This window comes from Artemia franciscana, chromosome 21 (genome assembly GCF_032884065.1).
Source record: "Artemia franciscana chromosome 21, ASM3288406v1, whole genome shotgun sequence".
Classification (NCBI taxonomy): domain Eukaryota; kingdom Metazoa; phylum Arthropoda; class Branchiopoda; order Anostraca; family Artemiidae; genus Artemia; species Artemia franciscana.
The window spans coordinates 31822589-31948857 of NC_088883.1; the positions used below are offsets into that span (position 1 = coordinate 31822589).

At 34.5% G+C, this 126269-nt stretch overlaps 4 protein-coding genes and 1 long non-coding RNA gene across 7 annotated transcripts; 3 read left to right on the plus strand and 2 right to left on the minus strand.

Moving 5' to 3' along the window:
* The first annotated feature begins 450 nt into the window (after nucleotides 1-450).
* Nucleotides 451-38143, plus strand: LOC136040611 (uncharacterized). Of its 2 annotated transcripts, XR_010620834.1 has the most exons (4): nucleotides 451-1801; nucleotides 25168-25390; nucleotides 28675-28743; nucleotides 37507-38143. It is a non-coding gene; the product is annotated as an uncharacterized LOC136040611 (long non-coding RNA). The 2 variants fall into 2 exon arrangements; XR_010620833.1 differs by lacking the exon at nucleotides 451-1801 and having other exon boundaries at nucleotides 24538-25390.
* Nucleotides 38144-50091: 11948 nt separating this feature from the next.
* LOC136040726 (coatomer subunit gamma-2-like) lies at nucleotides 50092-52100 on the plus strand. The gene is given in 2 exon segments (XM_065725031.1): nucleotides 50092-51857; nucleotides 51860-52100. Coding segments are annotated over 2 exon segments (2007 nt in total).
* A 5735-nt stretch (nucleotides 52101-57835) lies between these two features.
* LOC136040898 (shematrin-like protein 1) lies at nucleotides 57836-60291 on the minus strand. The gene is made up of 2 exons (XM_065725312.1): nucleotides 60215-60291; nucleotides 57836-58487 (listed from the first exon to the last, which is right to left on the minus strand). The coding sequence occupies exons 1-2, from the start codon at nucleotides 60221-60223 to the stop codon at nucleotides 57912-57914; spliced, it is 585 nt and encodes a 194-aa protein (XP_065581384.1). The 5' UTR covers nucleotides 60224-60291; the 3' UTR covers nucleotides 57836-57911.
* A 16168-nt stretch (nucleotides 60292-76459) lies between these two features.
* LOC136040899 (prisilkin-39-like) lies at nucleotides 76460-81311 on the plus strand. Of its 2 annotated transcripts, none has more exons than XM_065725315.1 (2): nucleotides 76460-76571; nucleotides 80607-81311. In XM_065725315.1, the coding sequence occupies exons 1-2, from the start codon at nucleotides 76563-76565 to the stop codon at nucleotides 81198-81200; spliced, it is 603 nt and encodes a 200-aa protein (XP_065581387.1). In that variant the 5' UTR covers nucleotides 76460-76562; the 3' UTR covers nucleotides 81201-81311. The 2 variants fall into 2 exon arrangements, with proteins under 2 accessions (XP_065581387.1, XP_065581385.1); XM_065725313.1 differs by having other exon boundaries at nucleotides 76571-76645.
* Nucleotides 81312-103095: 21784 nt separating this feature from the next.
* LOC136040901 (shematrin-like protein 1) lies at nucleotides 103096-106360 on the minus strand. The gene is made up of 2 exons (XM_065725319.1): nucleotides 106223-106360; nucleotides 103096-103680 (listed from the first exon to the last, which is right to left on the minus strand). The coding sequence occupies exons 1-2, from the start codon at nucleotides 106229-106231 to the stop codon at nucleotides 103171-103173; spliced, it is 519 nt and encodes a 172-aa protein (XP_065581391.1). The 5' UTR covers nucleotides 106232-106360; the 3' UTR covers nucleotides 103096-103170.
* Between the last annotated feature and the right edge of the window lie 19909 nt (nucleotides 106361-126269).

The following is a 126269-nucleotide window of genomic DNA, read 5'->3' on the forward strand; positions in this document are numbered from 1 at the left end:
AAGTATCTTTCTATATTAAACCAAAAGTACACAAGAATTCGTCAAGAAAAACGAAACAATTTTTGACCTCATTAAGAAAACTTAATTCGAAATTTATAAAAAATTAATTTTTTCTTTCCCCAGTGAGAAAAAAAAATATATAAAGATCTATGTATTAAACTCTAAGTCTCCAAAAATTAGTCTAGAAAAGCGAAAAAGTTTTGATCTCATTGAGATGAAATTTAAATCCAAGTTTTCACGAAATAAAAAAGCTTCTTTCCTCAGTGAGGAAAAAGAGAATTCACTTTTGTTTTTTATATTGAATTTATATAGCATTTTATTTACATACATAGTAGGTATGGTATGCCTAACATATATTCTAAACGATAAAAAGGGCTATAAAGATTATAAATGTTTTGAAATAGAAGTTGAGACCAAAGGAAATATAAAATACTTAATTGAATAAGGAGATCCAGAAATAATTCGTTAATATGACCAAACTTCTTGAGCTTGATTTCACAAAGTCTAGTAGAATATAGTTGTACATTCAATCAAAAATGGTTGGACTTAATATCGGATGAACTAATGATTCAAAATTGATTTTGATTATATTCAGGGCATTGAGCAAATAATCATCAAAACGAACTACGTCAAGTATGGAGATTTCAGAAATTGTTTCTGCACCTGAAGCTACGTCTTTTCAATAGTAACGTTATTCCAATACTACATTACACAGCAGAAATATTGCACCTGAATCAAGGGCAAGAGAAAACAGTTTTGGCTTTTGAAAACTCGTGTCTCCTTAGAGTATTGTACATCCACTGGTCAAAGAAGATGAAAACCAGTCCATCCGTGAAATGACTCAATAACTTCTAATAGCTGACATCATCAGAGTCAGAAGGTGGAGAAATTTGAGCCAAACGCTACGTAAGGATGACCATAAGCTCCCAAAATCCACGACACACTGGCAATCACCAGGGACTTTTAGCCGTGGAAGACCCAAAAATACACTGCGATGCACCTACCAGAAGGATCTACGCAACCTGCACACCTACTTTCTACCAGAATGGGAAGACATCACTGCAGCAGAAAACGAGAAAGGAATATTGGTGGCTCCTCCACAATACCCTGGGTGACTCAGGAGGCACAGGTGGAACTAAGGTCTAAGGTTATTTGTCTTTTAACAGTAAAAAAAGAGATTTTATCTCAAGAGATTGACGACTTCTGCCACTTTGTGTAAAAAAGGATGAAAAACAATATTTGCCTGATCAGAGACGAGAAAGTAGAGGTTACAGAAAATCGTAAAAGGACCTATGCCAGCACAAAATAAAAGCTATATTGTCCTTAGTAACCAATAAAATAGATCCTAATGCACGCAAGGAACTGATATCTGTTGTTTTCGCTATATAGCTTTGTCTTACTGAACAAGGTCAAATTTCTATCAAGTGAAAATCCGAGACATACCATCTGTAAATTGAACCCTTATCACTGTCAATCTAATAAAAAGTTCAAAACTTTTCCTGTGTATGATATATATTTATGATTTTAATACACTTTTTTAAGTACAAAATCGTTGAGCAGCTAAAATTGATTTTAATCTAGATACTTATCTTCTAATGTCTCTGCTATGTCTCTAATCTAGCTCTCTTCTAACAAGATGATGGAGGCAATTGGAGGCTGAAGGGGATATGGAGCCAATTTTTCATCCGAGTAATCATATCAAAGGTTATTCAATTCAAATATCAAATGAGAGAAGAGATCTTCTGAAGAGCTAGTAAAGAGTCACAACCAATACTAAAGTGGCTAGATTACACTTTTAAAGGTATAGTTTTAAGTAAGAAGATATTAGAGGTTAAAATCCCTTTCCATATTGACCGAACAACTTCTCAGAAATATTTAAAATATTTGACCTACAAAAAAAAAAAAAATAAGTATTTGATAATTTCTCACTTACAAATTATAGAACCCCCGGCAGCTAAGTTCACCCAAGTTACTGTTCTGAAGTAAATAATACTGTTAATTAATAGCAAAACTGTATATACTTTAAGAATGTGGCATTTCTAAGCCTTTTACAAGTTATAGGGTCATTTTCTTTGCCGAAAACTATTTGTATTTCGAGACGTTTGATTTTTTTGTAATATAACCAATAGAACAAAAATAAAAGCGATATCACAAGGCATATATATATATATATATATATATATATATATATATATATATATATATATATATATATATATATATATATATAAGTTGTCTGTGTCTGTGTGGGTCTGTCTGTCGGGTGACGTCATGTTTGTGTGTTGACTGACGTCATGAAGTTAGTTGTCGTCATTTTTGTTATGACGGTGACGTCATTAAAGATATTTAAGACATGCGTTCACGTAGAAATCTATTAATGTTTAACTGTAAAATGACTGATGAACTTACAATGGCAACAACCGAGGAAGATGCTCAAAGAGTCTATGCCAAAAAACTTGCTGGTGATAGAGAAAGTAAGAAAAAAAAGCGTGCCGAGGAATCAAAAGAACAGCAAGGAAACAGGCTTGAGGCTGATAGAGAAAGTAAGAAAAGAAAGCGTGCCGAGGAATCAAAAGAACAGCAAAGAAACAGGCTTGAGGCTGATAGAGAAAGAAAGAACAGAAAGCGTGCCGAGGAACTACCAGAGCAACGCGAAACCAGACTTGCTGCTAAAAGAGAAAGTGAAAAAAGAAGGCGTGCCGAGGAACTACCAGAGCAACATGAAACCAGACATGCTGCTAAAAGAGAAAGTGACAAAAGAAGGCATGCCGAGGAACTACCAGAGCAACATTAAACCAGACTTGCTGCTAAAAGAGAAAGTGAAAAAAAAGGCGTGCCGAGGAATCACAGGAACAGCAAGAAATCAGGCTTGCTGCTGATAGAGAAAGGAAGAAAAGAAAGCGTGCCGAGGAATCAGAGCAACCTGAAAGTTAACGCCTGGCATTCAGGTACAGCCCAGTCGATGATTATAGCTTGAGTAGATGTGTTCAAATCGGGACTATGTCTAAAATTTGTCCCTATTGCAAGGCCTTGAAATTCAATGGTGAAACAATGGGAATGTGTTGCGCCTCAGGAAAAGTTAAACGTCCTCTATTGGCTGCACCACCAGAGCCATTGAAAACTTTGCTTACTGGAACTACGTCAGAATCTAAGCGTTTTTTATCACAGATCAGAAAATATAACTCATGTTTCCAAATGACGTCGATTGGTGCCCAAATTGAAAATCCAGATCAATTTATGCCTACTTTCAAAGTAAAAGGGCAAAATTTATCATAAAGCAGGGTCCCTTCTACCATTCTCAGGCGAGAATCATAAATTTTTACAATTGTACTTCATCAGTGATAGAAATTCTGAATTGAATGCACGGTGCGAAATTTCTCCCAACGTTGAAAGGACAATCGTTTCCCAATTGCAACATCTTTTCCACGAAAATAATAATTTAATGCGTCCGTTCAAAACAGCCATCGATTTGATGCCTACTGATACGCATAAAATTGTTACGATTGTTACTGATACGCATAAAATAGACTAATGATTCGGCAGGATGAAGAAAATTATATTTTAAAATGCCGTCAATTGTTTCACAATTCGTCGTTGATATGTATGCTAAAATATCCGCCGTTAATATAACGTTAATATAACGTTTGCTATATATCCGCCTGAATCTGACCAAGCTCCGCTCTGAACAATACATTCATTTGCGAGATGCTGTTATAAATGACGGTAATACCACAAACGTTGGAAGATTAACAATTTTACCTTCGTCATATGCTGGCAGTCCCCGTCATATGCATGAATATGCTCAAGATGCTATTGCGTATGTTCGTCTCTATGGTCGTCCAGATTTATTTATTACATTTACATGTAATCAATCTTGGGACGAGATACTGCAGCTTTTACTTCAAGGACAATCGGCGGTTCATAGACATGACATTACAGCCCGTGTCTTCCGGCAAAAGTTGAAATCACTGATAAACTACATAGTAAATTTTGAAGTGTTTGGGTCAGTGCGATAGTGGATGTAAATACGTCAACAAAGGCAGTGACATGGCAGTTTTTGGCTTGCAGCCCGAAATCAAAGATATCGACGAAATCGTACAATATCAGGCTGGAAGATACATAAGCAGTAATGAAGCTGTTTGGCAAATTCTTTCATTTCCGATTCATGAACGTAGTCCAGCTGTTGTTCACTTAGCGGTACATTTACAGAATGGTCAACGTGTTTATTTCTCGGAAACCAACGTGCAACAAAGCGCCCTGAATCCACCGGATACAAAGTTAACCGGTTTCTTTTCGCTTTGCAAAAATGATTCTTTTGCAAAAAAAGTGCTGTATACTGAAGTGGCTTCGTATTACACGTGGAATACTAAAAATAAAGTATTTGAACGACGAAAACAGGGTAAATCAGTCGACAGCCAACCTACCATCTTCAAAGATACCACGATAGGAAGACTCTACACCGTTCACCCCGATCAACATGAATGCTTCTTTCTACGCCTGCTTTTGGTGAATGTACCCGGTCCGACATCCTTTGAGTATTTGAGAAACTGTAAACGGTACTATACATGACACTTACCGTAGTGCATGCCAAGCTCTGAATTTATTGGAGAATGACCAACACTGGGATAACTGCATCAATGACGCGTGCGAAACGTCAACTCCAAGTCAAATTCGTGCATTGTTTGGCATCATTTTAACAACTTGCTCTCCATCAGCTCCTACAGAGTTATGGGAAAAATATAAGTCAAAAATGTCCGAAGATATACTCCATCGAAAACAGTTAGAGACGTCAGATATGACTTTTGATTTTACATCAGAAATTTCTAATACACTTTAGTTATTATAGAAGATTTGTGCGTATGTATGGCAAACAAACCTCTTCAGGACTTGGGAATGCCTTCACCTAACCGTATCGCTGCTGTTTCGACATGTGTAGAATTGGATCGTGAACAAAGTTACAGTACGAGTGATCTATTGTCGTATGTACAAAATAACATATCCAAGTTAACGTCGGAACAAAAAGACATTTATGATACGATAATGCATTGTGTCGATAACAACGTTGGAGAAATTTTCTTTTTGGATGCGCCAGGAGGTACTGGTAAAACGTTTGTGATAAAACTGATTCTGGCATCAATTCGATCAAAAAATGATATAACGTTGGCAATTGCGTCGTCCGGAATAGCCACAACATTGCTGCCTGGTGGAAGAACTGCTCATTCCGCTTTGAAATTGCCTCTGAATTTGCATTCTACAGAAACTCCCACGTGCAATATTTCCAAATCATCTGGGTTGGGTAAAGTATTGCAGCAATGCAAACTTATTATTTGGGATGAGTGCACAATGGCACACAAAAAATTGCTCGAGGCTCTGGATCAATGCTTGAAAGATTTGCGAGGGAAGTCGAAACCCTTTGGCAGCACATTAATATTGCTTGCGGGAGATTTCAGGCAAACATTACCTATAATACCTAGATCAACTCCTGCAGACGAAATGAATGCTTGCCTGAAAAATTCTAATTTATGGGCACACGTAAAAACATTAAAATTAACTACAAATATGCGTGTCCGATTGCAAAACGATGACTCTGGTCAAACATTTTCAGATCAATTGCTGGCAATTGGAAACGGAAAGCTCCCAGTAGACTCAATTTCAGGACGTATACAGCTTAGGGTGGAGCTTATTTTAAAAATTTTTGAAATATTATTTTCTTACCCCCCTAAGTTGTTCCATATCACCTGAAAACATTGTAGAAAAAGTTTGAGCCATTTATAATAATGTTTAGGGGTAGCTCAAGTACCTCAAAGATTAAGAAAAAAAGTAAAAAAGAAGGAAAAAGTAAAAAAGAAGGATTTCGAGCAACTTGTATTTTGCCTAAAAACACATAAACAAAATTGTTTAGTTCCTATTTATTGTTGACCGGATAGAGTCTGTTTCCTGCTATCGGGATAAGCTCTGCGGTGTTCATTGACAACTTGCAGCAGAACCAGACATAATTTAGCCGGCAATGCAAAATTTCCATCCTTCAGAGATGAACGTGTTCAGACTTGTTTGCTTTTGACCGGTTGCGCTTACTAGAGTCTCGGACACCAAGACTCAGTCTGGTGTAGTTTTTTTGCTCGAGGCGATATTGTATCAGTTCTGTTTTGTTATCAGTGTTGTTTTTTTTACAATAATAAGCTAACTGTGTATTAACTTGTCTCAAGACAGTAGATTTCTATAACGTTAATGACTACTGAGCGTTGATTGACGAATTTGAATGTAACTGAGCCTATTCTTTTGTTGGAGAAGCAATGAGTTGAACAATTTTTGCTCTTTTTTCTAAAAAAAATTCACCCTACCTAAGTTCATGATTATAAATTCTGTTTTCTTTTTATTTCAGACCCAATTGAGACTGAAAATGTTAGCAAATGCAACTAGATCTCGAACAGAGTTATATCTCATTGGTAGCTCTGTGTCTGAATTAAGAGGTAGCAAGCTGCCTTCATTGCGAATGGCTCTTGGGTTCTTCCTTCATCTCCACCTTGAACTGAATGAGACCATTAGGCACTCGTCGGCTGCTGCTGTAACCGAACTAGCAAAGTTTTGGCGGAAAGCTCGAATTCCAATGAAAGATCATCAAAACTTTCAAACCAAGCTTGAGCAGGCAATTTAAGAATGGCGTCTTCTCAAGAAGAACAAAGCACGAAAGTCATCAACTCAACAGGCGAGAGAGGCGGCCTTCGTATCTAGGCTCGAGTATCTTTTTGACATCGCTCACGCCGATGCCCTGAACACGATGTCAATACAAGAAGAAAAAGATTTCTTGTTAGCCCAGCGAGAAAAAGGGAGACGGGGGTCAATGGTTGGCGTAGATGAAACACTAGCTTGCAAGGAGAAAAGGGTGTCTGAGAGAGAGCAGCAAACACTTAAAAGACGACAGCAAACAGAGAACATACAACAGATAGAGGCTTCCACAGCCGAACTTACCACATCTGGTTCAGAGATCAGCGCAGCAGAAGACGTTGACAGTGAGGGGGCTGTTGGAGGAAGCAGAACTCAAAAAAGAAAGAGGGGCCGAAAAGCTGTAGTTACACCTGAACTAGCAGCAGCTCTTGATCGTACTAAAGTATCAGACCGCAAGGCTGTTTTCGTCATAGCAGAAACTGCCAAAAGCTTAGGAATGACTATTGACCAACTAGCTCTAAATAGAGATTCAGTTCGCCGACTCAGAGCAAAACATCGAATTCACAGTTCTGCAAGCATCAGAGCCAAGTTTCAGAGTGATGTTCCCCTTGTTGTCCACTGGGACGGCAAACTGATCCCCGACCTCATTGGAAAAGAGAAGGTTGATCGTCTGCCTGTTTTGGTTTCCGGAAAAGAAGTTTTACAGCTACTCACAGTAGCCAAGCTTCCATCCGGAACAGGCGAGGCTCAGGCTTCTGCTGTCTTCGGAGCTATTGAAGACTGGGGCATACCCGGCAACATCCGAGCCATGTGTTTCGATACTACAAGCTCAAACACTGGCAGGATCTCTGGTGCTTGTGTTCTGTTGGAGCAGAAGCTAGGTAAGGAACTCTTGTCACTGGCTTGTAGACATCATATTATGGAGCTCGTCATTGGTGCTGCGTTTCGAGTGTGCATGGGATCGACATTTTCTCCTGAGGTTCCACTCTTCAAACGCTTCCAGGACTATTGGAGATTCATAGATACAGATAAATATGAAACAGGAATTGCAGCTGATGATGTGGCGCGTCTAGTGGATGACATCAAACCAAGTACCATCGATTTTGCTAACAAGCACCTTGAATAGAGCCAGCCGAGGAATGATTACAAGGAATTCCTGGAACTTGTGCTCATCTTTCTTGGTGCTACTCCTGCGAGAGGAGTACGATTCATGTCACCCGGAGCGATGCACCATGCCAGATGGATGAGCAAAGTGATATACAGTTTAAAGATCTGGATGTTCAAGGCTCAGTTTAGACTGACTCTCACAGAAGAAAAAGGTTTGCGTGACGTGTATGTGTTTGCAGTACGTGTGTACCTGAAAGCCTGGATCTCTGCACCTTTAGCCTCAGGTGCTCCGTACAGTGACCTACTACTGCTGAAGTCGCTGCTCGAGTACTCGTCCATCCATTTGGCAATCTCAAAGGCCACATCAAACAAGTTTTCCGGTAACTTGTGGTATTTGTCACCCGAACTCGTTGGCTTGGCTTTCTTCGACAGTCGCGTCAGTTCGTCGACGAAGAGACGGATGGTGAGTGCCATGCAGAGTGAAGACGACCAGGAACAGGAACATACCAAGCGTATCACCATTGATCTTGATTCAGCCAAGAATAAAAACCTGGAACATTTTGTTACAGCAAAGTCAGCAAAACTTTTTCAAATGATGGATCTTCCGGATGGATTTCTCACAGTTGATCCAGACTTTGGAAGATAGACACGACTACAAGCTAGCGTCAGAAACTGTGAGGTCACTCAAAGTCGTCAATGACCACGCTGAGCGAGGAGTGGCACTCATTCAAGAGTACAGCGGTTTTATAACCCAAGATGAGTCGCAGCTGCAATTTCTGCTGCAAGTTGTCAATGAACACCGCAGAGTTTATCCCGACAGCAGGAAGCAGACTCTGTCAGGTCAACCATAAATAGGAACTAAACAATTTTGTTTTTATTTTTTTAAAGCAAAATACAAGTTGATCGAAATCCTTCTTTTTTTCTTTTTTCTTAATCTTTGAGGTACTTGAGCTACCCCTAAACATTATTATAAATGGCTCAAACTTTTTCTACAATGTTTTCATGTGATATGGAACAACTTAGGGGGGTAAGAAAATAATATTTCCAAAATTTTTAAAATAAGCTCCACCCTAATACAGCTACCTGCTGATTTCTGTAATTTAGTGACGTCCAAAAATGAATTGATTGAAAAAGTATTTCCGAATATTCTAAACAATTATAAAATAATAAATGGCTAAGTGAAAGAGCGATTCTTGCACCCAAAAATATAGACGTCCACGAAATCAACAATATTGTTTTGACCAAGATTCGAGACCAGGCAGTCCTTTACAAGTCAGTCGACACAGTTTTGGAACCAAATGAAGCGGTTAATTATCCATCTGAATTTTTAAATTCCGTGGATCTTTCAGGGCTTCCACCACACGTGCTACAACTAAAAATAGGCGTACCAATAATACTTTTAAGAAATATCAACCCACCAAAGCTTTGCAATGGCACGCGACTTGCCGTAAAAAAAAAAAAAAAACAATGGAAAACCTAATAGAGGCCACAATCTTGACAGGGCCTTTCGAGGGTGAGGCTGTTCTTATTCCTCGCATTCCCATGATTCCAACGGATCTGCCTTTTCAATTTAAAAGATTGCAATTCCCAATTCGATTAGCATTTGCAATCACCATTAACAAAGCTCAAGCTCAATCATTAGAAAAATGTGGTATAGATATTAATACTGATTATTTTTCCCATGGACAATTGTACGTGGCATGTTCGAGGGTCGGTAAACCTGACAATCTATTTATATGCAGCGACAATTAGATAGCGAAGAATGTTGTATATTCGCAAGTTCTACGCAGTTAATTTGTATTGTATCTATCTATCTATCTATCTATACAAAAACAAGTTGTGTGTATGCATGTTTGTTTGTTTGTAAAAAGAGCGTTTGCATATGACGTCATTATTATTACATAAGGCTTTGTATATGCACAAACAATGGTAAAGCCAAGAATGTTATATATTCGCAATTTTTACGTAGTTCAAAACACATATATAAATCTATTTATATTCATAGGTGGTACACAGGGACACAACTACAATGGCGTGTAACTAATATGGCGCGTAACGACTTACGCGCGCGCGGGGAGGCTTGGGGGGGTGCGAAGCGCCCCCACCAACTTGGTGTTGGGATGGCGCAAAGCGCCACCCCAACAGCTAGTATATATATCAATATATATATATATATATATATATATATATATATATATATATATATATATATATATATATATATATATATATATATATATATATATATATATATATATATATATATATATATACTAAATAAAAAGAAATTTTTTTAACTGAAAGTAAGAAGTGACATTAAGACTTAAGACCGATGGAAACTATTCCGTAGATGAGAGGGGCTGTACCCTCCTCAACGCCTCGCTCTTCACCCTAAAGTTTGGCTCTTTGTTCCAACTCCACTTTTTGGAACAATAAAAACTTTTGTGTAAAGAGCGTGGTGCTGAGGAGGGGACAGCCCCTTTCATATACGGAATAATTTCTGTTTTTTTAAGTTTTAATGTCACTTTTTACTTTCAGTTAAAACAAACAACTTGTTTTTTATACTTAATTTCTAAAGGTTTTTCATATAGTAGAGGTTCGAATTTGGCTAAATGTATATGAAAAATTAAAACAAAATTTGCATATTAATTTTGACGGATTTATTCCGTATTTCAAGGGTCACCCCTCCTCAAAACCTTACTTTTTTCGCTAAGGCTGTTAGAATTTCTAAAAAGCTTCACCTTCTAATTAAGCTGCCTATTTTTTTTAGTAGAAGCTCTAAAAAACTGGGACAAACAATCGAACTTTAGCATAAAGAACAAGGTATTCAGGAAGGGGCCACCTTTCATATATGGAATAATTTCTGCTCGTTTTTCAAATAATGGTTTGAATCTGGTTCATTCTCTATGAAATATACCCCTCCCCCTCATCGAAAACTCTTCCATGGAAATTTCATCCAAAGTAAATCCCCCCTCCCGTCAAATTTTCTTCAGACAATTCCATCCTGGCTGAGAATCTCCCGTACCTGTAAAACTCTTTGCGGACAAATCAGACTGAAAAATTCAACTTGCATTCTTTCACTTGAATACGATTTTATTCTCTAATCGGTCTCTCTTGCACTTCAGAAATCCCCTCTTTCGTGATAAATATTTCCTGGAAATCAAAACATCCGGAAAAGAAACCCCTGGATAATTCTCCCGGAACATATCCAAACAAAAAATTTGGCAAAGAGAATGTAAGACAATTAAAAGAATTTCGTATAGCAATTCTGTTGGATCCGTTTAGTGTAGCATTTCCCCTGGAATATTCATCCCCCCAACAGAAGTTTCCCTCCCTAAGGAAAATTCTCCTGAAGAAATACACTCCAAGAACACCCCCCCCCCAAAAAAAAGTCTGTATACTTTGCAATGACAAATTCTATGCGTAAACAATAAGTAAATTTCATAGCTTCCAGACCTTTCCCAAGGGACTTTGGGGCGTCATTTTACACTTAAAGATTATTTTGGAGAAAAAAAGGTGTGAAAGGGGGCCCAGTTGCCCTCCGACTATTTTGGTTACTTAAAAAGGGCACTAGAATTTTCAATTTCTGTTCCAATGCATCCTCTCCCAATCTTATAGGACCATTATTTCGATATGATCACTAATTAATTAAAAGAACTAATTTTATAATACTGAGGATAAAGCATACAATGATATTTCTGTTTGTAATTATCAGTGATTTTTGTTCTTGAGATTTATAATTATAAAATAGCATATTTTCAAAACAAGTATGGCATTCAGTAATGCACAAATGAAGAAATAGTCTTGAAAAGGTTTAGGAGGCGCTAGTCTTATTCCTGTTTGTGGTAAAAAAAATTTTTGTTTCAAGTTTGACTGAAGTATTCGTTTTGGTGTCTGTTTGTTTTTTAATTCATTTCTTGATCTATAGCAGTATCTGTTATCCTCGTATTTGACGTGACAACAATTTTCATTTCCTTTTAGGTTTCATTTGTTTAAATAACAATTTCTGTCTGGTCAAGTTTAAATTACTATAGGGCTTAATTTCTGGTTACTATGGGGTTTATTTCAGTCTTTACCCGGTTGCACCTGACGCTATAATCATAATACAAATGAGAATTTCGTAATGAAAAAAATGTATCCCCCTTCTCAAGCCTCGTCTCGTATTTGTAGTCTTTGAGGCTGTAGGTTTATGTCTCCACCTTGCCTCCTACCTCCACCTTTCTTTGCCTCCTCTCTTCCTCTTGTTTGACCTGAAGTATCTGAAATGACTCATGAACTATAAAATCATCAAATCAATTTTTTTTTTAAATCAGAAAATTTTCTGGGGAGGGAGTAGCAGACGCAATAATGACAATGGGGGTTGGGTGATAGTTTAAGTGGTCTAGGGCACCAAACTACAATTATATCTCAAAGAAGACGAATTTGCAATCAATTTAAAATTCTGAGAAGCTAATTAATTTAAAACTATCAATAACTATATTTTAGGCTTCCCAGTGTCAAAAGAAGTAATGCCAAACGGTGGCAGTACTGGATTCAACAAAGTTGTTACGCTTTATTTGTAATGAAAATAGGCTACGTTTGGTGATCTGTAATTGCGTATTGGCTATAATGAAGGAGGGTGAGTCATTCTTTAGGTGGGGGTAGGGTATATTCCTACAAAGGTACATTTTAATGGACAAACTGCTTACTCTTCATGGGACTTCAGATAAATGTTGAAAGAGGCAGGGGAGAGTAGGACTTAATCAAAATATTTCTCTATACAGCTAAAATGTTACATTCCCATATCTAAAAGCACATAGGTGGAAAGACAAAACAGGTTATCATCAGGTTCGCCAGGGAATTTATTTGGGGTGGCAAATACTGCTAGGAACTTAGTTTTCAGCAATTTTAAATGGTAATATTATTTTCCTATTCGTATAAAGTACTACAATGTAACTAAACGAATGTATGTAATGTATTTATCGATAAGAAAATCCTATTGTGGAGGTTGTAATGGATTCAGTTATGTAGAAGATCAAAAGTTTCACAGAATTTCCATCCATACAAACAATGCTACTCTTTTTTGTCCCAATCGAAATTCTTTAGCAGTAATACTAACAAGAACTTTTCACCAGAATTACTATTTATCGCCAATTTTTTAAGTATATTCAGATTTTATCTTAAATCGAAATGGCAAATTTAATGTAGGACGGCACTAATGAACGTACAATTATTGATTTACATTATTGATTTTACATTTTTACCTCTAATTACGTTTTGGTTAGGCCTGGGTATATAATATTTTTCAAAGTACTAAAACACTCTTGTTTAACGAAGAAAGTGTTGAGAAGGGGACAGTCCCCCTTATATACAGATTTCTTTCTATTTATTTTAAGTTTTGAACTTGCTCCTTACTATAGATGAAAAACCTTTTCTGTTTGTTTAATTGCATTTCATGAAACTGTAATGTGTTATGAATAGAATACTTTTGTTAGCACAGAAAACTATCAATATTTCAATGAGCTCTATTTGGATTTTGATGGATAATCAAGCAGTTCGTGGAAACGAACTGTAAGTAAGGAACGACCGGGCTCCAAAGTAACCGAAACTAAAAAAAAATGGAAATTTGATACCAATAGACATATCAAAAGTATTGGTTTATTGTGCTGATTCTAAATATATAAATTTCATTAAGTTCAATCTTACCCATCAAAAGTTACGAGCCTGAGAAAAACCGTCTGATTTCTAAAAAAGGGCAAATACTTCCTAGAGTTCATAGAATTTTAATGAAAAACACATCATCCGATTCAGTATATCAAAGAACCCTACTTTTGAGGTTTCAAGCTCATTTCTAAAAAAACGTGGAATTTTGTAATTTTTGCCAGAAGAAAGATCACGGATGCGCGTTTATTTGTTTTATTCCACCAGATGTTACTACATTGACCCAGTGGGCTTAGAACGTCGGGAAATGATTCATTCTAGTTCTAGTGTCTTTTTTAAGTGACCCAAAAATTGGAGGGCAACTAGAATCCCTCCTATGCGAGTTTTTTTCCCAGAATCATTCGATCAAATCTGAGGTATTTGTTTTCCACATAGTTGAAAGGCCCAAAAACTATGTCTTTTGACATAAAGTGACCCCCTGAAGTCCCCGGAGAAAGATTTTAAAGTTATAAAATATGTCCATTTTTTATACTAGGAGATATGGATATATTTTTCGGATGGGAGGGGAGGACAAAGTTTCTGCTGGAATAATTTTCCATGAAGAAGGACGATTCCGGAAAGTGAGCTTTTCAAGGGATATTTTACACTGGGTGAATTTGCCACAATTTCTATACGAAATTTCCTTACATGTCTTACTTTCTCTTTACCGATTCAATTTTGTAAGTGGATATGTTAAGGGTCATTGTCCATGGTAAATTTTCGCCAGAATTAAATTGTCTAGAGATGTTTCTGTGGGGAGGGGGATTATTCCTTGTAGGTGGAGCCAGGTATCCTGGCGTTATTTAGAAAATGATTAGAAATTAAACAAAAATCATATTTTTCAACTGAAAGTAAGGAGCAACATTAAAACTTAAAGTGAACAGAAACTATTACGTATATGAGGGGGGTTGCCCTATTCTGAACACCTCAGTCTTTACACTAAAGTTTAAAGCTTGTTCGGATTCATTAAAATGACTCCTGAAACACCAAGGTCATTTAATTAGAACAATAAGTAAACTTTTTTTGAAGTGCCAAAAAACTATAGCGTGAAAAGCGAAGTGTTGAGGAGTGGGCAACCCCCCTCATATGCATAATAACTTATGTTCGTTTTAATTTTTAATGCTGCTCCTTATTTTCAGTTGAAAAAAACTGTTTTTTTTTTCTTTATTTGATGAAGCTTACGGACCAACATTTTTCTAAACTCAATGGAAAAAGTATGTCAATTAAAGTAAAAGTATAAAAAAAGAAAGAAGTAATTAATTACAAAAAACACCCAAAAATAGCCTACTTACAAAAACTAGGATATAGATTTCAAGTATTCTATTCTGTTAAGTAATACTAAAGCGTTGGTCGGATATTTTTTTTTAGCAATATCGACAGTTTTGAACCTGGTTATCAAACACCAAAGTATTTGATGCTTTTTGACTCAGTGTTTACAAAAGTAGCACACTATCAAAGTAGTTTGTTCAAAGTAAAACCTTAAAACCAAGATTGGGAAAATCAGATAAAAATTTTTAAGTCAATATCTTTAATTTAATTTTGAATCCAAAAAACCAATCTTTATGACAACTTTATGCTAGACAACTGAAAATTTCTTAATCTTTTTCAAAGTGACAACTAGATAATGCAATTACACCTGGAGAAAATAAATAAATATAAAACACAAAAAGCGCGTCCGTACGGGGGGGGGGGAATACAAAAATTCCCAGTATTCCGTTCAGGGGAAACCTTTCCGATTATAGTAGCTTCATATATCAGCTCATGGGTACTCTGGCAATGCAAACAAAAGTTGAAAATTTAACCACTTATAATCGGTGTTGCCCAAACCCTTGTCCACTTCCAAATTATTGCTGACAATCCATCTGTTCCAGGTAATGATCCACCTCTCATTCTTTCTAGCAATTTCTTTGCCTCATCTTGGTTTACAGGCTGAAAAAGCTCTTGATCTTTTTCAGCAATAGGTCTATATGACCACTGGCTTTCTAATCCTACAGTGTTTTTAGAGCTGCACTTTCATCCAAAGCACTGTTTTCATCCAGTGTTCTACAGTGTTCCAGTGTTTTCATCCAGTGTTTCCACTGTGTTCTACAGTGTTTTCATCCAAAGCACTATTCCCCTGCCTGCCTCTCCATTTCCTCTAAATAATATGGCCAATTTTCAACAGGTGGAATCCTCCTTTCTTCATTACTACACCCTAACAAATTTTTCGCTAACTTCCCAAATCCTCTGCTATCGCTACCTCTAAATGCTTCTCTATTTTTTTTACTCCTCTCATATTCAAATGACCTTTTTTCCCTTTGTAAACCATTTATACTCTCTCCTCTCTATCTGAAGTTTCCCATGGTTCTTATCAAATTATTTCTTCCCTTTATAACCTTTTACTATTGTAATCAAAATATCCAATATATTTCTCCTAGCTAGACACTTGCTGTAAAAGAAAACTCTCCTCAGACCTCTCTCTCCCAGTTGCAAGCCTCCCCCCTTCTGAAATATACTACTTGACTTAGTAGGCCTATAGAACCTTGAACTTCCCCATCTTCCACTAATCTTCCACAAATCCTAGGGTTCTTTCCAAACTTGTCTGCTCAGGTTCTTGCATTATTTTCTCCAGAAATGACTTTTCCACCTTAGGAGACACATAAAGCGGACTCTTCATTTCTATGGCCTCTTCTTCTTTCCTATTTTCTACTGCCCTACTCTTACCCATTATCCCACTGCCTTTTTCTTTTTGTCTCCACTTTCTTTTCTCTAAATTTAATTCCATCTTGGCCCTAATTGGCATGTGATCAGACCCCGCCAGAGCCAGAACCTCAAGGTCAATGCATGATGGCTAAAGATACAATCCACCATAATAAAATCAATCACACTTGGAGCCCACTATAACAGGTAAATTTGTCCTTACCCTTATCCATTCCTATTTTCCCATTTAAAATTACGAACTTATAATTATTACAAAATTTCAAAAACTTCCTTCCCTCATTATTATTTCTGCGAAGGTTATCCTATTCCCCCTCTGTGGAAGAGGTATATCAACATCATCACAATTTCTTCCCACTGGTAAATGGGAGCCTCTCCCACGTCGATCCATCATGAGTTTTACAATTTCATAGAAAGCAAAAACAACCGGCCGGATACAGTTTTGAAAAGGCAGATTTTTCCCTCTAAAAAATAGTATAAGTATCCTCTTCCGAAAATGAACTGGGCTCTGGTGGAATATATACAGCACAGAAATTAATATTTACTTTTGAAAAACAAACTCTAATCCACACTAGACTACATGACGCAATTTTCAGGTCTGGAACTTCACTCTTCAAAAGAAAATTCATTGAAAATACAAAAGCAACACCTCGATATGTACTCCCATTTCTTGAATTTTTTCTGTGGGCACTAAAATGCACGTGTTCTAGTATAAATATTGGACTTTCCAACAGACTTTCAACCAGTAACATCAAGTACCACTTATATACTTAAACTCAATCGACCACAGATTTTATCTTCCACAAGCCCTTGATTGTTCCAATGCACAATATTTACGTCCTTTGTTTCATCGTGGCAGGCTAATTTTTAGTTCAAGTTTCCCTTTTCACTGTTTTCTCTCTGACTAAATCCATGATTTTGGGTGCAAAATCTTGCCTTTCATTACTAAATGAGTCTGTAGGGTCACGGAAAAAGCGTCACGGAATTCGACTAAGGGTTTCGATTAGGGCTAATAAATTCCGTACTCGACCAGTTAGAGGCCAGACTGGAAGCAGCCGGCCGAGAGTTTTTGCACCTTGCGACAGATGAGGTCAAATTCTTTATACTGTCGAAAACGCTATGTGCACTACTATATGACATCTACGAATAAGTGCTTTCCAGAGAAACTTGGGAAGCATTTCTCTATCTAGCTGTTTGGAATTCCACTTTCCAAATTACCTCCTTGCTGTTTCCCATTAATTCTTTTCCCCCCACCGTCTCACGGTTCTCTAATTCTTCACCTCTGCCTGTTTCAAAGTTATGACAAAAGTATTTATTTCTAGTAATCAATTTCAAATCGCGTAGCTTCACGTCTGATTGACCATCACTTTTCATTTTGTCAATTTTGATTTTGAGTTGTCTTCGTGCCAACATTTCTCGTTCTGTGTAATGCAGGCTAACTTATAATTTCCGCTAACACAGATAAACGTTTGATTTCAATACAAAACCTGCGGCAGATACAGCACCAAATTTTATGAAGATGGGGGGGGGGATACTGCAGGTTGATTTTAGGTGAAACGCATCTCTAAAATCACCTAATTTTTGTGTTTAGGATAATGTTTCTAAAATTAGAAATTAAATCATTAAAAAAATGACCAACCTCTTTTGATTGGATCAATGCTACATAAAATGAGGTTAGAGTGCTTATTCTCAGCTTCAAGCTGCTATAACTTTGATTTTGTTAGCTATTGTTCTTTATGGTAGGATAGTCACTTCAAACTGAATTTTTTCGCTTTGCTACTTAAATTCGTTCACTGACGTATCCATTCGGTGAGACATTATTCCCAGATCTGCGCTGATCGATGAAACCTGCTGAGCTATTGGGTCATTTTTTTATATTTATTCTCATTTTGTTAATCTTTGCTAGTATATCTGAAAAATCCTGGGCTTGATTCTTTGCCAGTTTTCCTTTCTTACTACAAAATCATTATGACAAATGAAGGTTCTTAACTTTCTGTAGGCAGCCCCACGCGCTTTTTTCCACCGTTCTCTGACGTCCCACTCAGCTGCTATCTTATCCAGTTTTTAAATGGCAAAGTTCTTATTATACAAGCTTTCTAATATCAGTCAATATGTTAACTCATTCACTGCTTTCTGCCAAACTTAGCTTATTCCACTAATGATTGATAACCATAAATTGGTTTTTAACGTGTAATCTTCTCTGCATACCAGAGGTGTTTACTGAATAAATGCCAAGTATAAACCGATATATGAGCTTGTATACTGGTAGAGGGCATGGGGTAAATTTCCCCGAGGAATGGCCTGGGACCTCTCCTCAGGATAAAAGATATACAACACATCTTTCCAGCCTCAGTTCCTCAATGAGGCTGTGACAATCCCGGTCTTTGTACTTCCAGCTGCAATGTAGGCTCTGCTGATCGCGCCCCTCCTTCGGCTCATCAGTGGTGTGGAATATACCGAATTCTTTGTGTAAGATCCGGAAGGTCAAGGTTTTCATCAGGTACAAAATGCCATTCATTACAAATAAATATAAGCTGAATGATAAAAATCAGACTGATCCATCATAAAATCTGTGCTGAGTTTAACGAACAAATATTGAAGATTGTTTACTGATGTTTGTTGATTGACCACTGACGGTAGAATATTAAGATCTATAGTATTTTTTTTCTGTTTTGTTTTTGTGTCTCCATGATGGGCTGGCCTCCCACGCACCTCCTGCCCAGCATATCCTTTCATTCTTGTTTCTGAGGTTTTTGTGTTGTTACTATTGTTTTTTTTTTGATGAGGTTAAGTTTTGATATTACACTTATTATTATTATGATGAGATATTTAGGTATTTCTTGTCCTACTATTTATATTCACAACTTTACGAGCTCTGCTCTCTGTTGAGGCTTAATATTTTTTTTTGTATCTGTAAATATATGAAATAAACCGTTATACAAATCCTCATCTTTGCGCTTCAAAGACTATGAGGAATGATTATTAGACTGGAAAAATATATTACAGATATATTTAAAGATATATATAAAGGTATATTTAATATATTTAAAAATATATTAAGGATATATTAGACTGGAAAAAAAGTCAGTAGCTTTCAATAACACTAACTGTGCGTTGCAGAAAATGTCTTCTAAAGATACATAGATAGATATTTATTATAAAATAAACAAACAATAAAAAAAATAAAAGCACACACATCATCATACACTCCCGGAAGGTTTTATGTTGGGCAATGCAGGAAGGACGAGAAACAAACGTGGAAAAAGACAAAAAAAAAGTGAAACTAAAAAGAAAGAGTTATTAAAACACCCAACATCCACAAAGTAAAAATCTGTTTAGCGAAATGTAAGAAAGAAGACGCGTTAAGTGGTAATATAAAACCGTCCCATTTTTTGATAATATACATTTTATTTAAAGCAAGAGAGGCTTGTTGCTACCCGTCTCCTAAACTGGCATAACTAAACAAAATAGATTAGTTGCAATTTTGCGGTGGAACCAGTTTTCTCTTTTTTTTTGTCCTGTTTCTTATTTCTCCCAATGACAATTTTAACTTATTGCTTGAAACTAGCAAGGTCCTCCAAAGATCTACGAAATTGTTTACCTTTGGCTGAATTCATAAAGAAAATGCTAAATTTTGGAGAACAGCACACAAATCTTGCCTTGGACCAAATGGTCGCTATTTCCAATTGAGGAAAGGCTTGAATTCTAAAGTGGAGCTTCATTGTTCGTATCAATGAGGAATACCCCATGCTTCCGTTTGTTCGAGCCATATTTCTGCTTTCAAGAGGAAAGCAATCACGACAGCAAGCTAAAGTCAAACTTGTACGTAAAAGTGCTTTTGATCTATGAAGATTCTCTATTCTATCCTTGAAATACACTATTAGAATAGTAGATAGAAAAATTTCATGGCCCAAAAAAAAATGTGTTTTCTCATACGTCTGAAAGTGCTACCATCTAAATCCTGCTTTTGATTTTGGTTGATCTATTGATTACATTGCCTTTTTACAGACGAAGCTAAAGGAGTGGTATGCGTGTGCCTCCTATACACCAATGATTTTTACGTCTCTAAGGACGTTGGAAGTTTTCTATTACTCTTAAGTTGGTCCTTCGTAAGAAAATCCGCTTTTGGACAAAGAGAGAAACAAAATTAATATTTAGCATGCAAAATCTACTTGCACTTATTTCAACATATCTAGCCTAAGAAGTTCAGTGCCAATGCTGTTTTTTTATCTTTGCAGGCAAATTTAAATTACTTCAACGAAATATTATTGCTCAAAATATTTTGAATAGTACTATGATATGACTTCAGATTTGGGTAAGTGTTTCAGAAAATAAACAGATTTGAAGTTCATTCACTGTTCCCAAACACTGTTCTACTTTCTAATCATGTGTAAAAGTTGACTTTGGTTAGAGACAGTAAAACCGGAATAATGTAAAAACTCCAAGGTTATGCTATTTTTTTCAAGCAGCTAAAAGTTTTGCTGTTTTTCATGCACGAGCTGATTTTTTAGGTTTTTTTATCATTATGAGAATTGATACCTCTACCTTAAGTTCACCATAAATATTATCTCACAATTATGATGGATTTATTTCCTGTTAAAAAGGTAATAAATAAGACTGACTATAAAAGATAAGATAGACTATAGAAGAAAAGAATGAAAAGATCGCTAAAAAATGAAACACAATAAAATAGTTTCATTATAGACAGAGGATAGAAGAAAAGAGAAAAACAAAGGGATCGTTAAAAAAATCGATAAAATAATTCTAGCCTACGAATAATCGGAGTCAAATCCGCTCTGAATTCTTATTTAAAATGCTGAAAGTTGTCAATAATGTGTTATTCCTTTGATATGGCGCTAATTTTGCGTCACGAAGGGGTTTACCGTTCCATTTATTTGGGCTTTCTAACATCTATGAAAATAGTTGCATAAGAAAACTGAAATTTTCAAAAATGAAGTCAGATTCTACATAACTTCTGGGAAAGTACTTTAAAGCATTTATTTCTACTCATACCCTATTTCTAAAGCTTAGAAAATTACATGAAAGACCTGTCTTATCTTTAGAAAACCATATTTTTTTTACTTTTAAGTTGGCTTTTCTTTGATTTTAGATCTAGAAAACACAATTCTAATGACATGAGCGGGTTTCTATTTTTTTCTAATTTAAATACATTTTCGAAATTCTTGTAAGCCCTACAAATAAGAATTTAGCTAATTTATGCGGCTCAGAGCACTTTCCTTTGGCCGTGTATTTTCTGTTGACCTATTCTGAAACTTTTATGTGTATAACGCACAGTTTGTGCAAGTTCATCACATCCCGTTACCTTTTGGAGGCAGAAACAATAGATACTTCAAAGAACCTCCCCAGGGTATAGTTAGTCCTTAAAAACTGTCCCAAAAGTTTTCTTTGTCCTGCTTAACCGTTTTTCGAGATAGCAAAAAGCCCGCCGACTACAATTTTCTGATGAAATAGGGTGGTATTGGTACGTCAGTTAATTTCGAGGTGAGCAATAAGGCTTGTGAAAACCATTGATGTTGTATACAGATAGATGAAGAATCTAAGCAGTTAGATTAGCCGGAAATGTGCTGTAGTTCATTAGCTTTGCCACAAAGCCTAGCAATTTTCTATAGCAAATATCACGAGTCAGTACTTTATTAGAGACAAAGCATTGGCAATCACTGCAGGTTCTTTCATGACTGTTCCGCTATATTATGCATAATCATGATAGTTTTTGCAAATTTATATAGTTAACGATGTAAACATAGTTGCAAATATATTATCTGTGATAATCTTTTCTTATCAATAAGACAGAAAATATTCTAAAGTGATCATGACTCGGTTGTTGTATTTTAGTCCACTCCAAATAGTATGGGTAGCACATGGGTATGGGTAGCTTATAAGAGTGAGAATGGGTGCTAATGTTTGAAAAACTAGTAACACCATTTAGGATCTGGTAAAACTTGATATTTTTCAGTATAATAACAAGAATAATTAATTTAATTAGTTTAACTGGTAAAATTGGCGGAGCAATGAGTGTTTGATCTCAAATGATAGAGTATGAAGAATGCCAAACGTCACCAAAGGCTAGATGGGGTTGATAATGTCTTTTGTAGATACTAGCACCAGTTTCTAATATTATAAATTTTCTATAATCTTTGGTCCAGTGATTTTAGTCTTTCCCATTAAAATTTGACATTTTCAGCCATAAACTTCTATAGACCTTTGTTATAACATCTGCGTCGACGTGTCTCAAACCCCACCAGTTTTAGGGTAACCGCGACTATAGATTTAAAGTCAGAGAATGTCGAAGTTAAAAAATGGATGTTTCTCATGTTTTTTTGCAAATATTTCAGATCTTGTAGGGTTTATGCTGTTTGTATTTAATATAAATAGTGTAGTCGACTAAATTCTCTACAATTCTGTTTCAAAGTTTTGCTTGAAAAGCTAATTATTAGAAACTAAATACAGGTAAACAATACTTGAGACAAAATAAAATTCTTTCATAATGTATCCGTTCAAATCTACAAAATCATGGAAGGTTTTTGTAGGGTACCAAAATCTACCAAAAAGGAAAAGAGTACCAAAAACTCCGAAAAATGATAACCAAAACATTTAAAAAATACCAAAAAGTAAAAAAGCTACCAAAACGTTATCATCAATTAGGGAAAAAGAACCAAAGACATCAAAATTCAATATCTTCTGCCTCCTTGAACCCTATCCTTTGTCTGTTAACCCCTGAAAATAGCACTCTAGGATTTTTCAATTGGCTGTCTCATAATTATGAAGTGTTAACTAGTTATAAACCGTTAAATAAAAAATTAAGTTAGAATAATCAAATGCAATAGAAAAAAAGAATAAGAAATGTTCAGTTAGATAGAGTTATCTACAAATAATTGACTTAATTTATAAAAACTTGAAACAAAAAACCATGTCCAATTCTAAACTATATTTTTTTTCTTTTTTTTCGTTTTGGTATTTGTTAAACGACGTAAAGACAAGATCTATCATGTGGGATATTTTGGAAATTTTGATCTTTGGGAAATTTTTGGGAGTGTTTGCGTGATGACTCTCCAAAAGGCCTCAAATCCCGCTTGTCTTAGGATGGCTACGAGTGTTGGTTTCAAGCGTCAATAAAAAATAATAATGATGTTTTGAAATGTACAATTAGAAACAAAATACATAAAAACCTAAAAAACAGCGACTTCCTCAATTTTTTCAATTGGTTGTCTCCCAATCATAGAATTTGTGGCTTAGTTTGACTCTTTCTCTTAACTCTACTTTTTAAAACAGTAAAAAACTTTAGCGTAAAGAGCGGGGTGTTGATGAGGAAGCAGCCCCTTTCATATAAGAAGTATTTTCTGTTCGTTTTAAGTTTTAATGTCGCTCCTTACTTTCCGTTAAAAAACCTTGTTTTTTTATTTAATTTCTGAACGTTTTTGAATCAATGTATGTTTTGATTTTGGCTCTCCAAAGATGAATAATTAAAACGAAATTTGTATATTTATTTTTTTGGCTAAATGGTTTTGCCATAGTTTTGATCGAATGATTTTGAGAAAAAAAAGGAGTGGGGGAGGAAGCCTTATTACCCTACGATTTTTTGGTTACTTAAAAAGGCAACTAGAACTTTTAATTTTTTACAAATGTTTTTATTTGTGAAATATATACGTAGCCTACAAATTAGTTTACGTGACGAACTTCTGTATTCTCATGATTTTATTAGTATATGGGGGGGGGATCACCCCCTCGTCAGTACCTCGCTCTTTACACTAAAGCTTAAATTTTGTCCTAATTTCTTAAGAATGACCCCTCAATCACAAAAGCCGTAGAATAAATGGTTGAAATTACTAAAAATACTTTAGCGTAAAGAGCAAGGTATTAGGAGGAGGTGAGCCCATCATATGCGAAATAATTTCTTTTCGTTTTATGTTTTAATGCTGCTCCTTACTTTCAGTTGAAAAAACTTTTTCATATTTATTTTTCATCGTTTATTTTTTAAAAATGCTAGAAAATCCTGCGCTCTCTTCATGGAAATTTTCTTCGCAAAAGAAGCAGAAAACAGTCAATGGAAACAGCTTTTTTTTTTATTGGATTTTCACATAAACCAGAAACTTTATAGAGACTCCGAGATTTCAAACAGAAAAACTGAAAAAAATTTAAAGGAAAAGACTGATGCCTAAAACCTAGCAATCCTCAGACTGAAAAAAACCTAACAAATACAACAACAAAGAGAGAAAACTCAATGAAGAAAACAGACGAAACGGGACTTCGGCCTGTAGTGAAAAGACAAAAAAAAATGACGCGAATATTTCGTCTATATTAACACTTGACGTCTTCAGTGTAAAAGAAACAAATATTAAAAAACTAAAATAACCTATAAATACATTCAAAACCACCACCAATATTAAACTACAATTGTCGCAACAGACTATTTGAGTTACTGTTACTAATAGAGTTGCTTCGATGAAAGTGATAAAGCAACTAGAAAAAAAATTATACGAACAAAAATTGTGTTTTTAGAACTATCCAATTTAAAGTAAAAAACCATGAGCCAAAAAATTATGGGATACAACCCTGCGTAATTGGGTTTAATTCCAGATGACCAAGATCCAAGTTTTAATAACCATGGTAGCCGTAGCTTTCAACTATAACCACAAACGCTCAATTGAAAATAGTTATTATTTCAAACTAACGGTAACTATTAGAGATAATGGCAAAACAATTAGATTCAATAGCGTTAAAAGCCACTATCAAGAATGTTTCTCAGTTTAAAGAATTAAATATACCTAGTAAAGTATTGACAGCGAAGTATGAAAATGAAATTGCAAGGATAAAATGTTATGTAATTTTAGTTTGCGGTAAAAAAAAAAGTTTGACAGGCCGTACAGAGTGACTCATTTGCTTAATGTTTTGGAAGTTAAAGTTTTAGGAACCAAGTAAAACACGTCTAAAGTGTGATTCAGACCATGCAAAGAAAGAGAAAGAAAAAAAAACACTCAAGTTGACTTACCTCCTGACTAGGGAAGCGTCGTTAGGACTGCGAGAGGCCTGATACCTATGAATGGTCATCGCTCCAGTAAAAGGATTCAGGAAGAGGATTCCTAGAAAGAAAACAAGCCATTTCAAAACATGAATTTATGGAAAAGTGGTCGTGTTGAAACCATCCAGGCTCTTACAAAGCAGTTTCCAAATGGCACATCACCAGCATAGCCAAATGCGGTGGTCCCATCATAAGATATCCCTAGTAAGTAATACTAAAGCTTTAGTTTTAGCAAGATTTAAATTTTAATATTTCCCATTTTCTGGCTTGTAGATATTATTTAGTCCCTTTGTGTTTCCTATGGGGTGTGTTTTCATTGCCACCTCACCTCATGCCGGCGTCAATTGGGGCTATTCTTATGAAAATAATGATTTCAAGAATTCTATTTGAAAACCCTAGAAATGATTATTCTATTTTTATTGTTCACGAGTCATCTCAGACGCTTCAGGTTGAATGAGAGGAAGAGAGGAGGCGATGAAAGTGGCTAGGTGGAGATATAATTAACAGCCTCCAAGAATACATATGTGAGACGAGACTTGAAAACAGATAAAAAAAAAATTTATCACGAAAATTTCATTTGTATTATGATTGTAGCGTCGGGTGTAACCGGTTAAAGACTGAAGTCAACCCCTTAGTAACCGGAAATAAAGTCCTATAGTAATAGGACTTTATTCATTATATGAATATATATATATATATATATATATATATATATATATATATATATATTATATATATATATATATTTATTCATTATATGAAACATATTCATATGTATACATACATACATACATACATATATATATATATATATATATATATATATATATATATATATATATATATATATATATATATATATATATATATATATATATATATATATATATATATATATATATATATATATATATATATATATATATATATAACACAAAATTTCAAAGAAAAGAAGACCGAGGGAATAAGCAGCCCGTAAAGAAATAAAAAATTACGCAAATATTTTGGTCAAGACTTCCGCTTGACCGTCCACAGTGCAGAATAAAGCGATAAAAAAACAACCTTAAAACAAAACACAAAACTTAAATATGATGACCCTTTCTCAGTAACGGTGAAACAGTTACCCTTTCACCGCTACTGAGAAAGTGTCATCATATTTTAGTTTTGTGTTTTGTTTTAAGGTTCGTTTCTGTATTTTGGAATTGAGTTTCAAATAATTATGACAATAATAACATTGGATTACTTATTAATAATTTAATTTGTTGTCATCCGCAAAGCAAGTTTCCCAACTTTTTATATACTCCTTTTAGAGTATAGAAATTCTTACTGCCTTTTTTGCTTTTTTTTCAAATCCTTTTTATTCGTTTTCTGATTCATTTTCTGTTCATTTTTATTTAATGGATATATAAATTTAATTTTCGTAAAAATAAGGAAATCGGAAAGTTTTTTTTTGCTGTAATTCTGCTGCATTCGCAGTGGAATAGAGTCAAACTTATTTTCTCTCAGAAGTAAAACCTACGACAATCTTTTAGGTTTTTAGTTCGTGGGGAAATAAAGTATCTCCCAATTGTAGTAACTGTTCAGTTTGTTCTCGTATACCTAAAGAACTGAAAAAATAGAAATTTTATTAAAACGGAGTTTTTTTGTAAAAACAGGCCGTTTTCGTATGAAATTAAATAAAAAAAAGTTTTTTTTTAACTGAAAGTAAGGAGCGACATTAAAACTTAAAACGAACAGAAATTACTTCGTATATGAAAGGGGCTGCTTCCTCATCAACGCCCCGCTCTTTAAGCTAAAATATTTTACTGTTTTAAAAAGAAAAATTGAGAGAAAGAGTCAAACTTTAACGTAAAGAGCGGGGCGTTGATGAGGAAGCAGCCCCTTTCATATACAAAGTAATTTCTTTCATTTTAAGTTTTAATGTCGCTCCTTACTTTCAGTTGAAAAAACTTGTTTTTTTTATTTAATTTCTGAACGTTTTGAATTAATGCATTTTTGATTTTGGCTCTCCGCACATTAATTAGTAAAATGAAATCTGCATATTAATTTTTTTTTTTTGGCTAAACGGCTTTCTCTTAGTTTTGATCAGACGATTTTGAGAAATAAGGGGTGGGGAAGGAGGCCTAGTTGCCCTGAAGTTTTTCGGTTACTTAAAAAGGCAACTAGAACTTTTAATTTTTAACGAAAGTTTTTATTAGTGAAAAATATACGTAACTTAAGAATAAACTTGCGTAACAAACTTTTATGCTCTTATATTTTTTATTATGTATATGAGGGGGTTTGCCCCCTCGTCAGTACCTCGCTCTTTACACTAAAGCTTAAATTTTGTCCCAATTCATTAAGATTGACCCCCTGAATCACAAAAGCCGTAGAATAAATAGTTGAAATTACTAAAAATACTTAGTATAGCGTAAATAGCGTAAAGAGCGAGGTATTAGGAGGAGGTGAAGAACTCTTATGGGTAATAATTTCTGTTTGTTTTAAGTTTTAATGCTGTTCCTTACTTCCAGCTGAAAAAAACTTTTTCATATTTATCTTTTTTTTTAAATAATGCTAGTAAATCTTGCGCTCCCTTCATGGAAATTTTCTTCCCCCATGACAAATTCTCGATTAAAAGTTCCCCCAGCATATCCCCCTCTTCTTAACCCCTCCCCCTAACCAAAAAATCCTCCTGAAAACGCCTGCACACTTTCCAATAACCCTTACTATATGTAAGCACTGGTCAAAGTTTATAACTTGTTGCCCCTCCCACGGGGACTGTGGGGGAGCAAGTCGCCCCCAAAGACATAGTTATAAGGTTTCTAGACTACGCTGAATAAAATAGCTATCTCAGAATTTTGATCCGTTGACTTTAGTAAAATAATTAGCGTGGGAGGGGGCCTAGGGGCCCTCCAATTTTTTGGTCACTTAAAAGGGCACTAGAACTTTTCATTTCCGTTAGAATGATCCCTCTCGCAACATTCTAGGACAACTGGGTCGATACGATCACCCCTGGGAAAAAAACAAAAAAAAAACGAAAAAACAAATAAACACGCATCCGTGATCTGCCTTCTGGCAAAAAATGCAAAATTCCACATTTTTGTAGATAGGAGCTTGAAACTTCTACAGTAGGGTTCTCTGATGCACTGAATCTGATGGTGTGATTTTTGTTAAGATTCTATGAAGATTCTAAGATTCTAATAAGATTCTATAAGATTCTAAGATTCTATAGTGTTTCCACCTATTTTCTAAATAAACACAAATTTTCTCACGTTCGTAACTTGATGGGTAAGACTAAACTTGATGAAACTTATATATTTAAAATCAGCATTAAAATGTGATTCTTTTGATGTAGCTATTGGTATCAAAATTCCATTTTTTAGAGTTTTAGTTACTATTGAGCCGGGTCGCTCCTTACTACAGTTTGTTACCACGAACTGTTTGACAATTTTGGTAAGAAAATTGAAAACCGAAACGGATTTTTTTTCCTGTTTATATTCTGTTTTTAGGGGCCATATTTAACAGTTTGTGGTTAAGCCAAAACAGAAATGGTGCTGAACTCTACTATGAACATCAAGGTATGTTACGTTTTTAAATTGTCGTTTTCAACCGTTTGTGTTTTAGCCCAAAATAGAATTAGTATTCTACCCAACTACGAACATCAATGTTATCAAAAGGGCGGATCTGTAATATCTTCGGGGAGGCTAAGGACATTCAGTTGAAACTTTGAGGTCGCTAATACTACTGTGACAACCACTACTACTTTTACTACTACTTCTACTATTACTACCGCTATTACTACAACTGCTGCTACTAATGCTATTACTACTGATGCTACTGTTACTACCGCTGCTACTAATACTACTACTACTACTACTACTACTACTACTACTGCTACTACTACTACTACTACTACTACTACTACTACTACTACTGCTACTACTACTACTACTACTACTACTACTAACTACTACTACTACTGCTACTACTACTACTACCACTACTGCTACTACTTTTACTGTGAAAGTAACTGTGATAACGACAACTTGCGACTGTGATTGCCAATAATACAATGTCAGCGACTTCGATTACTTATTATTTACTTCGATTACCAATACGATTACTAATTGTTATTTACTATTTACTTATTATTTACTTGTTATATTTACTTCGATTACTTCGGTTACGAATAATATCAGCGACTTCGATTACTTCTACGCGCTTCTATTTTTTAAGTATATTAAGAATTTAACCCATGATTGAAATTGCAAATTTAAGTGTAGGACAGTACTAATCAACGTTCAATTATTTATTTACACATTTTAAAAGCAATTAACCAGGGATTTAAGGGACAGATACCTTAAAATATATCTTGGTTAGACCTGTGTATGATTTGGCAAACAATCAGAAATTAAATAATAAAAGAGCGTTTTAACTGAAAGCAAGGAACAGATTTGAAACCTATTTGAACAGATTATTCTTTTTGTGAAGGGGGCTGCCTCATTCTTAACAGTAGCGACGCTTCAGTGATTTTCGTGAGATACATAGCTGCTACTCCTTTCTTCCCATAATTAATTAAATTGAACGGTGATTCCCTCAAGATGCAGGTCTTATTAATTTTCTTCAAGACGAATTTGCCTGTTACATCATTACGAATGTTTTCTAAAAGATGCAGGCGTTTCCTACATCGTAAGGAATGTATTCTAAGAGATGCAGGCGCTTGTTTTGTAATAGAGAGTATTTAAAAAAACCTACTAGGGCCAGAAAAAAGCCTTCAGGATCTGCTAGTCAAGATGCAAACATTACCTAATTTTTTCCTTGGTTGTTATGATTAGAAAACCTTCAGAGCCTCTTTAATCCAGCATTTCTAAAATTGTTATATAATTTTTTTTATTCTTAAAAAAAACTTCAGGTTCTCTGCTAAATCCAGATTTCTGTGGTTGTTATCTAATAGTTTCATAGATTCTTTTAAAAACCTACAGGGTCCCCACCAAATGCAAATTCCTTACTTGTTATGCTTAAAAACTGGGAGTTTTTTTTGGAAAACCTTCAGGGCCCGCCTTAAGACGCGAGACCCCTAACGAGAAATTCCGCCTGGGCCCTAGCACCCAATTTCAACGGGAAAACTAGCAACTATTTTCAATGGGGACCTAGTAGCAAATTTCATCAGATGCGTAGCCTAGCCACCGGAGGCCCTAGCAACCAATTCCAATGGAAGTCAAGCATCCAATTCAACCAGAGACCTAGCGTCCAACTTTATTGGCCCTTTAAGCTAACCCTCGTGGCCCATAGTATCCAATTTCCCTGAGGGGGCCCCAACATCCAATGTCACTAGGGGGCCCTGACATCAAATTCTAACAGGGGCCCTAGTAATCAATGCTATTGAGGCCCCTAGAACCCAATTGCAATAGGGTTCTAGCATCCAATTTTACCGGACCCCCCAACCTAACCACCGAGGCCATAGCGTCCAATTTCACTGGTGGGGCCTAGCATCCGATTCAACCGGGGATCTAGCATCCAATTTCACTGAGGGACATGAGCATTCAATTCAATTGGGGTCCTAGCAACCAATAGCATTGAAGCCCTTAGCAACCAATTCCAATAGACCACTAGCATCCAATTTCAACGAGACTCCAAGCCTAACCACTGGTGCTCTAGAATTTAATTTCACTAAGGGGCCCTAGCATCCAATTCAACTTCGAACCATAGCATCCAATTCTACTAGAAACCTTAGCTTCAAATTCCATTAGGATACCCCTAGCTTCCAATTCCATTGGTGGGGGGGGGCTTATAGCATCCAGTGTCACCGGGATCCTAGCATCCAATTTCACTGGAACACTAGCATTAAATTCCGACTTGGATCCTAGCAACCAATTCCATTGGGGCCCTTCCATCCAATTTAATAATTTAATTGAGGTCCCTAGGAACCAATTCCAATGGAGCCATACAATCTGATTCCATTGAGACCCTTAGCATCCAATTTTATCAGGGAGTCCCATCCTAACCACTGGGCCCTACCATCCAATTGCTCTTTGGGGCCGTAGCATCCAATTCCATCGGGAGGCCCCTATTATCCAATTCCACTGGAGGGACTAGATTCCAATTCAACCTGTGGCCCTACCATATAATTTAACCAGGTACCCAAGTGTCTAGTTCCATCGGGAGCCCGTAGCCACCAATTTCACCGACATAACGTTTTCAAGACGTTTCAAAATTTCTTTGGTTGTTTTGTAATAGGGGAATATTTACACCCGTTAAAGATGATGCAATCTCGCCTAGAAAGGTTAAGTTACATAGAAGATGCTATATAAAAATGGCGTTAGATTTTTCATTACGTAACTGATTACGTATTGTAGTTTTATCCCGAAACAAAATGTCTAAAGTATAAAGGTTTTGATTTTGTACATACAAATTTTATTAATAAGGAAAAATTATTAAATCAGTAAATCACAGAAAAACCAGTTAAGACTCAACAAAAATATGAAAAAAACCTTATAAAAGATCAAATATAAGCGAACAGAACCATAAATTGAAGAAAGGTGGGGGTTCTATAAACTAATTGCAGAAAGGTGGGTGGTCATTAGTAGTAAATTTAAGCAATGTTAAAAGGTATTTCTGAGAGGTCTTATTGAAAATGCCTCGTTTCTATTGCTCTATTGATGTGCCTATCTGTTATATTCCATTTAGTTAAATCTTGATGGTAGCAAAATCACATTTTGAAAAATAAATCCTTCAGAAGAACAAAAAAGAGACAGATTATTACATTCCATTATTTCTGAGAGGTTTTGAAGAAAATGCCACGTTTCTTTTAGACAAGACTATGCTTATTCACGTCACCTTGGTAGTATGTGGCGATCCCACCCAAGAAAGCAATTCCAGAGGGGGGCTATTCGAGGTAAATTTAAACAATTTTAAGAGTTATTTCTGAGAGATCTTACTGAAAATACCCTGTTTCTTAGACTAAGTGTTGGATTTGAGTCCCCCTCCACAAAAAATGTTTTTAACACCACCCACCTTAACTTTAAGCTGTATGACACGTCAATACAAGCAAATCACGTCAACTTGTCACAACATGGATAGCAAAACCCCCCTCTGGCTCCCATCATCACTCTGACTTACGTCAGTGTGTCAAACTATGGATGGCAAATGGCACCTTCTGTCACCCTTCGTCATTCTTCGTCATTCGGGCATTTTCACACTATTTCATGCACAATTATAATTTAAATCCAACGGTTCGTGTTTTTTCAAGCCAAGCTCAAATTGAAAGACAGTCCCATTTCATGCCACCATGCCACAGTAAAACTAGCCCTCTGCCACCTTCTAGCACCTCCCCATTAATCTTAAGACATTTTAAAGATATTTTCCTGTTAAGAATTATGCATTAAATCCATTGATTTATAATTTTTCAAGCCACCCCAAACGTGAAGCACTACGCCAATCCAAAACAACGTATCAGACTATTACTGATAGTTTACTGATTACCTCTCTGACACCCTTCGTCGTTTCTAAGACATTTCCTAGATATATTCTTGTTAATAAATCGGGTATTAGATCCAATAGTTCGTGTTTTTGCAAGCCACACCCAAACTTGCATCCCCTCATCATTCCTAAGACAATTTCCAAATTTTTGTTTAAAATCATACATTAAATCCAATGCTGTTTTTGCAAGGCAACCTTAAAGTGATACACCATCTCAATCATGCCATGATGCCACAATATGAATGGCCCTCTGGCACCCTTCACCTCCCCCTCATCATTCTTAACACATTTTTAGGAAATTTTCTTGTTAAAAATCATTGATTAAATCCATTGGTTCATGTTTGGCAAGGCAACCTCAAAGTGGCACACAATCTCAATAAACAGCACCGTGTCACACTATTACTCGCACTGTGGAACCACATGGATCCCCTTACCATTCCTAAGATGTTTTCTCAGATTTTTTCTTGCTAGAAATAAATCATTAAATCCACAGGTCTATTTTTTTTCAAAAACACAAAATAAAAAAATGCAAGGATACAAATATAAAAATATAAATACTACTTGCAAAATACAAAATACATGTAACAAAACAAAATGACACTTCTAACAAAACAAAAAATAATTTGTAAAAAACAAAAACGCTTCCTAAAAGATCAAAAATTCTTCTTGCAAAATTCAAAATATTTCTTACATAACATAGCTCTTACAAAAAAATACATCCTAAGAGATCACAAAATTCATATTACCAAAAACACTTAATACAAAAACAAAACCACCCTACAAAATATAAAATACGTTCTTTCAAAATGCAAAATATTTCTTAAAAGACAAAAAAAATAATAATAATAATAGTAATAGTTCTTTCAAAACAAAAATAAATCCTAGGAAATCAGATTAATTTGATAAAATACAAATTAATTGTTAAGAAACGAATAATTACTTTTAATATAGAAAAAATGATTCCCAAAAATACAAAATACATCCTAGAAATTCACCATTTCGTATTACAAAAACTTCTTATGAAACGAAAAATAATTCTTACGAAACAAAACTACATCCTAAACAATCGCAAACTGTTCTTACAAAATACAAAATACTTTTTTACGAAATAATTTTCAAAAAAAAAATCAATCTTTATAAAAAAAACACATCCTGATAAAGCACAAATTCTTCTTACAAAATACAAAATACTTCTTACAAAAAAGGCAATAATTCATAAAAAACAAAATACATCCTAAAAGGTCCCAAATTCTTACTACATCAAATAAAATACTGGTCACGAAAACAAAAGAAATAATTCTTACCAAACGAAAATACGTCTTAAACAGTCAAAAAGTGTTCGTACAAAATATAAAATACTAGTTGAAAAACAAAAAATACTTCTTACAAAGCAAAGACTAATTTATACAAAACAAAACCATACTGAAAGATCACGAATTTTTTTTTGAAAAATTCAAAACATTTCTTACAATAAAAAAAATAATTCTTACAAATCAAGAATACATCTTAAGGAATCACACATTCTTATTACTAAACAAAAATTACATCTTAAAAAACAAAAAATTCTTCTTACAAAACAAAAATGTATCCTAGACAATAAGAAATTCTTCTTAAAAATACAATTTACTCATTACAAAACAGAAACAGAAATATGAGAAACAGAAACAAAACAGAAAACATCCTAGAAGATACATTCTAAGAAATCAGATATTTTTCTTAAAAAAAAATACTTCTTTAAGAACAAAATTAATTTTTACAAAGTGAAATATAATTCTTTCAAAACAAATATAAATCCTAAGAAATTAAAAACTCTTATTACAAAACAAATAATATTATTACAAAACAAAATTTAATTCTTATACAAATAAAGCACATCCTAAACAATAACAAACTTTTCTTACAAAATAAAAAATACTAGTTATCTAGTATTAAGTATTTACATCCTTAAAGATCACAAATATTTCTTACAAAATAAAAAATACTTCTTAAAAAACAAAATAACTATTTCAAAACAAAAATATATACTAAGAAATCACAAATCCTCATTAAGAAATACAAACTACCTCTAACGAAATTAAATATAATTCACACTATCAAAATACAATACACACTATGAATCACAATCCGTTCTTACAAAATACAAAATACTTTTAACAAAACAAAAATTACGTTCATAATTTCCATTGTCTTGAAAAAATTTTCCCTATTGTCTACGTTGTATTTGTTTGTTACATCCTACAAGATCACAAATTCTTTTAAGAACCCAAAAAAAATTTTACGAAACGAAAATAATTCTTACAAAACAAAGGTAATCCTAAAATATCAAAAACTGTTCTTACAAAATACAAAATATTTGTTACAAAATACATAATACTGCTTGCAAAAAAAAATACTTCTTACAACCCATAAATAATTCTTACAAATCAAAAATAATCCTAAGCTATCAATATCTTTTCTTAAGAAAGTACAAAATAATTGTAAAAAATTACACAATTCTTCTTAAAAAACAAAATACTTCTTACAATCCAAAAAAAAAACAATTCTTACAAAACAAAATACATCCTAAGAAATCAAAATTTCGATTACAAAACAAAAGATACTTCTTACAAAACAAAAAATAATTCTTACAAAATAAAAATATATCCTGCGCAATCCCAAATTCTTTTACCAAATAAAAAATACTTCTTAAAGAAAAAGAAAATGATTCTTACAAAACAAAAATATATCCTAAAAAATCAAACATTCTTATTATAAAACAAAAAATACTTAAAATTTATTCATACAAAAGAATATAATCCTAAACAATCACAAATTCTTGCAAAACACAAAATGCTTCTTACGAAACAAAAAATAATTCTTACAAAACAAAAATGCGCCCTATCAATCACAATCTATTCTCACAAAACACAAAATACTTTGTATAAAGCAAAATATACTTTTTAATCAAAACAAAAATAATTCCTACAAAACCAAAATACGTGCTAAAACATCACGAAGTCTTACAAAACAAAGATAAATTGTAAAAAACAAAATTACATCCTAAAGATATCATCTTTAGGATGTTATATAACAAAAATATCCTAAGATATTACAAATCCTTATTACACAGTAAAAAATGCTTTTTAGGAAACAAAATACTTTCAGAACAAAAGTATATCTTAAAAATCAGAGATTATTCATGCCAAATGTCACATTCCTATTATCGCCATTCATTTATTTTCACTCACAGATAACGGAACGTTTTGACTATCTCAAGTTTTTAAAGTAAGTGACATTTATCAATACATCTGTGGAAATTTATCAAGATTCAAATAATAGTCTCAATTTAGGTTCACCTAGCTTGCCCTCGCTGTGAAAAGTTTTTTAAGCATAAGTTTTAGTTTTGTAAGAAGCTTTTTTTTCTATTAAGAATTTGGGATTTCTTAGAATGTAATTTTGCTTTATAAGATTTATTTTTGTATTACGAGAGGTATTTTGCGCTTTCTAAGAAGAATTTGTGATCTTTTAGGATGAATTTTGGTTTGTATGAATTATTTTCTGTTTTGTAAGAAGTATTTTTTTTTGCAAGAAAAAAGGTTTTTTTTGCAAGAAGTATTATTTGTTTTTTAATAAGAATTTTCCTTTTTTAGGATGTTGTTTTGCTTTGTAAGAAGTATTTTGTAGTTTGTAAGAAAATTTGTGAATATTTAAGATGATTTCTTAATTTGTAGGAAGTGTTTAATGTTTTCTAAGAACAGTTCGTGATTGTTAAGATGTATTTTCATTTTCTAAGAATTTTTTTCGTAAGAAGTATTTTTTTGTAATCAGAATTTGTGATTTTGTAGGATGTATTTCTGTTCTGTAAGAATTGTTTTCTGTTTTTAAGAAGTATTCTATATTCTCTAAGAAACATTTTTGATTGTTTAGGAAGTACTTTTCTTTTGTAAGGATTATTTTTGGATTGTAAGAAGTATTTTGTGTTTTATAAGACACTTTTGTGGTCTTTTAGGATGTATTTTTTGGCAAGAACTTTATTTTAAGAAGTATATTTTGTTTTGGAACAAGTGTTTTGTATATTGTAATAACACTTTGTGATTCTTAGGATGCATTCTTGTTTTGTGAGAATTATTTTTCATTTTGCAAGAAATATTTTGCTGTAAGATTTTTCGATTTCTTAGGATGTATTTTTGTATTGTAAGAAATATTTTGTATTTTGTAGGAAGAATTTATGATAATTATGGATGCTTTTTTGTTTCATAGGAAGTATTTTGAATGTTGTTATAAGAGCTTGTGGTTTAATAGCATGTATTTTTGTTTTGTAAAAGTTATTTTTTGTTTTATGAGAATTGGTTTTTGTTTTGTAATAAAAGTTTTTGATTTTTATGGATATATTTTTGTTTTATAAGAATTATTGTTTTTTATTTTTAACAAGTAATACGTACGCAGAATTTTTGAACTTTTTGAATGTACATTGTTTTGTATGAATTATTTTTTGTTTATTAAGAAGTATTTCTTATTTTGTAACAAGTGTCTTGTATTTTGTATGAACAGTTTCTGATTGTATAGGATGTATTTTCGGTTTGTAAGAAGTATTTCTTTTTTTTAAGAAATATGTCCTATGCTGTAATAAGAATTTGTGATCTCTAAGGATATATTTTTGTTTTTTGAGAATTATGTTTTGCTTTTTAAAAAGCATTTCTATTTTATAAGAAAAATTTGCGATCTTGTAGGATTTGTTCTATTTTGTAAGAATTATTTTCTGTTTTGTAAGGAGTATTTTGTAAGAAGAATTTGTGGTTTATTAGGATACATTTTCTGTTTTGTAAAAAATAATTTTATTATATAAGATGTATTTTGTTTTTTAAGAATTGTTTAATTTTTAGGATGTGCACCGGAAGGTGTTTTAGTGCTGGCACATTGTGCCAAAATACCCTCAATGGCCAGAAGTCATCAGAGAAGTTACTTTGGTTTTTAATCAAGTTTAGACAATTGATCCTAATGAAAAAACGGATGTTTCTGCAAGATAGTGTCTGAAAATGCTTTAGGTTTCATAGTTCACTCCCAGAGGGTGCTACCTGACAGCCGTTGAGTTCCATAGACTGGGAATTACCATGGGAAACTGCAATCTAAGAATGAAATGGCATTCTAAAAAAACCGGCATTTTCATTAAAGCCTCTAGGAAATGATTATTCGTTGGCAATCTTCATTTTTCAAATTGTGATTCTGCTAGTACTAAGATTTAAATTGATGGAAGGTAAGTGGCAGGCTCATCAATAAAGCAGTAAAAACAAGAAGTCATCAATAGGAACTCTCAGAGATACCATTTGATATGGCTTAATTTTACTTCTAATAACAACCAACCCCTCTGGAATTGATAGCTAGCCTTTCCTCTATCATGTTCTTTATGCTTATATTTTACCTTTATAAGGGTTTTTTAGGGTTTTTGTTAAGTTTAAACTACTTTTTCTATGATTTCGTGATTTTATAACGTTTTCCTGTTTATAATATTTGTATGTACAATAGAAAGCCTTCATTCTATAGATTTCTTATTTCAGGAGGAAACTCAATACGTAATTACTTACGTAATGATACATCTAACGCCCTTGCTATGTCACATCTGCTACGGAACTTAATGTGTGTAGGTCATGTTATAACATCGTACCAAACAGGTGCATCTATTATATCAAAATCAATAGATTTGCTGGATAGTTAAATGGCTCGGAGACAATATTTAGTAAAAACTCAAAACATAGATGATTTTAAACATTTCCACTAGAAATTATTTCCCCTATAATAAGAATGGAATGGCTTGTTGGTCCATATGTCCAAGGAGCAGTTTCATTGAGGGGGAAATTAGAATATAAAGGTTCCCTGAGAAAAATACCTTGAAAAAAACAAAATTTTTCAAACTGTTACATAACTCGCATATATGCAACATCATTACGTAATATCTCACGTTTTCACCCTCCAGTGTTACAAGAGGGCAACCCCTCACGGCCTTCTGAAGTTTAGTATATAACGCGAGATTGCGTCATCCTTAACAAGTAAACATCCTCCTATTACATAACAACCAAACGAATCATGAAATGTCTTTGAAAACGTCTTGTCGATGAAATTGGTTACTAGAGGCCCCCACTGGATTTAGATTCTAGTACCCTTGGTTGAATTGTATGCTCTGGTCACCAAGTGAAATCGGATACTAGGGCCCTGATCGTTTGGTTATGTGCCCCGATGAAATTGGATGCTAGGGGCTTCAATAGAACTGGATGCTAGGGCCCCATTGGAATTAGTTCCATGGAATGCGTATGTATAAAAAAAGAATTCATTACTTAGATTTTTGTTTCAGGATAAAACTGCAATGAGTGATCATTTACGTAATGAAAAATTTAACGCCAATGCTATGTAAAATCTGTTGCATAACTTATTCTATTTAGATCACGTTAGAACATATAATAAAATGTAGCAATCAGGTGCTTCCAACATAGCGAAAACCTTCACAACTCATGTGACACAACAGGTGCTTCACAACTTATATCAGAGACAAGTCTCTGATATAATGGTTAGAAACCACGTTATTCGTAGATTTTCTGAAGTTATTCCATTATCGAATAATAATAACAGAATGGCTAGTTGGCCCAGATGTCCAAAGCTTATTTATATTGAAGGGAAACCCCTTTCCAATCCTAATGTGGTCAAAAAATTCTTAGAATATATAGGTTAGCTGATAAAAACACCTTGAAAGAAAATGAAATCTCTCAAACTATTATATAGTACCCAAGTGTGTATCATCATTACGTAGCACTCCACGTTAGCACCACTGCTACGATTGGGGATCTCCCAACGGCCTACTGAAGTCAAGTATTTTACACGAGATTGTGTCATCTTTAACACAACTACTCATTCCCCTATTACATAACAACCAAAGACGTTGAAACGTCTTGAAAATTGTCTTGTCAGTGAAATTAATTGCCTGGGCCTCTCCGATGGATTTGGATGCTATGGCCCCCGGTTGAATTGAATACTAAGGCTCCACATTGAAATTGAATGCCAGGGGCCTCCAGTTTTTGGTTGGGGGGTCGATGAAATTGAATGACAGGGGATAGAATCAGATGCTAGGACCTGCTAAGTGAAATTGGATGCTAGGGCCCCCGTCTTAATTGGATGCTAGACCCCCTCCCCCGAGTGAAATTCGATGTTAGGGCCCCGGTGGTTAGGGAACTGGCCCCATTGAAATTGAATGCTATGAGCCTCAATGGAATTGGATACTAGGGCAACATTGGAATTGGTTGCTAGGCGTCTCAATGGAATTGGATGCTAGGGTCCAATTTGAAATGGTTCATTGGGTCCCAGTTTGAATTGAGTTGAGTCCCTTATTAAAATTAGATGCTAGGACCAGTGTGGTTAGGCCCCGGTGAAATTTGATGTTAGAGCCTTCCCGATTGAAGTGGAACCTAGGGCCCTCGGTTGAAATAGATACTAGTTTCCAAACCGAAATGGACGCTAGTGACCCAGTGATTAGGTTAGGGGGCTAATAAAATTGGATATTAGGGACCCGGTGGTGTTGAATGCTAGAGCCTCACTGGTATTGGTTTCTAGGAACCTAGTTGAAATTCGAGACTAAGAGCCTGGTGGAATTGCTCACTAGAGGTTTGGTGTCTCAAAGGCTCCCCAGATGTGGGCCCTGAAGCTGTATTTCTGCTCCTTGTGGATTTTTAAATAACAAGGAAAAAATATTCATTTGGCGGGAACCCTGAAGGTTTTTTAAAAAATCAATGCAACTATTACATAAAAGCCATAGATATCTTGATTTGGCGGGGAACCTGAATGTTTTTTTTTAATAATCAAACGAAAATATTATGTAACAATTTTAGAAATGCTTGGGCAAAGAATCTCTGAAGGTTTTCAATCATAACAACCAGGAAAGCTATTAGGTAGCGTTTGCACCTTGACTAATGGATTGTGAAGGTTTTTCCCTGGCCCTTGTTGATTTTTCGAAGCATTCTGTATTGTATAACAAGCACCTGCATCACTTAAAAACATTCCTTATGGCTTAACAGACACCTACGTCTCGAAGAAAACTAATAACATCTGCATCTTTAGGGAATCGTCATTCAACTTAAATAATTATTGAAAAAAAAGTTGGGGCTATGGGTCTCACAAAAACAAATCAGGCATCGCTACTTTTAGCTCCTTTGTGCTGTAAAGTTCGGCTTTTTTTCCAAAATCTATAAGGAAATTTGCGATTGGAAAAAAAGATTTTCAAAACACAAAAAAAACATTTGTTTAACGACCAAGGTGTTCAGAAGCGGATAGCCCCCTTATATGCAGATCCTTTCTCTGCAATATTTGGCTCGAGGGGGTTCAGGGCTGGCTAGAGATATGGGTTAGAATGACTATAAGTTCCCTCGAAAAACTCCCACACTAATTGACGCATACGAGACAAAAGTTCCCTAGCATAAAGTTTATTGACATTGGAATCCTGGAAGGGGACAAGAAGCTTTTTTAAAAGTGGTAACAGCTTTAGCGTAATGAGTGAAGTATTGAGGAGGGTGCAACCCTCCATATATGGAGTATTTTATGTTCGTTTTTCAAGCAATGCCGTTAAATATATTTCACCCTCTATGATATATACCCCTCCCCAACACGGAAGAATCCTCTACGGAAATTCTATCCAACATAAAGTGAATTCCCTCCCTCAAATTCCCTCCAGAGTGTTCTGTTGTCGCTGAAAGTCCCCTTCTCCATAAAAGTGTGTGCGGGTGATTCACCATGAAAATCTTTGCTTAGCATTCTTTCATTGCTTATAATTCTTTCTCTTTGGCATCTTAAAGGTTAGTAAGAAATCTCATGGTCAATCTGAAATTATACGATACATTTGATGCAATGGAGACTATCTTTTGTCATTTCTGTGTGCTTATTCAGGTTTTTATAGTGATGGCAGTATTTCGGCGGTTGTTAAGGTATCTCATTGCCAATCTGAAAATATACTATGAGACAATCTTTTGTTTTTTTCTGTGTTATTATTAACATTACTAGCTGTTGGTGTGGCACTTTGCGCCACACCAACACCTAATTGGTGGGGGCGCTTCGCGTGTGTACGTGCGTAATTTGGTTCGCGGTGGGGGTGCGCGTAAGTCGTTACGCGCCATTGTATTTGTGTCTCTATGTCCCACCTGTGAATATAGATAGATATATATATATGTTTTTAACTACGTAAAACTTGCGAATATACAACATTCTTGGCTGTCCCATTGTCTGTACATATACAATGCCTTATATACTTATAATGACGTCATATACAAACGCTCTTTTTATAAACAAACAAACATGCATACATACAACTTATTTTTATATAGATAGATAGATAGATAGATAAACTTATACAATACAAATTAACTACGTAAAACTTGCGAATATACAACATTCTTCGCTGTCCCATTGTCGGTGCATATAAATAGATTGTCAGGTTTACTGAACCTGAAACATGCAACGCACAATTGTCCAAAGGAAAAAAAAATCTGCGTTAAGACCTATACCACATTTTTCTAATGACTGCCCTTGAGCTTTGTTGATGGTGATTGCAAATGCTAATCGAATTGGGAATTGCAATCTTTTAAATTGAAAAGGCAGATCCGTTGGAATCATGGGAATGCGAGGAATAATAACAGCCTCACCCTCAAAAGGCCCTGTCAAGATTGTTGCCTTTATTACGTTTTCCATTGTTGTCTTTTTACGGCAAGTCGCGTGCCGTTGCAAAGTTTTGGTGGGTTGATATTTCGTAATTGTATTATTGGTACACCTATTTTTAGTTGTAGCACGTGTGGTGGAAATCCTGGGAGATCCAGGGAATTTAAAAATTCAGATGGATAATTAACCGCTTCATTTGGTTCCAGAACTGTGTCGACTGACTTGTAAAGGACTGCCTGGTCTCGAATCTTGGTCAAAATAATATTGTTGATTTCGTGGACGTCTTTATTCTTGCCCGCCAGAATCGCTCGTTCACTTAGCCATTTATGATTTTTATAATTGGTTAGAATAATCGGAAATACTTTTTCAACCAATTCATTTTTGAACGCCACTAAATTACAGAATTCAGCAGACAGTTGTACACGTCCTGGAATTGAGTCTACTGGGAGCTTTCCGTTCCAATTGCCAGCAATTGATCTGAAAATGTTTGACCAGAGTCATCGTTTTGCAATCGGACACGCATATTTGTAGTTAATTTTAATATTTTTACGTGTGCCCATAAATTAGAATTTTTCAGGCAAGCATTCATTTCGTCTGCAGGAGTTGATCTAGGTATTATAGGTAATGTTTGCCTGAAATCTCCCGCAAGCAATATTAATATGCTGCCAAAGGGTTTGGACTTCCCTCGCAAATCTCACAATGATTGATCCAGAGCCTCGAGCGATTTTTTGTGTGCCATTGTGCACTCGTCCCAAATAATAAGTTTGCATTGCTGCAATAATTTACCCATCCCAGATGATTTGGAAATATTGCACGTGGGAGTTTTTGTAGAATAAAAATTCAGAGGCAATTTCAAAGTTGAATGAGCAGTTCTTCCACCAGGCAGCAACGTTGCGGCCATTCCGGACGACGCAATTGCCAACACTGTGTCAGTTTTTGATCGAATTGATGCCAGAATCAATTTTATCATAAATGTTTTACCAGTACCTCCTGGCACATCCAACAAGAAGATTTCTCCAACGTTGTTATCGACACAATGTATTATCTTATCATAAATGTCCTTTTGCTCAGACTTTAACTTAGAAATGTTATTTTTTAACATACGACAATAGATCACTCGTTGTGTAACTTTGTTCACGGTCCAATTCTACACATGTTAAAACAGCAGCGTTACGATTAGGTGAAGGCATTCCCAAATCCTTAAGAGGTTTGTTTGCCATACATACGCACAAATCTTCAATAATAATTAAAGTGTAGTTATAAATACATGATGTAAAATCAAAAGTCATATCTGACGTCTCTAGCCGTTTTCGATGGAGTATATCCTCGGCCATTTTCGATTTATATTATTCCCATAACTCTGTAGGAGCTGAAGAAGAGCAAGTTGTTAGTATGACTCCAAACAATGCACGAATTTGACTTGGAGTTGTCGTTTTGCACCTGTCATTGATGCAGTTATCCCAGTGTTGGTCATTTTCCAATAAATTCAGAGCTTGGCATGCACTACGGTAAGTGTCATGTATAGTACCGTTTACAGTTCTCAAGTACTCAAAGGATGTCGGACCAGGTAAATTCACCGAAAGCAGGCGGAGAAAGAAGTATTCATGTTGATTGGGGTGAATGGTTTAGAATCTTCCTATCGTGGTATCTTTGAAGATGGTAGGCTGGCCGTCGACTGACTTACCCTGTTTTCGACGTTCAAATACTTTATTTTTAGCATTCCACGGGTAATACGAAGGCACTTCAGCATACAGCAGTTTTTTTGCAAAAGAATCATTTTGACACAAAGAAAAGAAAGCAGTTAACGTTGTATCCGGTGGATTCAGGGCTCTTTGTTGCACGTTGGATTCCAAAAAATAAATACATTGTCCATTCTGTAAATGTACCGATAATTGAACAACAGCTGGAGTTCGTTCAAGTATCGGAAATGAAAGAATTCGCCAAACAGCTTCATTACTGCTTATGTATCTTCCAGCCTGATATTGTACGATTTCATCCATATCACTGATTTCGGACTGCAAGCCAAAAACTGCCATGTCGCTGCCTTTGGTGACGTATTTCCATATGTATTTGATTGCCTTTATGGAGTTACAGTATTCAATGTTTATGTGTGCATTAAATGTTTTTGACAATAAATGTGAATATGGAACAACCCACTGGTTATCTACTTCGATGGTTGTACCGTTATGCTTCTTTGTTATTGCTGTTTTACCGCCATCTTCAGTAAATCTTCTTCTATATTATGAGTAACCATCATTGCCAGTAATTGTGTTGGGTACTAAGAGTCGAGGATATTGCTTTGTGCACCTTGCTTTGGCCATGCATGGTGATTTTTCATTCAGTGCACCGTAAGGTCCATGTATCATATTTTTTACAACAATATCATATAAGCCCTTATCGACATTTTCATTAGGAATTTCAGTGGAAATCACATCGTCAATATCATTAGAAGAAATTTTATCAAACAACCATATTAGTACCATATTAGTATATGTGCGTGTGGCAATCCTCGCTTTTGCCATTCCACTGAGTACAACTAGCATCGCACAGACCCAAACACTTTAAGTTTTACTATATAATTTATCAGTGATTTCAGCTTTTGCCGGAAGACACGGGCCGTAATGTCATGTCTATGAACCACCAACTGTCCTTGAAGTAAAAGCTGCTGTATCTCGTCCCAAGATTGATTACATGTAAATGTAATAAATAAATTTGGACGACCATAGAGACGAACATACGCAATAGCATCTTGAGCATATTCATGCATATGACAGGGACTGCCAGCAGGTGACGAAGGTAAAATCGTTAATCTTCCAACGTTAGTGGTATTACCGTCATTTATAACTGCATCTCGCAAATGAATGTATTGTTCAGAGCGGAGCTTGGTCTGATTCAGACGGATAAAAAGCAAACGTTCTGATTCAATCTTTGCATACATATCAACGATGCATTGTTGAAAAAATTGACGGCATTTTAAAATATAATTGCCTTCATCCTGACGAATCATTAGTCTATAGGAATAATAATTCATTGTGCTGCATTTCTTATTCGTTTGTTTGTTAGTGGATGGATCTATTAATTTATTATTAAAGTGATAGCCGTCGGCTCCATCCCAAAAAATGATAGGATATCGTAGGGCATCGTAGGATCGATGAGTTTCAGCAATTCTTACCAACTGAGCGTTTCGCTTATGAAGAATAATATCTCGAGGTAAAAACTGATCACCGACCATAACGATTACCACTTCGTCGATAGTTGGAGCGTTGTATCTACGCATATGTTGGCCAGTAGGCGTTTTGTCAGCGGAAATAACAATTTTATGCGTATCAGTAGGCATCAAATAGATTGCTGTTTTGAACAGACGCAATAAATTATTTTCGCGGAAAAGATGTTGCAATTGGGAAACAATAGTCCTTTTAAAATCGGGAGAAATTTCGCAACGTGCATTCAATTCAGAATTTCTATCACTGATGAAGTACAGTTGTTAAAAATTATGATTCTTGCCTGAGAATGGTAGAAGGGACCCTGCTCTATGATAAATTTCCCCTTTTATTTTGAAAGTAGGCATAAATTGATCTTTATTTTCGATTTGGGCACCAAACGACGTCATTTGGAAATATGAGTTATATTTTCTGATGTTTAACAAAAAACGCTTAGATTCTGACGTAGTTCCAGTAAGCAAAATCTTCAATGGCTCTGGTGGTGCAGCCAGTTGAGGAGGTTTAACTTTTCCTGAGGCGCAACACATTCCCATTGTTTCACCATTAAATTTCAAGGCCTTGCAATAGGGAACAATTTTAAACATGGTCCCGATTTGAACACATCTACTCAAGCTATAATCATCGACTGGGCTGTACCTGAATGCCAGGCGATAATTTTCAGGCTGCTCTTGTGATTCCTTGGCACGCTTTCTTGTGGTAATTTCTCTTTGAGACGCAAGCCTGTTTTCACGCTGTTGTTGTGATTCCTCGTCACGCTTTCTTTTCTTACTTTCTCTATTAGCCGAAAGCCTTTTGGCATTTACTCTTTGTGCAGCTTCCTCGGCTGTTTCTTCTGCCATTGTAGGATTTATACTAAAATTTCTGTTTGAATTAACTCTTTGAGGTCATATACAAACATACAAAATACATACATGACGACACAATGCTCAATCCTTATAATGCCGTCAGTCGACAAACATGACGTTATTCGACAAACGCCACCCCACCGCCTAGTTGGTGGGGGCACTTCACGCCCCCAAAGACCCCCACGCGCGTAAGTCGTTACGCGCCATATTAGTTACGCACCATTGTAGTTGTGTCCCTTTGTCCCACCTGTGATATATATATATATATATATATATATATATATATATATATATATATATATATATATATATATATATATATATATATATATATATATATATATATATATATATATATATATATATATATATATATATATATATATATATATGTTTTTAACTACGTAAATCTTGCGAATATACAACATTCTTCGCTGTCCCATTGTCTGTGCATATAAATAGATTGTCGGGTTTACCGACTCTTGAACATGCAATATATAATTGTCCATGGGAAAAACAATGCGTATTAAGATCTATACCTCATTATTCTAATGATGAGCTTTGTTGATGGTGACTGCTAATCGAACATTCCCTGTGTCCCCGTCGTCATTTATATATCCCCCTGTGCCCCCCGATGTCCCCGTTGTAGTTGTTTCCCTGTGTCCCGGTCGTCATTTATATTCCCTGGGTCCCGGCTTTCATTTTTGTCAGGGTGTTTTTTCTTTTTAGTTTTTTACCTTTTTTGTTTGTTTTATTTATTTTAAAGTTTTTTGTTTTTAGGTTTTTTCTATTTTTAGCTTTTTTTGCGCCATATTAGTTACGCGCCATTGTAGTTGTGTCCCTCTGTTCCACCTGTGAATATATATATATATATATATATATATATATATATATATATATATATATATATATATATATATATATATATATATATATATATATATATATATATATATATATATATATATATATATATATATATATATATATATGTTTGTAAAACTTACGAATATACAACATTCTTCGCTGTCCCATTGTCTCTGCATATAAATAGATTGTCAGGTTTACCGACTGTTGAACATGCAACATATAATTGTCCATGGGAAAACAATCCGCATTCAGATCTATACCTCAATATTATAATGATTGCCCTTGAGATTTGTTGATGGTGATTGCTAATCGAACATTCCCTTTGTCGCGGTCGTCCATTATATATCCCCCCTGTGCCCCCCCGGCGTCCCTGTTGTACTTGTGTCCCTGTGTCCCGGTCGTCATTTATATTCCCTTTGTCCTGGTCGTTATTTGTGTCATTTATATTCCCTCTGTCCCGGTCGTTATTTGTGTTCCGGTGTCCCACTCTGTAATTTTTCTTTGAGTGTCCCGGTCGTCATTTATATTCCCTGTGTCCCGGTGTCCCGGTCATCATTTGAGTCCCGGTGTCGCGGTCTGTAATTTCGTCAGTCAATAAACAACTTCACGAAGGCATAATCCTCAATCCTTATAATAATGTCAGTCGGGGACCCTTTGTCGCGGTTGTTGTTTATACATACCCCCTGTGCCCCCCGGCGTCCCCGTTGTAGTTATGTCCCTGTGTCTCGGTCGTCATTTATACTCCCTGTGTCCCGGTCGCCATTTGTGTCCCGGTGTCCCAGTCTGTAATTTCTCTTTGAGTGTCCCGGTCATCATTTATATTCCCTGTGTCCCGGTGTCCCGGTCGTCATTTGTGTCCCGGTGTCTTGGTCGTCATTTGTGTCCGGGTGTCCCGGTCTGTAATTTCTCTTTGAGTGTCCCGGTTGTCATTTATATTCCCTGTGTCCCGGTCGTCATTTGTGTCCCGGGATTGTCAGGTTTACCAACTCTTGAACATGCAACATATAATTGTCCATGGGAAAAACAATCCGTATTCAGATCTATACCTCATTATTCCTATGATTGCCCTTGAGCTTTGTTGATGGTGATTGCTAATCAAAAATTTCCTGTGTCCCGGTCGCCATTTATAAATCCCCCCTGTGCCCCCTGGCGTCCCAGTTGCAGTTGTTTCCCTGTGTCCCGGTCGTCATTTATATTCCCTCTGTCCCGGTCGTTATTTGTGCTCCGGTGTTCCAATCTGTAATTTTTCTTTGAGTTTCCCGGTCGTCATTTATATTCCCTGTGTCCCGGTGTCTCGGTCATCATTTGTGTCCCGGTGTCCCGGTCTGTAATTTCGTCAGTCGATAAACAGCTTCACGAAGGCATAATCCTCAATCCTTATAATGATGTCAGTCGACAAACATGACGTCAGTCGACAAAAATGAACTCAGTTGACAGTCGACAAACATGACGTCAGTAAACAGACAAACAACTTATTTATATATATATAGATATATAGATTTATATTCCCGGTGTCCCGGTCGTTATTTGTGTCCCTGTGTCCCAGTCTGTAATTTCTCTTTGAGTGTCCCAGTCATCTTTTATATTCCCTGTGTCCAGGTGTCCCGGTCCTCATTTGTGTCCCAGTGTCCCGGTCTGTAATTTCGTCAGTCGACAAACATGACGTCAGTCGACAAACAACTTCACGAAGGCATAATCCTCAATGCTAATAATGACGTCGGTCGACAAACATGACGTCAGTCGATAAACATGACGTCAGTTGACAGTCAACAAACATGAAGTCAGTCAACAGACAAACAACTTATTTTTTTATATATAGAATATGGTTACAACCAACGATTATGACGTCATCTTTCCATCAAGCTTGTACGAGAATAGATTATTGCAGGTTATTGCAAACAGTAATTCTGTTTAAAAACATTTATTTTTTAAGTTCTCCCGTCTGGGAGAACTTTTAGTATATTGAATTTAAAGCAATATATTCTGAATTTAAAATTTAGAAAGATGCTTGTTTCAGTTGCCTCCTAGCTAAAATAATGAACATAATATGAATGAACCGCAGGGCTCAGTTCTTTTGGGCTTGAATTTGCTTTTTATTATATAACCCGGAACTATATCTACATGATTTATACATTGGTGTGAAAAATTCAATTTGATATTTTCGTATACAGGAAGATAATAACAACATAAGCTGCTAGAGAGCAATAGAAAAATAAGGTTTTTCGTGCGAAATTATTTTTTGAAAGGTATTTGTTAAGGTTTCTAAATACATCAATATCCTTTCAAATGAGCCGTTAAACAGCTCTCTGTGCTAGAAATCCGGGATGCATCGGTAGCTGGAAACCTAGTAAGAGACAATCACAGCCAATTGTAAAAAATAAAACAGCCAATAACTCCTAAAAATAGAATCAGATCAAAACATGAAGTATACTGTTGGAACTGCACTGACCAATACCCCTGTGGAGGAAACTAACTGTCCTTTGGCTTGAAAAATAAGCAGAATATGTTGGTTTGAAAATCAAGAATAGGCTGCAACCGCGATATTCCGCATCGACAACAGGTTTGATTTTTTTTTTCGTTTTTATTCCAGTGCAGCTAGCACAATTTCTCATTTGATAGGAAATTGATGTATTTAAAAACATTTCATTATAAGCAGAAATAGTTAAAAAATCAACTTTTTTACGAGAAACTGCGTTTTCTATAACTCTTTGTAGCAAATGTTACTATTATCTTTCTTCATACTAAAATCAAAATAGGATTGTTACCATTATAAAACGGATGTCCTGACCTTGGGGGTAGATTGGTAAGGCACATACAGTAAGTAGCCTTGTCCTCAGACAACCAAATGGTACAGTATCAATGTGTTGCCTTGTATTATAATACCAGAAAAGGGGCCAAACAAGACTTAATGAAGATGTTTGAAAAACTCCTCGATCATCTTAATTCTCCCTATGCTATGTGCTTCCTGATTCGTATCGTTGCAAAGTTGACTCAAGATGGGAACGATTCCGAACATTTAATGGATTTTTTGCGAACTTGTACCCGTCACAAATCAGACATGGTACGGTATGAAGCTGCAGCTGCTATTGTAAATTTGAAGAATCAGCCCTCAGGCTCTCTCAAGGCAGCAGTTTCAGTTTTGCAGTTGTTTTTGGCAAGCAGCAAGGCTGTTATGAGATATGCTGCTGTTAGGACACTGAATATGGTACTGACAATACATCCCAGTATAGTCAACCCGTGCAATCTAGATCTGGAAAATCTTTGCAGCGATAGTAATCGTTTGGTGTCAACACTTGCTAATACAACCCTCCTTAATACATGCAATGAGTCATCTGTAGACAGGCTAATGCGGCAGATTTCAAATTTTGTTTCTGATATTTCAGATGAATTGAAGATTGCGGTTGTACAAAACATTCGTACGTTGTGCCGTCGTTTCCCAAAGAAGTATGGTTCTCTGTTGTCCACTCTTGCCAGTTTCTTCAGTAAAGAGGGAGGCCAGGAATATAAGAATGCCACAGTTGATGCAATTATTGCAATTATAGAGGACAACCCAGAAGCCAAAGAGCTCGGTCTGGCTTACCTATGTGAGTTTATTGAAGACTGTGAGCATACTTCTTTAGCAGTTCGTATACTGTACCTGTTGGGCCAAGAAGGTCCAAGAGTCAAACATCCTCGTCGCTACATTCGTTATATCTACAATTGTACTCAACTGGAAAAGTTTGATGTTCGTGCTGCTGCTATTTCTGCCCTTGCATACTTTGGGACACTCTGTCCAGACCTTTTGCCAGATTTCTTAGTTGTGCTGGATCGCTGCAAAATCGATCCTGATGATGAAGTGCAAGACAGAGCAAGTATTTTTCACGTTTTACTAATTCAAAAAAACTTGTATACATTAATCAAACTTGAAGTACCTCTCCCTATGCTAGAGAAGACCCTTCTTGCGTACATTGAAGCTAGAGATTTTGACAGGTCATTTGATATAGGAACGGTACCGTTAGCACTGGCTGAGAAGCTGCCTGCTATTGAAACGATATTAGCTGCTAGACCAAAACAAAGTCAGTCTGACTTACCGCAGGAAAGCTTTAAGTTTCTTCCAGACTTCCCCGAATTTGCTGCTTATGGACCCCTTTTTAAGATGTCAGATCCAATCATACTTTCAGATATTGACATGGAGCGTTACGTAAGGCTTGTAAAGCATGTTTTCAATAATCATATTGTTTTGGAATTTATTTGTTTTAACACGATCAATAATCAAGTCCTTGAAAACGTATCTGTTGAACTTGGAGTTTCCAACGGATTTGGTATAGATGCCTCAATCCCATGCCCTACCCTTGAGTATAATGTAGAAGGTAGAATTTATGTTAGTTTGGCATTCCCAGAATCAGTGAGTGTTTCGGTTGGCTCTTTCCCAGCCAAATTATTGTATTCACTCAAGGAAGACATAAGTGGTAACCCGAATTGGGTCATTCTGGACGATTACCCAATCAATGAGGTTGAGATTGAAGTGTCTGATCACTGTAAGAAGGTTGAGAAATGGAATTTTAATGAATTATGGGAACAGTTGGGAGAAGGCTGGAAATCGCTGAGACCTGTTTACTTCAAGAGCCAACGCTTAATGATGCTGTGTGGAAAGTGGCAAATCATCTTGGCCTAAGGCCGTGCATGGACAGTGACTCCGTGACTAGTGGAAAATCCACCCACACAGTTATGCTCTCTGGATTGTTTCGGGGAGGATATAATTTACTTGCTATAGGCTGGATGGGTCTCTCAGAAGAGGGGATTGATATTAAACTTGTTTTGCGATCATCCTCGACAGAGATTAGTGAACTCATTGTTTCCACTATGGCATGTTAGGAAGCAAAGGATTGCTTTTATTGTTGCTCATGAACTCGCTTATCAATGGTTTGGAAATTTAGTAATTATGGAATGGCGGACAAACTCATGGTTAAATGAAGGCTTTGCAACTATGAGTTGATTATGTGTTTATAATGTGTTGATTATGCGTTGATAGTTTGTCTCGGCGAAGCCGCCGGGACCTAGCACTGTCTGTGGTTAGAACCCAAAGAACAGTGAGAATTCATATATAGAAACCTACCCTGGTAGTATATATATATATATATATATATATATATATATATATATATATATATATATATATATATATATATATATATATATATATATATATATATATATATATATATATATATATCATGAAAAGAAAAATCACCAATGCAACAGCACAAACACATAATATATATATATATATATATATATATATATATATATATATATATATATATATATATATATATATATATATATATATATATATATATATATATATGTGTGTGTGTGTGTATATATACTATACTAGTGTTATATATCTATACCTATATATATCTATACGATATATATCTATACTAGCTGTTGATGTGGACCTAGATAGTGGGGGTGATTCACGCCCCCTTCCAAGATCCCTCCCCCAACGCGCATAAGTCATTACGCGCCAAATTAGCTACGCGTCCTTGTAGTTGTGTCCCTGTGAACTATCTGTGAATAGAGATAGATATATATGTTTTTAACTGCGCAAAACTTGCAAATGTATGTGACGTCTTATAATGACGTCATATGCAAACCCTCTTTTTACAAACAAACAAACATGCATACATACAACTTATTTTTAGTCCTGTGGTGGCGCAGTGGATTTGACCTTAGCTTGGTAATACGGGACCAACAGGTCGAATCACGCTGCAGGAATGCACTGCAGGGCCCACGCAGGGACCTTAGTAGTCAAGAAGCGTCGTTAATTCTTAAATAAAACAACTTATTTTTATATAGATAGATAAAGAGATAGATTTACATATACACTATAAATTAGCTACGTAAAAATTGCGAATATACAACATTCTTCGCTGTCCCATTGTCTGTGCATATAAATATATTGTCAGGTTTACTGACCCTCGAATATGCAACGTACAATTGTCCATGGGAAAAACAATCTGTATTAAGATCTATACAGCATTTTCTAAGGATTGCCCTTGAGCTTTGTTGAAGGTTATTGCAAATGCTAATCCAATTTGGAATTGCAGTCTTTTAAATTGGAATAATGGGAATATGACGAATAAGAACAGCCTCACCCTCAAAAGGCCCTGACAAGACTTTTGCCTGTTTTACGTTTTCCATTTTTTTTTACGGCAAGTCAGATTTTTTTTTACGGCAAGTCAGAATTCAGCAGGTAGTTTTATACGTCCTGAAATTGAGTCTACTGGGAGCTTTCCGTTTCCAATTGCCGGCAATTGATCTGAAAATGTTTGACCAAAGTCATCGTTTTGCAATCGGACACGCATATTTGTAGTTAATTTTAATGTTTTTACGTGTGCCCATAAATTAGAATTTTTCAGGCAAGCATTCATTTCGTCTGCAGGGGTTGATCTAGGTATTATAGGTAATGTTTGCCTGAAATCTCCCGCAAGCAATATTAATGTGCTGCCAAAGGGTTTCGAATTTCCTCGCAAATCTCGCAATGATTGATCCAGAGCCTCGAGCGATTTTTTGTGTGCCATTGTGCACTCGTCCCAAATAATAAGTTTGCATTGCTGCAATACTTTACCAATCCCAGATGATTTGGAAATATTGCACGTGAGAGTTTCTGTAGAATGCAAATTCAGAAGCAATTTCAAAGCGGAATGAGCAGTTCTTCCACCAGGCAGCAACATTTCGGCTGTTCCGGAGTGTAGTTATAAATTTCTGATATAAAATCAAAAGTCAAATCTGAAGTCTCTAACCGTTTTTGATTAAGTATATCCTCGGTCATTTTCGATTTATATTTTTCCCATAACTCTGTATGAGCTGAAGGAGAGCAAGTTGTTAGTATGATTCCAAATAATAGGTGAATTTAACTTGGAGTTGACGTTTCGCACGCGTCATTGATGCATTTATCCCAGTGTTGGTCATTCTCCAATAAATTCAGAGCTTGGTATGCACTACGGTAAGCGTCATGTATAGTACCGTTTACAGTTCACAAATGCTCAAAGGACGTCTGACCGAGGACATTCACCAAAAGCAGGCAGAGAAAGAAGCATTCATGTTGATTGGGGTGAATGGTGTAGAGTCTTCCTATCGTGGTAACTTTGAAGATAATGGGTTGGCCGTCGACTGTCTTACCCTGTTTTCGTGGTTCAAATACTTTATTTATAGCATTCCACGTGTAATACGAAGGCACTTCAGTCTACAGCAGTTTTTTTTTTTTTGCAAAAGAATCATTTTGAGATAAAGAAAGAAAACAGTTAACGTTGTATCCGGTGGATTTAGGGCTCTCTGTTGCAAGTTGGATTCCGAAAAATAAACACGTTGACCATAGCTATTGGCTTAGTTGCTCCTGTATATTGTAATTATAAAAGTAAATAAGGAGCAAGCGGGAAAATCAAATCAAGTGATACTAAGCCTCCGCACAGTGGGAGAAATCAGTCTTCATGATCAGGGTTTTTGTGGGCTCAATCCCGCCTGTGGCATGGGATAAATTCAAAGTCAGAAATGAAATACTTAAACTTAAATGATTCAGAAAAGTCACGATGAAGACCACAAGGCCAACATACTTGTGTTGTTGTTAAAGTCAAGGGAAATTTATTTTCATATCTAGAGGTATTAGAGAAGGTGGAACTAATCGTTTACTACTTTTTTGATCTGACTCTAGTTGTAGGAGTTATGGGCTATTTTGTGTTTCACTATGGGACGTGATCGTATCTAACGAATGAACAACATGGTTCAGTTCTTTTGGGATTGAGTTCCTCCTTAATTATAAAACTAAAATAAAAAATATCATATTCGAATAATTTCCGTTCTTTTTAAGTTTTAAAATTGTTCCTTACTTTCAGTCAAAAAAACTTATTTGTTTTACTGAATTGCCTAAAGAGGACGGGATAGCTTTTATTTCCGTTGGTATAGGTCCTTTTCCGATAATCTATAGCCGCAACTTTTTCGTCTCTTGTCAGCACAAGATATGTTTTTCTTTCTTTTTTTTGCACACACAAAGTCACAGAAGTCGTCAATGCCTTGAAATATGATCAAAACTTTTAGTGTAAAAAGATCAATAAACGTTTGAATTTCTGTTTTAATGAATCCTTTCCCAATACCCTGAATTCAATCAGAATTCAATCTGAATCATCGGTTCAATCAAGATTCAGTCCAATCATTTGTTATTAAAATTTCCTTACATATATGTTTAACTAGAATTCCAAAAAGCGAGGTCAAGAAATCATGCAGGGTCACCACCCCTAATAATTTGGGGAAAACTATGATTTATTTAGTATCTTTAAAACCGTTACTAGTTTTAAGTGTTAAATTTGCTTTTTATTTTGAGTTGACAATTCTTTTTTAATTAACCCACGCTCGTTTTTAACGGGCATTTTCGTTTTTTCGGGAAACGAAAAAAATTGGCCTCCATTACACTTTATAATATGTTCCAAATTAATACTTTTTCCAAATATTCTACCTTTAAAACCAAATCATCAAGTATAAATGTAATCCGGGTCAAGTATAAAATTAATAAAAAAAGAATTCTATGTTTTCTGTTTCGCCACGTTTGCTCAGGTCAATTTCTTCCTCTGATATTGAAATTGCTTATGCTTCCAAAAATCTATCAGTTTAGAATATATTTTTTTTTGTATTAAAACTTTCAAAAGTTGAAATGAATAAACCCTCTAGATGTGCAAATAGAACACAAATCGAATCCTTGAAGTATAAGAAGCTGATAATAGACTAAGATATACAGTGAATATAATTTCGTGATTGAAAAAGAAATCATTGAAAAAGAAAATAAGACTTAGTGCTTCTTATAAAAATATTCGTACTATAGCTAGATAGGTCAAATCAGCTGTAGTTTGACCTTACGATTTGGCAGAATGAGATTCACTCAAAGAATCATTTAATTGTTTCAATTTTTATTCCCAGCATTTAGTTGAAACTCTGGATTCTCTTATTTGTCATTAAAATGCCTAATAAGTGCTGATATCTAATTAGAAGTTATCTAAGTGCTGATAACTTTCATTTCCTTACGTTTTGGATTCACATACTAACCAACAAATGTAGGACTGCTTGTATGTACAATACTATGCCGAGTTCTATTATTTTCCCTCTTCTAAATATTTTTATAAATAAGCTAGGAAATATGACTAAATTTAGTCACATTTCACACAACACCATTGCTACTTTTAGGACATTTATCTCTGCATTAGCATGCTGTATGAGATGTCTTTTGAGTATTGAATATAGTGAATTTAAACAAAATATGTGTATATTTCTCACAATTTTGAAATTTTGTGTGTACGTATATGCAGTACCTACCTATTACTCCTTTTTATTGTTATCAATTTTATCACGCAGAACTAGGAAACCAAGCGATTTTTTTTTGTGGAGAGAATTATAGACACAAACACGATATTCAGTGTATACCCTCTCCAGAAAATTAAAAACCCTCCCCTCCCCATGCCCCGACTTACAGAAGTCAAACTTTTGCGTAACTTTTATAGAATTCATCTTTTTAACAACGATACATTGAGGATGGTAATTTTCAAACTCTAGAAGTCAATATTTCGTTCCAATTGGTCTCGCTGGCAATTATTGATGAAAGTAAGGTTTCTGCCATAATGATGCCAAGAATTGTTCAGATTTCCTGGATATTCTTTGCCAAACATTGCCCAACGGATAAGTTAGTAATTCTAAGTTTAATCTTAACTTTTTCAAACACTTTCAAATTTGAAATAAGGTCGCTATTAAATGTGGGGAGTATATCACTAAATACTATGATACAACCTGTAGCAATAATGTGACTTCCCTTATTATTACTTTGACAGCGCTATTGCAGTACATGTGGTTTTTGTTCTGCTTTATGTGGCCCACTGATATCAATGCTTTTTATTAATATATATAGGCGGACCTACAAATAAATCAATTATATAAAAAATTAGAAGTAATATTATAAAAAAATTACGTATCTTAAAAGTTTAGTGCAACAAATTAAATCTTACAGAGTCAAAATCCATTCAAAATTGCGAGCAAATGAATAACCTGATACCCAAAGCTATTAGAATAGAGCTTGGTTCAATTTTGAGATTGAGCGTCCTGTGCTGGGCGTAGGGTCCAGAGGAAGCGAAAGGGGATATGTACAGCAGTGTTGATCGTGAATCTAGCTGAAAAAAGTCAAGTATATGCGACATTTAACTTTGCCCAGCCGAAAGCTTGTTTACGCAATACTACTATCGTCTGCAACAGTTCATTACTGACAATTTAGTAAAAGCCAATCACCAGCACTTATATTTATGACTTTTTGATGTTTGTTTATTTTTTTTAATATATTGCGTAATGTTTTTAAATTCACGAAGTACCGTGTTTGTTCAATAGTTACTTTTCTATTCTACCCCTTGAATAGTATCTATTTCAACAGCACCCCTCTTGCCCCCTCCCCCCTGTTAAAGATACTGTACCTACGCCCCTCCTGGAAACTTCGAATTAAAGTCATTTTACAAGGTGAAATTGTAACACTTTTCTAAACTAGTTTTTGAAGACCTAGGGTATAATAAAGAAAGACATTTATAATAACAATCCTTGTTAAATAATAAGCCGTTATAAAATACGCCATTATAAATAAGCCATTTTTCTATTTTACTAATGATATCTGACATAACTAGATCCATATGATGGGTGGCCATAGCCATAAGAAGGGTAGTGACTACGGTATTTGTATGAGGGGTAATGTTTATAATGTTTTGTTTCTGCACCCTCTAATACTTCTTCAGAAAGGTCTCTTTTCCATCTGTAACCACTGCCATAGGAGCTGTAAGATGGGTGGCCATAACTATAAGAGCTATAGGATGGGTGACCATAGCCACGATATCCATATGATGGGTATTGTTTATAGTGCTTTGTTTCAGCACCTTCTAGTGCTTCTTCAACTGGTGCTTCTAGTTCAGAAAGGTCTCTCTTCCATCTGTAGCCACTGCCATAGGAGCTGTAAGATGGGTGGCCATAACTATATGAGTGGTAAGAGGGGTGGCCATAACTGTAGGAGCTGTACGATGGGTGGCCATAGCTGTATGAACTGTAAGATGGGTGACCATAGCTACGATATCCATACGATGGGTAGTGTTTATAGTGTTTTGTTTCCGCAACTTGTAGCACTTCTTCAGCCTGTTCAGCCTCTTCAGCCAGTATGGTAGCAACAGCGATAGTAAAAAGAAGAATCTAAAAAGAAGGAAGCAAATCATTCAAGCTGAATTCTTTAATATGACTAAACCATACTGGTATAAGTTAAATATGGATGATCTTTCACTGAACATGCTTTTAGGTTCCAACTTTAATTTATTCTGTTATTAAAAAAATATAGCAATGCTCATGCTCGACCTTAAAAGAAAGATTATTTTAAAAGGAACTATTTTCGAATAGAACGAAGCAAAGGACAACTCTGGAGAAAAACGGTAGCTGAGTTCGTGGAGAATATAATTTTTTTTGAAATTATGCTTGTTTGATTATTGTGCTAGCAAATCGGATGTCTTAAAGTATGATTTATTATCACATGGGTTGCCTTGTAATCTAATAAAACTATTTTTAAGTGATTTTATTAGGGGTATGACAATACGTATTCTAAATCATTTTCTTGTTGTATTTAATTATGAATCATTGGATCATGCTAACTTTTTTATTTAGTGAAGAAAATATTTTAAAGCATTTTATTGCTTAGCTGGTAGAATTGATGAAACTGGTCAAATTTATAGTTGTGTGGGTTGTTTCCTCTTATATTAAAAAAATTGTTTTCTTTTGTGAGGGTAAAACAAATTTTTTTTTTTCGAAACGTCTCCCTGGGAATAAATATATACTATTCGATTAGACTATATAATTATTTAACTGTTTAAAATCTCTTCAAGAGAATAACTTTATTTTGAAATACAGTTACTATTTACTGAGTCCTTTAATTTTTCTTTTTACAGTTTGGAAATACAAAGTTTGGAAGAACAAGAATATAAGTATGTGAACTAAAATTAGGATACTGGGAGCAATGGTACCAACTTTGGTCAAATTTTTGTTTTGAAAAATGGCACTTGAGTGATTTTCTACTAGTAGTAGTAGCAATAGTATGTTCTTTGAAGTAAAAAGATATTGAATATCTTGAAGAAGATATTCAAAACTTGCAGTTAACAGGGTTTGTTGTCTGAAAATTAATTTTTCAGAATTAATTTTTAATTCTGAAATTTAATTTAATTAATTTTTCAGAATTAATTTTTAATTTTGAAGCAGTTTTGCTTCAAAGAACATACTACTACTACTCTTTGAAACTGGCTATTTGTTTTGAAGTTACAACAATATTTTTTATTTACATTTTAAGTATGGAAAACTGGGAATGAATTGTTGTGAAAATGACCGAATAGTTTTTTCTCTACAATATGAAAATAGAATTACAAATTTTAAGTCAATGGGCACATTTATAAAATAGCAACGTCTTAGTTACGCTAGAAACACACCCATAATTTTTTCTTTTTATTTCGCCCTGCAAGGCATGTTTATTTTAATTTTCTGTTAAAGGTATCTAAATATGTAAAATCAGAAGTGAGCCAATTGAATAGGGAAACAGGGATACAGGGATTTTAGCAAGAAAAGCTCATAGAAAGACAGTTTAGGCCAGGAGAAAAGAAAAAAATTCAAATATTAGACTTTTTTTTATAATACCAAATAAAACATACGAATTTCAATTTTAAATTTAAGATACAAACTAAAAACTAAGAGTAAGTTAAGATAAAGAACATCTGATTTTAGGTTCATCATTTAATAGGTATCGAAACTTCTAAATTTAATAGATCAGATTGCTATTTTTCTACCTAAATCTTGTGAATTTTACCATTTTAACCTGAATGATTTAAGAGATAGGCAATTTGTATCATACAAGCAATGGAAAACAATAATAATTCAATTCTTACATATTTCATGGTGGACCCTTTGTATGTAATTTAATGCTGCAGATATTGAAACTCAACTGAAGAATCCAGTAAAAATTCAGCTTTATATGTAATTGAAACATCCTGGAATTACGTCACTAAGTCCAGGAAGATGAAAAAACCTTTGGGTGTGGTTTTAAACAAAGGACAACCAATAACTTAATAGAAAACGATATACATATTAAATCAATGTCAGTGACTTAGAAAGAACTTACATTAGTCGTTAGCCTAAAATTTTAATCTCTGCTCTGTATCATCACAGACTTAGAAAAAGTACGGGGGAAAAGGGTGAACCATAGACTTGTATCTCATTTTCACCTACTACTTTGTATTTTTCATTTACTATCTCAATGCAATTTTAAAAATAGCGAGGTACCATTTTTATAAATATCATCAAATGCGAAATGATTGTCCCAAATGCTACTTTATTATGTTCACGTAATCATGTAAAATCTGAGTTAGATTACGTTAAAGATATTCTATTCTGCAATGGCTACCCAATCAATCTCATTGAAAACATAATAGATTGACGATTAAAAAAGGAAACACAGGAAAATAGGGAGCCCGTCCCCCCTGATTCAGTTTCACTGGCAATTGAGAACAAAACTTGTACTAAATTACCATGCGTCTCGAAACTCAGCAAGGAACTTGGACAAATTTTTTAAATATAATCTCTCTGTTTCTTTTAAAACTGAACAAAAAGTTGAACATTTTTTCAACTCTAGAAAGGATATAACGGACCATATACTAGGTAGGGGTATCTACAGAGTCCCGTGTTCATGTGGAAAATTTTACATTGGCAGGACTCATCAACAACTAGGGGAACGATTGCATTCACACAAAATTTCAATAGATAAGTCTTTGAGATTTGGAAATAAAAATGACAACTTTGATTCAGCTCTGGCCCAGCATATATATATATATAAATCCTGACCATTTAGTTCTTTTGTGAAGAGGCAACTTTAATATTTACCCTGAACGGCCTACCACAATCTTTTAAAGAGGCAATTGAGGTAAAAAAAAAAAACCCATATAGACAGAAATTTGGCTATAAATAGAGATACGGGAGATATTTCCTTAAGCCCATTTTATAACAACTTAATATTAAAAGACCCTATCAATATTTTCGCTCATTCTAATTTAAGACAGCCTGTTCGCATGTCTAATGAAAACCGAAATTGCAGACAGGCAAATTCTGTTGCAAGGTAAAGAATATTTATTCAATCCAATTGGTAACTACTCTTTCATTGATCTCAAGTTGGTTTTTGTCTTTTGATTCAGTGTCTTTTCTCCTCTCGTAGGTTTTGTTGTTGTTTTTGTTTTTTGGTTTTTTCCTCTTTCCTATATATACATTTTTTTTACACTGAGGACGATTTGGTGGAGGTCCTTGTCGAAATATTTGCTTGATTTTCATTTTCATATTTTGCTACTGGCTGACAAAACCCTCGTTTTTTCACCTATTTGATTTTTCTCTCTTCATTTATTATTTCCTTTCTTGTTATCATACGCCATGCATAGACAGTATGGTCTCAGAACATATTTACTTAGGCTGAAAGCTTAAGAAATTAGTACAAAGAAGTGGAGGCTGGCAAAAATAATAAAAAAAGCTTTTTCCCATGCTCAGCAATGGACTGCGTTACGCAGGTTCTGATTTCCTGATAAAATACCTTCAGCCCAGAGTAAAAAACGTGGGAAATTATAGCCTAGTAAACAACACAGCACTCGTACGGGATTCTGATTATTGGATAATTTTCTGGGCTTGGTTTGTTTTGATGGGCGTTTTCGGGCTGAAAAACCTCTTCCTAGCTAATTTATCTACTATGGGCTGCCTCCCCGTAGTAGCATAATATTTGTAGGCATGAATATATAATGAGTCGGAGGTAATAGGCTTGGGACTGTCTGTGCAGGATTTCGACTCTAGTTGATAGAAGAGCATCGCCAAGTGCTGAAAACCATGTTGTGACCAAGATGGGCCCAGGATTGCACAAAGCCTCCAACTTACTGGAGGTCCCAGGGACTTCTTGCTGTCCGGTTCTAAGCCGGCTTAAGCGCTTCGGTGTAGACTTGAGAAGATATGTTGGTCCCCATCCTGCACTGGTATCCGGGATCACTGCTTTTCTTGAGGCCAAAATAATTTCAAAGATTTAAAGAACATGAAAATTGGAACTTGGAATGTTACGACGTTAAAAAATGACTATCGCATCGACATTTTGACTGACGAATTCAGACGGTTTGAACTGGATTTATTAGGAGTTTCAGAAACTCATATCCCAGGGGTAGGAAGCATGAAATTAGGTGACATAGAATTTGTTTACTCAGGAAGGAAGGATGGGGTACATAGACAGGGAGTAGGGCTCATGATGAATAAGGAAGCTGCTAAGTCTTGTTTAGGCTGGGAAGGTATTAATAATAGAATACTAATTGCTCATTTTATGACTAAAAAGTTTAGGGTATCAGTTATAGTAGTATATGCCCCCATTGAACCAACTGATGGAGATACTAGTGACTCAGATGAATTTTACTTACAGTTACAGGAGCAAATAGACAGGGTACCAGGTAGAAATATGGTGTTTTTGCTAGGAGATTTTAATGCCCAGGTTGGTAGAAATAGGGATAGATGGTATCCTAGCCTAGGTAATTTTGGTGTAGGAAAAGAAAACAGTAATGGCTATAGGCTTTTGCAATTTTGTAGGTATAACAACCTAGTTATAACCAATACGGTGTTTGGTCACAAAATGGCCCATAAGTTGACATGGTATTCACGTGATGGTAAGACAGCAAACCTTATTGATTATGTTATTGTAAACAGAAGACTAGCAGGATCAATACAAGATACTAGGGTGTATAGGAGTGCCGTTATTGATGTTAAAAGTAAAGATCACCATCTAGTAGTGTCTAAGGTTAATTTAAAGCTGAAATTTCGGAAGAGTAACTCCCTCCCGGAAAGTTATGATGTTGGTAGACTTCAGGATGAAAATTTGAGAAAAAAATTCCAGGAACAGTTGAGTACTAAACTTGAGGGTTTAAAATTTGACAATGTGGAAGATGGATGGAATAATTTCAGAAAAACAATTTGTGAAGTTGCTGATGGTGTCCTACGGAAGATTGCTAAGACAGCAACTAGGAATATTAGTGAAAAAGCTTTAGGTTTAATAGAGAGTAGAAGGGGTTTGTATAAGAATTATCTGAGCGATAGGTCGTATGAAAACAAAAGGAATGTAAAGAAAGTGGAGAAAGCATTAAAATATGAACTAAGGAGATGTGAAATGGAGGCGATGGATAAAATTGCTGAGGATCTGGAAGAAGCGGCTAGACGGCATAATAGTAAAATATTATACTGGCATGTTAATAAATTGAAAGGGAGTAGCCGATCCGGACTAGTCCCAGTTGAAGATAGAAATGGGGCCACAATTAGTGATAAGGAAAAAGTTAAAGAAAGATGGGTGGAACATTTTGAGAATGTGCTAAACCGAGATACAGTTGCAGGAAAAGATATAGATGAAAATGAAAAAGTTTGTGATACCTTGGATGTGAAGGAAGATTTGTTTAGTGAGGAAGAATTAGCGACAGTACTAGAAGGATTAAAAAATAATAAGGCCCCAGGTGCTGATAGTATGATTAATGAGTTCCTTAAATATGGTGGCTCTGAGGTTAGGAATAAGCTACTGAAGATTATGAACATGATTTTTGAAAAAGGGGAAGTACCCAATGATTTTAGGAAAACCTTAATTAAACCACTGTATAAGAAAGGTGACAAGAGTGAATGTCGGAATTATCGAGGCATTAGTCTGGTCTCTGTAGGTAGCAAATTACTGAGTAATATGATACTTTTTAGACTGAGACATGCTGTAGACAAAGTTTTAAGGGAAGAACAATGCGGTTTTAGAAAAGGTAGAGGATGTGTCGACCATGTTTTCACTCTTAGGTTAATAATTGAGAAGTCCCTTCGTTGTCAAACACCTTTGGTCCTTAGTTTTATCGATTATGAGCAAGCTTTCGATTCTGTTGATAGAACAGCGTTAACAAAGGTCTTATCGTTATATGGTATACCAGAAAAATACATTAAAGTGATTTGCGCTATGTACGAGAATAATACTGCTGCGGTTAAGGTAGGAAATGAGGTTAGCAACTGGTTTTGTATTAAATCAGGAGTTAAGCAGGGTTGTGTTCTATCCCCCTTTATATGGATCATTTTGATGGACTTCGTCTTAAGGAGCACAGGAAAGGCAATTGGAGACCATGGAATCAAATGGGGAGGAAGAACGCTCCTGGACTTAGATTATGCCGATGATTTAAGCATATTAGATGAAAGTGTGAGCAAAATGAATGAATTTTTAGAGGTTTTACGAGTTCAGGGTGCTAAAATAGGCTTGAAAATTAATGTTAAGAAGACTAAGTCACTAAGGTTAGGAATAAGTGAAGATGAACAGGTGACCTTAGGTAACGAAAAGATTGATCAGGTTGGGAGCTTCAGTTACCTTGGTAGTATTATTAGTAAAGATGGTGGGAGCAGTGAAGATGTTAAAAGTAGAATAGCTAAAGCTCAGGGTGTTTTTTCAAAGTTAAAAAAAGTTTGGAAGAATAGAAAGATAAGCCTACAAACCAAGATTAGAATATTGGAAGCTACAGTGATGACAGTGGTCAAATATGGCTCTGAAGCATGGACACTCCGAAAAGCAGATGAAAATTTACTAGATGTTTTCCAGAGAAATTGCCTACGGATTGTTCTGGGTACCCGGCTGACTGACCGTATTTCAAACAGTAGGTTGTACGAAAAGTGTGGTTCAATCCCGCTTTCTGGGGCTATAATGAAAGAAAGGTTGAGATGGCTAGGCCACGTTCTACGGATGAAGGATGACAGATTACCGAAGATTGTCCTTTTTGGCCAACCGTCTGGGGCTACACGGAAAGCAGGTCGTCCTTGTCTGGGTTGGGAGGATGTCATAAATAAGGATTTAAAGGAAATGGGAACTTCCTGGGAGGGTGTAAAGAGGGAGGCTTTAAATAGATTAGGTTGGAGGAGGAGCGTGCGTAGCTGTGTTGGCCTCAGGCGGCTTGGTGCTGCAGTGAGTTATTAATAGTAGTAGTAGTAGTAGTAGTAGTAGTTGATTGCAAATCATCCAACGCTTCCAGTTTTTATCCTTAGATTTCTCCAGGTAACCATTTAGAGCTGGGCCGACTCTTGCGGAGCTTACAGAGTTACACCTTTGACCCCAGTTCCAAACCAAATAGCCAACGATTCTAGTTGTCAAACCCCTGACATTATGATTTAAAATTTGGAGTGCTAACCAGGACGGTTGATGATCGATCTAACGAATTATATACTTTCTATTGGCTCAAATTGTCCTTAATCAGCTTTAGCGGATTAGTCTTTGTTACAATTTGCCAAAAATGATGGTCAATGTTGGTATAACCGAAACAACTTTTTTGGGTCATGAAACTATTGTTAATAGATGCATTTTGGCTTTTTGAACATATTTTCTCTCTTGCAAAGCTACCGCAAACTCATCGTTATGGAGTTATTCCGGCCCAGCCTAACCCTAACAAAAAATTGTCTCTAAAAGTCACAGAGCAATTTTCGGCCTTAAAACGCTAGCGATATCAAATTTCCGATCAATGAAAACGGAAATGATTGCGATTCTATATGTATAAATACAAGAATATTTGGGCCGGAATAACTCCATAACGGTGAGTTTGCGGTAGTTTTGCAAGAGAGAAAAGATGTTCAAAAAGTCAAAATGCATCAATTAACAATAGTTTCATGACCCCAAAAAATTATTCCGGTAATACAAACATTTACAAAAATAATATATATTGTGTGGACCGTTTTATGAAAACTTTTGTGAGGCAAGAAAAACAGTTTATCTCCACCAATAGCAAAGTGGTCGGGGAAATAAGGGTGGGGGTTGTGTAAAAACAAGGAGGGGGACTAGATATTGCAGTCGAGACTAAGCTAGAAGGGTTTGAACTAGGATTCACTATCCCAGGCAGTAAGTGGGGATTTAGGAGGTGGGAGGAGCTACATTGCTTTCTATGCCTCGCTTATAGGGACTCAATTGAATCGGGTGAGAAAACCCTAATCTCAGCAGAATTTGATGGCAACAGGAATTGAGAAGAGCGTTTAAATTTGGAATTCTATCTTTCTCTCTGTCTCTTTCTTTGTGTCTATTAATTTTGCCCAACCTGAACGGAAGGAATTTTTGGCGATTATAATTTTTATCAATCAACCAAAATCTTTTAGTGTCAGAAAAGACACACCTTAAGCTTCAAGCCGATGTTGTCAAGTTTTTTTTTCTTTTGTTAATACCGTCTAATGTTATCATACAATTTTACGGTTTGTCTGCAAGATCGACTTTAATTACAGCTTGTACTGTTTTCTGTTAACAATGACTATTTCTTACTTGATCAGTCAACTATGATTTTTTTTTTTTTTTTTTTTTTTTTTTTTTTTTTTTTTTTTTTTTAAGATTTTAGTATTGAATAATACGATTATTTTCCTTTTTTCTCAGTTTAAAAAAACAGGATGTGATCAATAAACAGGTTGATTTAAAGCAATCATGCTTGGAACTATGACAAACCGCGGTTGTTTTTTTCAACAAAACTCATATTTATATTTTTCTCAAATTAAAAGAGAAAATGTCATTGATAAAAGTGTGAAAGGTGAACAGCCTTTAATTTCAAAGTACAATGATTTTATTTATCTTTTTTACGATATTTTATGAACGTGTTGCTATTGCGCATTACTAAAATTAGAATTTTTTTTCACAGAATCTATCACCAAAATACTTTTCTCATGTATAAGTGCACTTTTCTGAAGTCTTCAAAATAGACACAAGAGAAAATTCAATTTTCTCTTATGTCTTCAAACACAAGAGAAAATTTACATAAAAGGGGAACAATAAAATTGTTTTTAAATTGAAAAAGTAAAAACAAATAATGTCAATGAGTATTACTACTACTACTAAAAACTTACAGCTGCACCAGGCCACCCGAGGACAATTGAGGTGTGGACGGTCCTCCTCCATCCTAGCTTATTCAAAGCCTCCCTCTCCGCACTCTCCCAATAAGCTCTCATTTTCCTTAAATCTTTCTTTGCGACATCCTCCCAACTGAAAACGACCCGCTTTTCGTTTAGCAATACACAGTTGGCTAAAAACAACGATCTTTGGCAATCTGTCTTCCTTAATGCCCCGAACATACCCTCGCCATTTAAACCATTCTCTCATTATAGCCCTTGGAAAGGGGATTGAACTAAACTTTTCGTGTAGGCAACTGTTTTAAATATGATCAGTCAATTGGGTGTCGAAAACAATGTTAATAATTAAAGTAAAAATACCCATTTTGTACTTTTCTGTTCTGCCCTAATTAGAAGTAAAAGGATTTATTTTAAACTCAAAAAGTGGAGAACTGTAAATACTGCTAAATAAATTAAAATTCATAAGTACTAATAATGGTGAAATAAAATTAATTAGACTAGATGTTTTTGAAAAAATAATAAATTCTATGTTAATAGAATAATTATAATAATAATAACATAATAAATAATAACAGTAATAATAAAATATATAATAATAATAATAATAATAATAATAATAATAATAATAATAACAATAATAATAATAATAATAATAATAATAATAATAATAATAATAATAATAATAATAATAATAATAATAATAATAATATATAATAAATAATAATAATAATAATAATAATAATAATAACAAAACATATATAATAATGATAATAATAATAATAATAATAAAAATAATAATAATAATAATTCTAATTTGCAGAGAGTTTCAAGCTCATTCATAGGACTTCCAAATTTTTTGACATTTTTTCTGATCAAACAGTTCGTGGTAACGAACTGTAGTAAGGAGCGATCCGGCTCAATAGTAACCAAAACTCTAAAAAATTGAATTTTAATATCAAAAGCTACATCAAAAGAATCGCATTTTAATGCTGATTTTAAATATATAAGTTTCATCAAGTTTAGTCTTAGCCATCAAAAGTTACGAGCCTGAGAAAATTTGCCTTATTTAGGAAAATAGGGGGAAGCACCCCCTAAAAGTCGTACGATCTTAACGAAAATGACACCATCAGATTCAGCATATCAGAGAACCCTTCTGTAGAAGTTTCAAGCTCCTATCTACAAAAATGTGGAATTTTGCATTTTTTGCCAGAAGACAAATCACGGGTGCGTGTTTATTTGTTTGTTTTTGTTTTTTTTTCCCAGGGGTCATCGTATCGACCAAGTGGTCCTAGAATGTCGCAAGAGGGCTCATTCTAACGGAAATGAAAAGTTCTAGTGCCCTTTTTAAGTGACCAAAAAAATTGGAGGGCATCTAGGCCCCCTCCCACGCTCACTTTTTTCCCAAAGTCAACGGATCAAAATTTTGAGATAGCCATTTTGTTTAGCATAGTCGAAAATCATAATAACTATGTTTTTGGGGATGACTTACTCCCCCACAGTCCCTGGGGGAGGGGTTGGAAGTTACAAACTTCATCCAGTGTTTACATATAATAATGGTTATTGGGAAGTGTACAGACGTTTTCAGGGGGATTTTTTTGGTTTTGGGGGTAGGGTTGAGAGAGGAGGATATGTGGGAGGATCTTTCCTTGGAGAAATATGCCATGGAGGAAAAAATTCAATGAAAAGGTCGCAGGACGAATCTGGTCACGTTAGAAAAAAACGTCAAATTAAGAGCTTAATATACAGTGCTGGGTGTTCGGAGCCTCTCTATTATGGAGTATAATTTGAAAATAACACAACTATACGAGCGATAAAACATATATACCACAGCCATAACTCAACTAACGAAATAACTGCTAAGAGATAACACAACTATAAAGCGAAAACAGGTGAAAACTAATGGGAAAATAAACGAACTAAGAGGTGGAAGGGGCACAGAGAAAAAATATAATCCTTTTTCAATTTTGAGCCTAACTTCCGCAAAGGAGTAATAATGTCAGAAGCCCCGAAATACCGAATTATTTTCTTTTCAAACAGTTCGTGGTAAGGAACTGTAGTAAGGGGCGATCCGGCTCAATAGTAAACGAAACTCTAAAAAACGGAATTTTGATGCTAAAAGATACATCAAAAGAATCGTATTTTTACGCTGATTCTAAATATATAAGTTTCAATTAATTTAGTCTTTGTCATCAAAAGTTACGAGCCTGAGAAAATTTGCCCTATTTTGGAAAAAAGGGGAAAACATACCCTAAAAGTCATAGAATCTTAACGAAAATCACACTATCGCATTCGGTATATCAGAGAACTCTATTGCAAAAATTTCAAGCTCCTATCTAAAAAATGTGGAATTTTGTATTTTTTGCCAGAAGACAAATCACGGGTGCGTGTTTATTTGTTTGTTTGTTTTTTTTTGTTTTTTTTTTCCCAGGGTCATCTTATCGACCAAGTGGTCCTAGAATGTCGCGAGAGGGCTCATTCTAACGGAAATGAAAAGTGCTAGCGCCCTTTTTAAGTGACCAAAAAATTGGAGGGCAAATAGGCCCCCTCCCATGCTCATTTTTTTCCAAAAGTCAACAGATTAAAATTTTAAGATAGCCATTTTGTTCAGCATAGTCGAAAACCATAATAACTATGTCTTTGGGAATGACTTACTCCCCCACAATCCCTGAGGGAGGGGCTGCAAGTTACAAACTTTGACCAGTGTTTACATATTGTAATGGTTATTGGGAAGTGTACAGACGTTTTCATGGGGATTTTTTGGTTTGGGGGTGGGGTTGATTGGAGAGTGCTTTGTGGGAGGATCTTTCCTTTGAGGAATATGTCATGGGGGAAGAAAAATTCAATGACAAGGGCGGAGGATTTTCTAGCATTACTATAAAAAAAACAATGAAAAAAAAATGTGAAAACGTTTTTTCAAATGAAAGTAAGGAATAGCATTGAAATTTAAAACGAACAGAGATTAATACGCATATGAGGGGTTCTAAAAATACTTTAGCATGAAGAGCGAGGTATTTAGGAGGAGATAAATACCTCGCTCTTTATGCTAAAATATTTTTAGTGATTTCAACTATTTATTCTACGGCCTTTTTGATTCAGGGGTCATTCTTAAAGAATTGGGACAAAACTTACGATTTAGTATAAAGAGCGAGGCATTAACGAGGGTACAAACCCCCTCGTACACATAATAAAAATATAAGAACATAAAAGTTTTAATGTCGCTCCTTACTTTCAGTTAAAAAAACTAGTTTTTTTTATTTAATTCTTATTTACAGACATGGTGTTTATCGATTATGTAATGTTGTAGTGGTCAAGTCACGCTCTGTAGGATGCTAATAGTACTTTTTGTATGTAGTTTGTATTAAGTACCGTTTTTTAATCATGATTTGGTCTGGCTACGTAATAATAAGTTCAATGAAATTGTGTATGATTTTTTTTTAGGTGGAAATTGTAGGTAGTGGTTTGGATAGATTACCAGCTATTTGAGAAAGGGAGAATTTTTTAACGATGATACCAAAAAGGGTACTTTACTGAATCAAGGAGGGTTGGGGAATCAATTAAGGGGAATAAATAACTTTAAATTTATATTCGAATGAGCCTTCTCTCGATCCTATAGGACCATTGAATTGACATGAACACAATTGAGGAAAACAAAACACAAACAAAAAACAAATAAACATCCTGAATTTTTCTTCTGGCAAATAATTCAAAATTTTACATTTTTATAGATATGAGCATGAAAACTCTACAATAGCTTCTCTGACATGCTCAATTTAATAGTGTGGTTTTTGTAGGATATCTTAACTTTCTTGGGGGTGGCTCCACCTTTTCAGTAAAAGGGCAAATTTTTCAGGCTCGTAGTTTTGATAGGTGACATCAAACTCAATTATTTGTTATATATTGCATCAGCATAAAAATTCAATTCTTTTGATATGTTAATTGCTGCTTAAATTCTCTATTTAGTTTTGTGGTTACTTTTTTTCTCATGCTTCGTTACCAAAAACTGTTTGAAGCAGAGTATAATCTTAAAGGGGATATATATGTATATATATATATATATATATATATATATATATATATATATATATATATATATATATATATATATATATTTATATATATATATATATATATATATAATAAATATATATATATATATAATATATATATATATATATATATATATATATATATATATATATATATATATATATATATACATATATACATATATATATATATATATATATATATATATATATATATATATATATATATATATATATATATATATATATATATATATATATATTATGGCTGTGTTTTGCAAAGGTTTACTAACTATAACTCTTTGAGGGATGTTAAACAAAACGAAATACACAATTGGCCTCCAGTTTGTAAAAACAGCTGGGATGTTTCTCTAGTTTCTACGTCTTTGGCTGAAGAAAAAAAATGTCCCACTCTAGTTTGTTATCGAAACAACGGCAAGTGTGTAATATCTCAGGAATATTGAAGGTGATTAATTTGAAAGTTTCGGAGGATGTTGAGGGAGATATTGAACTTAATCAATATACATCAAAGCGTATCCCGGTTTTCAATAGGACGAATAGTGCAATATATTAGGGTCGACTAATGGTTCTTAGTTGAGACTTTCAGGGGACTTTGAGACTTTCAGGGACAGTTCAGACTTCTAAGCTATTTCAAAATATACGCAGTAAACCCATCTTGTTGCAATGGTATGTACAATGATCGAAATGTCTCAGGAACAATTAAGGGCATTAAGTTAAAACTGCCAGTGAATATTGAGGCAGATCTTGCATGTGCATCCCGGTTGTGAAGAGCGCGTATCTACAATATCTCAGGAACAGTTAAGGGAGCATTGACACGAATATTGAAATAAATAAATAAATAAAAAACATTTAGAACTAATAAGTAAGAGTTCAATCTTTTATCGACCAAAGACGTGAAAATTGGAAAAATATTCATTTTGTTAACGAATAACAAACTTTGGCAATATTAACGAACACAAATTAATTAAAAACAATTTCCAGAAAAGAATTATTTACTGAAAAGTGAAGCATCAAGATAACTGACGCTTGTATAGACGAATTAATATCTCTTAAAATGAATAAAAATTAAATTTAACATTGAGTTTAAACTTGAACGAACAAAAATTATTGCAAGCAGGAGTTTGGCTACTGACCCCTCCCCCTCCTCTAACTGTTAAAGTGCAAAAGCTTATTGCGCCAATTACTCTTTAATGAAAGCCAATCATACTACACATTTTTTATGTTTGTAATGAAAAAAAAAAAAATCAATGGATTTTTGAGTTGCTGATTTTTTAAGGATTAACGTTGTAGAAATAGAAGAAGCAGAAGAGCTTTCACTTACAACCACACTAGTATTTGTAGTAGTAGTAGTAGTAGTAGTAGTATTAGTAGTAGCAGCAGTAGTAGTAGTAGTTATAGCATTCGTAATTAGTTGTGGTCACAATTGGAAGTAGACCCAATCACAGCTGCAAGTAGTCACAAGCAGTCATAGTCACAGTCGTAAAACAAAAGACACTTGACAAATCAAAGATGTAAAAAACGGTGTAAGTATATTGATCCCAGAAAGGGCTTTGGGTACTTAATCGAAATTTCCAGAAAATACTAAACTAAACCGGAAAGAAATTATATGCATCCATAATTTCAAAAGGGCCCACCCTCTGTATCACAAAAATTTTTAGGGTATTAAGTTGAAATTATCAGATAATTATAAACTTATAGAGACTATGTGTATCCTACTTGCCAAATGACGTTGCTACATTGTCTCAGTAATGGCTAAGACTAATAGGATACTGATTCCAAATAAAAAGGTGAGTTTTCAAATTTTGTGGAATATGAAACATAAGCAGTGATTTGTGTTTGTCTTATTCGATATTTTTTCTATATTTTCATGTTAATAAAAAGAAATACAGAGGAAAAATGTTTTCAAAGAAAAATAAAGAGGCATATTAAAGCTCACGACGAGTAGAAATAAAGTCCAACAATAATTTAGTCTTGAAACGACCAATAGTAGCTGTCAAAGAACGGCTGAACCTAAAAGTGAACAGAAATTGAAATAAAAAACCACTTAAAGTGTAAAAGTAATAGATACTGATGTAGATGTATATATAAATCCTTAATCTAGCAACAATTTAAATGATTATTCGAGTCGAACTTAAAACAGGCATAAATGACTAAAAGTAGCTACTGTCTTCTGTCACCTGTCTTTGTCTTTTACTTTCACTCTCTGACAAGACAGTGTCAAATGCCTGTTACTGACAAGCGTCTTTCACTTGTCTCTTGCTGTCACTGTCTTTGGCTACTGTCACTCCCTCCCAAAACCGTAAGCCTTCTAAGCCGTTTTGCAACATTTACCTTCTATTGAAAAGAGAAGATTATGTATTTTGAAAACTGTGCTTTCAATTTATCCAAATATCGACGGAACAAAAACAAGTGATCAAGTGATCATATGATCAAGATTACTGGAAAGAATTATCAGAGGTAAACTAAATGTCTAACATGCAATAATATTAACTCCTGGACATCTGAGCATTTAAAGATTCTATATATTATTTAACAGTAATTATATTATTATTTAATATTATAAAATATAAAAAGATGCTTTGAGAGCATGAATATAAATAATGTCCTCTGATTTAGTTCCCCATTAGTTCAACAATTTCTGAGATAGTAGTAGTCGTGACCGTGAAAGTTTGAAGTAAATACCCGTAGTGGCTCTTAAGATATTACAAATACGTCCCTTTGATAACCTGGATATTCAAAGTAGGGGTCGGTACATTTATATTTTGGCTTAAACAGAAACGATTAAAAACGGAAGAGAAATATAAGAAAGAAAAAGTCCTTTTCTCTATTTCCCCACAAACGAAAAACCTACTAGATAGTCTTAGAACCAGTAGGAGAGGCATGCTTAAACAGCCCAAGAGCTGAACTAGCACCACCTGCACAATTCTTACCATAAATGATGAGTTATAATTCATTGTCAATGATGGCTCAAGATCTCACTTGTAATCATGTGGTGTGCCATGTCAGTTTGCCAACATTGTTCCAGTACGAATACAGCTCAAGTACAGTGATTTAAAAAAATCCGATTTTCTTATTTCTACGAAAACAAAATTTATACCCCAATCCTTTAAATAACAAGAACTAAGAGCTCATACGACACTTGTGAAAAGGTCGGAAGGACCAAGAGCTGATATGGTATGAGCTACAACAAAATTCTAAGAATCAATAGATTGATTTAAAAGGAAAATCAGAGGCTTAATGTCTTCGGGATTTAAAATAAGAGCTCTGAAACACGAGGTCCTTCTAAATATCAAAATTCATTAAGATCTGATCACCCACTCGTAAGTTAAAAACACTTCATTTTTTCTAATTTTTCCTCTCCCTTCAGCCCCCCCCTGATGGTCCAATCGGGGGAAACGACTTTGTCAAGTCAGTTTGTGCTCGTCCCTGATACACCTACCAATTTTCATCGTCCTAGCGCATTCAGTAGAACCGACCTCTCCAAAGCACTGGACTTCCCCCCTAACTCCCCAAAAGAGAGTGGATCCAGTCTGGTAACGTCAATCACGGATCTACTATATTTGCTTTTTCTACCCACCATGTTTCAACGCGTTTTCCAAGATTTCCAGTTTCCTCCTCCAACTCTTCCCAATGTCATCGGATCTAGTTGGGTTTTAAAATAAGAGCTCTGAGACATGATTTCCTTCTAAATATCAAATTTCATTAAGATTCGGTCGCCTGTTCTTAAGTTAAAAATGCAATCAATTTTTATAATTTTTCCAAATTAACACGTCCCCCCCCGCAACTCCCCCAAAGAGATTGGATTCATTCCGGCTATGTTAATCACGTATCTAGTACTTATGCTTATTCTTCCCACCAAGTTTCATCCTGATCTCTCCACTCTAAGCGTTTTTCAAAATTTTAAGTTTCCCCCTCCAACTCCCCTCAATGTCACCGAATCCAGTTGGGATTTAAAAAAAGCGCTCTGAGACACGATATCCTCCTAAATATCAAATTTAATCATGATCCGATCACCTGTTCATAAGTTCAAAATACCTCATTGTTTCTAATTTTTTCGAATTAACCGTCCCAGCCACTCCCCCCCCAGATGGTCGAATCAGAGAAAGGACTATTTCCAATTTAATCTGGTCTGGTCTCTGATATGCCTGTCAAATTTCATTGTCCTAGCTTACCTGGAAGTGCCTAAACTAGCAAAACCGGGACTTACAGACAGACAGACAGACCGACAAACGGAGAGACAGACTGACAGAACTTGCGATCGCTATATGTCAGTTGGTAAATACCAAGTGCCATAAAAACGAAAAGAAAAAGGATTAGAAAACGGAATAAAAGCGGAAAAAGGTGAAAAAATAGTGCAAAACAGACAAAAAAACTCCAAACTCTAAAAAGTTTATATAGGAAGTTGTGAAACATCCTTTGTGGACGATAATAATCTTAATAATTATCTTAATAATTAATAATGATTAATAAATTATCGAAAATTAATTCTTGGCAGGTTAATTTTTCTAGATGACTTAGGCTGGTAGGCCTAAGCTGTTTTGCTTTTCTAACCCCCCCCCCCCCCCTACCTGCATTTTAAAGTGCCTGAAAATTCACCAAAGTAGCAAGAAATATTATTAAAACGAGTTACTGCTCCTATTTAAGCCCCTACATCTCTATTTATAAGTTTAGATTAGTTAGAATATCAATTATCTTATTAAAACCAGATTGAAGAGAAAATTTAGTTAATATTAGGTAGTAAAATGTTGTCTATACTATGGTTAAGATATGAAATTTTGATTTTTGGTGATGAAGGTAATTGAGGGGTTAAAATTTTCCGCTTTGCAAGCATAATCCCTGATGCTTGAGGTTAGAACTCTGCCAATAAATGCTAAATGAATGTCCCAAATGTTACGTTAAAGCTGGGTACCTCACTATTGTCAAAAGTGCATTAAGAAAAGATGAAAATATAAAGTAGTAGTTGAAAGTGAGATATAAGTCTATGGTTCACCCCTTTCCCCTATACTATTTCTGAGACAGTGATGATACCAAATTGAGATTAAAATTTTAGGCTAACGAGTAATATAAGTTCTTTCTAAGTCACTGACAGTGATTTCCTACATGTATCGTTTTCTATTAATTGAATGGTTGTTCTTTGTTTAAAACCACACCCAAAGGTTTTTTCATCTTCCTGGACTTAGTGACGTAATTCCAGAATGTTTCAATTATATATAAAGCTGAATTTTTACTGACTTCTTCAGTTGGATTTTCATATCTGCGGCATTCAAATACATACGAAGAGTCCACAATGAAATATGTAAGAATTGGACTATGATTGTTTTCTATTGCCTTTATGAAACCAACCGTTTATCTCTCAGGGTAGTCTTAAAGGTAAAATTGGCAAGATTTGGGTAGAAAAATAATAATCTGATCTATTAAATGTAGAAGTTTCGATGCCTATTTAATTTTGAACCTAAAAAGTAGATGTTTATTTTTTATCTAAACTTACTCTTAATGTTTACGTTATATTCTAAATTTAAATTGACATTAGTTTGTATTATTTGGTATTGTAAGAAAAAGCCTAATATTCGGCGAATTTATTTTCTTTTCTCGTTTTTTTGTAAATTACTCTAAATTTTTCAGTTTATATCCTAAACTTGAATTGCAATTATTTTTTTTTGTATAGTAAAAAAAAAGTCGAATGGTAAGAGGAATTTTTTTTCTTTTCTTTTGGCCAAACTGTCATTCTATGAATTTTTCAATGAACCTCCCTGTATCCCTGTTTCCCTGTTCAATTGGCTCACTTTTGAATTTACGTAGTATTTACATACCTTGAACAGTGCAATCAAATAAACATGCCTTGCTGGGCGAAAAAAAAAAAAATTTATAGGTATATGTCCAGCGCAACTATAAAGTTGCTATTTTATTAATGAGCCCATTGATGTAAAATTTTTATTTCTATTTTCAAAATTGTAAAGACAAAATTAATTGCTCGCTTACGCTACTGTTTATTTCTAACTTGCCAAACTTAAAATGTAAATAAAATATATTGTTGTAATTTCAAAACAAATAGCCAGTTTCAAAGAGTTAATACTAAAATCTAATTTTCAGACAACAAACCCTGTTAACTGCAAGTTTTGAATATCTTGAAGTTTTGTTTCAAAGAACATACTATTGCTACTACTACTAGTAACAAATCACTGAATTTACTCCGTATATGAAATGGGTTGTCCCCTCCGCAGTCTCTCGCTCTTTAAGCTAAAGCTTTTAATTGTTTTAAAAAGTAGAATTGTGGCAAAGAGTCAAACTTTAGCGTAAAAAGCGAGGGACTGCGGAGGGGACAACCCATTTCATATACGGAGTAATTTCTGTTCGTTTTAAGTTTTAATGTCGCTCCTTACTTTCAGTTAAAAAAACTAGTTTTTTTTATTTAATTTCTGAACGTTCTTGAATTAATGCATGTTTGATTTTGGCTCTCCGCATATAAATTATTGAAATGAAATTAGTATATTAATTTTTTTTTTGGCTAAATGGCTTTCTCTTAGTTTTGATCAGACGATTTTGACAAATAAGGGGTGGGGAAGGAGGCCTAGCTGCCCTCTAATTTTTCGGTTACTTAAAAAGGCTACTAGAACTTTTAATTTTCAACGAACGTTTTTATTAGTAAAAAATATACGTAACTTAAGAATTAACTTACGTAACAAATTTTTATATTCTTATATTTTTATTATGTGTACGAGGGGGTTTGTACCCTCGTTAATACCTCGCTCTTTACACTAAGTCGTAAGTTTTGTCCCAATTCTTTAAGAATGACCCCTGAATCAAAAAGACCGTAGAATAAATAGTTGAAATTACTAAAAATATTTTAGCATAAAGAGCGAGGTATTTATCTCCTCCTAAATACCTCGCTCTTTATGCTAAAGTATTTTTAGAACCCCTCATATGCGTAATAATCTCTGTTCGTTTTAAATTTCAATGCTATTCCTTACTTTCATTTGAAAAAAGTTTTCACGTTTATTTTTTCATTGTTTTTTTTTATAGTAATGCTAGAAAATCCTGCGCCCTTTTCATTGAATTTTTCTTCCCCCATGACATATTCTTCAAAGGAAAGATCCTTCCACAAAGCCCTCTCCCATCAACCCCACCCCCCAAACCAAAAAATCCCCATGAAAACGTCTGTACACTTCCCAATAACCATTACCATATGTAAACACTGGTCAAAGTTTGTAACTTGCAGCCCATCCCCCAGGGATTGTGGGGGAGTAAGTCATTCCCAAAGACATAGTTATTATGGTTTTCGACTATGCGGAACAAAATGGATATCTTAAAATTTTAATATGTTGACTTTTGGAAAAAAATTGGCGTGGGAGGGGGCCTATTTACCCTCCAATTTTTTTATCACTTAAAAAGGGCACTAGAACTTTTCATTTCCGTAAGAATGAGCCCTCTTGCGACACTCTAAGACCACCTGGTCGATACGATGACCCCTGGGGAAAAGAAAAAAAAATATGAAATTCCACATTTTTTTTACATAGGAGCTTGAAATTTTTGCTATAGAGTTCTCTGATATGCCGAATGCGATAGTGTGATTTTCGATAAGATTTTATAACTTTTAGGGGATGTTTCCCCCTTTTTTCCAAAATATGGCAAATTTTCTCAGGCTCGTAACTTTTGATGACAAAGACTAAATTAATTGAAACTTATATATTTAGAATCAGCGTAAAAATTCGATTCTTTTGATGTATCTTTTAGCATCAAAATTCCGTTTTTTAGAGTTCCGTTTACTATTGAGCTGGGTCGCCCCTTACTACAGTTCTTTACCACGAACTGTTTGAAAAGAAAATAATTCGGTATTTCGGGATTTCTGACATTATTACTCCTTTGCGGAAGTTAGGCTCAAAATTGAAAAAGGATTATATTTTTTTTCTGGGCCCCTTCCACCTCTTAGTTCGTTTATTTTCCCGTTAGTTTTCACCTGTTTTCGCTTTATAGTTGTGTTATCTCTTGGCAGTTCTTTCGCTAGTTGAGTTATGGTTGTGGTATATAAGTTTTATCGCTCGTATAGTTGTGTTATTTTCAAATTATACTCCATAATAGAGAGGCTCCGAAAACCCAGCATTGTATATTAAGCTCTGAATTTGACGTTTTTTTCTAATGTGACCAGATTCGTCCTGCGCCCTTTTCATTGAATTTTTTCCCCCATGGCATATTTCTCCAAGGAAAAATCCTCCGACATAGCCCCCTCCCTCAACTCTACCCCCAAAACCAAAAAAATCCCCCTGAAAACGTCTGTACACTTCCCAATAACCATTATTATATGTAAACACTGGTTGAAGTTTGTAACTTGCAGCCCCTCCCCCAGCGACTGTGGGGGAGTAAATCATCCCCAAATACATAGTTATTATGATTTTCGACTATGTTGAACAAAATGGCTATCTCAAAATTTTGATCCGTTGACTTTGGGAAAAAAATGAGCGTGGGAGGGGGCCTAGATGCCCTCCAATTTTTTCGGTCATTTAAAAAGGGCACTAGAACTTTTCATTTCCGTTAGAATGAGCCCTCTTGCGACATTCTAGGACCACTTGGTTGATACAATGACCCCTGGGGAAAAAAAAAACAAAAAAAAAACAAACAAATAAACACGCACCCGTGATTTGTCTTCTGGCAAAAAATGCAAAATTCCACATTTTTGTAGATAGGAGTTTGAAACTTCTACAGTAGGGTTCTCTGATACGCTGAATTTGATGGTGTCATTTTCGTTAAGATCCTACGAATTTTAGGGGGTGTTTCCCCCTATTTTCCTAAATAAGGCAAATTTTCTCAGGCTCGTAACTTTTGATGGCTAAGACTAAACTTGATGAAACCTATATATTTAATATCAGCATTAAAATGCGATTCTTTTGATGTAGCTATTGATATCAAAATTCAATTTTTAGAGTTTTGGTTACTATTGAGCGGGATCGCTCCTTACTACAGTTCGTTACCACGAACTGTTTGATAAATCAAACTTTAAGACATTCTATTTGCTGGCACAATAATCTAACAAGCATAATTTCAAAAAAATTATATTCTTCACAAACGTAGCTACCGTTTTTCTCCAGAGTTGCCCTTTGCTTTTTTCTATTCGAAAATAGTTCCTCCTTAAATTAATCTTTGTTTTAAGGAGGGACATGATGTATGATGCATTGATCATACATCATGCATGATGTAGTAAGAAAACTTAATAACATAATAAATTATAGTTGGAATCTAAAAGCATATTCAGTGAAAGATCATCCGTATTTAACTTATACCGGTATGGTTTAGTCATATTAAAGAATTCAGCCTGAATGATTTGCTTCCTTCTTTTTAGATTCTTCTTTTTACTATCGCTGTTGCTACCATACTGGCTGAAGCGGCTGCAGAGGCTGAAGAAGCGCTACAAGTTGCGGAAACAAAACACTATAAACACTACCCATCGTATGGATATCGTAGCTATGGTCACCCATCCTACAGTTCATACAGCTATGGTCACCCATCTTACAGCTCCTACAGTTATGGCCATCCCTCCTATAGCTCATACAGTTATGGCCACCCATCTTACAGCTCATATGGCAGTGGTTACAGATGGAAAAGAGATATTTCTGAGCTAGAAGCACCAGTTGAAGAATTTCTAGAAGGTGCTGAAACAAAGCACTATAAACACTACCCATCATATGGATATCGTAGCTATGGTCACCCATCTTACAGCTCTTATAGTTATGGCCACCCATCTTACAGCTCCTATGGCAGTGGTTACAGATGGAAAAGGGACCTTTCTGAAGCAGAACCCACAGTAGAAGAAGTATTAGAGGGCGCAGAAACAAAACATTATAAGCATTACCCCTCATACCAATACCGTAGTCACTACCCTTCTTATAGCTATGGCCACCCATCATATGGATCTAGTTATAGAAGATATCATTAGTAAAACAGAAAAAATGGCTTATTTATAATCTTGTATTTTATAACGGCTTATTATTTAACTATGATTTTTTATATAAATGTCTTTCTTTATTAAACCCTAGGTCTTCAAAAATTATTCTAGAAAAGAAATACAAATTTGACCTCGTAAAATGAGTTTAAATCAATTCCCAGGAGGGGTGTAGGTACATAATTTTTAATAGGGTGGGGGGGGGTAAGAGGGATGCTATTGAAGTAGATGCTATTCAAGGGGTAGTATAAAAAAGTAACTATTTAAGAATCATCATAATTAACCTCATAATAATCATAATAAATTAACCTCATAATTGAACCAAGCTATATTCTAATAGCCCCGGGTATCACGCTATTCATTTGCTTGTTATTTTGAATGGATTTTGACTATGTAAGATTTAGTTTGTTGCACTAAAACTTTTAATATACGTGATTTTTTGATAATATTACTTTTAATTTCTGATTAAATTGATTTATTTGTGGATTTGCGGATATACATTAACAAATAGCATTGATATCGGTGGGGCCACATAAAGCCGAAAAAAAAATTAGGTATTGCGCAATAGCGTTGTCGAAGTAAAGACAAAGGTAGTTAACGTATTACTACAGATTGTGTAACATTAGTGATATTTTGTAACATATTTAGTTATATACTCCCCACATTTAAATAGCGAGCGTATTTCAAATTTGAAAGTATTCGAAAAAGTTATTAGAAATATCAACTTATCCGTTGGGCATTGTTTGACAAGAATATTCAGACAATCTGAACAATTCTTGGCATCATCGTGGCAGAAACCTTAAATTAATCAAGAATTGTCAGGGATGCCAAATGGAACGAAATATTGAGTCCTAGAGTTTGAAAATTACCATCCCCCATGTATCTTTGGTAAAAAAAAAAATGAATTCTATAAAAGTTACGCAAAAGTTTGTCTTGTTTAAATCGGGGTATGGGGGAGGTTTGAATTTCTGGAGGGATGATACAGTGAATATCGTTTTTTGTGTCTATAGTTCTCTTCACAAAGAAGCTCAGTTTCTTAGTTCTACATGATAAAACTGATAAGAGCAGAAAAAGAGAATAGGTTGGTACCGCTTATACGTGGGCACAAAATCTCTAAATTGTGATGAATATATACATGTTTTGTGTAGATGCACTATATTCTATACTCAGAAGACATTTCATAGAGCATGCTGATGCAGAGAGATCAGTTGATTTCATACATGCAGAGAGATCAGTTGATTTCATACAACTTAAGTTGTATGAAATGTAATTAATTTCAGTCGTTTTCTTAGCTTATTTATATTAATTCTTTTTTTGGAGCTGGCTTAAAATACCAAGAACTGGATATAGTATCAAACAGTTCGTGGTAACGAAATAAGGAGCGATCTGGCTCAATAGTAAACAGATCTTTCAAAAATGGAATTTCGATACTAATAGACATATCAAAAGAATTGGATCTTTATGCTCATTTAAAATATATAAGTTTCATCAAATTTAGTCTTAATTATCAAAAGTTACGAGCCTGAGAAAAATTGCCTTATTTTGAAAAATCGAGAAAAACACCCCATAAAAGTCATAGAATCTTAACACCATCGCATTTAGCGTATCAGAGAGCCCTACTGTTGAATTGTCGAGCTCCTATCTATAAAAATGCGGAATTTCGTCTTTTTTGCCAGGAGACCGATCACGGGTGCATGTTTATTTGTTTTTTCTCTGTTTTTTCCGGGAGTGATCGTATCGACCCAGTGGTCCTAGACTGTTGCAGGAGGGCTCACTATACCGGAAATTAAAAGTTCTAGTGCCCTAAAATTTAAAAAAATACTGTAGGGCACCTAGACCCCCTCCCACGCCAAAAAAATAAAAAATCCCCTCCCAAAGTCAATTGGTCCAAATTCTGAGACAGCCATTTTGATAAGCATAGTCGAAAAACCTAATAACTATGTCTTTGGGGAAACTTACTCCCTCACAGTCCCTGGGGGAGGGACTACAAGTTACAAACTTTGACCAGTGTTTACATATAGCAATGGAAATTGGGAAGTGTACAGACGTTTTCAGGGGAATTTTTTCTTGGGTAGAGAGGGGGTTGAGGGGAGGGGGTTACATGGGAGGATCTTTCCATGGAGGAATTTGTCATGGGATTAGAGAATTTTCATGAAAGTGGTGCAGGATTTTCTAATATTATTTAAAACAAAAAACAATGAAAAGATAAATATGAAAAAAAAAATTAACTGAAAGTAAGGAGCAGCATTAAAACAAAAGAAAAATAAATTATTACGCATATGAGGGGTTCATCTCCTCCTAAATACCTGCTCTTTACGCTAAAGTATTTTTAGTAATTTAAAATATTTCTTCTACGGCCTTTTTGATTCAGGGGTCATTCTTAAAGAATTGGGACCAAATTTAAGCTTTAGTCTAAAGAGCAAGGTATTAAAGAGGGGGCAAACCCCCTCATATGCATAATAAAAATATACGAATATAGAAATTTGTTACGAAATTTAATTCAAAAAGTGGAACGGCACCAATTTTTCTCGTTTCCCTTATATTAAAAACGAGCATGGGTTAAGGAAAAAAAATTGTCTGCTCAAAGTAAAGAGCAAATTTGACACTTAAAACGAGCAACAGTTTTAAAGGTTCTTAAAAAATCAGTTAATTCCATTTTTTTTCGGGTGGTGGGGGACTGCTCCCCTACTCGCCCCCCTCAACGACTTCTAGAGCTTGCTTTTCCGCATTCTAGTAAAACATATGTGCAAGGAAATTTAGTAACAAATGATTCGCCTGAATCTTGATTGAACTGATGATTCAGAATTTATTCTGATGGAATTCAGGGTACCGGGAAAGGAATCATTAAAACAGGAATTCAAGCGTGTATCAGTCTTTTTACACTAAAATTATTGATCTTGTCTCAAGGGATTGATGACTTCTGTCATTTTGTGTGAAAAAAAAAAAAATCTTGGGCTGACCAGAGACGAGAAAGTTGCGTTCAAAGAATATCGAAAAAGGACCTTTCCCAACGGAAATAAAAGCTATCTCGTCCTCTTTAAGTGATTAAATAAAAAAAAAAAAAATTTCAACTGAAAGTAAGGAGCAACATTAAAACTTAGAACGAACAGAAATAATTACAAATATGAAGGGGGTTTAGTCCTCCTCAACGACTCGCTCTGAATTGTTTTTCCAATTCTTAAAATTGACTCCTGAATCACAAACGTTGTTTAATGAGAAATAAAAGACGCTTTTTAATAGTTCTAAAAAACTTTAGCGTAAAGAGCGAGGTGTTGAGGAGGGATAATCCTCTTCAAATACATAATTATTTTTAATTTATTACCCTTCAAAAACGGAAAATACGGAGTATAAAAAAGAAAAAAATAAATACACTTCAACTACATACATTACAAACAACCCTAGTCCAGGGGTGGTTGGCTTTTAAAAAATTGGCACTGAATTTAGAGATTCTTCTCTCTATGGCCATGGAAGGGTTGGTGACCTTGTATTTCATGGAGATGTCGCCATTGCTGTGCCACAGAGGGGGACGCAGGAGAAACTTGGCATATCTGTAGAATGCGCTACAAATGGCTTTCTTTTCGGTAGCTGTGAATATTTTCCAGAAGGGAGCCAAAGCAAGCAGATGGGGGGGGGGGGGGGGTTAGAAGAGTGAGAAAGACGGTCGAGTTTTCCTAGCTCTTTCCATTTTTTCAACAGAAAGACAGGCATAAATATCCAAGGAACAAAAAAGTTTGGTTTAATATGAGAATTTTGAAACCTAGATTTATCTTTAAAAAAAATATTGAATAGCATAAGTGACAAGAGATATTTTTTCTTTTAATTTGGTGTTAGAAAAACAACTAACATACAGTGTTGCCTGGCTTATCCGTAACTTACCTCAGTGGAATCACACAATTGATGCACTGTATATATTTTTTTTTTAATAAAACAAAATATAATTCCACTAACACTAAATTAGGACAATATAACCCAACATCGATAAGAAAATTTTTTTTTTACAGAAAAACATTTGATAGTTATACTTTTTGACGGATATTCTTCAGGTTTTAATGAGGGGCACTGATTAGGGGAGTAAAGGAAGGGATTCTAGTTCTATTGCCGTATTTGAACAATATGGAACAATATTTAAGCCGGAATCAAACAAATATTTTTAGTGTTGGAGGGACATTGAACCAATTTTTGTATGGTCCCGCTTACAACAAGGTAAACTGTAATCTTGCTGATAACAAGATTTTGGGAAAATTGGAGGATTGAGGAGACATGGGCTTAATTTTGTATCTAATATTCAGATTGAAGGTCATTCGTTTCAAACATAGGAGACCAAACATGGGGAGATCTCTGCTGAAAAGCTAGTAAACGGTAAAGAGCAATTTTAAATGACTGAAATTATATTTGCAAATAATTCCAAGAAAGGAGAGATTAGAGGTTGAATTTTCTCTCCATATCGACCGGAAGAACTTCCCACAAAAATTTTCACTGAAAAAACAGATAAAGCAACAAAACTAAATTTTGAAAATGCATTTTGCCCCCTTTTTCCTCTCTATATTTTTGTGCATTAGCGCCACTGATTCATAGCTGTCATTTTGTGTATATTCTGTCAATTATTCTAAATTGAATTTTATTCGAAGAGAGGTTGAATAGAGGAATAGATGAAGAGAGGTTGAGAGGTTGAATTTTATTCGAAAAGAGGACGGGAAAGGATTATATGTATTGTTAATCACAAGGTATTACATTTTATTGAGCAAATTAGTTTCAATTGATTGATTTTATTTCATATATTAATATTAAATTTAAGCTAAATTTTTAGGCTCCATTCCGAAAATAGGAGCAAGATATTAAAATTTTTATTTTATTTATTGCAATTACATTAGCATATTAATTAATTGGATTTAGGTTGTTAATTTTGAAGTTAAATACTAAAAAAAGTTATTCCAACCAAAAGAACAAGTTATGAATTCTAAGGTATTAACCAAATTACTACATTAGTACTAAAATTTAAATTTTGAGCGTTAATTTTAGAAATCAAGCTTGATCTGGAAAAAATCTTCTTCAGAAATTATGTGAAAACGAGCTTTAAACACCTTAGTAAGATTTTTGGAAGACAGCTAAGAATTTTGCTATTTTTTCTGTCAGAACAAAGTTTAGAACCATTTGTTGCATATAATTTACTTAATTAATCCACTTTGCATATAATTAATCCACTTCACCTCTTTTGCAAGTAATTTTGGTACTTCGTATTATACGAGAAACACTCGAGACATTACCCAGTTTTCATCCCAGTTAGTTTGCAAATATTACAATGTATAGTGATAGAATATAGTGTCTGATCATAGACGGCTATATTTTCATTAAATAATTAGTTGGTATTTTGGTTAGGTTAGAATATGTTTGTTTAGATTACGTATTTACGTTTTTCTCACAGTTACTTCGTTATGCAAGGATTTGTAGTAATTATATTGATTTTAAAAATAGATGTAAAATCTTAAGCCAAAAATTGATATCAAGAGGTTTTTCTGCAAATAAATTAACTTGGCAATTTAAAAATTTAGTTTTCATTATAACGAACTTTTAAATAAATATCAAAAGAATTATCTAGAAATACTTAAAGAAATTTTTAACTAATTTCGGAGGTTCGAGAAATGTTGTCACAGCGCCATTTATTTTGAATTGTGTTTCTAATTGAGCAGATTTTTTAAAAAATTAGCCACATGGTAAAGATGAATTCTATAATTGTTTAGTTCATTCAGGTTTTTTGCAATGTGTTAATATTTGTGATTTGGTAAAATTTATAATATTTAGTTTACCTATTGTTGCTAAAGGGAGGGGTATATTAACAAGATAAGCTTGTTTTGGTTTTACTTGGTTGTTTTACATTTGCTGTTTTTTTTTCATAGGCATGTATTTTGGGGGTGATACCTGACGCGGGGATGCCATGGATATTCTGTGGTAGCCACAACACTGTGCTGGGTAGAGAATTTAGAGTGGCGAAACCCTATATAGGCCAGTGCATTCTCCTGATGAGCCCTTATGTTGGGTGTTGCGTCTGAATTATTTGTCTATATTATTTTTTCTATTGTTCGGTAAATGACGACTTATACTTATTGACGACATGACTGCCTGTCCATGGATTATTCTTTATGGTTGATTGTGTGTGGCTATGCTGTTTGACCTATGTGATTGTATGGATGAGTAGGGTTAAGGCCTCATTCAAGTGCTGGTCTATATTAATCACTAATTTAGGAAAACAGTCTTCCTTTTCTCCTTCTGTTTGTGCTGTAGCATTGGTGATTTCTCTTTTCATGATATGTATATATATATATATATATATATATATATATATATATATATATATATATATATATATATATATATATATATATATATATATATATATATATACATATATATATATATATGTATATATATATATATATATATATATATATATATATATATATATATATATATATATATATATATATATATATATATATATATATATATATATATATATATATATATACATATATATATATATATATATATATATATATATATATATATATATATATATATATATATATATATATATATATATATATATATATATATATATATATATATATATATATATATATATATATATATATATATATATATATATATATATATATATATATATATATATATATCCTCAACACTCGGCACAGAGCAGGCTTCTATATAGAGACCCTCATTGTCACTGGTCTTTTAACCCAGGCGATTGGAGCGTTTTCTTGATGTCATGACATCACCATAGGCCATCCTGTAGCCTGTAGGAAGGGATTCTAGTTCTATTGCCGTATTTGAACAATATGGAACAATATTTAAGCCGGAATCAAACAAATATTTTTAGTGTTGGAGGGACATTGAACCAATTTTTGTATGGTCCCGCTTACAACAAGGTAAACTGTAATCTTGCTGATAACAAGATTTTGGGAAAATTGGAGGATTGAGGAGACATGGGCCCAATTTTGTATCTAATATTCAGATTGAAGGTCATTCGTTTCAAACATAGGAGACCAAACATGGGAAGATCTCTGCTGAAAAGCTAGTAAACGGTAAAGAGCAATTTTAAATGACTGAAATTATATTTGCAGATATATAGAATATATAGAATTCCTATAAAATAGGAATTATTTCTTGAAGTCCTGACCTATTTAAACTGTTTTGTGGCCAGTCATCGCTATTCCTTGTTTTCCAATCGTTCAAAACTTTTATTTAAAATTCAATGTGACTCTCACTCTTGTTTTTTTTTATTCTGTGCCTTTTCCTTTAGCTGTTGCGATTCTCACTTTTACTACCTTTTTAATCACATTTATCCGTGCTTCCTTTTCATAGATCAATCCCTTATACATTTTAAATGTACTTAAATCAAAATTAGCGCCATTTTAAAATTATATTTTTTTGTTGTTATTTGACCTTTATCTTTTGCCTTGGCATGTCTTTTGTCATTATTAAACAAAAAAAATAAGTTTTTTTTATCTAAAATAAGAAGCGACATTAAAATTTAAAACGGACGGAAATTAATCAGAAAACGAAAGGGCCTGCCCCCTCCTCAGTGCCATTGATTCGTCTATAGTAGTTTTCATTATTTCCAATTTGATTTAACTTTTATTTAAATTTTTGTTTATTTTAGGTTTCATTTGCCTACTGATAACAGTATCTGTTGGTTTTAAGTTTCAATTATTATAGGAATTTATCTCCACTCGTCTTAGGTTTAACCTAATATGGCTCTTTGCATTCCCTTAAAAACCTCTTTTTCCTAAAGAGTTTCTGAGATTAATTTTTCCATTTTTAGGTGGTATAATATTATGATTTTTTAACGTTATAAATTTTTTAAAAGTTGTATAAGTTACGTGCTTTTCCTAAAATACTTGGACGTCAATAAATAAATGTTTAGATGCACTTGAAATATGGTACACATAGCCCACGCTTCCTCCCCACCAAAAAATGGAAATAAACATCCTCATCTGTACTTTCTTCTTCTACCTAACATTAAAATTTCAACTCCAACCCCCAAGATATTTCTAAGATACTACAAACATTAGGTTTTCTCATTGGGTTTGATCGTATCATTAGTGTCATTAGGTTTGATTTTAACGTCTCGTCCAAAATCAGAGCTCATCATCCAGTGTCCCCTTCCAATTTGCTACTGCTGATACTACTACTACTACTACTACTAACAACTCACTGCAGCACCAAGCTACCTAAGGTCAAAACTGTGACACACCCTACTCCTCTAACCCAATCTATTCAAAACTTCCTTCTTTACAACCTCCCTGGATGTTCCCATTTCCCTTAAATATCTCCTTACTGCACCCTCCCACGCCAACCGGGGACGACCTACTTTTCGCTTAGCCCAAGACGGTTGGTCAGTGAAGATATCTTTGGAAATCTATCATTCTTCATCTGCAAGACTAATAGTCCAAAAAACCTTTTGGTGGACCTGAGGCAAAATTGGTCCCTTTTACTCCCCATACCTGAAAGTTTTACTTTTCCTTGCCCTACTCTTCTTTTTTCCTTGCTATTTATGCCTAATATTTTCAACATAATTCCTCGTACCGTTGATAAGATATCGGAGATATTGTGCTCCAATGACCTTTAAGGCTCAACTTCATACTTGAACTTTTCCCGAGATTATGCTGATTAGACATTATGATAAACTTTATCTATACAGTGGTATTTGATTCCCGCAGAAGCAGTGTAGGCTCAATTGCTGAAACTAGAGATTGTGGCATTATAATCAAAAGAATTATTTTTCTAGGCAGTCGTGACATATATACCAAAGCAGGCAAACATCAGTAAAACTGCTGGCTACTTCTATCTAAGCCCCCCTCTCCTCGGCTTGTAAGTGTACATTAATTGGTGTACTGATAATTTAAACAGAGAAACTTAATCATATATTGGAGCCCAAGGCTAGCTAATACCAGGTAGTTAAGCGTTATCTTTCTTATGGTATCCAGGGAGGGGTAGGGAGTTTGACCCCCCCCCCCTGAAATTTTTATCCGATTCGTAAAATACATAACAAAAATGATTATAAAATCATTTTTGATGGGTTTAGGTTTTTACCCAAAAAAAAAATGCGAGTAAAATTTTCCCCTTTACAGCTGTAATCTCTGCTGGTCTTAGGATCGAACCTGTATCGTTCCGTATTTTCTTTTATTATTATGAGTGTCATAAATAAAAAATTGTGGTATGAACTAAAGCTAAGAAGTGGGATGGCTCAATAGTAATCGAAACTCTAAAAGGTGGAATTTTGACAAATATAAATATATCAAGGCAATCAGCTTATTCTGCTGCTTCCAAATATACAAGTTTCACTAAGTTGAATGCTACCCATCAAAAGCTAGGAGCCTGAAAAAATTAGACTGATTTTTAAAAAAGGTGGGGACACCCCAAAAAATGTTGAATTTTTTACTTTTTGCCAGAAAAAAGATTAGGAATACGTGTTTATTTGTTTGATTGTTTTTTTCCAGGGGTGATCGCATCGAACTAATAGTCGTAGGATATCGGGAAAAAGGTTCACTTTAACGAAAATCAAAAGGTTCCCTTTTTAAGTGACCAAAAAGATTAAAGGGCAACATGCCCTTTTTCCTCAAAAATCGTCCGATCAAAATTTTTTGAAACCTTTTCGTTCGGCGTAGTTGAAAAGTCCCGAAACAAAGCCTTTGAAGAAAACATGACACCCCCCCCTCGTCCTTGGGTATGGGTCTATAAGTTATGAAATTGGCCCATTGTTTACATACATTATTTGTTATTGGGAAGTATACCAACACTTTTCAGGGGGAGGATTTTATGCTTAGGATGCGTTTTCATATGGAAAATGTTCCATGTTGAAGGAAATTTCCAGGGTGAACTTTCCAGTGAAAATTTTGCATTGGAGGGATTTGACAGAATTCGTATACAAAATTCTTTTTGTTTGTCTTACTTTCTCTTTGCTTGCTCAATGTCGCATATGGAGAGGTTTCGCGGGAATCGTCTGGAGGAGATAATCCTTGTTTTTGGATTTCGGGGACATAATTTCTAAGGAAGGGGGATTTCCGGAGTAATGAAAAAGCATTAGTGCTTAAAATCTTTTTCAAATGAAAGTGTGCTATGGAGAATGACTGAATCTTCTGCAAGAAATTTTACAGAGGAGGGATTTTCAGTTTGGATGGGAATATCCGGAAAGAATTTCACTGGGGAAGGGGCGTGGGAAGGACTTTCCATGAAGGATTTTCCCGATAGGTGAGGGAATATTTCATGAAGGGTGTGCCAGATTTACCGGCATTAGTTGAAAACGGATGAGAATTAAAAAAATAACAAGTTTTCTTCCATTGAAAATAAGGAGCAACATTAAAACAAAAAACGAATAGAAATTATTCCATATATGAAGGGGTTGCCCTTCTCCTCAATATCTTGCTATTTACGCTAAAGTTGGTGTTCAATTTTTTTTTTTTTTTTAATACTGATGAAATATAACTTTGCGTTCAATTAGAATGGGGAGCTCTTTAAAAATGCTAAGAACTTTAGCGAGGAGTAATGTCTTGAGGAAGGGTGCAAGACCATATCATATACGTAATATTTTCTGTTAATATTGATTTTTATTGTTGCTCCTTGTTTACAGTTGAAAAACTTTAGTGTTATTACAAATATGGCTGTCCTGCTATGTCTTGAAAGTAAATGAAAAACTAAGTAGAAGGAGAAAATCAAACATAAATTTATGGTTTTGTCCCCATATCTTTATCTCAATCTGTGAATATACCAAAGACAGACGCTAATGTTAGCGTAATAAAAACCGCAAATTTTCTCTAAGTCAGTGACATTGCTATTTTTTAAATATAGCTTTCAGTTTATTAATTTAGCGGTTGTTCTTAGTTTAAAACCACGCCCATAGGTTTTTTCATCTTCCTGGAATTAGTGACGTAATTCCAGAGTGTTTTACTTACATATAAAGCTGAATTTTTTTCTGGATTCTTTAGTTGGGTTTTTATCTCAGAGGCATTCAAATTCACACTGAGAACCCACACTGAAATTTTTGAGCATTTGATAAATATTGCTTTTCATTGGTCTCATGAGACAAACTATTTAGCACTTAAATTCCTCAAATTATGGATCAAACGTTGAAATTGAAAAATCGGTGGGATTCAGTATAAACCGAATTACATTTTTCTATTAAAATTAAACAATTTCGTTATCTTAAATTTGAACTTAAAAATCATATAAGGTTAAATTACCCTTAATTTCAGCTAATACTGTAAATTTTTCTTTATATTTAGCGTAACTTACTTTAATTATAATATGAAAGATTACGAGGAATGTTTATTCTTCTCTCTTGACCAAAGCTGTATTTTTCTAAGCTTTTGTTCCTAGAGACCATGTACCATATTTGAGTGCCTCACTTTGAATTGGCCAAACAGTGGGATTAGACAACACTGCCTAAATGGGTGAAATAAAAATGTAAAATTTTATATTTTGGGATGTATTTAGGGAAAAAAAGACGGTGAGGGTGAAAGCCTCTTGATCACGTTTAACTCTTAAGAAGTGCTTTAAAACTTTTCATTTCCAATCAAGTGAGTACCCCCTCCCAAGTTTACACAAAAATATTTTCCAAATAAGCCTTATATGTTAACGATCAGCTACTACTTTAACTTACAACTCTTTCCCCAGGAGCTGCTGGTGTTATTACCATTTGATCTTTGGACTATTTTGAACAAGAAATTTTGTTTTAATTTTGATTGAATAAGTTTCAAAATTCAACTTGAGATCTCAATTTTCAATCGAATTAGCCTTCTCCAATGTTTTTACAACCAACCCTTTCTATAAAAAACTGACACTTTAACAATGGGTAACTTGCAAAAGCCTATGGCTCCTGTCCCGAGGACAGATGGTGTTTTTGCTAATCACGTTAATTAATCAAATTTTATTACTCGACTGGAAACTGAAAGTTTAAGTGCCCTTGAACCTTTTTAAAACTCAAAAGTTACTGGAGGACAGCCAGCCCCACCCCCTTTGGGGATAAACACCTCCTGCGAAAAATTCTCCCCCCTGGAAAATACCTCCCCGTGAAAAATCTTACTCCAAAAGATACTCCTTGCGGTTAGCTGGTCTCCAATCAATTTTGACTTATTAAAAAAATAGAACTGCCTGGGGATTATAACTAATTTCCATCCTCCCTAACCTTCCATCCCACTAACCTTTCATCCCACTCTCGTCTCTCTTTTAGAGCTGATTCTGTATTTATATGAATAATCAATGAAAGCCGAGATATTTTGGCATGAAAATTCATCCTTTGAGGCATCTCCCTCTCTCCGTAGCTAAGAAACAATCAGAGAACCCCATTGTAGAAGTTTAAGTACCTTTTCAAGTTTTGAAATTTTTCCATTTATTTATTATTATTTTATTTTCTTGATTTCCCTCAAAAAATGAGGAGTAGGCTACAATATAAATATAAGGAAAAGACAAATGATAACGCTTACAATAAAAAAAATATCAAATATTGATCAAACACTTAAAAAGAAAAAAAAGATGCAAAAACACTTGCTAAATAATTTAACCTGTAAATCATCAAGAGCCAGAACTGTTACTAAAAAACGGAAGTAAATTGTGGCCTTATAGATTGCTTAAAGATAGCATGTGTTGTTTGAAAACATACACAGATTTTTCGCGTGGGAGCTTTCTAAGGGAGGCTCTGGAGGAATTTCCTTGTGAAGAACATTTGCATGGAGGGGTAGGGCAGTACTTTAACATAAATTCCTCTGTTCCGCTTTCTTTAGCACTTCACAATTAAACTAAAAGATAACACACCTCAAATAACATATTCAGATCAAATTTGGAAAACCGTATTTTTGGTGAAGGGGTATTTTTTAAGGAGGGTTTTTCGTGATAGAGGGGGGGGGTAAGATTTTAGACCTGTAGACTGTGAGAGGATGAAGTGAACCCCAATCAACAGACATCAAAAAAGGAGAAATAAATCTTGTTTTAAGAATTTGTGACGTCCAATTTTGACAAAAAAAACAGAGATTTTTTTTTATTAAGCATCTTGAGAGTTATTTATATAATGACTTTTAAAAGCAAATAATTCCAACACGAATGATCGTATAAAGATTCTCACTTGTGTTTGACCCAATATAAGTACGGTGGTTGGGTTGTACGAGAGTTCCCTTATGCGAGGGTTCAGTTGCACGGTGGTGAAGCTACACAGTGGTTCAATTTCTTGGTGATTCAGTTGCACGGAGGTTCAGTCACACGGGGAGTTAAATTGGGTTAAGATTCGAGGGGGTTGAGTTGTACGAGGGCTCATTTAAAAGGAGTTCAGTTGTACGAGGATTCAGTTAAACGAGGGTTTAGTTACACATGGGTTCGGTTGCAAAGGGTTTAGTGCCACGATGGTCCAATTACCCGGTGGTTCAGCTGTACTGTGGTTCAGTTGCAGTGGTTCAGTTGGAGGATATTGAACAAACCAAAAGAGACTATGGGCATATTACTACTGTTACACCACTGTTACTGCTATTGCTAATACTGCTGCTCCTCCTCCTACTAATACTGCTGCTACTTTTATAACTCCTACTACGCTATCAGAGTGGATAAAGAATTAATGTTTAAAGGATGCAGATACAGAATTATGTATTTTTATTTAGTTTCAACTAAATGAAAAGGACCTAGGTACAGGCAGGTTCTTAAAAAGGCATAACATTATCTTAGGAACAGCTGAGGATACTACGTGAAAACTTTCAGGGCTACTACTACTACTACTACTGCCACTGTTAATGTCATGAAACTATATCAAAAGATTTTAAGTGCATGTAGCCTCTCAAAGTGGAACATAACCAACATATGAGGAGCAGAAATTGACATTAAGTAGAAACTTTTTTACGGAAAGTTTCTTTTTATTTAAATTTAAATCAAAAGGTATTTTCAGTACGCAGGTTGTAAAAAGGTTGTATTTGCAATATCTCAGGAATGGCTCATGTCATTGTGTTGAAATACTCAGGGCTATAATTATTATTGCTACTAGCATGGCGACAGCTACTACTTCTATAAAACTAAATCAAAAGGTTTTAAGTGCATCCAAGTTGTTAAAATGGCATAGATACAATGCCTCAGAAATGAAATAAAGCACTGATGTCGAACTATAAGGGAAAGATAAAGGGAATGTAAAACTAAATCACAAGGCACTATATACATCAGGATTGTTAAAAGGACTCATTGGCAATACCCAGGAACAGCTAAGAGCGTTACATTGGAACTTTCAGATGATGTTATTAGGTATTTTCAACTAAATACAACGACAATTTGCGAATGTATGGTCATCGTAGGGGAGACTTTGCGATATATCAGAAGCGGCTAAAGGTAGAAAGTTGAAACTTTCAAAGAATATCGAAGGAAATTTTCAACTAATTATGGTTGTTAAAAGGGCGTATCTTCAATGTCTCTTGAATGGTTAAAGGTATCTAGATAAAACGTTCAAAGAATGACAAGATGGATTTTAAACCAAATAAAAACAACTCGCTGCAACAACTACTACTGCAGCTGTGACTACTTATGACTGCAAATGTGACAATCTACGAATGCTACTTCTTGTATTTGCTGCAGCAATTATTTACGACTTCTTGATACTGCTTGCGGCGGTGACTGTGAATATTGACGATTTGCAACTTTCGTGACCGTAAATACTCGTGATTGCGATTCATTGCGACTCTGAAAAGTTGGGAATGTGATTCAAAAACCTGTGACTGTGACTTTTACTTCTTAGAACTACGACTGCTCCTGAATGCAACTCCGACTGGAGCAACTACTGACATTTGTAGTTGCTTAAGACTGCGACTTCAAGTACTTATTACTATGATGGCAAATATTTAACACAACGACTATGATTGCTTGCAAACGTAACAGTTTGTGACCGTGGCGACGACTGCTTGCGGCTGCAACTGCAATCACAGTGGTATTTGTAAATTGTCTGCTGCTACTACGAGTACTACTGCTAACATTACTGCTACTATTGAAATTAATCACTAGAGTTTTAGAACATCTAGGTTGCCAAAATAGTACAGATGCAATACCTCACAAACTAATTAAGTATTAAGTTTAGAGATCCAAGTCAAATATAGGGGAAAGGAAGATATAAAACTAAATCAAAAGACATTATATGTCTTTTCTTTGTATATGTTTTTTCGATATCCCTGGATATGCTAAGGGCATTACTTTAGAACGTTATGGATATGCTGCTAGGGGTACTGAACTAAATCGAATGGCATTATTTGAATCCAAAGTTGACAAAAGGGCGTATCTTGAAAACCTCAGGAAAGGCTAAAGGAATTAGGTTGAAAGTTTCAAGGAATGTTGAGGGGAATAATTGATAATATTGGTCAACAGGTAAGGTTATAACATGATGTGAGTCAGAATTATTTTAGCCGCCGAGAACTCAAATGTTATGTTATTTTTCAACCCATGTATTTGAAGGTTTTTCCGTGTATGCTACCCATTCATCCTAAGTATTACAGAACAGCTATTATTATAATATTTTGAAAACCTTTGTCCAAAATATAGATAATAGCCAAAATCTTGAATCAATTAAAAAAAACAGAAATTGATTTTAAAAAATCACGATTTTAACTTTTCGAAGAAAGGAAAGGAGCTATATTAAACCAAAGACGGAAAGAAAGTCAAATAATATTTCAATCTTAAGACAACCAGAAATCCCAATAAATAAATAAATGAATTCCAAAAAGAATGAGAATTATAATAAGTAATCAGTCGTACTTAGAACGAGCAGAAATTACTACAAAGAGAAGAAGGGCTAACGCCCTCTGTGCCTCGTAAAGAATAGAACAGACACAATTTTCACTTTACTGAAAACAAAACACATTTAAGAAGTTTCTCTCTCTTCAAATACATAATACATTTAAAGAATTTTTTTATAACTTTAAGGGATCCAAACCTTTTGAGACTTTCAGGAATGAATATGTATTGACATTCAAATGTAATTCTGGATTCATCTGTCCTTTTCAGTAATCTTGGTTGTTATTTTTTTTTTCTATGTATAAGAGAAGAACATTGCCCCGAATAGGATTATTTGAGTAAATTTTTTACATTTTAAAGATTCCTTCGCTAGATTTTGCTACCAACCAATTCGGAAATCGAACAGATAGCAAATGTTAGTGAGAATCTTTCTTCATTTTTTCTTCTATTTTTATTGGAACAAGAATCTATTTGGCTAGTTGGTAAATTGAGACATAAATATGGTAATATCAAAATATTACCAAAAAATGTTTAAAAAAACGCATCATATTCCCATTACCCAGCTGAAAGACCCCTGGAATATAGTCTGGGCTAAAAAAAAGTGGGTCAGATTTGAAATAATGAGTACAGTGTCAGTAAAAGTTTTCCATATAGAGAGATTGCAGATTGTGAGAGAAAAATTCAAAAACTAAGGTATTTTTTAACTGAAAGTGTGCTCAGTGAATTTTTCAGGTGCAATCGTCCGCAAAAAGTTTTCTTGGTGGGGGGGGGGGGTACTTTCACCAGCGATGAAATTATCAGGGGGTATTTTTGGGAGAAGATATTTTACACGGGAGGAATTTTCCATGGAGGAATATTTTGTGGATGGAGACAATTTTCATAGAAGAAGAAGCCAAATTTCATGGTATTGTCTGAAAAGTGATTGGAAATTAAATTGAAAACAGATTTTTTTTTTCCAATGAAAGCAAGGAGTAACATTAAACCTTAAAAGGAACAAAACTCAATTCGTATACGAGGGGTTTGCTCCCTTTGCAATAGCTCTTTATGTTAAAATTTGACATTTTGACCCAATTCTTTAAGAACGACTGCTGAAACATGGGAGCCGTTTAATTAGAACAAGAAGCTTTTCTAAAATAACCAAAAAACTTTTTTTATTACTTTACATAGATACTTTGAGAATGAAATGAAACACATTCACAATAAAATATATTTATACTTGTAAAAACATTTTTATTAGAGTATTTTTGATAAAAAAAAGTAAATTAAGAAAAAAAATTGATCCATAGACTCAATCCTTTAACTTTCTAAGCTTATCATCTTTCAGCTTGAAACTTAATCTCAATAAGAGATAGTTTACATTAACATAAGTCAAAGTTCTAATAAGTCTCAATAAGAGACAGTTTAAATTAGTCACATTTTTCGTCTTAATAGAGACACTAACATTTGCATTTCATTCCACTTTAACATTTGCACTTTAACATTCCATTTTAACATTTCATTCCATTAACATTTGCATTTCTATTCCATTTTAGAATTGGTTGATAACAAAATCTAGCGAAGGAATCTTTAAAATGTAAAAAATTTACTTAAATAATCCCTACTTATACTTACTGACCTACTTGTTGAAGATATCGCAGGGACATCTGACACTGAAAATAACGAATTCAGTTACTTTGTAATGGGTTATTTTGAAACTAATTTAATCGGATTTCAGCTGTTTGACTACATGGTGAGTAATAATCTGATTCGATTTTGGACTTGGGCTAATTGTCCATATTTGTTGGTTATACCATTATGACGAAATATGTACATTCATCGGTGTTGAATTTCGTGCAGTCTAATCTTAAAGAAGGAGTAAGTGATGAAGTTATTGCTAACCATGCTGTTGGTTTTTTTGATGAGAAGTCAATTATGGTGGCTAAAATAGAACGTTGGTCTCGTGTTTACGAGGGTGAACGTGTGCAAAGACGCCAAGGCGATCAAGCTAATTACAGTCACATTAAGGACATGATGGAAATCTTCCAGAAATGCGATAGCGAAAATATGTCTTTGCCTACATACGTGATTATTTTGCCTACCGAGGTTCCTGTTATTCCTGCTGTGGCTTATTCTACCTTCGCCTCAAAGCTTGTAAGCATTGATTCGGAACTATTCGTGAGAAGATTTCGTAGTATGATCTTAAATTCCCCCCTCTTAGCAGCCCTGGCCCTCAGTCATTGAATCACAGTCTGACGACAAGTCCCATCACAATTAAATAATCCCGACAAGTGTAGTGAAATACTAGACTCTATTCCAGGTCATGCATGCATTCATAGCATTAAGCCCTCTGTCGATAAGCTGGTGGTACGAATTGACAAGATTGCTGCAAGGGACTTTTGCAATGCCGTTCCGTCTGTAATGAGAGATTGTGACGTCAAAGTAAAAGAAACGAAATATATTGTGGTAAATTGGGGATGTCAATTCATTGCGGTAATATTACTCATGCGAAACGAATAGGCAATTCGTTGACTGTTAGAGTGTGTTTTGACAACGCTGCTGCGCTCGCTAATGCACTTCGACTTGGTATAAAGATTGGGTATGAGATATATCGAGTTTACGAATTCCAACGCCCACCCAAATGCTGTTATAATTGCCAATCACCAAATCAATTAAGATCAAATTGTAATAAAGAAAAATGCTGCTCCCGTTGCGCAGGGCAACATGAATCCTAGCCTGATTCTCCGTGCCAGGCTACACCAAAATGTACGAACTGTCAAGGCAATCATGTGTCATTTTCAATGAAATGTCGAATTCTTCGTGAATTTCTGTCGAAACGATCGTCCTATACAAGAAAATGAGTGCTAAGACTAACTTCACTATATGTTCGTTCAATATTAACGGTACTAAAGGATAAAGACGTTTCTTTAGATCAGAAATTAGAAAACTTTGATGTTTTATTCCTCCAGGAACATCTCCTACCTTTAGTGAGCTTAAACTCCCTACGGAGAAGTAATGAAAACTTAGTTTTTTTCTAAAAGTGCACGCAACACCTCTGGCAGACCGTCAGGTGGCCTAGCATGTTTATAAAAAAGACGCTGTTTTCACCACCCCCTTTATGTTATCACGAAAGTGATTGTTATAATGCTATTCGTCTTGCCAACCTTGTCCTCATTAATGTTTATCTCCCCTGCAACCAGAAATCCCTCCGAAGTTTAACTAAATTTACAAAATCTTGCACATTAATAAACAGTCTTCTGAATGGCATTGATAGTAATGAACTGGATTGGTTATTAATCGGTGATATGAACTGTAATATTAACTCTTCATCAGTGCGGACTGAGCTTCTTTTAGATTCCCTACCGAATAGTTATAAAATTTTGGAAGAAAAATGCCTCCCATTCCTGTATCCATAATAGTGGCCTACTTTCCGACATTGACCATTGTATCGTTTCTTCTGGTCTCATCTGTGGCGAAGTCCATGTTGATCAGGCTGAGCGTGATTATGATTATCTCTCCGTATCCCTCACTGTTACCCTTGATGTTACTAAAGAACCTTCGTCCTAATACTAGAAAATAGATTTCTAAAAGAGAACGGAACAACGCTCACTGGCCTCTTTATTTGTTTACGCTTGTTAGCCTTCTATCAACGATTAAAGTCCCTTTTAATCTGTTGTGTACAGGCGTTGGGTCCCCACAAGCCAGAATTCCGCTTAATATTTATTATAGCCACATTGTATCGTGCTTAAGGAGGTCTGAAGAGGTAGCTGTTCCCCATGTCGCTTTCGAGCCCAAAGAAGAAGTTCAAATTGGAAGAATGACCCAGAGCTCAAAACTATAAAAAATCGGGCTAAATTGTGGCTAAAAATGTGGATAGCTTGCGGCCGCCCTTTAAGGGGTAATGTATCCGATATTAAACAAAGAATAAAGCTTGATTTTAAACGCTATCTTCAAAGAATTAGGTATAATGGTGCCAAATTTCCTAAGACTCCTAGTCACTGGAAAAAAATGATTAATGTCGCGAAGTTCGACAGATTGCCTACGGCCGACCGAATCCCTAATGTATAATGGACCAATCATTATAGTAACATTTTCAATACAGTGATATATGCGGTTCACTGTCGTTTTGCCTAGTTCTTTTCTAATCTGTTGCCTAAGAAAATCATTCAAGGTCATGTACCTCCCGTTTGTGTTGACCGTGTCAAAAGAAGTGTAGAGAGACTTAAATCGAAATCTTATGATATAGACGGCATCAGTGCTTTTCACCTCGATATTGATTCGGAGGAATTAGTTTATCACTTGCAGTTACTTTTTCAGATGTGTTTATGCTCTTTTTTAGTCCCTGATTCTTTTTTAGTTGGTAACATTACGTCAATTTTGAAACGTGGTAAGGATCCAACTAGTTGAGCTTCGTATAGGCCTATTACAGTTGCTTGTACTTTAAGTAAAGTATTTGAATATGTACTGTTCCCTGATCTCCTGTCTTAAGTAGATTATATGTCTAATCAGTTTGGCTTCAAGCTGTATTAAATAAAAAAAAATAGTTTTTTTAATTGAAAGTAAGGAGCGACATTAAAACAAAAAACGAACAGAAATTACTCCGTATATGAAATGGGTTGTCCCCTCCGCAGTCCCTCGCTCTTTACGCTAAAGTTTTTAATTGTTTTAAAAAGTAGAACTGTGGCAAAGAGTCAAACTTTAGCGTAAAGAGCGAGGGACTGCGGAGGGGACAACGAAGTGTTTGATATAGGATGCCAACATGCTCATCGTGCTATAGTTTCGCTATTACTTGAAGCGCATAAAAATAGTTTTGAGGTTCATTTTTGTGCACCTGATGTTTCAAAAGCATTTGATTCAATATGCTATAGCCAACTTTGGTATTCTTTAATTCAACTTGGTGCTAATGTGTCTATTATATCAATTCTTCGTTTTTGGTATGCTAATTCATATGTTCGACTCAAGTCAGGTGACACCTACGCTGGTAATATCCCCATCCGTTCTGGTCTTAGGCAAGGAGGAGTCTTATCCACTTATCTTTTTAATGTTTGTCTTTATTCTGTTTTGCCACGTATTAATCCATCATATTTCTTAGGCCTAACTAACCTCTCGTATATTGCATATGCAGATGATTTACTTTTGATCAGCTGCACTAAATCTAGCCTAATTAAGTCGACCCAGCTTGTTTCTAAGTATTTTGAAAAAATCGGCCTCAAACTTAATACTGAAAAATGTGAATATTTAGTTTTTTAATGCTAAGCATCAAAGTAGTGATTTTGTGGTTATTTTTCAGTTAAGCTCGTTTCTTTGATTCGGTGGCTTGGTATTAGTATTTGTTCATCTTTATCGGCTTTTCGATCTTGTGGGCTTAATGATATTAAAAGTAAACTTAAAATTGGTACGCGAAAATTGTCCCGAACCGAAGCAGATTTTCACGAAAGGCTTTATCAAGACTTTATTCTACATATTGCGATCATTTATATTGTTTCTTTTTTTGTTATTTTGTTTTTCTTTCCTTAATGTTTTTACTCCGCTTAATTTGTCAAAACAAGCGGGTAACAAAAAAATTATTAATTATTAATTATTACAGTCAGCGAACAGAAAAAAGTATTTTAGTGGACAAGGGGCCACCAAGGGGAAACCAAGTTTGAAAGTAGAGCTATTCTTTCTATTTTTACAGCCGTAGGTCCACAAATATTCCAAAAACCAATAAATCAAACAGTCTGTGGTAACGAACTGCAGTAAGGAGCGACTCGGCTCAATAGTAACCGAAACTCTAAAAAAACAAATTTTTACACCAATAGCTACATCAAAAGAATCACATTTTATTGCTGATTTTAAATATATAAGTTTTATCAGGTTTGTTTATACCCATCAAAAGTTACGAGCCTGAGAAAATCTATTTTATTTTAAAAAATATTATTTAAAAAAAATGTTTTAAAAAATAGAGTTGAGAGAAAGAATCAAACTTTAGCATAAAGAGCGTGGTTTTGAGGAGGGAACGGCACCTTTCATATACGGAGTAATTTCTGTTCGTTTTAAGTTTTAACGTCGTTCCTTACTTTCAGTAAAAAAAACTTGTTTTTTTATTAATTAAATAAATAAGATAACTGCTTGGCCTATTAGATGAATATCTGTTTCATAAAAAAAACAATTTTTTTAGAATAAGCTGTTTAATAAATAATAAAAATGAGTAAGCATAATTGTTTTCCTGATGAGTCACTAGCTTTTACCAGGGATGTGCCCCATAGCCATACCTATAAGGCCTGTATCCGAAAGACTGATGATTGTAGCTGTAAGAGTAAGGGGTATGATAACCATACCCGTATGATGGATAATGACCATAATAACCATGTCTACTTTCTGCACCTTCTAATGCTTCTTCGACTGGAGCCTCCACCTCAGATACGTCTCTTTTGCCTCTGTAGCCATGGGGATATCCGAATGACTGATAAGCGTAGCTGTAAGATGATGGTCGGTGATAACCATATCCATATGATGGATAGCGACCATAATAGCCATGTCTACTCTCTGCTCCTTCTAAACCTTCTTCTACTGGGGCTTCCACTGGAGATGTGTCTCTTTTCCATCTGTGTCCGTGGTAATAAGAAGGACGATAATAGTGTGGTCGATAATAACGCCGGTGATGGGTGGCGTCAGTGCTTAAATCAACAGCTGTTTGTTTCGGAGCTGATTCCTCAGCTAATACAGCAGCAACACCGAGAGCGATCAGAAGAATCTAAAAATGAAAAATTATAAATGGTTATAAAATAGTTCCTGTGAAGTATTGAGAAGGAACTACATATTATAAATTTATTTATGACCTTTAATAACAGAGAAAAGAAATAAACAATATATCAAATAACAATAATAATAACAAAACGTAATACTAATAATAACAGCAACAATAATATTAAAAATAATGATGATAATAACGAGTTTTATTGCTCTAAGACCCCAGGGCTTTGGTAACACAAAATACAAAAAAAAATAATTCTAATTAATTTACAAGGCATAATTAAACACATTATATATACTATAAAATATTTTTATTGTAATTGCAGTAGTTATAATATTACGGTATTTATTTTATACTATAAATGTTACTAGTATTCTATAAAGTATTTGTGATTTAAAAGCAGGTAAACCATATATTCCGTATTTGCAATTTTTTTTTTTGTAAATCTCTGCTATACAAGATGTTTTATAGTTAATTGTAAGCATGTTATTAGTTATTATTGTTGTTTTTAGTGTTAAATTTTATAATTTATCATAAAAGTATAGATACGTCAAAGACTATTGAATGAATATTTAATTATAATTGAATTACAATGCATTGATATGTAATAGCAGGTACTATAATAAAATCAAATAGTAAATGATCCTAAGATAGAGTCAACAGGATAAAATTCTTGCCTATCAAGAGCTTGATTTAAATTTATTTGGGAGGAGGTTGGTTTCTGTGGAGGGCCAACAGTTTTTGATTGTTAAAATTACAAAAAATCAGACATTTATCCAATTTTAACTTAGTTTTATACTACTTAATTTCAGGTTATCACTCTTTTCATTTTCCATTGTTGGTCCTAGCATAAGAATATAATAATGTAGTAAAGAAACGTATAGAATTACCAAAGAGAATAAAATCGTGATAGAATATAAATATTTTAGCAAGTATTAGCATAGCTACAAATTATAAGCGTTCCTAGTGCAGTATGTGCTTGTTCAAGTTCTTTCTAATCAATGACACAATTTAAATGTTACTGGAGGAGGGTTTTCCAGTGGGTATGCAATTAAGTTTTTCAACAATACAAAAAAAAAACAGATTTTTAAGCTATTATTAATGAAGCGTTCCCAGTTTTAAATATATTTTGCTGCCTTTTGTGCTTTAGGGGACGCGTTTCCCCCAGAAAACATGCCTGCTGGCATTTAGAGACAATAAGTCTAGTAAAATACACATACACATACGAACCTGGTGGATAAGAAATTCCAAGATTAGGTATCGAGCCATTCAAAACAGAACTACAGTAGTTACATTACTAGAATAGAAAAACAATTTTTTTCAGTCACCTACACGTATTTTTTTTTATTAGCAACCCTGTTATTAGTCTTAAAAGAAAATTATTTGCTTTAAATCCATTTAAACATTAAAAAAAACTTTTCATTTCATTTGGAAGTTGAAGACGACTGCTCAAACCTAAATAAATATAAATTTTTATTTGTTTGTTTGAATCTGAACCTTCTTTAGCAGAAAGTCCAAAAACTTAAGTTTGAAATGGAGCTTTTGAGGCTTTATATCAGCCTTCCAAGAAGGATCTCTAACCCCTCTTTCTCCTTTTTTCAGTTAATTTACAAATAAGCAGTACCTTAAAGTTGTTAGTATACTTCATTTTATTTGGACCAATTATACATATGTTTAAGGACAATTGCACCATTGCTCAGCAACAAGGTCTCCGAGACAAAGAAACTTCATAAGAAGCAGTTTACTAACCTGACGTTGTTATGTTCCATAAAATGGCAAAGATCGGAACTGACAATTATTTCGAGGCCCAAAATTATCTTAGCCCTGTCAGTTGTCCCAAAAAGGAAAAGATTCAAACTTTGCAGATACAAAACATTTTTGACAAGTTATAATCTTTCATTATCCATTGCTTTAAGAAATTGATTAAATTAAAAAGAGCTTTAAATTTACGTTCTCTTGATATTCAAGCACTTTTGACCCCCCCCCCCCCATAAAAGAAACATCATGAACAGAATGAACATGTATCCTGCAAAATATACAAAATTTCATGTTTTATAGCGGTCTTAGGCCTCATAATCTGGGGGGGGGGTATATCTAAGTTTACAAAGGTATATAAACCAAAATAAATTTAATACCACATGTCAGGAAAACTAGGGGTAGCTTGGTTTAAATTAAATCTCCCTCCAAATTATGAACTTAAATCTTGTGTTGGGTTCTCATGTGTAGTCAGTTCGAGTGTCTAACTTCTAAACTGACTCCTAACTGATTATTGATAAATTATTTAACAAATTATTGGCATTATAATAATTAATTGACGCATTGTTTACTGACAAATTATTTGACGAATTATTGACTAATAATTGACGTTATAATAGTTAATTGATTAATTATTGCTTATTATTTATATTAATTACTGATTATTTGACGAATTGATAAATTAATAATATTATCATTTATTTTACCTAAAATAAACATAACTAGGTATAGGTTTTGGAGAAAGGCGTTCTTAGCAAAAGAAATAGCTGAATATAGGCGTACTTACAAATTTCATTGTTGCTTCTTTCTTCAACGAAGACAATTCAAAGAGTAAAACACAACTGAAGTAAACAGTAAAAAATCACTTTATATACAGTTAAAGATCCAGTTAAATGACTGGAATTACGTCAATTGTTCCAGGATGCTGAACTGATCTTTGGGTGTGGTTCCAGAGTTTCACAGATGATTTGAACCGTAAACCCACAATACTTTTTTCTCAATATATTTTACAGTTTATTTTGTTTGTTTCTCAGCAGAAGCTTAAACCAAGGAAAATTAGCAAGACGAAATTATTGCCATAATTTGAATTACTACAGCAAAGTTTTTTTTTTAATGAAATTACAGAGTGTCATTAAACCTTAAAAAAAGAAATTAATCCAAATGTAAGCGGGGGCTCCCCTTCCTCAACCCTACACTTTTTGTGCCAAATTTTATGGTGTTTGATTGAAAGTATCTGTGAGTGTAGAAAATTTGCTTAATGGGTTGAGGAAGTGTTCTGTTACCAAATGCTTTTTAAGACATTTCTAGTAAAAACTCTTATTTTTAAACCAAGTACTCATTAATAATTTAAATTTAAGCAGAAATTTAAACTAAGGAAAATTAGCTGGATAAAATTAGTATCGCCATTAAAAAAAAAATAATGAAAGTAAATATTGCCATTACTTCATAAAAAAAGAAATGAAATTCATTCGTGATCAGGGGCTCCCCTTTCCCCATCCCTACGTTTTTTATGCCAAATCTTTATGGTGCTTAACGGAAAGTATCTATGAGTGTAAAAAATGCGCTTAATAGGTTAATTGCAAGTGTTTTGTTACCAATTGCCTTGTAAGATATTTCAACTTAAAACAATAGCTAGCTTCGCAGATAATTTTTCGAAAGCACCACTAATATCTGTCGCACAATACTTTTTAACCAGTTTTGTATTCCGGTAAGAACGAGGTAGATATAAAAGAAATGTTCTCTTATTATTTGATTTCTGCACCTTCTTAATACGATATCTACTGTTACACTTGATATGATGAGAGCGACCTTCGGTATCCCAGGGAGAAGAAGTGGGGGCCATGCTCCCCCCAGAAACGTGGACTCTATAGTAATTATGAGGAAACCAAAGAGATGAAAGCAGAATAGGGGGAACGATATGGTATAAATTTGGGTTGCAGCTTGCCAACAGGGTTTGATCCTTAATAGGGGTGATATGAGCTCTAATTTTTGACTAAATGACCACTTTCCGGTTTTCTACTACACATTTTTCTTATATGATTTGGTTGGAGTAATACTAATGTATAGAAAAGTCTTTATAGTAATTAAAAGCAATCAATAAAGAAAGTTTAACAACCTAATTGTTTGTAACATTAAATCAAAGAATCAGCTTTTTATTCCAAAGCTGTACCTGTTTCGATTTTGAAGTTGAACACCTCAAACTATTTATTCATAAGATGTTTGAATAATTATAAAATAAATTAAACGGAAAACAGCTTAAAAATAGGAAACTCCCTTTAACAATACGCTAGCTAATGGAACATAGCTGGATACCAATGAGCCGGTACCTGAAGCCACTGCAATAATAAATGTTTAATATTGTATTTTCCCTTAGAACAGATGCTGGGCTCTTGTGTTTTATTATCATTTAATTTTTTATGTTAGCCACTAATGACTGTACTGATCTAATTGTATACTTTATAATTTTTTATTGTTTTTTAAGCATAAAGCCATCAGTTAAACTGGTCATTGTATTCAAAATTAAATTAGAAGCTTCAGTATTACTAATAAACGGTCAATTCTTTCAGTTTTAGAGTAATACACTAGAAATTCTCAGTTGATTTCCCTAATCTTAGTTTCATTACTTTACAAAGTAACGAGTTCCAAAGCCTTTAATATAGAGGCGTTTGATAACCAAGCTCAGAAACATCGATATTATCCAATAATACCCGTCCAACACTTCAGCATTTCTCAATAAAACAATAAATGGCTCAAGAAATACCAGGAGTTCCTATTTTATTTGTTATAACTAGCCCATTGTTTTGTGTATTTTTGTAATTACTTTAATTTTTCATTTTTATTTTTACTTAGATAATTTTGTAGACCACACTGACTTTCCATGAAGAGAAAATAACAGTCCGAAATAGGGATGAAACCTTTCACTGAAGATTTTGGACACATATACAGTGCCCATCATCAGCAGTAAAATGTGTCACAAATATTCAGTTAGAATTTTATATTTTTTCACTGTCGATTAAAAGGTCTCATCCCTATTTTGAACTATTATATTTTCGTTATTTTTACTTCTACTTTAATTGGCATACTTTTTTCATGACCTTTCAAAAATCTTTGCCTCTACGTTTTACCACCCATCAAAACCAGACAAAGAGCATTGAAATATAAACTGTATTTTCTGCATTAACAGAAGTATTTTGTTCATAAAATTATACTGTCTCATAAAATATAATTAAACCAGTAAACAGACTTTTCAGATTGAAGAAAGGAGCAATTTTGAAACTTAAAAATAATTCATTTTATATGTAAGGGGAACTACCCCCTCCACGAATCACCAATCATTCAGCAAATGTTTTTTAGTCCTTTGAATAATCTTCTTTTTTGAATTCAGTGGCCCTTGTTTTTCAGTAGAAAGTCTAACTTAAGAATAACGAGCAAGAGAGTAGAACACAGATCTTTTGCTATACAGAGCAGTAAGGTTTCAAAGCTGCTCCTTGCTTTCAGTTGAAATACTAATTTTTTAATTTCACTTCTGATCGTTTTCCAAATCATTTGTTTTCCGATTGTCTTATAAGTAATACTTTCCATAGTTGACACCCAAATTGTCTTTTGGAAGGAAGGGATTGGTTTGGAATAATCTGAGGCTGCTAAACAAGCAACAATGCTCTAGTTGGGTAAATATGGAAATTATCACCACGTGTAAAAATTTAACTAAGGTACTCAGGTAATAACACGCGTGAAGATTTAAACATGAAAACACAATTATAAAAGCAGAATAGACCAGTGTACTTCATGATATATGCGTCGAACAGACTTATCACGGTTACCTCTAGTTCAAACATAAAGAGCGTTATTCTGTAAATTTATCAAACAGTTTGTGGTAACGAACTGTAGTAAGGAGCGACCCGGCTAAATAGTAAACAAAACTCTAAAAGACGGAATTTTGATACCAATACCTACATCAAAAGAATTGCATTTTAATGCTGATTTTAAATATATAAGTTTCATCAAGTTTAGTCTTACCCATCAAAAGTTACGAGCCTGAGAAAATTTGCGTTATTTTAGAAAATAGGGAGTCCCTAGAAGTCATAGAATCTTAACGAAAATCACACCATTAGATACAGCGTATCAGAGAACCCTACTGTAGAAGTTTCAAGCTCCTATCTACAAAAATGTGGAATTTTGTATTTTTTGCCAGAAGGCAGATCACGGATGCGTGTTTATTTGTTTTTTTTTTTTTTTTTCCCCAGGGGTGATCGTATCGACCCAGTTGTCCAAGAATGTTGCAAGAGGGCTCATTCTAACGGAAATGAAAAGTTCTAGTGCCCTTTTTAAGTGACAAAAAAAATTGGAGGGCACCTAGGCCCTCTCCCACGCTAATTATTTTACCAAAGTCAACGGATCAAAATTCTGAGATAGCCATTTTATTCAACGTAGTCGAAAAACCTTGTAACTGTGTCTTTGGGGACGACTTACTCCCCCACAGTCCCCGTGGGAGGGGCAACAAGTTACAAACTTTGACCAGTGCTTACATATAGTAAAGGTTATTGGGAAGTGTACAGGCGTTTTCAGGAGGATTTTTTTGGTTGGGGGGAGGGGTTGAGAAGAGGGGGATATGCTGAGGGAACTTTCCATCGATAATTTGTCATGGGGGAAGAAAATCTCCACGAAGGAAGCGCAGGATTTACTAGCATTATTTAAAAAAAAACAATGAAAAAATAAATATGAAAAGTTCTTTCAGCTGGAAGTAAGGAACAGCATTAAAACTTAAAACAAACAGAAATTATTACCCATTTGAGGGGCTCACCTCCTCCTAATACCTCGCTCTTTACGCTAAAGTATTTTTAGTAATTTCAACTATTTATTCTATGGTTATTGTGATTACGGGGTCATTCTTAATGAATTGGGACAAAATTTAAGCTTTAGTGTAAAGAGCGAGGATCTGACAAGGGGGCGAACCCCCTCATATATTTAATAAAAATATGAAAATACAAAAGTTCTTTACGTAAGCTAATTATTAAGTTACGTAAATCTTTTACTAATAAAAATATTCATAAAAAATTAAAAGTTCTAGTTGCCTTTTTAATTAACCAAAAAATCGGAGGGCAACTAGGCTTCCTCCCCCGCTCTTTTTTTCTCAAAATCATTCGATCAAAATTATGAGAAAGCCATTTAGCCAAAAAAAAAAAAAAATGCAAATTTCGTTTTAATTATTCCTCTGCGGAGAGCCAAAATCAAAACATGCATTGATTCAAAAACGTTCAGAAATTAAATAAAAAAAAACAAGTTTTTTTAACTGAAAGTAAGGAGCGACATTAAAACTTAAAACGAACAGAAATTACTTCGTATAAGAAAGAGGCTGCTTCCTCATAAACGCCCCGCTCTTTACGCTAAAGTTTTTTACTGTTTTAAAATGAAGAATTGAGCGAAAGAGTCAAACTTTAGCGTAAAGAGCGGGGCGTTGATGAGGAAGCAGCCTCTTTCATATGCGAAGTAATTTCTGTTCGTTTTAAGTTTTAATGTCGCTCCTTACTTTCAGTTAAAAAAACTTGTTTTTTTTTATTTAATAATGGGTAAAGGTGAATTAAAAACGTGCTGGACCACGCAAGTCAATTATATAGAAGTTATGGGTGAATAGGAAGTGAAAACTAAAGCAATCTTGTATATTATACTTATAAATTATATTTTATATTATATTACATTATATTTTTATTTTGTATTACATACATTATATTTTATAGTTATATTTGGGGAAAAGTGCTTTATTTCCTCGTCATCCCAACATTTCGTGCAACCCTACTACTAAAACATAAATGTGTTCCTTGATGCTAAGGCAGTCACTCGTCAAAATCACACCCTAGATACTTTGTCGAAACTCCCAAGACAGAATATATTCGCCTATCTGTATTTTGTCATTCCAAGAGAAGTAATGTCTACTTCTCAAACATATTACAAAAGCAGACGGACTTTGGTCCAATTTTGTTAATCCTTCATTTTTCAATGTTTGACAAGTCAGTCTGAAGATTGTGTATATGCATTTCCTCCGTATTTCCATCTACAGTAAGATGTGTTTCGTCAGCAAAATAAGACAAAATAATTTTTGATTCTCCAGCTGTACACCATTTTAAATAAAAAAAAATAGTCAGAGGTCATCATTATATACATACATACATATATATATATATATATATATATATATATATATATATATATATATATATATATATATATATATATATATATATATATATATATATATATATATATATATATATATAAAGTGGGGGCCCTAAAATTGACCCATGAGGAACAGTGAATTCGATAGTTTTAGTTTGCGATTTAGTTTCTTTGGAACTGACAAACTGTTTTCGATCTTGAAGAAAAGATTCCAAAAAAAGTAGGGGCCCCAAAATAGACCCGTGAGGAACATTGAATTTGATAGTTTTAGTTTGCAATTTAGTTTCTCCTGATCTGACAAACTGTTTTCGATCTTGAAGAAAAGATTCCAAACGACGAAAAAAAATATGTTACAAAAACCACGATTCCTCGTCTTAAACATAATTATTCTATGGTCTACTGCTTCAAAGAATTTCACAATGACCACAAAACAAGTAAAACTTTATACCCTTCGTCCAGATCATCGTGTGCAAAAGTCGTGAGAAATAGAACTACTTCATCCGTCAACAATGCTTTTTGGAATCTAAAATGATTCTTACAAAAATACATTTTATTCTCAAGATAATCAACCATCCTACCATTAATAATTTTTTCAAAAACTAAAGATAAAACTGGCATCAATGAAACAGTTTTATAATCATTTGGTGAATTCCTTACATCAACCCTTAAACAGCGGAAAACTCTAGCAATCTTCATAAAATTGGAAAGAACACCATGTTTTAAACACATATTAAATATATATTTCGCATATTTCGGAGAAAACGAAATGAAGTACACGTAAGGACAGGAAGTCAGCATTCAATGCATTATTTTTCACATTCCACATTGTGGTACACAATTCATTAGCAGTCACTAGTCTCAGATATGCAGAAACACCACTTTACTTTGTTCAAATCTGGTGGTAAGTCGCGTTCTAAGAAAGTGTGGTCTTAGAGTTTGCCATTCATTCAATAACAATGGAAAAATGTTCACATGTATTACCTACAACCGAAATATCAGTATTACTATGACTATCGGGTAATATTGAATTCTTGGAAATGGTCACAACATACTGGATTACTCTCCACGTTTGCCTGGGATTAGCTGCCCTTTTTTAAAACTCATTTGCATAATAATCAGTTCTTGCGTCTCGCAATAGAATACCGACTTCATAATTATTTTTTCTATATCTTCGCCTCAAGAGACACTATAGAATATTTATAAAATAATCTTAGATTTGACATTGTCTTTCTGTCTTCTACCAGCCCAGGGTTTTCTAGGAATCTTGGAAAGGCCATCTTTTGAATAAATATACAACTTTCTTTTAGCAAATTAGTTATTTCTGAATACCCCAATGTAAACTTTCCATTCGCTCTCGGATCACTACCTTCTAAAAAATCAAATTGACTGCTCTTTAGTTCTATTCTGACTATACTAAGAGTTTCAACATCCATATTCAACGCAGAAACTTGTGCTAATATATTTAATGCTGTAGAACACCAAACTCTTTAATAAAAACAAAAACATCAGAATGATCAGAAATGTCTTTCGATCAACAAAGTCATTGTCCCCGAAAACAAATATAGGCACTTATGTGTTATATAATACATACTCGAAACAGAGGCGCCATTTGCGGGGGGGTCAGGGATGGGCAAATGCCCACCCCAGATTTTCCAGGGGGGCCAAGCTTCTACCACAAAGGCCCTTTGCCGGCCATAATAATCCTTTATGTCCAACATATTCCATTCTGTCAAATTGATTTGAAATTACTGCACGCCTATTAACCAAAAAGCGTAATTACCTGACGACCCTTGAGGTAATTGCGCTATTTGCTATTAATCATTGTAAGCTTTGAAAGTAGGTTAGATACATAATAAAAGTCTCAAGTTCTGTCAAATGCCCATTTCCTAGATGGATGGTTATGCTAATATTATAAATTCTGAATTTTCGCGGGATTCCTTTAAGTTGACAGATTAAAATAGGTCAGTTCCTGTAAAATGTCTCGATGCTTATTTCCTTGTTTTAGTGAATATAAGCCACCGTTTTAGATTAATTGAGTCAGTTCTTATTCTGTTTCTGTCCTTGTTTTATGTATATTAACTGTATCAAATGTGTAAATAAACATATTTTATGCTCGACACATAAACCTTATGTAAGTTAGAGATGCTTGACATCCTCTACTGGTCGAACCCCAGATTGTAGACCAACGCTACCATAAGGCTCTAAAGACGAGAGCACAGAGAGAAGTAGAAGATTTTACATCATTAAGCCTATTAACTTTTTAGTTAGGTAAATACAAAGGTATTAATAGCCATTAGCAGTAGAACTCAAAAGATCACTAAGCATCTGAAACAATTTGTGACAACCTCGACGCTAGGAAAGAACTTCATCCATTCTGGAAATCGGACTACTACTTTGGCGGATGAAATGAAGCGAGAGTACTCCAAGACTTTCGACCGTCTACTAGCCAAATTGGACAGAAGGTTTACAGATAACTTGCCAGTGATGAGCACACTCGAAGCCTTGGATCCAAGCTTGACCAGGTTTATGGACACAGAGTTGCTCCAGCGTTTCTCTGCTCTTTAGGGCGAGCTGGATATCGACAACATTCTTCTAGAATCTCAAGCTGGTATTGCCAAGCGTTTCTTGGTCGATGAGGAGAAAAAGAAAGAAGACTTCCTAGACAATGTCGACCATCTTCAGGCATTACCAGTGGCTTACTCAGAAGTAATTTAAGTACTTCGTATTGCTGCCACACTTCCTATGACAACAGCAAGGAATGAGCGTTTGTTTTCTAGCCTAGAAATACGGAAAAATTACGTGCAGTTTAGAAGAGGAGACGATCGTCTCAGTCACCTCCTTTTGATGTTTTCAGAGAAGGATTTAGTAAAAAATTGGACTACGACCAGCTTGTTGACGATTTTGCAAAGATGAAACTTTGGCAGTTCCCCTTTTTACCTTGAGTATTGTAATATTTTTTTTTCTTGTTTTTCCTTTTGCTAATATATTTGATCTGAAAGATTTCTGCTGAAGGAAAACCAAGATTTTTGCTACAAGCCTCAGCATGTTAATGAAGATTACTTTCACCGACGTATTGTTTACTTAAATAAGAAAGTTTCTTGCTGAGGAAAGCCAGTCTGTAGTCTGGTTGAATTTTCCACTTTCAGTTTAATCACTTAACTTCGTTGATTGTGATCTTCGATGTTATAATTAATCTTAGAGGTCAGTGTGGCTGAGTTCCACATTCAGTTACAGTACATTTCCAAGCAACACACGGGTGCTGAAAATATGTTTTTAATTAGAATATTCGATCAATGTGCTGCCAAAACCCGTATTTTTTTTTACGCGATACAAAGTGAGTCGAGGGGGGCCAAGATGGAGTTCATGCCCACCCCAATATTTGGTCCAAATGGCGCCTCTGACTCGAAAAGTAAATTTTGGTGAATGTTAATGAAATAAAAAAAATATTATGAAAATATAATTCTTTAAAACAAAATTGTGGAAACTACAACAAAGAATGTTTGAAGGAGGCCCGCCAAGAGCGTATTATTTTAAATACGTAACCTAAAAAAACCTAACCAAAATACCAAATAAGTATTTATTTTAAACAGAGCTATAATGTATTTCCCAGCGAGCCAAAGCTAATTGTCTGGTACTAAAACTGTGAAAAGCGGGTAATGTCTCGTGTTCGCGATACAAGCTCTTGAGTGTGTATTATGTAACACATAATTACCCAAATATATTATTAAATAGGGATTACGAACATAAAGTCACTCAACTACAGAATAATTGTTGGTCTTGAGGCGTAATCCAACATAATGTTAAAAAAAATCTTGAACTTTTGGGTTTACATTCACTGAAAATAGATCAAGATTAAATTCTCCACAAACAGTAAATGAGCGGTTTGAACCTGACAACTTGTTCATTTGCCACCCCAGCGAATCAGTAAATACCTGCAATTTCCTGATTTACACAGTCCAACCACCATCGATTCAAAGACCATCTCTTTATTCTCACGTAGATCACTCCGTGTTTCTGCTTTAATTTCCATCCGGCAATATATAGCAAATCCACCACACAGATTTTCTGTTACACAGTCACAATTATCAGTGTTATAACAGCTTAGACACCAATATACAGTTATGAAAACTCGATTTATTTTTAGGACACAGTGCGCGGTAGCGATGCTAGTGGCTGGAGACAGGAAACTAGTATTGATATCTAAGCTGTGTATGCAACAAAACAGTATTATGTTCCCGCATATGGTGTCGTAGTACGATCTGCGCGTCCGAGCGCAGGCTTGGAGGAGGCGCCAAGCTCAGAGCTCTGTAGCAAAAGCTTCTCATGGGCAAGATAAGAGTTTTCATAACTGTATTGGGATCTAAGCTGTGAGTTTCATGAGGACTCATTGTACGATTAAATTAAGAAAAGGTTTTTCAACCAAAATTGAGGAGTAACATTAAAACTTAAAATGAGCGAAAATCATTGGGTATATAAGGATGTCCACCCCCTTGTCAGTACCATGTTCTTACGGTTAAGTTCGAATCGTGTTACAATTCTTTAAGAATGACCCCTGAATTACAAAGGCTGTTCAATTAGAATCAATAGCTCTTTTGAAAGGACTAAAAAAAAAACAACGTAAAGAGTGAAATATTGACGAGGAGGTGAGTCCCCTCATATATGTGATAATTTCTGCTCGTTTTAAATTTTAATATCGCTCCTTACTTTCAGTTGAAACACTTATTCTTTTATCTAATTTCTGATCGTTTTTAAAATAATGTTGGGAAATCTGGCGCCCTTCATGGATAAATTATTTTTCCAACGAGAAATTCCTCCATGAAAATATTTTTCCGCAAAACCCCTCCCCAGACCCCCTCCCATCAAAGAAAATCCCCCCTGAAAATGTCTGCATACTTCCCAATAACCAACATTATATGTCAACAATGGGCGAAGTTCATAGCTTTCAGCCCTTCCCCCAGAGACTGTGGGGGATGAATTCATCTTCAAAGACCTAGTTATTATATTTTTCGACTATATTGAACAAAATGGCCTTCTCAAAATTCATTCTGGTGACTTTTGGGAAAAATTAGCATGGGAGGGAGCCTAGTAGCTCTCCAATTCTATTTGTCACTTAGAAAGGGCAGTAGAACATATAATTTCGATCGTAGAAGCCCTCTTGAAATAATCTAGGACCACTGGGTCGATACGATCACCCCTGAGGCTTCTTACAAAAAAAAATCCACATTTTCATAGATAGGAGCTTTAAACCTCTGCAGTAGAGTTTTCTGATACGCTTAATCTGATGGTGTAATTTTCATTAGCATTAAATAACTCTTAGGGGATGTTTTTCCCCTTTTTTTGACAATCACTCAAATTTTCTCAGGCACGTAACTTTTGATCGATAACACCGAAATTGATGTATTTAAAATAAGTATAAGAATCTGATTCTTTTGATGTATCTATTGGTATCACAATTCCATTTTTTGGAGTTTCGGTTACTGTTGAGCCGGGTCGCTCCTTACTTACAGTTTGTTACCACAAACTATTTGATGACGAAGCCACATTTCATTCAATGCATGCATATCTAGCTGAGAAAATTTGCATATTTCTGTTAGATAATCAAATGAACTGCATAGGCCAAGGCAATTTAAATGGAAAGCGTTAAACCTTTGTGGACCCATAGTAGATTTATTTCCAATATCAACTTAAAATTTGTATTTAATCATTGGAAATTTATCCATCGTGCCTTTATCACGATGCGTTATTTAAAATTTCATTTCCTGGGACAACAGAACTCGACAAATTTCTCTCAAAGGTTTTCAATCTATCATTATTGTAATCCAGTCTTTTAAAGAACTAAGTCTAGGAAGAAAACAGAGAAACTGATAGAAAAACTAAATCTATTTGTAACAACCACAAGTGGTCTGCTAGGACCACTTATAAAAAATAGAAGAAGAGGAAAATCACGTAAGAAATTGATTTCGCTCAGAAAGGGCATTAGAACATTTAATGCCGATCGTAGAAGCCCTCTTGAAATAATCTAGGACCACTGGGTCGATACGATCACCTCTGAGGCTTTTGACAAAAGAAAAATCCACATTTTTGCAGATATGAGCTTCAAACCTCTTCAGTAGAGTTTTCTATACGCTTATTCTGATGGTGGGATTTTCTTTAACATTCTATGACTTTTAGGGGTTGTTTTCCCCTTTTTCGAAAATTACTCAAATTTTCTCAGGCACGTAACTTTTGATCGTTAACACCAAAATATTTGGTGATATAATTGAAATCAGCATAAAAACTCGATTCTTTTGATGTTTCTATTGGTATCAAAATTCCGTGTCTTGGAGTTTTGGTTACTGTTGAGCCGGGTCGCTCCTTACTTACAGTTCGTTACCACGTACTATTTTATTATGAAGCCAAGTTTAATTTAGTGCATGCATATCTACCTCAGAAAAGTTACATATTTCTGTTAGATAATTAAATGAATTACATAGGCCTTGGCAATTTAAATGGAACTCGCGAAACCTTTCCGGACCCATAGTAGATTTATTTCTAACATCCACTTAAAATTTGTATCTACCCATTAGAAATTTTTCCACCGTGCCTTTATCATAATCTCGATTTAAAAATTCATTTCCTTGAACAATTGAAGTCGACAAGTTTCTCTCAAAGGTTTTCAATCTATCATTATTGTAATCCAACTTCCTTGTATCCAACTGTAGGAAGAAAACAAAGAAACTGATAGAAAAACTAAATATATTGTAACAACCACAAGTGGTCTTCAGCATCTAGGAAGGCTGCATTCAGTAAAAAAAGAAAAACTGAAAAAATAGAAGAAGAGGAAAATCACATAAGAAATAAAAATAACAAAATAATGCAATTGAAGAAAAATATAATTATTTTCTCCATTAGGCACACAATTGTACTAGCGCCCTTTACCACAATCACAAAGTTCATTTAATGACAGGAAAATTACCAACTAGTTACTGTATTGGTTCATTCTACACATTAATTTAAAGAACTTTCTCCATATTACATGTTTTTCATAGAAAAGTAACGAGCTCCATTAAGCCAAGATGAGCAGAACTGACATCTAAATATATTTATTCCTTAAAGTTTTGATAATTTTCTGTTTATGAAGATAAAAAAATGAAAACATTTCATCGTATTTTTTTCAGTAAAGTGCAGATTATGTTTCTGTTCTTGAGAAGGCATGGGGGTTATCCGCCCTACTCTTTTTAATTTTTGCTCGTTTTGATCATGACTTGGCTATTTAATGTAATTTCTCTTCGTTTTAATTTTCATTTATTTATTGATAGTTATTTGTGGTAATTTTGCACATGGAAAATAATATGACTTTATTTCAGCTCATTATTGGCTTAATGCAGCTCTTTACATTTCTTAGAAAGACTTTTTTGTAGAATTTTTAAAAATTAATTTCTGTTCGTTTTTTATTTTAATTGTCTTTTTAATAGAAAAAATAGCATTTTATATATATTCACTTTCTTCTAGAAGAATCCAAAGTTTGAGTTGCTAATTGTAAGTTGAAGACACTTTTTCAACATGTTCTAATCCTGACACAAACTGTATGTTTTAATTAATTTTAAACTCCTGAAGTTAACATAAAAAACAAATATTACTTTCATTCCCAAAAGATTCCATCTTTGCTTTTGACAACTCTGACACTCTTTTGATTTATTTAAATTGTAATTGGAGAAGTGGTAATAGTAGTGGTTTTAAAATTTTCAACTTAATGCTCCCAGTCGTTCTCTATATATTACTTAGGTGTCTTATTGGCAAATAAAAAAAAAAATGCCTTTTAATTTAGTTTAAGGAATCATTTAGTCGAAAAGCATTATGGGCCAATTATATAGTTGGGGTAGGGGCTTAAATCACTATATCCCTAAAGATATTGATGCTGAACCCTTTTACTTTGCTGAACCAAATAGCTATCTCAAAAGTTTAACTGGATCTGTTCAGATAATGAATGCTCTTGATAGAAGGGCTGCTTGTCCTCCAATCTCGTTTTACTCTTAAAAAGGTTCCAAAAATTTTAATTTTGAGTCAGACTAGTTCCTTTAAAAGTTTCAATGACATTTCTAGCTATTATAGAGAGCAGCTTCGTATAACACCGCTTATATGTCCTGTCGAAAACAAAGTTGTTAACCTAGAAGTATACGAAATCAATTACTGGAAATTAGTTACCTTTGACGTGTACCTGCTTGTTACAAGACTATTAATTTTCAAGCGTGACCTACACAGGTTAAGTCAGGTATTGAATCAGTGAGGTGTTACATTGAATTGGCTTTAGTTGTTTCGGTGCATAAATGATTACGTATTGAAGATTCATCTTGGACCAAGAAATCTAAAAGACACATACTTTTTATTCTACATTCAAGTTTATCTAATAAAAAGAACATTATAAAATCATGGAATCACAGAAAAAATTAAAATCCAACAAACGGAAGAGACAAACGTGAAAAGGCTCATATAGGAAAAGATATAAGCAAAGAAGCGTAAATTAAAGAAACGCGGGATCCCTTGCAACCAATTCCTGGGAGGAGGGTTGTTATTAGAGTTAGATTAAGTCATATTAAGAGATATTTCTAAGAGTTTTTAATGAAAATGCTTCACTTCTTTGAGCTAAGACTATTGCCTCCTGGTTGACAAGCGCATCTTTGAATGTAGTTTTCTTCTTATTTTACATAATTTCATTAGAGGTAAATTTAATCCCCAATAACAGAAATTTTGAGAGCTTTTAATGAAAATGCCCCATTTCTTTGGATGCTAGATCTCATTCCCCTTACAACCAAAATTTTTTTGATACCTCTAGCCTTCACTTTAAGCTGTAGAACGTATTAGTCCAGGGCAATTCACACCACTGAGGCCAGCTATGGACGGCACCCTCTTGCACCCTCGTCATTCCAAAAATATTTTCAGATATTTTAATTATAAAAAGTATACTTTAAATCCATTGATTTCTGTTTTAGAAGTCTACCCTAGCGTGATACCCCCTATGTCAATTCACACCACCATGACAAACCATGGATGGCACAAGACACCCTCTGGCACCCTTCATCATTCCTAAGACATTTTAGGTTATTTTTTCTTAAAAATATGCGTCAAATCCATTGGTTTGTTTTTTTGCAAGCCATTCTAAATGTGATGCACCATGTTAATTCATCTCCTACTATGGCCGGTCCTCTAGCAGTCCTTAAGAATTTCTAAGATATTTTCTAGATATTTTCCTGTTAAAATTCATACTTTGAATCTATCGGTTTTTATTATCACAAGCCAATCCTCCGTGGTACACTATGTCCATTCAAACCACCATATCAAACTATTACACGCCTTCTGGAATCTTCTGGCCCTCTTAGTCATTTCCGAGATATTGTCAAGATGTTTTCTTTCTTAAAAATCTTGCTGTAAATCTATTGCTTCGTTTCTTGCAAGCCACCCTTAACGTGATAACGATGACAATTCACATCACGGTGCCAAACTATGACTGACCTTCTGTCACACTATGGCACACCTATTTATTCAGAAGCATTTTTTTAATGTTTTGGATAAAGTTCCTTCACTTCCGGTTCCAATAGAGAGTCTTTTGTCCGTTTTGATCAGTGTCATTAGTTCACTTGAAGGATAAACACTCACGTCTTATTTTAAATGGTGAAAATAAAATACTCAAAGAAAATTTGAGCACATGATAAAGTTATCTTCGTGTTGAATGCTGACACAGAGAAATATTTGATATATAAAACAAGCATTTATGGAGATATTATTGGAAATATATGCATGTGTTTTCATAACAGTAAGGAATTAAATTCCTTTTGAGTGCCCGAGAATTTCAATTATCGAAAAGATGGATGTGCGAGAGTAAAGTTTCCAGAGAAGATAGTGCTCAAAGAGAATGCAAGCCTAAAACTTTTTACTGATGGTAAAAACCAACTTCTTGCTTATCTTGCTAGTAAACTTTACCGTTGATACATCCTATCATCATTTTTCTCGTATTAGCATTTAAATACGACAAGAAGAAGACAAGCCTATTATAGTACCAAGGTCATGGTGCATATCTTATACAGGTGTCAAAATTGCTACCTATGACAAAATTATGTCGTAATAGGCTGTGCCGCAATTAAAATAAAAAGCTGATTGACAAACAACATCATAAAGAAATATAAAGAAGAATTGATGAAAATAAAGAACTGGCAAACATTACTAGTACCATCACAGAAAATGTGAAGATGAAGTATTTCAAGAAATTATTTGTTCATGATGAAGTTATCGTAGCATTGAAAGCTCACATAGAGAAATATTTGAATTTTGAAGCAAGCATTAATGGGGATCTTATTCGGAATGTATGCTTGCGTTGTCATGAAAGTGAGGGGTTTAGTTTCTTTGAACTACCAAAGAATTTCTACTATCAAAATGGTGAATATGAAAGAGCAACCTTTTCAGAGATGATAGTATTCAAAGAGACTGCAAATCTAAAATTTTCTGATGGTAACGAAGGCCAACCTCTTGCTACTTTTGCTGGTAACACATCACCGTTGATAGCCCCTATCACCATCTTTTTGGCATTACCATTCGAAAGAAGACAAGAAGAAGACAAGCCTACTAAAGCACCAACGTTGTGATGCATTTCTAATCCAAGTTCTGAAACTGCAACCTATAAAAAGAAATATTTTAACAGACGGTGAAACTACAAGTAAAACAAAGAAGGATATTGAAAGCCAATTTCACCAAGAAACATAAAGATAAATTGATAAAACCAAAGCACCAGTAAATATTACTAGTAACATAATGGGTTTACCAGAAGATACAGTTTGTGAACCACATAATACCAATGATGAAATGTATGGCGATGCTGTTAAAATTTGCTTATGATACGAAATACAATAAGTGCCATAATAAGTGCCAATCTAACGTTTAGAATGTCTGTTCAAAAGTCAGAGACAGAAGAAAAGGAAATTTCAGAGACATAGGTGCTGCTACCAGGCTTTATAGGGAGTCTACTAGAATCTGAGATAGGCTGCAGAATTTTTACCAAATTCAGAGATATGAACAAGATTTTTTCCAAAACCCATACAAACACACAGAGACGCACGCAAAAGCCTAGACAAACACGCAAACACACACACACAAACAAAAACACAAGACATACACACACACAAACACTCATACACACACAGACACACGCACACCAATTGCACATATACATACAAGCACAAGCAAAAACAAACTTACACTGACAATACACACACACACACACATACAAACACATTCACATTCAGTTTCCTTCCTTTAATAGCTCCGTCTTTAACCTCAGGTCGCATGATGTGATTCACTCAATCTTGCACTTTTGGTGCTAGAAGTAGCACAACTTTGGGTCTGATACATTTTTACTTATCTGGTATCTTCTCAAGCACCCATTACGTAAAATATCAAATTTCATATTCGGGGTGATGAATGTAATTGGAGCCTTTCTCACATTTAAAATCTTCCAAGTTTAATAATCGAAGGTGTTTATCACACTCTACTGTTAAGAGTTTATCCGCTGGGACGTTTCCTTTAACACGTAGAGCTTGCATACCAAAAAACTGCATATTTGTTGAATTTCCTCTTTTAATTTTTGTAACCATTTTTATTGCTTGGTCTTATGATTTTATTAAAAAAGCCATTTAGTCTTATAAAAGTTAAAGTATAATACCATCGTTTTTTATTATACTTAAACATATTGTATTCCATTTTAACTACGAAATTGACAATATTATTCATCAAGCAATAGCAATGCTGCCTGAACAATGACACCACAAGGAGAATTTTTCTGTGTGATATATTCATACCGAATCAAATCGTCAATCAAGCCGAACATTATAATATTTGTTGAAAATAAATCAATGTTGACACATTGAAATCTTTGTTAATTCTGAGGCATGTGAAACATAAATCGTTCAACTCATGATCTTCAAAACTGATTAATTCTCGATTGAAGAAGTCTCCCCCCCCCAAGGAACCAAAACAAGTCATATCAGAGTACTTCATCTTGACCTTTAAAAATTGTACCAAGATCATTATTTTACAACCTGAGCTCGTAACATCTATCAATTACTGTGTCATCGAGCTTAGAAACAAGTTTATACAGTGTGATGTGTGGGTTCTGATGAAAACTCAAAATGTTTTTTAAGGATTCAGCCTTCTTTTTTTCATACTAGCAGGTTAGGTTAACCTAACCGAGCTAACCTAAAAATGGTAGACTAGGTTAGGTTAGATGGCACACAAACTTAACCTGACCTTATCTACCATGTGAAGATTAGCTCTATTAGCATGTAAAAATGTTGTGTGTATTATGACGTTGGTGCTATAGAAAGGCTTTTCTTCTTCTTGTTTTCTTTTGAATACTAATGGAGGAAAGATGGTAACAAGATCAATTAGCAGGTAATTTGTTACCAGCAGGATAAGCATGAAATTGGCCTTCATCATCAACTATAAGTTTTAGGCTTGCATTCTCTTTGATCACTATCATCTCTGAAAACGTTACTCTTACATATCCAAAGAATTATGCATCAAAAAACTGGTTTTAATTTGGAAAAAGCAGTGAACAAAAAATAAAACAAAATAGTACTTTAACTATAAAAATAAAAATATTCCGAATATTTTGGCCCCAAGTCTAGGAGCCTTTATCAACAATAAAATACGGACGTAAAAAAGAAGAAAAAGATTTATTAAAACATAACACACACTAAAAAAAACACACGACAGCTATACTGGAAAAAAATAAACAAATAAGAGCAACTCACATTATAAGCAAAGCTCCAAGGAATGATGATGATAGCTTAAGACAAGCCCAAATCGAATGTTTATAATTAAACCATGAGTCAGAGGATAGAGTTCCATTGTTTCACTATAAACTTTTCATTTTGTTTACTTGGAGCTTTGTTTATAATGTGAGTTGTTCTTATTTATTTATTCTTTTTTTCGTGTTTTTAGTCGTTTTAATTTTTTTCATTGAGAAAGGCTCTCGGACGTGGGTCCGAAATATTCGGAATATTTTATTTTTTTGTTAAAGTGTAGTTTTTTTATTATTTGTTAACTACTTTGTCAGAACTAAAAATTCTGAAAATGCCTGAAAATTCTGAAAATGCCTGAACAAAATCCAAGGCATAATCAGGGGTGCCAGAGGGTGTCGTGCACCATTCATAGTTTGTCAAGGTGGTATGGATTGCCATGGGAGGTATGACGTTGGGTTGCTAAAATACAAATCAATGAATCTTAAAACATTTTCTGATCATGAAAAAAATAAAAAAAGAAATAAAAAAAAGAGAAGAGAAAAAAATCAAAATAGTCGAGACAATACTAAATAAACGCACTATAACATTTGTGGCTACGGTCTATAGATGAAACAAATTCGGCACGTCGTTGGTCCACAGCTACAAATGGATCAGTAGAAACATATGGTTTTTAACTTTGTGGCTACGAGCCCAAAGTGGAGGACTTAGAAGATACTTTGCATCCTTGTAATATAGCTTACGGATTGTCCGTATATCAGTCTTGGTAAATAGCTTCCAAAAAGGAGCTAGGGCTAGGAAATGAGGGATTGTGTAAGCGTTATAGAGTGTAGCCAAAATATTTTTATTGTACCGTGTTTTGGCATCAGCTAGTAGTCATTAAGCTGTTCTAGCCTTCTTGCTGAAATGCCCAAGTAGACCTGCACAGGTGGTTTTCATGTCTGTATCAAGTGGTAGACCCAGATAAGTTAGGGATCAGGAAAATTCGATACCAGAATCACCCAAAGTGACGGTGGTACTATCAGAACCTGGTCACTTAGAATTGAACTTAATACATTCAGTCTTACTCGAATAGAACTTTAGACTAATATCGTTCCAATCCTCACTGAAACTTGAAAAATTCTTTTCTATTAAGGAAAGGATTCTACTCAAATTAAGAATATCGTCAGCATAATTCAAAAGTCATAGGTCCAAGGAACGAAAAATAAAGCTCATTTCAACTTTCTTCTTGGCATCGATAACACTGTTTTTAAATAGTGGTGGTGAGGCTATAGCACCTTTCCGAATAATGAAACTGAATCAAAACCTCAAATTGTTAGCCCTTCAATAAACAGGCACTATTGATTATTGATCTATTACGCACACCTGGTTGTTACATAATAGTTTGGTGTATTTTTTTCCTGATCTTCCTGATTTCTTTTTCTTCAAGATATCATTCAATCAGGGTCTTTGTCAAGACGCTGGTCAAGTGAGGATCCCCAGATGTAACAAACAATAGCTCCAAAGAGAGAAGAGATCTAACCTTGCAAAATATAGAACAAGAAAACGTTCTACGATTTTGAAACTTTTTTTTACGCGATGGAATCTCACTCTTTTTTCACATCAAGACGCTTATCTCCAAAATATTCTTCAACACGTTGTTCAAGACATTTTGAAGACGTTTTTTCAGACTCTTCAAGACGTATTTTAAGACATTGTTCTTCAAGATGTTTTAAGAAGCTGGCCTAAGCTTACATATTGGAAATTCAAAAAACCTTGTCAATGACATCTGTTTTCCACAAGAGCTGACCATGGAAACTGAACCGCATCCCATAAATTCCTAAGATTGTAATTGCATGAACAAATACACGCACAGAGATATTAGGCGTAATCAATCATAAAAACGACTTCCCATGG

Bases quoted from the DNA above. Each gene is read 5' to 3' on its own strand.
- LOC136040899 (XM_065725313.1), top strand. From the start codon at position 76,586: ATGATTGTTTTCTATTGCCTTTATGAAACCAACCGTTTATCTCTCAGG. The intron at 76,646-80,606 runs GTAAAATTGGCA...CCTTCTTTTTAG, and splicing joins CTCTCAGGGTAGTCTTAAAG to ATTCTTCTTTTTACTATCGC.